Source organism: Maniola jurtina, chromosome 22 (assembly GCF_905333055.1).
Source record: "Maniola jurtina chromosome 22, ilManJurt1.1, whole genome shotgun sequence".
Lineage (NCBI taxonomy): Eukaryota > Metazoa > Arthropoda > Insecta > Lepidoptera > Nymphalidae > Maniola > Maniola jurtina.
In genome coordinates this window covers 6,717,882-6,829,878 of record NC_060050.1, presented here as the reverse complement: position 1 = coordinate 6,829,878, position 111,997 = coordinate 6,717,882, and the positions used below count along the sequence as shown (strand labels likewise).

General features: G+C 35.9%; 2 protein-coding genes and 1 non-coding gene across 4 annotated transcripts; all 3 read right to left on the bottom strand.

Moving 5' to 3' along the window:
* Positions 1 to 12,544: 12,544 nt before the first annotated feature.
* LOC123876731 (probable basic-leucine zipper transcription factor R) lies at positions 12,545 to 65,894 on the bottom strand. The gene is made up of 6 exons (XM_045923062.1): positions 65,713 to 65,894; positions 32,681 to 32,808; positions 16,768 to 16,820; positions 14,738 to 14,930; positions 13,902 to 14,147; positions 12,545 to 13,645 (listed from the first exon to the last, which is right to left on the bottom strand). Exons 1-6 carry the CDS (start codon positions 65,735 to 65,737, stop codon positions 12,617 to 12,619), a joined length of 1,674 nt encoding a protein of 557 aa, XP_045779018.1. The 5' UTR covers positions 65,738 to 65,894; the 3' UTR covers positions 12,545 to 12,616.
* Positions 65,895 to 79,957: 14,063 nt separating this feature from the next.
* Positions 79,958 to 92,603, bottom strand: LOC123876743. Of its 2 annotated transcripts, none has more exons than XM_045923087.1 (3): positions 92,226 to 92,603; positions 84,566 to 84,761; positions 79,958 to 80,338 (listed from the first exon to the last, which is right to left on the bottom strand). In XM_045923087.1, exons 1-3 carry the CDS (start codon positions 92,407 to 92,409, stop codon positions 80,194 to 80,196), a joined length of 525 nt encoding a protein of 174 aa, XP_045779043.1. In that variant the 5' UTR covers positions 92,410 to 92,603; the 3' UTR covers positions 79,958 to 80,193. The 2 variants fall into 2 exon arrangements, with proteins under 2 accessions (XP_045779043.1, XP_045779045.1); XM_045923089.1 differs by lacking the exon at positions 92,226 to 92,603 and adding an exon at positions 90,225 to 90,689.
* A 4,377-nt stretch (positions 92,604 to 96,980) lies between these two features.
* On the bottom strand, positions 96,981 to 97,053 carry Trnar-acg. Its single transcript has one exon. It is a non-coding gene; the product is annotated as a tRNA-Arg (tRNA).
* Between the last annotated feature and the right edge of the window lie 14,944 nt (positions 97,054 to 111,997).

Below are 111,997 nucleotides of genomic sequence, written 5' to 3'. Positions count from 1 at the left end.
AAAACAAATACATTCCCAAGTATCTGTTCACACGTCAATGCTTTTTTAACTCGCACTTTGTATTGTCAGGTTGATTTTAACGCAACGCTTTTTTAAGGCTCGTGCGAATTAGCGCCAAGTATTGGTTCATACGTCAACGCTTTTTTAACGCGCACTGTTGTATTTTCAACACAACGCCGGTTTTTAACGCAACGCTTTTTTAACGCTAAATAAGTAATTAAAAGTTTGTATGGTATGAATATCTGCAAGTTTTGAAATGATTAAAAATCAATTCCCCATAATATTTGATTGGAAGGGCGGAGAGAGATAAGAGGGTAAGCATAATGACTATTGGCTCACTCCCAAATATCTCAAACGCTTAGCTTTAATGATTTATTAGGCTCACTGAACTTTGTCGTAATTAATTTAGCCAGTAAATTATTCATATTCGAATTTAGACTACGAACTTAGAGTGAAACTCAGCCCGCCTTACGCGAAGGCTTAGTACCTACGTATAAAGAGTGTAATTAGATCGTTAGCAAAAACTTAGCGCTTTTATTATACTACCTAACCAATAACAATTAGCTTAATACTAGTCTTTTGTTTTAGTGATTTAGAATTTCTCAAACCCACAATGAATAGCGTCCAACCTCGAGGTTAATGTCCCGCCAACGACGCGGCATTGACTGGTGGCACTTATCTACGCAACGTTCATTGACCTCTAGTATCAGACAGATCTTTGATTAGTAATACATTGTAAACTTTTAGAAAATACAAGTATAAAAAATATATATGATTCGTATTTGCCTGCGTAAGTATTTTATTTTAATTAGTTATAAAAGTAGGTAGATATATAAATTCAAGCCATAAAATCTACTTACAGGTTTATTTACCGGAACTGAAGCTGAAAAGAACGAAAAATGCTATCAAATGACCCGTAGAAGTACCTATTAAGGGTCTACTACAACCTCTTACAGGGATCGTGTCGTCTCACCACTAACCCTGTATAAATACTGGAGTAATAAGAAATTATAGCCATATTAAAGATACCAAGTAAGGGTATGGACCAGGCGTAAACGTAAACATAAACATAAACTGGGAAATGATCTTTTGCGGGCTATCTAACAAGCATATGGGCCCCAGAGAATTTACCGTCAACTGCTCACCGTGCGTGGAATAGGCTCGCAAAAGTTTAACCACATTGTAAGTACTTTTACTTAATATTTTTAGAAGCTGTGATAGCCTAGTGGTTAGAACGTCCGCCTCTTAATCGGAGGTCGGGGGTTCGATCCCGGGCACGCACCACTAACTTTTCAGTTATGTGCGTTTTAAGCAATTAAATATCACTTGCTTTGACGGTGAAAGAAAACATCGTGAGGAAACCTGCATGCCTGAAAGTTCTCCATGTTCTCAAAGGTGTGTGAAGTCTGCTAATCAGTATGGGCCAGCCTGGCAGACTATGGCCTAAACCCTTCTCATTCTGAGAGGAGAACCGACTCAGTAGTGGGGCGGAAATGGGTTGATCAGGAACATTTTTAGGGTTCCGTACCCAAAGGGTGCCAACGGGACCCTACTACTAGGACTTCGCTGTCTGTTTGTCCGTCTGTCTGTCAGTGGGCTGTATCTCGTGTAACCATAATAGGTAGAGAGTTGAAATTGGTAGTAGTAACAAGTAATGAAATCAGTTCACTTAGTGTTGGAAATGTGGGACAAGTGTAGTAAATCAATCATATGAAAATGTTTTTTCGTTTCTGTACTTGAGAAAATTAAAAACCATTTGATACAATATAGCTTAAAAAGTACTCTTACCATAGTATATTAGGTACCTACATCGATTTTGGAGGGTATATATTTGTATATGTTAGTAAAATAATAGGTTGTAATATTATATTGGGCGTAAAAGTTTGATTAAGCCTTTTATTATTATTCGTCGTTCATACGAGTGCGACCTTGTCTCAAATTGAAATTCGCCCGAACCATGCCCAAACTCTATAATAACATAAAATTAAAGCCGTAAATGTACCTTTCTAATAACATTGGTTGTTTTTAGAATAGATAATTGAATTAGTCTATTCCATCATTATCATTTTCTCTTTTTTTCCGAGCTGGATCAGAGCTTAAAAATGTAGGGACTTTGTTCATACATACATACATACATCATAGACTGCTAAAATAATAAACTTTACTTTTGGCTTTGCCGGAGTCGGGTAAAAATAAATTATTTCCTAGTAATTATTAAATAGAGGGTCTTCCAAAATTCGTAAAATCCACATTCACTGGTAGTTTTAAGTTTGCTTACCATTTTAAATTATCGATTTAACTAAAAAAGTACGTCAATTACGTCAAATGTTATGACGTCACATGTGTATATTTCATACAAGTTCCTATACTAAGCAAACGTTTTGACGTTTGATAAAAAGTCGCTGATTTGACTAGTAGTCATCATCCCTATAATTATCCCCAAGTGCTCTATACCTACCTAGTACTTACCTACTCGGGGATAATGTTCCTAGCTAAGTATCTATCATTGCAAGAATTTTCAGAACTGGATCATTAGTCCTGGAGATTATGCTCTATACTCACAAACTTAGTTTACCACTTTACAATCCATACTAATACTATAAATGCGAAAGTGTGTCTGTCTGTCTGTCTGTCTGACTGTCTGCTACGTTTTCACGGCCCAACCACTGAACAGATTATAATGAAATTTCGTATAGGCATGGGATACATCCCGGGGAAGGACGTAGGTTACTTTCTATCCCGGAAAATCAAAGAGTTCCTACGGGATTTAAAAAAACCGAAATCCACGCGGGCGAACCCGCGGCCATTCTCTTGTATAAATGAAACTGATTTATCAAAGCAAATTTTATACCAGTAAAAGCAAAAATTATATTAGTAAAAGGTAAGAGGTCGCCACTTATAGGTTAAACTTGTATGACGACATTGCAGATTGATGACGTCAGTACATTTACAGAGTATCTACGACTCTTTAGGTTTTATTTTAAACATACAGAATATGTTACAGAAGAAAAATACTACATAACAATCGTGTAATAGACACATATCTCACTCTTGAACTGCCTATAACAAGTATCAATTGTACCAAAAGGCTTCTTGAAATCATAAAATATATTTACGCTTTTGCTGGTAGAATAACCTAAGGCATTTTAAAGTTAAAGTGGTATTTAACGCAGTATCTCAAACACTTAATCTCAAAAAGTCGTTAATACCAAGAAAATATTAATAAGATAAGATATAAATATAGCGTAACTTATATCCATTTCTCTATAGGTAGATTCTATCCATAATATACCAGCCTTTTATTTATGGGAAGAGCTCTACCTATACTTTCTCCATCTATTTACTATTACTATGATTAATAAATTACATTATTATTAGCTTTTATATACATAATGTAGAATATATTATTATTATAGCTCTTATCCATACTTAATATTATAAATGCGAAAGTGTGTCTGTCTGTCTGTCTGCTACGTTTTCACGGCCCAACCGCTGAACCGATTTTAATGAAATTTGGTACAGACATGGGATACATCCCGGGGAAGGACATAGGTTACTTTTATCCCGGAAAATCAAAGAGTTCCTACGGGATTTTATAAAAACCGAAATCCACGCGGGCGTAGCCGCGGGTGTCCTCTAGTAGTAATCTATAAGAGATAATAATTTCCCTGTTTTATCAGGCTCTGACGTTAGCTACTCTTTGGGCACGAAGTGTTTCTCCATGTTGCTCTAGCTAGGTGTCGGATATCTATTTATCGTCATACTTAAACTAAGTTAGTATATCAATTTATAACTTCTCAGTGTATATTTTTTTATACCTCTCTTCTACGTCCTAACTATACCTAGTTAATAGTAGTAACTAACCTATTTTTCAAAACTACAAGCTACTGATTTTTACGAAAAGCGATTGCTGTATGACCGTAAGTTGCGAATTGTCTTGTGAATATTTTTTTTCGTACCTCCGAAGCACGGAGGAAGAAAGCTTGGGCCAATATTATCAATTAATTAAGCCTCAATAGCTCAACGGTTATAGGAGTGGACTGAATTCCGAAAGGTCGGCGGTTCAAACCCCAGCCGTTGCACTATTGTCGTACCCACTCCTAGCACAAGCTTTACGCTTAGTTGGAGGGGAAAGGGGAATGTTAGTCACGATTAAAATGGCTAATATTCTTTATATAAAAAAAATTACCTATCCCGTTATCGACTTAGGTAGGTTAGGCTCAACATGAACAAAACGAATATAATTTTTACAGGAGTTTCTAAAACCTAAATCCACGTAATTTATGAAATTACTGGCGTCATCTATTTTGTTAAGAGAAACTTGCATCTAGATTCTAGAGGGCATAAATATAGGTTAATTTTTATCCCGGAAAAATCAAAGAATTCCCACAAGATTTACAAAAATCTAAATCCAGGCGATGTAGTCGCGGGCATAATCTAGATAAAATAAATAAAATAAATATTATTGTTTGGATTAAATAACTTATCCCACTTCTGATTAAGAAAAACATTGAGTTACAGAAAAAACAAGTTCGTTCTCTCCTCAGGTTGTTTATAAGATGTGGTAAGATTTACTCTTCTAATAATACTTTTCCAGGCAATAAGCCATAGTTTTTATTGGTCTTTTTTGTTTTCGTTGTTTTATCTTACGACAAAAATAAATAAGTTCTTGTTATTTCATTTCATATTATGAAACATCTTATAAATTACTAGCTGATGCCCGCGACTTCGTCCGCGTGAACTTAGGTTTTAATAATCCCGTGGGATCTCTGATTTTCAGAAAACAGTCTAGACCGACAGGCAGACACACTTTCGCATTTATAATATTAGTCTTGTCACCGAATTAAAAAAATGTGATCAGTTAATACAATCCAATTCAACTAGGTAGGTAGGGCTAATCCAGCTAGGTACTTAGGTCTAATTTCAAGAAAGAGATTAGCCGCCGAATCCAACCCGGATGGGCAGTGTTCGAGAGCTTTGAGATGTCTTTTTGTCCAAAATTCATAAGTGCTTGTCGCTAGTATGCTATAGTATAGATCCGAGACCTGGTCTCTAAAAGTAAGCCTCTGGAGCCGCTGGATTCAGGCGGCGGAAGAACATGCCTTGTAGAAGTTCCTACAGACCTATGTGCAGCAGTGGACGTCTATCAGTTGACTATGTAAAAATATCTGCAAATAAAAATCTTGTATCTTGTATGATGATGATGATGATCAGTTGATCACTTATAGCTTAGGTACCTTTCAAGAGTGGCATCGTTTCGGGAAAGTTCGCAAACCTAACCCTCGGATAATGTATTCAACCTTCATCCGTGTTCATTCTTTGAGTCAATTTTTTTTCCAACTTTTCATTGAGTTGAAAGGATTGAAGGGATAATGGGGCTAACTTACCAAAAGCCACTTTCTAAAATGGTCCATTCTGAGAGCTTTTACGATAATCTTAATGGAAACGCTCAAATCATTGGGATAATGGTCCGGTGCAATATAATGTAGAAACCTTTAAGATTTACATTTTGAATAAAGGCCTACCTTGTTACCTATTGGTGATCATGTTGTATATTAGTTACTTCAAACAGGAAAGGTAGACAAACGGACGGTTTCCCAAAAAGTTATCTGCAATTCGTTTACCTTTTTTTTTATCCTTATTCGGGATTTTACGAAATATACTTACTGAAATTATTTGACTACCTTTTTTCTTTTCAATACTGATGCCCATGGCTTCATCCGCTTGGATTTAGATTTTAAGAATCGAGTGGGAACTGTTTTATTTAAATAATAAATAATATTAGGTAAGTAACAACATTTTATGTCAATCTGTAGGTTTCAATCTGTATCTTTCATCCAAATCGGTTCAGCTTTTGAGTTGTAAAAAGACAACAGACTAAGACAGACATGTTTTCCCATTTATACGTTATACCTACATATAACCTACCTACCTACCTACGTAGAATCTATTTTGAATCGCACGTCAAAAGCTGAACTGTTTTCGTACGGAGCCTACCTGGGGTGTGTTCATTGGATTTGAATAATTAAACTTGTAAGCTTACATACGCATCCATACTAATATTATTAATCGACTTAAGATAGATTTAACTAGGTAAGTACTAAGTAGGTAATTCAGTGACGACTTTGCAGTGGAAAACTCATCTATCTTGAATTGCTATGTACTTTAACTTTTAGTTTTAACATTTTATAGAAATTCTAACGGAATTTTCTGTGATACCTGTTCTGCTACGCATGTCTTTTATTTGCACGGCAGCGATGCAATTTATCTCTTCCAGAGTTTGCGCCGATTGTGAGAAAATCCTAGAAATTGTGTTCTTCAGTACAATATTCAACCTGTCTTTACTATTATAACTTGTTATGTTTTCGTTTCTTATTTCACTTAAATTCCAAACAATTTTCACCCAAAAATAATTAGGGATATCGCACACTAGGCAACCAGAACTAGTCTTGCTCATTATGGCTGCACATAAGCCATAGCGCATCCAATCATGGGACTAGTTTTTGATTAGACAAATTATTGTGAGGCTTAATATGAGGCTGCCCGGCTAGCATGGGCAGTAGATACAAATTATATCCCCGATTATATCCACTGATTTCTATGACATCAGTGGATATAATCGGGGGATAAGTATAATTTTTATCTACTGCCCATGCTAGCCGGGCTGGTCGTGCATTGCACGGTGGACTGTGGACTCGACTTGGGTCTAATATTAGTATTTCAGTTTCACAAGCAAGCTAGAAATTATAATAGAACTGATTCCCACACAATTGTTTGCGTGGGTTTAGGTTTATTATCTTGCTGGAATTTCTAAAAATATCTTTTTAGGCTAAAGCTACGTTACCGACCAGTTTTAATATACATCAAGTTTCTAGATCAACTGATTTAGGCTGTCATGATATTGGCTTGTATGCACTGATGTCTGTTCATTTGTTTGTTAGCTCATCGTGCAAAAACTAAAAGACTGATTGATATCAAAAAGCGTCGCAAAAGTTAATGTCCTCTTCTTTAATTGCATAATCGTTTTATTTCTTAGGAATACCTATTCCTAATAATGCGGTGGGATATTTTTTCACTATTTAAAACACTGATCCAACTTCGAAAATTATGCAATCTAACTTAAAGGTCTGAACATTGTGAAGGTACCTACTTAGTGTGTTGCGGCCTTTATTCAGGGTTAACTTGGAAATCTGACAGCACTCGGCTTAAATATTCGCAGGCCCGAAATAATTGGATCTTTACGATTCCCTGATAAACCTTTCCCGGATTTTTGGCCGTTGGATTTAGATTAAATAGCCATGACCTTTGCGAAATTGCGGATGATAATGTAAATTAATTAAAATTAAGTTACCGTGCCTGAAGCGTACGTGTATTGTGATGGGAAAATAAATAAGAGTAGGTAAGTATTATAGTACGCGACAGGTCGAGTTGGCAAGCGGGGTTGGGACGCCCCGCACACCCGCATATCCCCATGACATGCGGGTGTGCGGGTCGTCCCACCGCCTCATACCCCGATTGATATATAGATTCTAGACAGTCGCGTACTAGGTATCGGTGATAGCCTAGTGGTTAAAACGTCGGCCTCATATTCGGACGGTTATTAATATATTTTTACAATTTTATCTGTTGGATCTTCCAAATAAATCTCCACTTTTCACTAGAATTGCTCACCGACCACCCTTCATATCCCATCTCTTTGATACTGTACCTATATCAATGTCATCGTCATCCTTTATCCGACTCTCACACAGTCTGAAATTGAGTGACGTTCGTCCAACTAACTCGTCGCGCTAAAAGTACCAGGCCGCCTCTGACATTTCCGACAGAATTTGACCCAGATTTCTCTTTGACTAACATGATTGAATTTTTACAATTTCAGAATAAATGTTGGAAGCCGGATAACGAATTTTTATTCCAATTTTACGCGGAAAAACTCTATCATCATCATATAAGTAGTAGTAGAAAAATCCTGACTCCGACCCATAGACTTAGGTAGGTGAAAATGTTCACGAAGTTGTCTATCATAATGTACAAGTATTAATGCCTCATTTTCCAAAATTTTCACGGGAATGAAGCGTCGGGTAGTCGCTAGTCGTCAGTATTTTCGATTCCAAGGCGAGCGATCTAGGATTCTGCATTCCGCGTTCACTGGCTTGAACCACCTTGAACCTCTACATAATACAAAAGTATTGACCAAGCAACTAAGCAACTATTTATTTGACGTCTATTTTATAATTAGGTACTAATTCATTTTTGAAAATAAAAGTTAGAAAGATCGCTGGAAAGTGGAAACGTCGTCTTAACAGAAGATTCCCTAACACACTCGCTAGCGCTCTTTATACACAAACTGCGTATGTTAGGAGCGCGCTACGAGCAAACTTCCCTTATATAATTACTCCTTAGCTGGTCTAATTTTCCTAAAAGTGTTGAGATGAGGTATGTATTTTATAGAATCGCCGTCTTTACTATTGTTTTCAACCAAAATTAATTGATAGACTAAAAGCCACCTAGAGAACGCAACAACATTAGGAATTAACCCTAAAAAGCTTCTACGTCATACCATTTATCACAAAACCATTCATATTAGTCCCATATCAGTGCGTTGTTGTCGGTAAACGTTGTTGCAATGTAGCCTTTATTACAAGGAGTTAAGTCTCAAATAAGATTGAGTTAACATCGCTGCTCTAGTTCTAAACTTGTTGGGGTTTTGTGTAAACTTCGCAAGCAAATTGAGTCCGTCACTGTAAATGACACCCTATAATGTATTATGTTGGAAGTCGGATCACTTTAGATGAGTGCTATTAGATATAGCTTTGCGTCTACTTTACGTCACTTATTTGAACAAAGCCTACACAGTTCCCTTTTATATTTTGTACCTTCTTACTAAAGAATTTAGCAGCTAATAAAACTTCCTTCTGAAATATGTAAAAGTTTTCTCGTTAAATTGAAAACTTCGGCGTCTAGTACCAAAGAAGATAATAAAATGTTTCGTTGGTATGTATTTTGATTATACTTTGCCTGTATATTACCTAATAGTGTTTGTCAAAAGCAAGTTAATTTCTTAAAATGTACATACCTCCGAAAAGTTAAGGTGCCCGGGATCGCACCCCGGGATCCGCGAATAGAATGAGAATGCTTGGCTATCACCGCTTGTTTATATTTTATGGAGTTAGAAAGAAACCAAAGCTAAGTTAGCAGAAAATGCTTGGCTATCACAGCTTGTTTATATTTTATGGAGTTAGAAAGAAACCAAAGCTAAGTTAGCAGAAAATGCTTGGCTATCACAGCTTGTTTATATTTTATGGAGTTAGAAAGAAACCAAAGCTAAGTTAGCAGAAAATGCTTGGCTATCACAGCTTGTTTATATTTTATGGAGTTAGAAAGAAACCAAAGCTAAGTTAGCAGAAAATGCTTGGCTATCACCGCTTGTTTATATTTTATGGAGTTAGAAAGAAACCAAAGCTAAGTTAGCAGAAAATGTCTAAATTTCTAAATGTTCTAAATGTCTCTAACAATATCAAGTAGGTAATGGAATGCTAATGGCGATGGCGGTCCCGCAATAAACGTCGGAAACCTTTTAACTCTCCCTGTGTGCCGTACTGCATGAAGCCACTTAGATTGGCCCAGCCTTGATTAGATTGCTTCATACACTAGGTACGCATTACATACTTACTTTTTAACTCGAGCTCTTACACAGCCAGGAGAGAAGGACATATTCTTGATAAGATTGTGATTACTGGCAAAGTGGACGAAAGCGTTTCCTGCAAGAGTGAAAAGGGAACTTCTAGGCAAGCGTGCTCTGTATGTTGCTTTGTATCTATAGATACAATTTCTTCGGTGGAAAAATTACGAAAACTGATCCTTTCTAGATTTTACAGCTCTCGTTTAATCGCAAACCGTGGAGATAATTCCTTGCACATTGTATGAGCTTGTGGGTAAAGTTGCCATTGATAGTTTTTTTAACCCCCGACCCAAAAAGAGGGGTGTTATGAGGTTTAACGTGTGTATCTGTGTATCTGCGTATCTGCCTGTGGCATCGTAGCGCCTAAACGAATGAACCGATTTTATTTTAGTTTTTTTTTATTTGAAAGCTTGATCGAGAGTGTTCTTAGCTATAATCCAAAAAAATTGGTTCAGCCGTTTAAAAGTTATCAGCTTTTTTCTAGTTTTCTTGTAACTTTGTAACAGACCGTTAGGTTCATAATATTATGTCAATTGACAAATGACTAGCTGTTAAGATGGACGTTGCCTAGATAAATAATTATTTATTTGGAAAACTCAGATACTTTGTCGGGGGTGTTATAAATTTTTAATTTACACTTGTTGTCTGACTTTATTTAAAGTCATGGAAATGAATTCCTTCTTGAAATATCTTTCCACAAACGAAGTCATGTGCTTCGCTTTGTTCGCTATTAGTACCTAGCTACCTAATGCACATGCAATATTTTAAATGAATATTTTGCTTTTGATGAAATTATATTTCTATCTGTACGAACCGGACTTCAAAGAGATATTAGAAGCTTTACATTTTATCTGATGTTTCAATTTATATTATGAGTACCTGTAAAGGTTCTATACGATATAGTTAAAGGCATATTAAACAGCAGTTTCATTACGTAATGGGGATCCATTAGCCAGTAGTTGCCTGCAATGCCGTTATTAAGGTTAACGCACACTAGAAAGGTAATTGCAGCATCTATGATACATTGAAAATTTCGAGTCGCACCCAAAGAATGAAAATACACGAAGTTCCTTTTTTTCGGACTTTTTTTCGGCCTGTGCAGGTGTTTATCCTCATGTACCACCTCGACCGTCTCCGGTCCATTATGATCGCCGCCTATTTTTAAATTTCCTCGTTCTCTAGATGAATTCTACGTTTATGCATCAAGCAAACATTGAATAAAAACAAATCTTCTTTGATGTTTGAGGCAAAAATCACACTAATATTATAAAGGCGAAAGTTTGTATGTGTGTGTGTGTGTATGTTTGTTACTCCTTCACGCAAAAACTACTGGACGGATTTGGCTGAAATTCGGAATGAAGATAGATAATATCCTGCATTAGCACATAGGCTACTTTTTATCCCGGAAAATCAAAGAGTTCCCACGGGATTTCGAAAAAACTAAATCCACGCGGGCGAAGTCGCGGGCATCGGCTAGTAGTTGTATAAGCTAATTATTAAAATAAAAGAATTCATAGATGGTAGACACGACAGACGAACAAATGGTCTTCATCTTCTTGTTGGTTTGGCGGCTATGCAGGGCACTTCAGACCCTGTATCACTTTGACCGTTACCGATCTATTGTGATCGCCACGTTTTACAGTTTTCGTCCAATACTAATTGCCGCCGGGAACAGCAACAGCTTCTTAGCCTTAGTTTTTGCTTCCTCCGGTTGCAGTATGTGTTTTCCTAGATGAACAGATGCTCAGACAAATTACAAAACCCAAGTAGACTCAGAAGCATTACCTTGTTGTGTATGTCCAAAAAATCTGGAATCACCGCCTTTATGATTCATTTTCCGGCGACCAAAGTAGATGTATTCCATTCAAAGGAAAACATTATTCATCCGTATCAAATTACGCAGCTGTCGGGGCAGAGAGGCTACTTATTATGTGTTATTTACTGCTATATGATACCTGAAATAAATAGCTATAATACTAAAGTAAAGTAGCCTGAGTGTCGGTATTCTATCCTACTAATATTATGATGCAAGTGTGTTTGTTAGTAGTTTATCTGTTGGTTTGTCTTTAATATCGTTGCAATGGTGAAACAGATTGGTATTCTTTTTGCAGACCTGGAAAATTACCTTAAACGTAATTATTATTAATAAAATTGTAATGTTGACAGCATTATTGTAATTTTTGATTATTATCATTTATTAGAATTATCTAACTTTAATGATTACCTAAAGGTCTATGTGCTACTATATTATTTTTGTAAGGATTAGAAATTTTTCAAATTGAAATTGCTGCGTAAAAAATAATGACGATAGAGTTTCTGATTACTTTTCTTACTTTATTCTCTATTATTTTCAATTTCGTATGAAATATTTTTTATAAACAGTTTGAAAAAAGCTATAAAACCACGTTGTCTTAAGGCTTCCATGAAATTCAATCATGAGACCCAACGAATCTAATTTGCCGACCTTTTTACACGTCTACTTCAATTATCGGTTCTCTCAGTATAACTTTTTATACCGAAGAATTTATCCGATAAACCTTCGAAGGATGAACCTTGATATAAATTTTTCCTTCGCTTGTCCATGTGTAAATATTTTCTAGGACGACATGTGTCCAATGTCCAATTTATTTCTTTGATTTATGTTGGGTTTATGTCATTGCTTATACAGCGAAGTAATCTTCTGGATCCTCGTAGCATAGTAATATCACAGGTCACGGTGATATCCAATATGATTTATTATACACAGAATCCAGATAAATAACAGTCAAGAATCAAATCAAAAGAATCTGTTGTGTCGTACGACATTATCATAAACTAAATATGGCGATCGAATGAAGTTCCAAATAACACAAGTTGTTTATTATTTTGTATCATCAATTTTAATCTCTATAAAGTTAACCTAATACTATGTACATAATATCATTGTTCTGTTATTCATGGTGCATCATCTCCTCTCAGAGGCAGATACTGGTGGCGTCTGCTGTAAAGCCTGCGTTGTTGAACTGTAATGGGTTCTGATGAAGACCTGGATTGGGCCACTTGTGTACCTTCTTGAGTGACAGGTACAGGTGTCACAGAATAACCAGCAGCTACCAAGGCCGCGAATTCCTCTGGAGTATAAGCCTTGTTATTTCTGGGAGGAGGCAAATGTGATCTTTGTTCCGCAATATTTTGGGTGTGCTGTTCTACATTCACTTGATCTGTGCTTGCTTGTTCTATTCTATAAGGTTGCTCTATCTTGGGCACCTGTTCGTATCTCACAACGGGTCTTGCAACCTTTTTGGGTGCAATATTTTTGCTAACATAAATAGAAGAGAGTGGCGTTTTTACTGTGTCAAAGCTTCTCCCTTGCTCCACTGGTCTAAGTGTTGCAGATGGTAAGTCATATCGAGCTCGTTGCTCGTTTGATCTATATACGGGACGTAAGTAGTAATCAGCGATTTGAACAGGTCGCTGGACTGAAGATAATCCTTCGTGAATACTTTGTTCAGTTGGGACTATTCGTAGTTTTTCAGGCTCTTGGTATCGCTTTAGATATGTGACTGGTCTTTCGTTGGATAGAACACGGGCTTGTTCCTGTCTCACTGATTGTGCTCGAGGAGTGTCGATAATTCGGTATTGTTTTGGTGCCGCTTCTTGCTGATATTGAATTCTGTAGTTGTTGTATTGAGGATTGAGCTGTTGCAACTGCGGTGCAGGGACAACTTTGAGACCTTGGGATTCTGGTCTTTCGTATAAAGGTTGTTGCACTGCTGCCTGGGCTGATTGGATCGGGATGTAGCGTAGAGTCTGCGGGACTCTCTGGTTTTGAGGAATCGGTCGGAATTGATGTTGCTGCTGTTGTACGTTAGTAGTCTCTATCAAGTATTGTTGAGGAGCTGATGTCGGTGTTGAAGCAGTTTGGACTTTGGAGCGGAGTTTCAATGGTTTCTTTAATGGTTTTGAAATATATGGAACGTCCACCTGTAACGTGAAAACAGGTCACTCACATGCTTATGTTAATAGTGCTCGGAGTGGAAATAAATCTAAAAACTGAACTTATTAAATAATTTTTCATGTCGGAATACGCACAAGGTTCCGTATCCATCTAGTTGCTAATAAGGCGGTCCATCTGTCATACATCTATAGATCCTGTCTGTCTGTCCGTTTATCAGTACAACTAGACTGGACGAAATTATAAGGGTTTCTGGTTTGCTGGAAGTCTAAAAATTAAACATACCGGCTGATATTGACTTGCAACAGTTTGAGCTTGCAATTGAGGTTGTTGGGTCTGCGTGAAAGTCTGAGGGCGGGTGTCTTCTTGTCTTATTTGCTGTCTGAGAAGAGCGAGGAGTTCCTGGTCCAAGGATTCAGACGAGCTTGCAGTGTCACTGACTGAGAGTGCTGCACCAACTGATGCTTCCCCACCGTTGGATGAGTAATGTGGACGTGCGATCACAGTGTGTGATGATGGTTGAAGAGCAAACTGCAATAGAAAATATAAATATTTCAAAGTTAGCGTCGCTTACGCTCGAGTGAAATTCTGAAATTCCTTAGTTCTTAGGGTCAGTCTTATGTTTAAAGATCATATTTCAATGGAGCCACTTGACGTATACAGAAGGATCTGTGAGCCTCGGTATTATTACCTAAAGAATAAATCACATGATAAATAAAAGGATCAAGAACTTCAGTAAAGAAAAATAGGAAGTCGGAGAATGTGTGTTGAATGTTGTGTGTTGTGAATAATTAGATTTCTTTTTGCTAAATCTATCTTGGATGTGGGCAATTTTCTCCCACATTCAAAAGTTCACAATGATGTAGGTAGGTATGTGGGTTTATACGATTATTACTTTCATTAATAAATAGGATATATGTAGGTAGACTTATTCAAATAAAAGAAAGGTGACCTAACTTTTAAATGAGCTTTTTGTTATGAAAAAATTCAGAGTAGGTTCCTAAATGTCAACAGAGCCAGAAGGTTTCCTTATATTCACAATAAAATTATTCGTGAACTAAACTTGAATGGGATATTTTCGTTTCTTTGTTGCTAAATATATTTTATTCCATACTTATTACCTGTCGACTCAACTGTGGTTCCAAATAGTAAAACTGTTGCAGATTCTGCCGGTGCTCCTGTTGAGGATTGGTGTACAGCTGTTGCAGCTGCTGGCTGCTTCCAAGAGGAGCTTTTCTCTCCGGCTGCAGCTCTAATAGTTCTTGCACGTTGAGGGAGTACACCTGGCCAGGTCGATACTCTTCGGATCCACCTCTGTAAACAGTGAAAAAAACAGATAATAAGTAGAAATGCAACGTCAAATGGTACATAAGATAGATACTTAGTATTAAATAAGATAATTTATAACCTTAGGTTAAAGTTAAACTACTTACTTATTAGTCATAAATTGGGCTAGATCGTAGTACAATTGAGTAGCATATTGACACTCATGTTAAGAAGAAAAAAAATGGTAAAATCTTTTTGCCAGTGATGTAGCTTGGGAATGCTAGGCGGCTACTGAAAAACAGTGTTAGGGCATCTGGAACCTCAAAAGTTCGCCATACTTAGAGGTGTGTGTATGAGGGGCCTGATGGCTCAACACAAGCTGAGTGGTCCACCTGTTCGAGGTGTTGCACTGCTGTGCAAGATGATATTGCCCATATTATTTGTAAAATGTTTCAAGTCAGTACATTTCTCGAATAAAGGAAGGAAGACCCGAATCGTAGTCATCTTAACCGATAAACATTCAATGATGGATAATCATCATCATCATTACTCATCCATCATCGGTTCAGTACCCATCTTACGAGTAAGTATGTCAAAATGAGAAAGGTTTGGCCATAGTCTTTTTTTTAAATCACATACAAGTTAGCGCTTAACTGCAATCTCACCAGGTGGTAAGTGATAATGCAGACTAAGATGGAAGCAGGCTAACCTAGAAGGCGATCGGCAGTTTTTATTAAACCCTTACCCCTTGGGTTTCTACACGACATCGTCACCTCCTTCCTAGAACTTCTCCTTTCAGCAAAGGTTGCCTGGTAGAGATTGCTCCAAGCAATAAGGCCGCCTTTGCACACAATTGTTTTTTTCTGTTTTCTTCTTACTGTGTTGTTATCCTTATATGTGTTTTTTGTGTGCAATAAAGAGTTTCTATCTATCTATCTATCTATCTATCGTACCATAACGCTAAATCGCTTGGCGGCACAGTTTTGCCGGTAGGGTAATTAGCCTTATTGGAGTCATAATAAAAGCCATCTGTTCCGGGTTTTAACCTAAGATTTATCATTACATGTACATGCGATTGCAGTGAAGCGTTAGCCTGTTAAAGGTAACTACCTATCATTAAATTAATTAACTTAAAAAATAACATAATAACAACAGTAATTTGCCGTCAATTACGGATCACTGGTGATCTATCGTTAAAAATGAATCATTTTCGTAGGGAAACATATTCTTAATACAACGGAAAATTAATCATGTAGTTCTAAGTAGTTAGTAGAGTACATATCACGCTATTCGGTTTCGGTTCGGTTGGTAGAGAAAGGTTCGCTTATTTCATGAGTGAAATTAATTGATGTTTCCCACACAAATTCCTTTTCATTATAACACTGGCTTACGTGGTAGTATAATGTTAATTGAGTTAAATAATTTTTTGTAAGTACTTATTTTATGTATGGAACTTCGCGTGGGTGCACACTGCACATGATATCCACAGATTGGATTTTTGCTTGTATATAAGGACTCCATATCCGTACCTCATCCATATTAATATCCACACTCCAAATAATATTGTAAATGCGAAAGTGTATCTGTCTGTTTGCCAGCTTTTCACGGCCCATCTGTTTCCGATTTTGCGAAAATTGGTACAGAGATTGTAGCTTGGAACCTGGCGAGCGACGGAGAGATCCTGGATGGAGTTAGTAAAAAGTATTTTAAACCCGGAATCAAAGAGTTCCCACGGGATTTTCAGAAATCCAAAATTCCCACGAACGAAGTCGCGCGCATTATCTAGTAGGTAAGTCTAGGTTATTTAACCAAGACCCAAACGTAACATACCTACTTAGTCGTAACTGAGACTTGTTGGCCTAAATTTAAATTTTGTTTTTTTTACCTTTGTCCTTTATCATCTTCTTGGTGGTTTTCTTCAACAGGCGCCACTTGGTCCTGAAATAAAACAAAATAAAATTAATCTAAATATATAAAGCTGATTGACTGATTTACAGCTAAAACTATTTGATGGATCGGGCTGAAATTCTGCATTCAGATAGCTACGAGTATTATGACATCAGCTAAAAAGGATTTTTGAAAATTCAACCCCTAAGGGGGTAAAATAGGGGTTTGAAATTTGTGTAGTCCACGCGGTTGAAGTCGCAGGAATAACCTAGCGTATTTATAAATGGTTAATCTTCACTTTAATTTGGTATTTAATATAATACCTAAATAAATAGAGAAAACCCTGGAACTTTAATAAAAATCGGGTAATCGAAATACGTAGAATTAAGCTAAGCCGTACCCAAAAGCTACGGTCTGAGACGTTAAAAGACCTAGGTCCAAATTGGTCTCTAGGTAGGTATACTTGTATGAGATGATAAAAAACCTCGGATAAAATTGGTAAGTATTTTTTTTTAAATAGAATAGAATATATTTTTATTCAAATTGTGCTTTTGAATAGTCAAAATAATTTACCACTGGTTCAGAATACCGTTCCTACCGAGAAGAACCAGCAAGAAACTCGGCGGTTGCTCTTTTCAATTATTCAATTTACATTAATATGTCATACACAAGCAATTGCAGCCAATCGCATTGCTGGAGCGAGTCGAATCCATGCTTTTTTATCATTTACATAATCTTCGATTGTATAATATCCTTTTGCCAGAAGCATTACTTTTTATAGTTTTTTAAACTTTTACTTACTTAATATTTCTACAGATTCGAGAAAATTATAGTATTCTAGTTGTTTCACAGTGTTTGTATATTGATATTGTAAAAATACAGATTTCATTATTATTCAGATTTACAGTTTTTCATGTCCAACTTTAAGACTAATTGGACTGAATTAGCACATACTCGTTACTACTACACGTCATAAATACTTCCTACAAGTCAATGGCCAAGAATCACATAATCTGCGAATGCTTTACAAAATTTCCGTCAATTGTACCAGAATTGTCACAGTAACAAATTAACGAGTAAGTACAGTACGTGTCACAACACTGTAATTATGTATTACATGCGCGCTAGTGAAAGGAAGGAAAAATAACGTGGACATTTGGAAATAGGGGCGTTCCTCAGCGTTTCCGTTACGATTGGAACAAAGCTATCATTTTATTTATCAAAGGCAGTTCGTCTGTTTGCAATCAGCTCTTCTTATGCTCCAATTCACAGTATACTATCGGGACCTAAGTTAGATTACTATTTCTGAAAGTGAAACAGGTATCGTCCCCAATAACTAAGGGTTGCTAACAAGAAACTTGTCTAGTTATCTCAGGATTAATTTCTCGACAATGTCTCCTTATCTATCTGCTAATCCATATCTACACCATAGTTATCTGTCTATCTATCTATTACCTTTCCACGGCCCATCTGTTTATCGATTTTGGTGAAACTTAGTGCAGATATAGCTTGCATCTCGTAAGCACACATCATTCTCAAATCGCACCCTATATTGACAAATGTTCAGAAAATAAAAATCCATCTAAGTGAGTATACCAAACGAATTGAACTAGGTGATAAGTAATAACACGTTTTAGGTGCAGTCACTATTTATGATTCAGTATGTAGTATAAAATCAAAGAATTCAAAATATGTAAGTATAGAACTTATAAAGGAACTTTACTCTGTCAGTTAGCCGCGCAGATGACTAGTGAAACATCAGAAAGCGTTACTGTACATAGAAACAGACATATTGCAGCATACAGCTCATAATATGAACTGTTATATTTACTTGAAATAATACGTGATTATAAAACTGTTTCTTCCACAATATGTGTGTAAGACTCAGCCACACTCTGTATCCGTATTAAAGAACTATAGAAAAAGACTATTTCTATTATTTAATTTAGAATTCTATGTGCAAAACATGCATAATATGCCCAATTTAATTTCATTGCCATTACCAGTTGTTTTTTACATGCTTTCTTTGGTAATTATATGGAGAGTGTCATTCTATAGTGAAAGTCTTTGTTTGACGAGGAATTCAAAACCATTTGAACATTGGCCTCAAATCGCTAATTGCTCAAACTCTTAACTAGCAATTATTGTCGGTTCAAGTAGATACCTAATAACTGATACCTAATGCTGACTGCACATAATATTATATAAAAAAATTATAACACCCCCGACGATCCAAAGTATCTGAGTTTTCCAAAACATCATTTTCAAATAAATAATTATGTATTTAGGCATCGTCCATCTTGACAACTTGACATTTATCTATTGACATAATATTATGAACCTAACGGTTATCTAACCTTCTTTTCTACAAGAAAACTAGAAAAGAACTGATAACTCTTAAACGGCTGAACCAATTTTTTTAGATTATAGCTAAGAACACTCTCGATCCAGCCACCTTTCAAACAAAAAAAAGTAAATTAAAATCGGTTCATTCGTTTAGGCGCTACGATGCCACAGACAGATACACAGATACACAGATACACAGATACACAGACACACAGATACACAGATACACACGTCAAACTTATAACACCCCTCTTTTTGGGTCGGGGGTTGAGATAGTCATACCTATTCATCATAGATTTTTTTTATGGCCGTTACTTTAAGTTTTGCTTTTAGAAAGCAAACGGCTTGAGAGATAAATCACTCTAAATGTTAAAAGAATGGTAGAACAAAAAATAAAAAAATGAAATAAATTAAATACTGAGAAATACGTCTTAAAACAAAATTTCTTTGAGCCTATCCATAAACAAACAATAAATTAGCTTAAGTTTTTAAAATTGCGTTAGGGTCGGTCATAAATTTGATAAAGTCGTCAATTTTAACTTAGAAATCTTTGTAAGTGTAATAAACAATGCCATATATTGCAACCAGATTGCGCGAAAGTAAAAAAACACCATGGGAACATGAGAAATAATTGTGAAGCCAAAATCGGACCATTCAGGAACACCGAGGTGTGTCAAAAGGCGGAACTTTGAAACACCATTTCTTCTGTCCACCAATAAAAATTCAGGGGTGCGCAGGAGACGATCAAAAGACGAATCAGATGCTCTCGTGTGTTTTTCTGTTACAGGAAGAGGGAGAAAGTCGAAAGGTAGAGAAGGGAGACGATATTAGCAAAAGGACAGTCGTCGAGAAGGATTCATTCGGGCCCTCAGCCTTCGAGACTCATCACTCTATTCGAGATTATTTCGACGTTAATTTCGATATTCAAAATTAAAGTTTTGAGAAAAGAAAAATTGTAAAATTGAAATAATAATTTTAGTATTGTTAAAATTAGTAACTAGTAAAATTTGATAGTGTAAAATCTTAATTAATCAGTGTGTGTTTTGAGCCGACAGCAGCTGGTATTGGGTGACGTATTATATTTTGTATTATTTTGACTAGATTATTTTGAAATCAGCTCCACAACCCTAGTTAATTAAATTAATTGATTGATTTAATTAGAAATGAATCCAGATAATGCATTACACACTTTGTATTTTATATGACGTAAATCGGGGACCCACAACTTGGCTTTAGCAGAGGTGGTTTCTAGAAATTTTGTTTGTAATGATTTACATAATCCTTAAATTATGAATACGAGGCTATAAAAAATCGTATCTATACTCTAGACCGCACAATGAGTTAACTCCACGTTTGAACATAAAATTAAACTTCTTAAACCAAAGTGTTTAGATGAGACGAAATAACTAACTGCGGAGCTGGGATCTGAATATATCTAGATTGATTGTATAAAACTGTGTATAATGTGTGTCCTTAAAATTTACTTTATTATAGAAGTAAGAATTGTAGATAATATCTCTATTAATTATGTGGGCATGTGTGTATTTTAGATAAAATGATGTACATAAAGCCGAAAGGGTTTTTTCGTTTGAATATTGCTTTTCCCCTTTCAATAATTAGTATGGCTTAGGAAGCAAATATTCGGCCAGGAATTAATTAATGTAATAAAGTTACTTAATTCCCAGTCTAAATAATAAATTCAGTTTCTCTTCTTTATTTGTTTTTAAACTGAGTGAGTAGTAGAAAAATCTATTCACCAGTAATAAATTATATGAATATTATTTTCCTCTTTTATTGCTATATTTAATTATACCTATATGAAGTAGTGAATATTGGAAGGAGATTCAAGTTAAAGATTTATTAGTTATGGTTCATTTGATTTTTTGATATACCTCAAACTTAAGTCACATGTGTGCATATTTAATTTGATAACCTTCAATATTGACTTTCTCTCTCTAATACATACCTAAATAAAAGTACTTACTATGGAACTAAGAAATACAAATTTCTTCCATCTTACATTGAAATTAGTATTGAAATTGAGTAAATAAAATAACGTCATTTAGTGGAAGTTGATCACAAAAGTTAGGACGAAGCATCATTATCATCATCATGATCAATCTTTTATATGGTTATGAATGAACTAGAACATTTGAGAGAACTCTAGGGATGTGAAATTCTCACGATGGTTTTTCCTTATACTTTTATTTTCACAAAACGATTAGTACCTAATTTACCAAGAATGCTCTCCACTACTAAAGATAATATTGGCTGGGTTCGAATCTCAGGCTAAAGACAAAGGGACCTTTTACTTTCGAGTCATAGCTAAATTTCATCTACTTACCCTGAACGAGACAATGGAGTACACGCTGCCTCCAGAGGGCAGATGGCGAGGCAGGTAGGTACCTTTTTTTTATTGTGTACCGATCTTTCCCAAACAGCATTTTAGATAACATTATCTGTTAAAACCGACGCCAGCTGAATTTGTGAATCACCGAGTTTTGAATAGATAAAAATACTAGTTTTGCTGTACTTTGTAATTCCTTTGCTTGATATTATATGGTACATGGTTGATTGGTGACGTACCAGCAGCGAGATTCCGGCACAAAGCAAACACGTCATGTCTTTATACAGCTGGACTCTCCGAACTAATAAATTGGCCAATTTATTGACAATCAATCAAACAAATATATAAATATACAAAAATACCATGGTTTTGGGGCGAGCCCAGAGCTCATTGAAAGGAACCTAGGTTTCCATACCTAGGCAAATTGAAAACGCTTCGCAGCGAAATAGGAGAGTCCAAGTGCTGTGCCCCGATAACAATGCTAAAAGACTGAGATTTCAGTGTAGGGCTTCCCCCGTGCTTGAGGAATGCCGGTTGGTCTCAAACCGATGGCCTAAATAAGGCAAATACACGTATCAACTGATTTTCCACACTAACAGGACGTTCTAAATTAGCAAATCTCTCCACTCATTATATCTATTTTGAGGAGTTGAAATTTTACATTAATTTTTTATAATTCAATCCGTGTAAACCTGTTAGCTGGTCGAGAAGTCTACGTGTTCACCCAACGTACTGTACCAATTAATTACTTGTAAATAACTCATGACTTAAATACCTAGGTGTTTCTATAATTCAGCTGAGTTTATTTCTTATTTTATCTCTTCATAATGCCTAATCTTAACCACTAGTATAGACGATCACAGCGTACCATCACAGAAATATGATGCCGAGTGACCAGGGATCTATGTACGTATTCGAAATAACGATATGACTAGATTTACATTAACATAAAAATAACACAACGTAGAAATTGTGATTGGGTATTTGAGAGAGAAAAATTTATAAACTTACATTACTATTTATAAATTATAAGTTTTAAGGACACACTGCATGTTGTTTTATATATATATGTTGTACATTTACATTTATTTATGTATAGGGGGAGCAGGAGCAGAAATAAGCTATGTGTCTTATAAATGTACAATTTACAGGTTTTCAGAGAGGATATTACAAAGACCGAGTTATTTATCCCGTGCTTATTTCTTAGACTTAACAAATTTTGCTTAAAGTCTGGGAATTCATATAATCAAAGCACTTCGCGCATGTGGTTGCAAATTATAGCAGTATTGCTCTATTATTCTAATTACAACTTTGCATATTACTAAATTTTACACGGAAAGTAAAAAATTAAAAATATTTAAGATAGTACCAAAGTAGGTAAAAGGAATAGGGTAAAATTGAAAAAAAAAAAGGGATGTCTTCAGGTAGGAAAGGACGTAGAACAAAGCAAGTAGGTGCGGGGCAAAGCGATGTTAGTACCGTAGAATCGAGCGAGCAAACAACGACCTTAGGGAATGCTACATTAGAGTTGATTTTGAAAAAAATCACCGAGTTCGAAGCAAAATTACATCAGTTAAATTCAAATACCGGTTCAAATGAAATCGCGAGCGTTTCTTCACACGCGTCGAACGGAATTAATGAAAATGAAAAATCTGATAGGCAGGGGTCAAATCTTGAAACCGCGAGCACAAGTACATTATCTGAGACCCGGAATTTATATGTTGTACAGCCGTCAGTAACTAAACCAAATTTCGACGGAAAACCATTCACTAACCCCATCGTTTTTCTAAAACGATTAAAGAAATATATAAGGGCGGTAAATGGATTAGATCGCGAAATAGATATAGCGTTAGGTTGCATCTCGGGGCATGCTCGGAAGGTTATGGACTTGTATTCGAAGGGCTGGACTACGTTCGCTGACTTCGAGATTGATTTTAGACGAAATTATTGGACCGAACAAATTCAGGAATCTATAAGATATAAATTGATTAATGCGGTATATTCAAGCGATTCGGGAATGTCGATGTCCGAACATTTTGCTGAGCAAGCAGAATCAATGCAGTCATTAACTATTGCGTTTAGTGAGAGAGATTTGGTCAATTCTATTATGCGACATTATGCTATAGATATACAGCGATTATGGTTTACTAGAACAGAGGAAGTTAACATCATGAACGGAGCGAAATTTCTTCGAAACATAGAGCAAAATATTGTTGAAAAACCTAGGCAATTTACGAGAGGTAGCGTTAGTAATAATTACAGAGGTAGACGATACAATGAGTCATCATCGAGACGACCTATTGTAGCAACAATGTCAACAAGAAGTTGGAGAGCTAGGGGAAATTCGACGAGGGGACGCGGCTATCGTGGTCGATTAGGTTCTAGGGTTAACTTTAACAGGCCTACGGTATCCGAATCTAAACAAATTAGGCCGGCTATCACGTTCGTGAAAGAGGGCGAGGATCTTACTGTGTCTAAGAATGTGGGGGAGGGATCATCAAAAAACTAGAATGCCCAACACAAACGAGGTCAAATCAGTTATTCTTGTGTGGCACGGGCGTCAGAAAGACCTCAGATCACGAAAGGACAGGTGTAGTCTATAGGATCTTAATTAATAGTGGATGGAAGCCAGGACAGAGTTTGGGGACCGGAGATAAGGGACTTAAGCGGTTATTAAGAGGCGGCGTTGATTATAACGAGTACAGTAGTCAATTTGAAATTAGGAGTATAGGAATCTTATTGGAAAACCAGTTTGAAAATGTAACAGAGTGTAATGAGTTAGGCGTGACTTGTGAAACTTGTATGAGGAGAGGTTTGAATGTGTACACAATGTATCATGAATTAGATGAACAAACCGATGTGAGTGTTGATTATTCTTTACCTAGGTTACCTGAAGTATGTGTTAGATTGTATGGAAGAAGTATGAGTGCACTCATAGATACGGGAAGTCAGATTAGTGGAATAACTAGGGAATTGTACGACTCTATTCTGAGAGAACATGGGACATTGCCAGAGATCGCTATTCCAGCAATTCAAATACAAGGCGCGTTTGGATCGCGAAGTGAAAGCACAAATCGGTTAGTGCTAATAGAGTTTCAGTTAGGTAGTACTTTAGTTGAAGCACCTGTACTAGTTATGCGACGTCTTCCTAGGTCATTGATACTAGGATACGATTGGTTAGAGCGGGTAAAAGGAATAGTGAACTGTAATGGTGAACACACTTTGACTATTGAACATATGGGCGTTAGGTCTTGTGTTAGGCTGAATTCGGACTGCAAAATCGAAAGGTTAGGGGGAGAGACGAACGCAGCCACGATTAATTTAATATTAAATCAAAACTCTAGGCCAGTGGAACAAAGTGTATCAGACATGAATTTAGATAATGAGAAATTTAAGGGATTAAAATTAGATGACGCGAACTTAAGTAATGAACAAAAGGAATTATTACTACCTGTGTTAAACAAACACTGTAAGGTATTTACGGAAGGTTTAGGTTTGACAAACAAGTACGTACACGTTATTGAGCTATTAGACGAAACACCTTTTGTAAAACACAGTTATCCGGTACCTTTGGCGTATAGAGAACAGGTAAAAACCGAATTAGAAGAGTTAGAAAAACTAGGCGTGATCAGACAGGAAGCGACTCCTTACTGTAGTCCTCTCACTTTCACTAAGAAGCGAGATGGGTCAATAAGACTCTTATTGGACGCACGAGAGTTGAATAAGAAAATGGTAGGTGACGCGGGCGCGCCTCCACTCACATCTGAGATTTTACAATCCTTTCATGGAGTAAATTATATCAGTTTAATTGATTTGAATAATGCCTATTTTCAAATACCTTTGCATAAAGATTCTAGGAAGTATACTGGGTTCTCGTTCATGGGGAAGACGTATACTTATAATGTTTTACCTCAAGGTTTAAAAACTTCTGTAGCAGGGTTCTCGAGAGCAATGGATTATATCCTAGTAGGAGTACGAGAGTTTTGCGTAAACTATTTAGACGACATAGTCATATTCACTACGGGGGACATAAAGTTACACTTAAAACATTTAGATCGAGTGTTAGATAAATTAGAAACCGCAGGTTTAACTGGAAGGTTAGAGAAGTGTCGGTTCTTATGTGTAGAGGTAAAGTTGTTAGGACACATAGTAAATACTAACGGGGTACGTATGGATCCTGAACGGGTTAAAGCCATATTAGACTTCCCTATACCTCGGACTATAAAACAATTACGAGGATTTCTGGGATTAATAAATTATTTCAGAAGATTTATTTCAAAATATAGCGAAGAGGTTAAACCACTGTGTGACCTATTAAAACAAAATACGAAATGGTCATGGACAGAGGAAATTAACGATTGTTTTGAAAGGGTCAAGAAATTGTTTATAGACACGATACTTCTTGTACACCCAGATCCTAAGGGAACTTATTATTTACAAACCGATAGCAGTAATTTGGGGGTTTCGGGTTATGTCTATCAATTGAATGAAGCAGGTGAAGAACAAATATTAGGGTTTTGTAGTAAAGCATTGACAGAGACAGAACGCAAATGGACAGTTACTGAACAAGAACTATGGGCCATCATTTTCAGTTTGTCAAAGTTTGAAACATATTTGAGAGGAGCGAATTTAGTCATTAGGACTGATCATAAAAGCCTGATATTCTTGCAGACGTGCAAATTATTGAGCGCTAGGATGATACGTTGGGTACATTATATAGGGCGATTTAATTACACAGTCGAACATGTGAAAGGTAAACTAAACATTGTAGCAGACGTATTGTCTCGACATTTAAAGGGGACCACCGATGTATTAACTAACAAGGTCACGGGGCCTGAAATGAATCTATTTAAAACATCATTAGGACGATTAGTGCGGGAGCGATGGAGAGAGATAGGTAGTTATCAAAGTCGCGACAAGACTGTTAGTGAGATAATTAGACGCGTGCAAACAGCAGACACTTCTGAATCAAAGTACTACGTGCTTAAAGAAGGGATTCTTTATAGAAGAGACATAAAAGGGGATATCTTAAGGTTATATGTTCCCGAGAACATACTAAGGGATTTGATAGTTAGCATACATGAAGAAGTAGGTCATTTCGGGCGATACAAGGTTTATGCTCTGATGAAACGTCAATATTATTTCCCAAATATGTCTCGTATAATAGGTCGTGCTGTAAGAGCTTGCGAGGCATGTCAGAAGTCAAAACATGCTTTGGAAACGCACACGGGGCCGATAAAAACTGTAATAGCGAAGGAAATAGGAGAGAGAGTTTTTTGCGATATTTTTGGACCTTTACCGGCAGGACGATTTGGGTTTAAATACATATTCGTAATGCAAGATGCTTATAGTAAGTTAATCAGACTATACCCACTACGCCAGGCTAGTGGGAAGGCTACTTTAACTTGTGTAAAAAAGTTTCATAAGCAGGTCACAATTAAGACATTATGTTCAGACAGAGGCGCGAACTTTACTTCAAAAGTTTCGAGTTAGGTATTCGCCAACTAGGTATCGAATTAACGCACACATCTGTTAGAAATCCGCGGCCAAATTCGACAGAGAGGGTTAATAAAGAGTTAGGTAGATTATTCAGGACGTATTGCGACAAATCACATCGATCATGGGTAGATCTATTATCGGATATAGAAGATTGTTACAATCAGGTAATACATACTACAACGGGATATTCGCCAAACGAGATTATATATGGAAAACGTACTCTGCTATCAACTGATTTCAACACTGACTCATCGTTGAGGGCAGACTTACAGGGTGAACCGTTAGAACAGATTCGACAGCAGGCACGACAAAACATAGATAAGGCGGCCGAAAGTAGGCAATTACATTATAACAAAAATCATAAGTTAATACAATTCGAAATCGGAGATTTAGTGAAACTTAAGACTTTTACGAAGTCAGATGCGGATAAAAAGTTGACAAAAAAATTCATGCGCTTATATGAAGGACCGTACATAATAGGGGCAGTTCCATATAATAATGTATATACATTAATAGACGTTCATACTGGTAAAGTTAAGGGTAACTACAATGCCATTCATTTGTTTAGGTACTATGTAGATAACTAGAAAGATAGGTAAAACTAGAGGATTGAAAGAAATAGAAAAAACAGGTAGTTTGGGGTACACTAAACAAAGAGATACCTGAGTTAAGTAGTTATGGTCATGCCCGAGGGGATAATAGATAGGCGTGGGAGGTTTAATACTAACGTTCTAATACAGATAAGGAGAAAAATAGATTTTGAAACAACTAGCACAGCTGCAGGGACAAAAGGGGGATTACTACGTGTATTAAAAATCTATTTTGGGGGAGTGTGAGATAGTCATACCTATTCATCATAGATTTTTTTTATGGCCGTTACTTTAAGTTTTGCTTTTAGAAAGCAAACGGCTTGAGAGATAAATCACTCTAAATGTTAAAAGAATGGTAGAACAAAAAATAAAAAAATGAAATAAATTAAATACTGAGAAATACGTCTTAAAACAAAATTTCTTTGAGCCTATCCATAAACAAACAATAAATTAGCTTAAGTTTTTAAAATTGCGTTAGGGTCGGTCATAAATTTGATAAAGTCGTCAATTTTAACTTAGAAATCTTTGTAAGTGTAATAAACAATGCCATATATTGCAACCAGATTGCGCGAAAGTAAAAAAACACCATGGGAACATGAGAAATAATTGTGAAGCCAAAATCGGACCATTCAGGAACACCGAGGTGTGTCAAAAGGCGGAACTTTGAAACACCATTTCTTCTGTCCACCAATAAAAATTCAGGGGTGCGCAGGAGACGATCAAAAGACGAATCAGATGCTCTCGTGTGTTTTTCTGTTACAGGAAGAGGGAGAAAGTCGAAAGGTAGAGAAGGGAGACGATATTAGCAAAAGGACAGTCGTCGAGAAGGATTCATTCGGGCCCTCAGCCTTCGAGACTCATCACTCTATTCGAGATTATTTCGACGTTAATTTCGATATTCAAAATTAAAGTTTTGAGAAAAGAAAAATTGTAAAATTGAAATAATAATTTTAGTATTGTTAAAATTAGTAACTAGTAAAATTTGATAGTGTAAAATCTTAATTAATCAGTGTGTGTTTTGAGCCGACAGCAGCTGGTATTGGGTGACGTATTATATTTTGTATTATTTTGACTAGATTATTTTGAAATCAGCTCCACAACCCTAGTTAATTAAATTAATTGATTGATTTAATTAGAAATGAATCCAGATAATGCATTACACACTTTGTATTTTATATGACGTAAATCGGGGACCCACAACTTGGCTTTAGCAGAGGTGGTTTCTAGAAATTTTGTTTGTAATGATTTACATAATCCTTAAATTATGAATACGAGGCTATAAAAAATCGTATCTATACTCTAGACCGCACAATGAGTTAACTCCACGTTTGAACATAAAATTAAACTTCTTAAACCAAAGTGTTTAGATGAGACGAAATAACTAACTGCGGAGCTGGGATCTGAATATATCTAGATTGATTGTATAAAACTGTGTATAATGTGTGTCCTTAAAATTTACTTTATTATAGAAGTAAGAATTGTAGATAATATCTCTATTAATTATGTGGGCATGTGTGTATTTTAGATAAAATGATGTACATAAAGCCGAAAGGGTTTTTTCGTTTGAATATTGCTTTTCCCCTTTCAATAATTAGTATGGCTTAGGAAGCAAATATTCGGCCAGGAATTAATTAATGTAATAAAGTTACTTAATTCCCAGTCTAAATAATAAATTCAGTTTCTCTTCTTTATTTGTTTTTAAACTGAGTGAGTAGTAGAAAAATCTATTCACCAGTAATAAATTATATGAATATTATTTTCCTCTTTTATTGCTATATTTAATTATACCTATATGAAGTAGTGAATATTGGAAGGAGATTCAAGTTAAAGATTTATTAGTTATGGTTCATTTGATTTTTTGATATACCTCAAACTTAAGTCACATGTGTGCATATTTAATTTGATAACCTTCAATATTGACTTTCTCTCTCTAATACATACCTAAATAAAAGTACTTACTATGGAACTAAGAAATACAAATTTCTTCCATCTTACATTGAAATTAGTATTGAAATTGAGTAAATAAAATAACGTCATTTAGTGGAAGTTGATCACAAAAGTTAGGACGAAGCATCATTATCATCATCATGATCAATCTTTTATATGGTTATGAATGAACTAGAACATTTGAGAGAACTCTAGGGATGTGAAATTCTCACGATGGTTTTTCCTTATACTTTTATTTTCACAAAACGATTAGTACCTAATTTACCAAGAATGCTCTCCACTACTAAAGATAATATTGGCTGGGTTCGAATCTCAGGCTAAAGACAAAGGGACCTTTTACTTTCGAGTCATAGCTAAATTTCATCTACTTACCCTGAACGAGACAATGGAGTACACGCTGCCTCCAGAGGGCAGATGGCGAGGCAGGTAGGTACCTTTTTTTTATTGTGTACCGATCTTTCCCAAACAGCATTTTAGATAACATTATCTGTTAAAACCGACGCCAGCTGAATTTGTGAATCACCGAGTTTTGAATAGATAAAAATACTAGTTTTGCTGTACTTTGTAATTCCTTTGCTTGATATTATATGGTACATGGTTGATTGGTGACGTACCAGCAGCGAGATTCCGGCACAAAGCAAACACGTCATGTCTTTATACAGCTGGACTCTCCGAACTAATAAATTGGCCAATTTATTGACAATCAATCAAACAAATATATAAATATACAAAAATACCATGGTTTTGGGGCGAGCCCAGAGCTCATTGAAAGGAACCTAGGTTTCCGTACCTAGGCAAATTGAAAACGCTTCGCAGCGAAATAGGAGAGTCCAAGTGCTGTGCCCCGATAACAATGCTAAAAGACTGAGATTTCAGTGTAGGGCTTCCCCCGTGCTTGAGGAATGCCGGTTGGTCTCAAACCGATGGCCTAAATAAGGCAAATACACGTATCAACTGATTTTCCACACTAACAGGACGTTCTAAATTAGCAAATCTCTCCACTCATTATATCTATTTTGAGGAGTTGAAATTTTACATTAATTTTTTATAATTCAATCCGTGTAAACCTGTTAGCTGGTCGAGAAGTCTACGTGTTCACCCAACGTACTGTACCAATTAATTACTTGTAAATAACTCATGACTTAAATACCTAGGTGTTTCTATAATTCAGCTGAGTTTATTTCTTATTTTATCTCTTCATAATGCCTAATCTTAACCACTAGTATAGACGATCACAGCGTACCATCACAGGGTTAAAAGCGCAGCCGAACGCAGCACTCACAGAGTCGCGTGAGAGGAACAAATCCGGCTCACAGAGAACAAATTACCGGTATTTTTGAAGCGCTAAGTACCGTCCATGTACAAAGAAAGGAACGCATTCATGATGTTGGAGATAATATTGTCCGTTTTACCCCTATCATGAACTTTACTAGCCGCTATCCTGCCTGACGAAACTCTGTGTATCGACTAAAATACTGCATTAATATTATATCGACCAATAATTAATATGAGGTTTATGGTAAGTGTCATCATGATCAACCCATCCCGGCGCACTACTGAGCAAAGGTCTCCTTTCAGAATGACAAGTGTTTAGGCTATACTCCGGCATACTGGCCGAGTAGCTAAGAATGTTTTCAAAGGTGTGTGTGGACATTATGGACATTATGTACAACTATCAGCCATGAAGATTTCCTCACGATGTTTTCCTTCACCGTTAAATCAAGTGATATTTAATTAAAACGCACATGGCTTCGAAAAGTTAGAGGTGCGTGCCCGGAATCAAACCTCTGACCTGCCGAAAATGAAGCCGACGTTTTAACCACTAGGCTACCATCATGTGGTAAGTATAAAGATACTAATACATCTTAGACTTATACTATATAAAGTTATTTATACATCTTAGAATCGAATAGAATATAAAAATCGGAACAATGGATTCATACCTAGATCCTAGTCAGATCTCGTGATATTCGTGAGGTGCTTGCATTTAAGTGCCGAGGTACAGGAAAATATCTGATCGTTAGCGTTGTACGAACGGTCAAAGGAACGGTGTTGCAATCTAGGCCACAGTGAAAGGGATAGGACAAAATACTCGGCGACAACATTTGTGACTCACTATAGTCCATACCTGAATGTACTAAGGATGTAACGGGCTGAAACTAGGTAACAGTACAGTATCTCGTTGGTAACGAAATGTTTATGTAATACTGGTGACCCGTAGCTTACAGCTTTGTTCTACCCACTTACTATACGGTAAATATTTAAGGACTTGGTGATAGCTTAGTGGTTAGGGCTCCTATTTGAGAGGTCCGGAGTTCGATATCGCGCGCACACTTGGTAGGTAGGTATACACTTAACTTTCGAAGTTATGCTTGCTTTAAAGGTAAAGGAAAACCTCACGGGGTCACCTGAGACCTGCAGACCGGAAATCTGCATACCTGAGAGTTCTCCATAATGTTTTCAAAGGTGTATGAAATATGCCAATCGGTACTTGGCCAGCGTGGTAGACTATGGCCTAAGCCCTTCTCGTTATGTCAGAGTTTAGATCCGTGTTCAGTAATGTACCAGCAATAGGTTGAGATAAATAATGATTATGAGTTACACTTACATAATTCAACAGAAAAAAAAACTTTTTTACTAGATTAAGCAACTTCACTCCAAATTAACTGCAAATAACGGCCGAGTCTCGCTCATTTACTATATAAACAATGTGCCAGTTAAAATTAAATCTACACCGATGCCTCTCACAGATAAGCTAATTGCATGTTGAAGAACACAAGCATTTAGCTAATGGTCTTTTGATGCAAATAAGGTATTTAAAGTTATTTTTGACCTATTTCGACTTCAAATAGCTTTGAAGTCTGGAAAACCCGGAAAGGAACTAATTTTACAGAGATGATGATCACTTTTAATTTTCTTTTTGCTAAAAATGTAATTTGTAAATTCTGTGCAAATTTCAGGTCTCTACCCATTACGGTTCACGAGATTCTGCCCGCTGATAAACAGACAAACGGATGGAAGGACAGCGGAGTCTTAGTTAGGGTCCCGTTGGCATCCTACGGGTGCGGAACCTTCAAAACAGAAATCGCAATTCAATCGCAATCGCAAGCAGTTTCGAATTTTTCAATTCAAGAGAGTATCAAGAGAGGAATAAATATGACTATGTAAATAATGGTAGGTACCTGTTTTCTAGCTGTTCTATAAACTAGCTGTTGAGTGCCTTCCTCAGTCTGTCTTTTGTCCTTATTTTGAGTTTCCACGGGCTGGCTGGTCTTGTTTGCGTCTTCGGAGCGAGCGCAGAGAGCGAGGGCTGTAACAAATAAAACATTTTATTATTCCTCCTTTCTTTATGCACTTGTTTTGATACCCGTAGTAAAGAATTTTTGTCTGTGCTATCCTACAATAGAGTTTCCTAAACTACAATTTATAGAGTTATGGAAATAAAGATAATAGGTATAGGTACCTAGTCGTAATTAGAGAGTTTTGTACATAGTGTATAAAAATACGAATATTATACAGCCAGTAACCAGAACGCTAGCAAAAACAAAAATAGATGATAGTACTGATGATTACTGATAATATACCATAAATAAAACTACGAAAAAATATTGCAAATAAAACATCTGACTGACGCTAGAAGAACTTCGGTAATTCAATGCATTTTACTTTGATATTTACTCAGCTTTAAATAAATAGCACGGTTGATTTTTCGCTTAGATTACAAATAAACTTTGAGTACTTAAGTAGGTAATACCTGCAGTTTATTTTCTATTGACACAGTATTTAAAGGTTTAAAGTTCAATAAACCTGTTGAAGACGCCTAACCTTAGACCTTTAATATAGTCTGTGAAACCTTATCTTTTGCTGCTTACATGCATTTATATGAAACATAGGAGTATAATTACACAGGCTAATGTTATTTAACGTCTTTTATGTGTGGTAAGGTAAAGTATATCGCTAATTCTGTTGTAGGACACATTCGCTAAAATAAACGAAATGGACAGGTCTATTTATATCTAGTGCTATCTTTTTTCACAGGCAATATATTAAAAGTGTATTTTTTGTTTAATTAAGAGATTATGTATAACAAATTTAGTTACTTAGGTAAATACGAGTTCACAAGCTCAGTCTTATAACTAATTTTGGGTATCGAGGTCGAAGCCATTTTGTCAAAATAGAAAAATAAAGTTGTCCATAGATACCCTTGATTTTTAATTATTGAATTTGTAAGATAATAATTGATGTTATGATCACCAATACATCAAATAACTAACAGATGCAACTAAAATTAATTACGCAAACTTAAAACTATAGCTACGCAAAAGCTATTCAACCTATGAGCAGCAGGGTGCTATAATTTTTCTGTAGATACCTTTGAGACACACTCTGACAGCTCACACCATTCCTACATTTAATACAACGAAACGTTTTACGATAGATCGATACCTACCCTACTAATTACACGGCTTTAAACTGAATCAATAAGGTGTGTTTCAAAGTAAAACCATCTGCATCTACAAAATGATTCTAATTCAAACGGTAATCTAGCTTAAACTCGTTTCTATTTTCCCAAACTAAGCTGTGATTATTCGGACGACCTTTAGAAATTGAGAGCCAAACACTATCTGCACTTAAAAGGGAATGGACAGCTGCTTAATAGAGTTAGGAGTGCTGTGTAGAATGCTAATGATGTGTTTCCTGAGACCAAGGCTATGTTGTTTTAGTTTTACTCGCGCTCGCCGCTGATAGCTTAGAAGCTTTTACTAACTACATAACGCCTTTCAATTTATTAATTTTATAGCCAACTAAAATCAATTTATTCTACTAGCTGATGTAGGTTTTTTAAAAATCCCATAGGAACACTTTAACTTTCCGGGATAAAAAGTAGCCTATGTGCTAATCCAGGGTATAACCTATCTCCATTCTTAATTTCAGCCCAATCCGTTCAGTAGTTTTTACGTGAAGGAGTAACAAACATACACACACACTTACATACACACATACACTCAAACTTTGCCCTTTATAATATTCGTGTGAAGTGTGATACATAAAAGGAAAAGGTGATGACTGTCTTACTGAGTACTGACTGACTGACTGATCTACTGGACGGATTGGACTGCAGATAGCTATTATGACGTAGACATCCGCTAAGTAAGTATTTTTGAAAATTCATCCCTTGAGGAGGCAATATAGGGGTTCGAAATTGTGTAATCTATGCAGATGAAGTCGTGTGCATAAGCTAGTAGATCGAGAACAAATAACATTAAATAGTGGAGGATTTTTCAATCGTCAAATTAGAACATTATGAATAAGCAATTGAAAAATTGGAACTAGTACATACCTACTTACATACATGAATCCTAAAAATATTAGGTACCTACTTACACTCCTTTTTGTTGTGTAGTAAAATAATAATTGAAATGTCATTTACGATTGCCATCCAAGCTTCTCGATTGCGCTAGGTATAAAGTCAAAGGTTGCAAGTTGCAAATAAAGTGCATTAAAAGTGCTCAGGGACACTCAACACAGTTATGACTGCATAATAGGATTACTTTCCGTTCGCGCAATCAGTAAACTCTATTCGCCCCGCCTTTGAATCCCATCACGCCAAACAATTGCTTTTATATTTTCTTTTGATGAAAATGCAGTACAGCTTTATGGTAGATTTTTTGAGTGGTTTCATCCATCCATCAGTCTTTTATACGCCAGTTACTGGATGCCTTTTGCAAATTGGGTGGTTTGTTGTCTGTCAGTCAGTCAGTGTTAGGGTTTTATATTACAAGGGCAGACTTAGAATAACAACCCAAGATTTTTTCAATCGCCAATCGCCAAATGATATTTAACTGAAGAACCAATTATTTGAACTTAAAATGTCAAAATTGGTCTGTTAAAATTTATTTGACGATTGAAAAATATTAGACAAGTACTTAGATTGCAAGGATACTTTACTGCGCAGTGGATTAGTTTTAATTGGATTCCTAATCAGAAGTGCCGTTCGTTCCAAAAATCTAATCGTACTTAATTCATCCAAGATGGTACTACGATTTTTAGGTAGTCCTTGTACGTAATGCCTAACCAAAACTAGTTCGCAATTGTCAGCTCAATACCATGTATGGAAGAAAGATTAACTTTGCTTATTTTCTTCGTTGATTTTATCTAAACGATGCCCTTTTTAGGGTTTCGTAACCGAAGGATGCCATCGGGACCCTAAGCCTCCGCTGTCCGTCCGTCTGTCCATCCTTCAGTCTGTCAATGACCTGTGTCTCATGAATCGTGAGAGCGATTACGCACTCATTCCATCCGAGTCAGTGAAAATAATATACCTACGAGTATCTACGTCATCTGTGACAATATCACGGATGTGCCTCGGATTCAAATCCGTCGTATGACGTACATGTGTCATAGATTCTGTCCGAGATTCTATCCAATCTATCAATCTATTCTATCTCTTATACGTCAATGATTTCCACGGACTCGGATCGGATAAGTGCGCAATCGCGTCAAATAGGTAGAGACCTTAAATTTTCAGTGTCTATTTCTATTATATTCCACTATAATATTATAAATGCGAAAGTGTGTCTGTCTGTCTGCTACCTTTTCACGGCCCAGCAGTTTAACCGATTCTGATGAAAGGTACAGAGTTAGCTTATATCCCAGGGACGGACATAGGCTACTTTTTATCCCGGAAAATCAAAGAGTTCCCACTAGTGTTATAGGTAACTTATACAATGGTACGGTACCCTTCGAGTGTAAGTCCAACTCGCACTTGACTGGTTTTTGATCACATTTGTATAAGTGATGCAATACCTAAGTGGTACATATAAGTGGTTTATAAGTAGGTATGTTACAAATTCTTCAGATAAAATAGAGAATCCATAGATAAAACTGTCGTGCCGTGACCACACACCAGGTAGAAAGTGTTGCGTGCGACATCGCGTTCCTATCCAGTAAAAGTAAACTTCCTAAACCAATCAACATTTTAGACTGTACGACCAATGGGATAAGATATCGTTTCGAATTTATTTTGAAAATTCATAGTTTGAATAGATATTTTAGGATAACTTTGAGTACTTTCGAAAATAATCACCATTTAAAAAATCGCTAAAGTTGTTATTTTCGGGAGTACATGCCCCCTTCTGCTGAAATACTTAATACACTAATAAAAAAATAAAAAAATTTGAATGTTTGAACCTATGAAATAAGAACAAATATGATTGCGACCATCAAAGATCTACTAAGTCATGCGCTATGAGTAGATTTAGATTTTGGTTCTTTTTTATTACGGAAAACTAACTATGTCAGGACAACTTGCAATTCGTCTTATCCTGGTATTTATTAAGTCCCTCAAAAATACATCGTGTTGTATGATGAGGTTTTTACTGATGTTATCGTGTGGTGTAAAAATCGACTATCATTGTATTACTATAGACAATTATTCACTTAGTCTCGTGAGTGTATTTTGTGTCACTTTCAAGGTCAAGTTATTTCACTATGATCTGAGTAATGAGACCTGTGTGCCTAGTGGGAGATTTTTAACCTATTCGATCGCGTAAAAGTTAACTGCGTTTTGTATGGAATTGAAACAGCGCCATCTTCTTGTCACTAGATGGCGCTGTTTCAATTTCATACAAAACGCAGTTAACTTTTACGCGATCGAATAGGTTAAAAATCTCCCACTAGGCACACAGGTGAAATGAGATGCTATCACGATTCTTGAGATTCGTGCTGGAACCAAGAACTGGAATTTTCATAGACTAATTTCTCTGTACATCAATTTTATCTGATGAAGTAGGTACGAAATGTTATTGTTTCGTTATGCGTACATAATTATAAGCGCAATGCGCACTAGGTAACTATAGTATGAAACCAAGGCGCAGCATCATTTTTGATAACAAATCAAATTCAGCTTTATTTACATTGGTATACGGTTGAAATAAATGTAATGAAAACTAAGTCAGCTATGCCAAAGTAACTAAAGCTAAGTTCAACATAGGTATTATCAAAAAGATGCTACGTTCAAATTTCTACTCACACTTCACTATACTATGTAGGTAGGTATGTGTTACATTTTATTAAACAAAGTTCTTTGTTATTAACCCCCGACCAAAAAAGAGGGGTGTTATAAGTTTGACGTGTGTCAAACTTATAACACCCACTTATAACATATCTGTGTATATGTCTGTGGCATCGTAGCTCCTAAACTAATGAGCCGATTTTAATTTAGTTTTTTTTGTTTGAAAGGTGGCTTGATCGAAAGTGTTCGTAGTTATAATTCAAGAAAATCGGTTCAGCCGTTTGAAAGTTATCAGCTCTTTTCTAGTTACTGTAACCTGCACTTGTCGGGGGTGTTATAAATTTTTAATTTATACTTGTGAGATCGGCTTACATATAAAAGCAATGATGATGTTTAGATTGGAGGGCGCTTGCCTAGAAGATGTCTATTCACTTTTGCCTTGAAGGTATTTAGGTTATACTTGGCAGGAAACAGACGCCGAAAGGGCATTCCACGCCTTAAAATTAGTGGTACTAACTAAAAAGGGAAGTAGGTCTCTAGCTACGGTAATAAAACACCATAAGTTTTTAAATTCCATTACATGTTAGCCTTTGACTGCGATCACACCTGGTAATAAGTGATGATGAAATCTAATATGGAACCGGGCTAACTTAGAAGATGTACAGTCAGCAAGAAAGCTAGGTTTGTATCCGCCAGTGCAAGCGACTATGGACAGGTTCAAATCTAGCTTTGTCGCTAACTGTACCTACTATGGCAATTTTTTTATTAAATCCGCTCATCGGTTTTAAAATGCGGCATCGTACCGGAACACAAAATCTCTTGACGGCATAGCTTTGCCGGTAGGGTGGTAACTAGCCACCGCCGCAGTCTCCCACTAAACCAGACCAGAGACAGTTAAGAAATTACAAATTCCCAGATTGTCAGTGTCGGAAATCGAACCCGGGACCTCCCACTTATAAGACCACAGTGCTCACCACTGCGCCAGAAAGGTCTTCGATACATTTAGTTTTTATGTGTTGAAGGATCGAATCTAATCGCTTTGGGTAGGGTTTGAACAAGACCAAAAATCTTAATGTCATCAAGCATTAAGATTAAACAAACTAGAAAATATCTGTTTTCAAACCGCTCCAACTGGAATTCGTACCCAGGACCTTTGCCCCCAAGGCAACAACCACATCGCTGCACTAGAAAGTTCCTCCAATCCACATAGTATGTGGACCGTATTACGATTATAATCACTATTAATTACTACATTAGAAATGCGAAAGTGTGTTTCTTTGTTAAATTGTCCTTCAATCAAAGAATCAATGTGATTTATTTCATGGATATAGGTAGGTACTATCCATGCCAGCGTTGTGGATTATCGTCTAACCCTTTATATTCTGAAAAGACACCCGTTCTCAGTAGTGGGCCGGAAACACCTGGGGAATGACAAATGTCACTTTTTATCACGGGAAACCAAAAAATTCCCACGGAATTTCATAAACATAAATAATTACGTGGACGAAGTCGCTGATACCATCGTCTAAGTAAGTAATACTTACAAGTAGTAATAATACTTTAATTAAATAATACTTTCATTAATTAAATAAATATGACGTTTTTTTGATTCAACTGCACATTTGAACAAAACGCAGCTAAATAGTATTGCCAGTTGGAATGAATGCTCAAGTAGCAAGTAATGCTTAAAGCTGTACTTAGATAAGATAAGGACTTTACTTGTTTATAAAATAGAATTACGATTTTAAGAATTCTAACTTAAAGTAATTGCTTAGTTAAGAAATTACTTGAGCAAAAGTGATTACTTGTTTATAAATACGAGTGTTAGAATTAGAAAGGCATTTCTCATAGTTCCATCCTTTGTTTCGAATACATAGATAAAAAAGCGGTCAACCTTATTAAGTTTGGCCTTACTCTTAATTTCGTGTAATGTAATAAGAAATCCGGTTAATGGTGACTCGTTGTTCGGAGCTTCTATCCATCAATCTAGGGGATATTGGCACCGCTTAGGAAAGCAATCTTTGCTCTGTTCTTATGTTGGATTAACCCGGCAGAAGGTGCTACTCGGTCAAAAAGACCATCGATGTATTAAATCATATTATTACAATTTCGTTTATTTTTGAAAGCTGTTATTCTCAGTAGCTTCCTACAGTATTAAGCTACAAGCTCTCCTTATGAGGAAAGGTGGTACAACGTGTCTGAAAGTTACGAACTTCCAAAATGGAAAATGGGGATTTTTCATTACGGTACCGGTTATTCATACTATTGAATTCTTTATTCCAATGGTGATAATTTTCAAAGTGTTTTAAGAACTATGTTTTATAGAATCTTTATATCAAAAAAACTGATTTTAAAATATCTTTAGTTTTTATACTTATATTATTATTATTATTACTTTTTATGTATATTATTATTAAGAGGTAATTTTTAAAATGTATGAGTTTGTATTTTTTAGGGGTATGGAAACTCGTCAAAATTATCTATGATTGATTCGAATCTAAATACATATAATAGACCTAGATATATACACCAGTGTATACCATAGATACATTATGTAATGTGGGTATTTTTTACCCAGTATAGTAACCGTTTGTGTTCTAAATGCGAATACGTGTCCTGCCGGGTTGCATATCAGCTGAATTGGGTCGGTGACTTGCTATTTGATAACTATTTATTACTTATAATAGATTTTCGTTCAACAAAAAAATGAGAGAAATAAAAGATCTATGTTGTATGTTGTACCTAAAACGGAAAAATTAAGGCTCCGGTATACTTTTGGTAATAATTAGATTGCGGAAAGGTGACTTTTTCTTTCGGTTCGATGTCATCTAGTTTGACGTATCAATATAAATAAAAATGAATCCCTAAAATGTATGTAAGTACGTACTTACGTGCATAACTTCCGAACGACTGCACCAAATTGGTTCATTCTTTTGTTATTATATTCGTTATTGTCAGGACAAAGTTTGAAAGAACAGTTTTGGAAAATCTATGGGAAAAGACATTTCCCGCGGGACGCGGACGAAGTCGTGGGCAACAGACAGTATGCCCGTGGTTTCGCTACCGTTTGAATTTCATAAAATCCAGCCTTATTTCTTGTCTTAATTAAAAAGGGAACTTCTTTGCTTTCAGCTTCCTAGGTCCAAGGGTTTATGATAGTTTTTTCTCCCCCTGAACAATCGTCAGATTGCAAACATTAAGATGACCAATAAGCTGAAACTGACCAAAGAGCTGTACGTAAAAGATAATAAACTCACCCAATTAACTGTATAAGATAAGGAATACATATAAGAGACATTAAGAGAAAGCTTGTAGTAACATCAAGCCTGAGGCGGATTAATGACTAGTAACATTGTTTACAGACCAACATCAAGACACAAAAACTGCTACACATAATATGTAAAAAGAGATACCTACTGACTGACTGATATCAACGCATAGCTACTCGTAGTTCAAACCGCTAAGTCAAGAAACTTGAAATTTTGGTTGAAAGTTTTACTACTTATTTATTACACTCAAGAACAAAATTTTTTTCACGATCTATGCCAATCTAACTCGGTACTTAAGTGAAAGTTTAGTATGAAATCTTAAAACTAAGGACAAAAGTTCTCAGAATGTAATCCACCTCAAGGTTTTCACTGAAAACTTCATAATATTATGACTAACTTGAACGAAACGTGATCTTAGGAATATAATCTAAATCTAGTCTTAGAGGAAAATCTTGGTTGTAGGTACCTACTTGTAGCGTTTTGCATGATATAACCTAGATTCTAAGGTAATTTCAATATAGCTCTTACAGTGATGGATGAATCTTTTTCAGGAATAAAATGTAGGTCTAAGGTATCTACTGAATAAATTGGGTTTTTATGCTATAGCCTAAAGAAAATATTATCTATACCAAAAAATATCAACTACTTAAAAATACTGTATTTTTAGGGTTCCGTACCTCAATAAAATAATAAACCTCAGTAAAGAGTAAAATCCGAAAACCTTTGGATTCGTAGTTACTTACATGTACAATATTTTTTGCGATACCTAATTAGAGCAAAAAAATAATAACATATGTATTATTTTTTAGATACGGAACCCTCGGCGCACAAGTTCGACTCGCGCTTGGCCGGTTTTTTCTTTCACTCTTACTTATCAAATTATCAATCTTAAGTTGTAATACGATAAAGATCAATTCGTTTACAAAATCAATTAGTGTAATTAGATCTAATCGGCTCATCAGCCATCCGCCATGCGATATCCAGCAAGATTATCAGAGCATATCGTTTACATGACAGCTGGGTAGTTTAACAAATGCTGCCACATACTTTAGTCATTATAGATATCAATCATATTATGTATTTTTAACCCCCGACCCAAAAAGAGGGGTGTTATAAGTTTGACGTGTGTCTGTGGCATCGTAAACTAAAATGAACAGATTTTTTTTTTTTGTTTTTTTTTTTGTTTGATAAGTGGCTTGATCGAGAGTGTCCTTAGCTATAACCAAGAAAATCGGTTCAGCCGTTTGAAAGTTAAAAGCTCTTTTCTAATTGCTTAATACGCGCATAACTTTCGAAAAGTTAGAGGTGCGTGCCCGGGATCAAAGTTTAAACCTCCAACCTCCCGAATAGAAGGCGAATGCATTAACTACTAAGCTATCACGGTTTTACATTATTGACTCACCCTTATATTATGAAAAAAAGGTTTTTTACCTGATAAAGCAATAACACCCACGAGAGCGTAAACTTTTATCTAAGCACCTTGATACAATTTCATGGAAAATAATATGAAATACGAATCATAATATTATTTTATAAACGAGACCCGAAGATTTAATCAAATAAACGATTCCATAAAAAGAAAGAATATAATTTTGAATAAGAAATACGTTTAGCATTATTATGATAAAATCAAATTTTCATTCTTCTGATCTCAATTTTAATAATCCGTTGTAAGACGATCACCAAATTACAGTCCGTCATGCAAAATAGATCCCATAAAAAGGGCATCCCAATTCTGAGTAAAAGATTTAGCCGACGACCCGGGATTAGACAATCGTCGGGGTTATTTAATTCCCAACGAGTTAGGTTCGTTCTCACTGCCGGAGTTATGAGTTCTGAGTTCTGCGTTCTACTGTCAAAACTGACTGAACGACAAATGGTATAGTGTAATATAGTAGGTATAGTGCGCAACAGGTCAAGATGCGGGATAGCGTGGGTGATGTGCGGGTGTAGGGGACGTCCCCCCGCCTCTTACCCCGATTGCCATCTCGAACTGTCGCGTAGATACTATACGTCAAAACTACGTCGCGGACAACTACGCATTGTGTGTAGAGATCCAAGCCATTGCAAAGATAAAAAATCGTCCAAACATGCGCGACAGAAGCGACTACGAAGCGGACAAGTCAGCCGCGCGGCGGTTGCCTATTCCATGCATTACGCGACCACTAAAGTGCACGCATACATTTGCATATTGGACGCTATCGAATAATGTCCCACTGCCTACATCCCGCGTTCATGACGCGCAGGTTTGGCCGTAGCTTAAAGATAAAAACAGAACTCAAAAATTTTGGCAGTGGGACCGAGGACTAAAAGCCAGAAATTAAATAAACCCGACTGTTTATTTTCGGGTCTTAGTCGGCAAATTCTTATACAAATAAGTTCATCGGATTATCATTGACGAGATCAGATTTACTCGTAAATCGTAATAATGTTTAAATACATATTTTCATTGTCATCTTACCGTGAGCCGTCCACGGCTGGACATATTAAGTCTCTTGTATGGACTCCACACGCGTGAGAAGTCGAGGGTTAAATATGGTGATATTTCGCGAGCCAACTCCCATAAGGCCCGGTTTCCACCAAAGGGTAGCAGAGAGGAAATGTGTTCAATCGACCTATCAGATTCTTAATAAATAGCTGATGAATCTGCTTGATAGAACTTTAGCATCATTTCAGATGTTATTATATTCACTGTTTATCCTCGGTGTCGGTGTTTACTAATACTTACGTTATTCGTAGGTAGTCGGTGTTTACGTATATTGGCTATATTGGCTTTTGAGCCTTTGTGAGTGGTAGAAGCTAATGCATATCAAATTACCTCGCAAAGTTTATCCACTATCGATCCCATACTGCATATATTATGATGTGTTAAATGTAGACCACTAGCACTGTACCGACAGAATTTATAATATTATAAAATACTAACTCATACCCTCGACTTCATCCGCGTGGACTAAGGCTTTTAAAAATCCCGTCGGAACTCTTTAATTTTCCGAGATAAGAATTAGCCTGTCTTTTTTTATGGGTTTTTAAACCCGCAGACATCGTCTATTGGATACAGATATACTTTTTATCCCGAAAAGTCGAAGAAATTCCTTGGTATTTTCAAAAACCTCATTAGGTTTTTGAAAAATACCAAGCCTGGAAGTGGTAGGTAATCCTCGCGGACGAAGTCGCTGGCATCGTCTAGTAAATACATAAAATCACATTGATTCCAATAAATGTCGAATGTCTCACATTATTTGTATTGGCACCAATTGTGTACAGAAACACGAGGGACGATGGCAGCTGATACAAGAATGTTTCCCGAGTAGTAATAAACCGCTCTAGTTTGAACAAACATTGGACAGCGTTGAATCAAGTCCTTAGCCAGTGTTATTGCGACGCATAACTAATTGGAAGCACCATTTGTGAACAGGAACACGAGGAACGATGGCATCTGATCCAAGAATCTAGTCCGATTTAGTGATAAACCGCTGTAGTTTGAACATACATTGGACAGTGTTGAATAAAGTAGTTAGCTAGTGTTACTACGATAGCATAACTAATTACAAGCACCAATTGTGGACAGAAATTCGAGACACGATGGCAACTGATCCGAGATTTTTGCCCGAGTTGGTAATCAACTGCCCCGGTTTGAACAAACACTGGCCAGCGTTGAATGAAGTCGTTAGCTAGTGTTACTACGATAGCATAACTAATTAAAAGCACCAATTGCGAACAGAAACACGAGGAACGATGGCAGCTAATCCAAGAATTTTGCCCGCTCTAGTTTGAACAAACATTGGACAGCGTTGAATGAAGTCGTTAGCCAGTGTTATTACGACAGCATAACTGATTACTAGAAGTTAGAACTATCCTTCTACAATAATTTAAAAGGCATCTATCACGTAAGGATAATCACTAGTTAACGCACTTCAAATTAGCACTTTGATTATACAATAAGCAATTACTTACGGCGCTAAAAGATGATGTTCAATCATTTTTATTACATTTTGTTTTCCAAGAGTGAGCTAACTTGTCGTAAATAAAATTTATATTTACAATTTTGCCTTTTATTTTAGTTAACTTTTAAAAAAACTCACATTTTATGCATAAGCAAATTAGGTAGGTACAATTCGTCCCCAAGATGCAAGCTACTTGTATCTCTGTACCGGTCAAAATCGGTTTAACGAATGGGCCGTGAAAACTTAGTAGAGAGACAGACAGATAGACGGATAGGCACACTTTCGCATTCATAATGTTAGTATAAACGGATTACGTAAATACTAGTTTAATGTATTATGTTTTTTACATTTTGTGTTTTGCAATGAATAAAAATATTTCTATTTTAATTAAGTAGTTCATTATTTCCTATGTAGGCTTAAACTACAATTTCACGTGATGGTGAATCTCTAGTTTCCGGTCCGGTTGAGTGTGGTCATATTTAGGTCACATAGATGCCAGAAATAGCGTCGAATTACGTCACTGAATCATTGTCTATTGAAACCATTGAAACCCAAACGTGGTTTCCTAGAAAGCGTATTGGACACCGTAGTTTATCAAATTAAAGTATTTAAATTATTAGTAAAGTTTGCCTTAAAGCCAATAAATAGCTTTGCAATTTTGTAGTTTTTAACATGGTTTAGGTATTTACGCACGAAATTGCCTCAAATTTTGGCTTAAAATAGAGACGTTTTAAGAGTCACAACTTTCGAAGTAAATACAATTTTTTTTTTTGGCATAGATAATGAAGAGATAAATCGATATCTGGCTTAGTTTTAGATAAAAAAAAAAAAACAAAGTGCGTAAGAAATGTAACCATGATGAATTATGGTAACCCGCCTAGAAGGGGTACGAGAGTTAGAAGGGGTAATTCCATTCAATGGATTCTATAGACGGCATCGAACCGTTATCTGCTAAATCAATAACTTTGCCGTAACTTGTGATATCCGAGAACTAATGACAGGTGCTCCGATAAGATTGCCCCAGTTAGAAATAAACTTAATTAGACGTGGACTGAAGTTAACGGCGTAAAGTTTTAGAGCGCAATAAGACCACTAAACCTTTCATAATAAGGGGTATAAATTAGCATTTTTATATCACACTATAATATTATAAAGGAGAAAGTTTGTATGTGTGTGTGTGTGTGTGTGTGTGTGTGTATGTTTGTTACTCTTTCACGCAAAAACTACTGGGCGGATTGGGCTGAAATTTAGAATGGAGATAGATTATACCCTGGATTAGCACATAGGCTACTTTTTATCCCGGAAAATCAAAGAGTTCCCACGGGAATTTTAAAAACCTACATCCACGCGAACGAAGTCGCGGGTATCAGCTATCAGCTAGTCTTAAATAAATGTCTGTAGGGCGATAGATCAGTCAGTCGATGCTTTTATGTTTATTATATCATCGATAGATATTTAATTTAGTTAATTTTCTCAATATAATATTAGCCTATAGCCATCCTATACAGTAATAGAATTTTTGAAATCGGATCAATAGTTTCGGAGATTAGCTCCTAGATCCAAACTTACAAACTTTTATTAGTGTAGAAGTGTAGTAGATAGTAAATTATTATATACATACTCATAGTTTCTTCTTTCTGGTTATTTACTATAGCCAAATAATATTACAATCATACAAAATTTTCACCGCGAATTTTCCGTAATATATCAACCCTCTGGCGAAAAGTGTTAAGTGGTTAAAGAGGCTTTTACGTAACGAGTTTATATTTGAATGTCAAATGCGCCACACATTTTTCAGCGGGGTGAAAAGCCCAGCATAAAACCGTGAGTCTTAATTAAACACGTTTGAAAAGGGTTCGGCGTTTCGAAAGAAAGGAAAAACATATTTTTCCTATCCACCTATATCAATTGCCCACTTAACTAGCTAAACCACCCTGGCTTCGCTTGGACTTTAATAAGTCTAAAAACTCTTTTTAAAGGAGTCTAGATTGTAAAGGAAACCTAATCTTAAGTTCCTAGATCCAACGGTTTAAGCTGCACATTGTTGTCAGTTCATTTTTTTAGATGTTTTTAAACAAAACTATATTTAATCTTATCGGGTAGATATCTCTCCGTTTCAAAACACTTTTTAGAGTTACGTATCTCCAGAAAAGTGGAACACTAATGGGATCACTTTGTTTCTATCTGTCTGCCTGTCGATTTTGTCAAAACCGGACAAGGAAATAAAACCTATTCCCATTTCCCACTTCCCATTGACCTAGAATCGTGACATGTGACAGGTAGCAAAGTGTTATTGAGGGAAAATTCGAAAACCGTGAATTTTAAGAAATTAAAGTATTATAGGTATGATATTCTTGCATGTTCAACCCTTCGTGTAAGATTCTCGTCCGATTCGCACTAGAAACTTAAAACGATGTATTGTTCGGGTATTTCTCTATGCTTTAGATTATATTTTATAGATTTCTAATTAAAAACAAAATTAACTGTCAATACGAAATCCTGATTGAGACTCCCTTCTTTTATAAGAGAAAATAAACATTATGTCACTTTTAACTGTTACTAAGTACCTGTAGCAATGGATGTTACCGCAAAACGAATTTCTTTTTGAGTTATCTTCAATCATATTATTGTTTCCTTTAATGTAATTTTAGATGGAAGATGAGAAAACATCCCCTCTGATTACATATAACCGCAGGGGATAAGAAAAAGTTACAGGCTCATGCCGACAGAAATATCATATTTTTCTTTTATGACAAGGTTTCGAAAAGTCATTTTTATTTATATTTGACTAGCTGATGCCCGCAACTACGTTCCCGTGGATACAGGTTTTTAAAAATCCCGTGGAAACTCATTGATTTTCCGGGATAAAAAGTAGCTTATGTCCAGGGTATAATCTACCTCCTTTCCGAATTTCAGCCAAATCCGTCCAGTAGTTCTGGCGTGAAAGAGTAACATAATAATAATTATAATATCTGTTACCTTTTCGCGAAATGTATAAATAAAGAATACTAAGTAATACTACGTACCTATCTACAAACCTACCCGCACACACAAATCGTGTGCGGATAGGCCGGTGTAACGGCAGTAGTAATACTTAAATAATTAAATCAGTTCGTTTTTATGGAGTGTTGGAGGTATAAGTATTAGGGTAACGACGAATACGTGATAATTTTTTAACTGAAAATTCCTGAAAAATGGAGTAAATGAAAACTTTCAATTTCCATGTAGAGCGTCGTATCGGGCAAAAGCTAGCTTAAAATAAAATGGAAACGAGACAGACGGCACGCGAATCCGCTCATGCATATAACGAGGTCTTTACCGTCGTTTTATTGTATAGCCAGGTGTTTTTGCGAGGGAATTGACTTTTATGAAGCAGAACTAACAATTTTATTTAAAAAAAACTTTTATTTGGCTCTTTTTCACGTTTTTAGTGTTCCGTATCTCTAAAGGAAAAAGGAACCCATGTAGGATCACTTTGTCTGTCTGTCTGTCTGTCGTCAAGACCTAGGTAATAGACAAATCTAGGTATAGAACACTTCCCGTTGACGTAGAATCATGAAAAGCAGCCGTAGCATGTCTTATAAGCAGTACAAGGGGAAAATCAACCGTGAATTTTAGGGAACATCACAAAAAATCAAAAAGTGTTATTTTTGATAATGGTACGGAACCCATCATGTACGAGTCTGATTTGCACTTGACCGGTTTTTGTAAGTTTCATTATAGAAAAGTTTACCTTTGACTTGATCTCACCAACAGAGGCTACGTTGTAAGCTTTCAAGTTAGTAAGACGTGACTCGATCGTGTAGTTTAGAGCTTATTTCGTTTATCCACCTTAAAACAGTCACCCTAGAGTGTATACTAGTCAGGAACGTGTGTCCGTCTTTCCGATTATTTCTCAAAAAAAAAGCTAGTATCACTCGGGATGACGTAATAATTCTAACGATACCCTTATACTATATCTAAACTTACATGCATGAACTATTTCTTTTTTCCTTTTTTTAGAGAATATAAGCCATGTTACTCTTAACTTATATTCCTCTTTCCTCACCAATTAAGAGTCAAGCTTGCGGTAGGAGTCGGGTCGACAGCGATGGGATCGAACTTTCTGAGGTTTTTAGTCGGTTTAGGAGTCCGACATAAGTACTGTACTACCCCGTGGCCAGGTGGTATCCATGACGGATTTTCCTTACAAAAAAAAAGGAGTAGGTACGACAAAAGTGCTACGGGTGGGGTTGAACCACCGACTTTTTGGAATTCAGTCCGCACTTTAACCGTTGAGCTATTAAATCCTGAAAACATTACACTCCTTTTTTTGACCAGTCATGTAATAACTACAAAACATAACGGTACAATGATGGAAAACTTTCTTCCGCGATAGAAGACAACATTTTTAACATAACAATCCACAACATCCACCGCAAGCACGCTTTTAATTCCGCTTCATGAATTGCATGACGAACTCTAAGAAAATCAAATTCATTGCATAATATACATTGCACATTACATGCGAAACCATGGAAAAACTTTCGTATTAGACCTTCAATGTATAAAGAAATGTTTACAATAGTCACGCCAAGTTAATTTAAAAAGTAGATTCATCTAGGTATAAAATACCTCGTACCTAACTGGAAGCCATCATGCTGTTATTATTTTGCGACCTCGCAGATTAGCATGGGGTAGGATAGTGAAAGTGTCACTGCGGTTGAGAAATTTAATCAGACTGTCATGGTCCACGGATGTTAATTCCGTTTACATAACAAATATGACAACACAAACTAATTCAACTGTGTAATAATTATGGTCATTTACAAATAGACCATTTTAAAGTTCGTAGATTTAATCAGTAGAAAACACAAATATCTAAATTTTTAATTATAGAAAAATTAAGGTCTTATTTATGTACAGACGACCTTGATTCGTCGGAACCTTTTTTTTATGTATGTTACCCGATTACTCAAAACCCCTGGACCGATTAGAAAATATTTTTTTTTTTGTTTGAAAGGGTATACTTTGTAGGTGGTCCCATATAAAGGTGAAGAACTGATGAATATCTTCAGATGGAGAATAAAATTCCTCAATTGATGATGAATGAACAGCAAATTGCTCGCGATCAGTGTAAAAGCTTAGTAATAAACAGTAGGGTTTTAACTGGGCATAGCCTATTGTAGTATAGTGGGGTAATGACATCAATATTACACTTGGGGAATTTCACCTTAAAAACTGCTCAAGCACCGCAATTATGTCTGAAACAAGCGTGTGAATATATTTATGTCATTTTCAAACCGCGGATTATTGCGCGGTGAACAGTGAAAGTATTATATTGTACGTTTAAATTTATTAGCGAAAATCATGGGTTGTGGACTCATTGGAGGAAAACATTGGATACGAAGTTTGTTTACAAACAACCTTTCTTTGATGTCTTTCGTCTGGCAAATACTAATAGAATAATATAACATATTACTTCATAAATATAAAGTCCTACATATTTATGAAGTAAGTACTTAATGTAATAAAAATTCCCGAAAGAAAATATTTTTCTTTATTATATGCAATAAAGAATCAGTTTCATGAAATTTCATCTTTTAGATTAGTTTTTTGCTGAGTCTGAAATGGGATAGGGGATCTTACTATTGCCGAATGAGCTAAATACGAAAAAAAAGATTCAGTAAGTGTGTATAAAAATATGTTAGCTAGGTAGGTACATTATAATGGCCTTAACTTAGTCGTGCGAGAATCATCAAATAAACACAATAAATATTTACGATTAGCGTGAATATCAATTTAAGCAATGAAAAAACAGAGAAGTTTGTGTTTCTGAACTATGTTTTTTAACTTTTAATTCCCGTAACCAATTTTTGTTAGGTATCTCATCGACCTTAAATTCTCAATTAATTTACAATAACATAGATGTTTCAAGAATGTTTAAATAAATGTTTAAAATGTACACCAATAATTATACTAAGTCGTGCCCATTCTATTTCCTATTATAAACTCGGCCAGTAACAACTTTGCAACAATCACGATTCGAACTCAAATGTTCCCATAGACACAATTTTTGTAATAGAGCAGCAGATGATGGGAAAATACAGTAATCGACTGCTGTGCATTATGCTGTGTATAATCCTCATCAAGTGACACTGCTCCATCAATGGTGCCTCCCAAGACATAGGCTTCAGTAGCGACGAAGTGGATGACAAATCGGACATGACATCCAACGCACGATTTGACACCATAACATTTGATAACTACCAAGCAGATTAACTCTCACAATACGACAAGACAGGCACATCCTCAACCCTGCAAAAGGGCTGAAAGAAATCGTCAGTATGGCTACCTCTGAGGACATGGCCAAGACCAATCACTGAGATTCGTATCCCGATGAAATATTAAAGACACAGCTCTTCAAAATCCCTTCAATATAGTTTTGAGGAAAATGATTACAAAGTGGTTACAAACAATCACACAACCACTTAGTTCTTCTTTCTTTTCTTGTTTGTGGTTTTGTAGTACCAAACCAGCACAATGTACTTCACCAGTGTCAAGTTGTTTGAAGGAGGCACGAAGGAGATTATGGTCGGTACAAATGTGCCAATTTTCAAACATGATATAAACGCATATCATTCTGTAGTCTATAAGTACCCTTTCCATTTCGTTCGCGAGTAAAAATACAAATGTAAATTAAAAACTTATAACACCCCCGACAAGTGAAGGTTACAGTAACTATAGAAAAGAGTTATGATAACTTTCAAACGGCTGAACCGATTTTTCAAGCCACCTTACAAACAAAGAAAAAACTAAATTAAAATCGGTTCATTAGTTTAGGAGCTATGATGCCACAGACAGATACACAGATACACACGTCAAACTTATAACACCCCTCTTGGGTCGGGGGTTAATAAAATACGTAAAAACAAGTTTGTGCAAGCCGTATAATAGCTCTATGGAGTGTAGTTATGCGCAAAATCTCGCATTGCAGCCTCTTCTATTCAACCGGCCGTGAATGCAAGCATTGTTTTAATTTTACTTGTAAATTATTTTTTCGTGGTCATTTGAATATTTCGCTTTTTATCAGCGAAATGTTTGTATAGCATCAGTTTAATTCTTTTTAATATTATGTTTTAAATAGGATTATACGCTTGACCTGATATTATATTGCACTCGGTGTGTTTTAAATAACGATCTCTATGTACTTAGGTCAAGAGCCGTGATAGCACTAATTTGTGAGAATAGTCGATACTTTAATTTATTTCTTAAACTGGACCTTTTCAAGTAAAGATTTTTATATAAACCTGTGAGGATGATATTGCCATTGTCGCAAATAAAATAACTATAAGCCTACGTTGTCTTATTAGTTTACAAATTGCGAAAAACCAAATTAAATTTAAATTTCGCGGGCAGGCCGGGCTCATGACCCTTAAGACGCTCGTCTCCTATTAGGGAGGTCGGGCACTCGATCCGCACCAACTCTGCAAATAATATCACTTGCTTTAACGGTTAAGGAAACATCATGAGGAGGTCTGCATAATATTCTCAAACCCATGTAAAGTCTTAGACCAATCCGCACTAGGCCAGCGTGGTTGACTGTGGCACAATCCTTCTCATTCTGAGAGGAGACCCGTGCTCTGTGGTAATCCGGCGATGGGTTGATCATGATGATGATGATGTAGGTACTATTACTTGTGCAGAAGTATTTACTCATTTTAATCCAAACAAATTGGTTTTCACAATTCTGTAGATCAGGCGGCAGGCACAACAATTATTTGAGCTATATATAGTTCGATTTAATTCACTTGACAAAAAATAAATTAAAAAAGGAATTCCATCTTCGCAAAAAAAAAAATAGTTAACATCTAAACATGCACACATTCACTCACACCCACATAAACCACACGCACACACACACACACACACACGCACACACACGCACACACGCACACACGCACACACACACACACACGCACACAAGCACACACGCACACACAGTTTTAATTTTTGTACATCTCATTTTTGTAGGTACAATCCGCATAGGTACCCGTGTCTCTCCATCTCTATCCTTACTATTATCATTCCGTCCGCGAGTCTGTCTGTCTTTTAAGTTCCATCCGTTTAACTGATTTGAAGAAAGGTAGCTTGCATCCCAGAGATGGGCATGGGTTACGTTATATCCCGGAAAAATCAAAGAGTTTCCGCAGGATTGTTTTAAAACCCAAATCCATACGGACGAAGTTCATCATCATCTAGTTTTCACAGGAATACGGAAACAATAGTGGTGCAATTCAAAAAATCGTATCTCATTCAGCAAGTTAAACAAACGTCGACCTGTTTCTAGGTGAATAGATTTAGTAAGCAAAGTGGGTGCGTCTAAGTGATTAAGCGCAATTGGCGCCCAACAAACAAATTGATCAGTTTTTTTTTTGTAGTGATAGCAGCGGCATGGGTACCGAATACGATACGATGATAATGCATAGTTTTAGTTTTCGTGCCTACGTTGTCATTTCAACAATGAATGAATGAATGAATGATTGAATGCCCACTAAATATCATCAACATCATATCAACCCATCGCCAGCCCACTACTGAGAACGGGTCGCCTCTTAAATTTAGATTTTAGCCATAATCCATCCCGTTTGCTAAATGCAGATTAGCAGACTTCACACACCTTTAGGAACGTTAGGCATGCAGGTTTCCTCATGATGTTTTCCTTCACTATTAGAGCGAGTGATATTCATTAGAGGAAGTGATATTCAAATTGCTAAAAAGTTAGAGGTGCGTGTCCTAGATCGAATCTCGGACCCTTGAATAGGAGGACTACAGCTGGGCATAGGTCTAATGGAAGAACACAATGCCTCTAAGATATTCCAAATTAGTCTCTTTTTTACGCATAGCTAAGCGTAGCTATTATTTATTTTTCAAGTAGCGATTTTTACCTACTGTACAATCGGAGTCGTGTCGTTAACGCAAAGAGTAAATTAAAAAACTTCCAATACTTCTCAATAAATTAGAACCGTTTGCCTCGCTTTGCAAACATCAATCTAACTTTATTTTGCCTTCCCGAGAACCTAGCTCACTGATGTATTACTTTTAAATATATGGAAACTACTGGGAATTGAAATTCGTGAGGAGATTACCTACTTGGAACACGAGGTACGGTGACCTAGTTACTAGAGACAGGCAATGGCTTGATCGTGACAACGTAGAGTAGCGTTATGTACCTCTGATTAGCTAACACGATAGCTATAGCTTCATATACGCCAGAGTAACAAACACAGTGTGACATTGCAGCAAAAACATAATACTACTTCCGTTCACCTCTCGCACCGCCAAGGGTCACTGGTAGAGATCACACTAATATTATAAAGGAGAAAGTTTGTATGTGTGTGTGTGTGTGTGTGTGTTTGTTACTCCTTCACGCAAAAACTACTGGACGGATTGGGCTGAAATTTAGAATGGAGATAGATTATACCCTGGATTAACACATAGGCTACTTTTTATCCCGGAAAATCAAAGAGTTCCCACGGGAATTTCAAAAAACATACCTCTACGCGAACGAAGTCGCGGGTATCAGCTAGTCTTTTATAATATCAGTGCTTCCCTGTCCACTTTTTCCTACTCTTTCTCTTTATTGTTACACCTTTCTGGTGCAAATAAAAGTTATAATAGGTGATTAAGTATGAACACTAAAATCTTACGGCAGAACGTGTATCCCCAACATATGCTGGTAGATATACTTTACTAACTTTTCGCGTCGGTTCCTCAGTTTTGAGACTCCGTGGCTCCTTTACGATGTTGCGCCATTTCCTGTTGGAGGACGTATAGAAGACGTTGCAAAATGGTGTTTTCATGGACAACATCATTTCAAACCATAAGCGGCCCACTACTGAGCACGAATCTTCTTAGAATGAGACGGGCAACGTGTGAATACCTAATTTTAGACCTATGTAGCCTTAACCCAATAATGCTGTACCGTAATTCCCACAAACTTGCCTATCTATTATACAATCTTAAGAAATGAGAACGAAATATTAAAAACAATAAGGCGAGGTCACACAGAGCTTTACCACGGCTACTAATTGTTTGAAGCTCCCACACTCATTAGCCGAATTTTGAAGGTCACTCAAATAACTGGTAGACTAGAATGATCTATGTGGACGATGTATATCTAATACATAATGGTCCAAGATAAATCAGGACAGTGAAGTGGTGATAGCCTAGGACTAGTGGTTATTAAAGACTTCGACCTCCTATTCCGGAGGTCTAACACACGACTAAAACTATTCGGATAGTGTGCATTTTAAAGAGTAAACAATAGTTAAATTTCACTCGCTTTAACGATGAAGAAAAATATCGTGAAAAAAACATGCGTGCGGGGCGATACCCTAAGTAACCCTAAGTAAAGTGAAGTTAACAGTGTTACTAACCTCATCATAATCTTATCATATCGAAAAGAGAGTTAATAATAGGTACAAACTACTCCAACTAATAATTGGAAAAGTAAATAATTTAAAGAAAAAACTCGATATCGCAATCATTTGGCGCACGCTTCTACGACATTGGTCAAATAACTTAATTTGGTTTTAAAATTGTATAATGTGACAGCTATTAATTGAGTAACAACAAAATTAGAATTTTAAAATACATTAAATTAAGGAAAGAAATTTTTCCAATCAAACCATATGAATATTGAAGTGAAACTTTTTAATTATTTCCTACAAGCAAATGTCCATGACTTTGTTCGTGTTGCACCTACCTGCTTTGTTTTGATATAATAATCCATACTTAATATTATAAATGCGAAAGTGTGTCTGTCTGTCTGTCTGCTACGCTTTCACGGCTCAACTGCTGAACCAATTTTAATGAAATTTTGTACAGACTTAGGATACATTCCGGGGAAGGACATAGGCTACTTTTTATCACGGAAAAACAAACAGTTCCCGCGGGATTCCTAAATACTCATCCGCTTGATCAATTCGTATGAAATTTGTTACCGAGGTAGTTTGCGTCCCTGTAATTGACATAGGCAACTTTTCGTCCCGGAAAATCAAAGAGTTCCCACGGGATCTTTAAAAACCTAAATCCACGCGGACGAAGTCGCGGGCATCCTCTAGTATTTTATAAGGAGAGTTTAAGGACCATTATTAGTTCACTCTGCCATTTAACACTTGTGAAAATCAATGACAAGTTTAACCCGTGATTGCGATCTTACCGGGTGTTCATTGACGATGTAATCTAAGTTTTAATTAATTCTATACCCTGTAAAAGTGCGTTTTACTGAGTATGTAGTTATTTAGCGCTTTTTTAAAAGAATATTAGCCAAGTTTATCACGATGACTAACTAATATTCCCCTTTCCCCTCCAACTAAGCTTAAAGCTTTGTGCTAGGAGTAGGTACGACAATCGTGCAACGGGTGGAGTTCGAACCGGCGACCATTCGGATTCAGTCCGCTCCTTTGACCGTTGAGCTATCAAAGCTCTTAATTTAAGGCTATTTGAAAATAGATAGTAAAAGTTTGATTTTTAAATTATTGGTCAGTTATTCTGGGAGTCAGAGCTTTGTACCTATGCAAACATTTTTGTTCACACACGAGGAAATTTTCGTTTCCTCTAGTTTCAATACTGAACTGTTTAACTATGCTACTACATAATTATTACAGAATGTGTTTAGCATTTGTATATGCAAAAACGCAGAGGAATGTGGAAGAAATTACCTATTGGTTAACGATTAAATAACATTGCATAATAACCGAGGTAACTGTGCAGGTAACTGAGTAATTTATAAGCTCTGATGTCCAGTATTGAAAGGAAGTTGTCTTTACTCTTTAGTGTCTCACTGGTACAAGTTGCACAGGATATACATTTTGTAACCTGTTCGTGTTTTAGACATTTACCCAGGTAGGCACTTATACCTGTTGTGATTAAGTAAGACATAGGTTAAGAAATAGCTAAGGACAATTTTGTTCTTTATAAGGTGCTAGGTGAGTATTTAATTTGAAATGTTGATGGTTTAATCTGTTTTAATCGTTTCAACGTTTAGTTCTCGGGAGAGCTTCAAACGCCGCACGGCGATACAGCAAAATTTAATGCTTGCCTATTTAAAGGGTTAAAAGTACGGTGACCTAGTTGCGACAGTACGTAAAAATCGATTGTGCTGATTAAGCAACGTTAATCTAAGTTGGTACCCAGATGAGTTACCAGACCTGGCAATATATCTTATTAAATATTAAAAAACAGCATTAAATTAAAAATATAAGCAGCCCTACCCCAAAATATCGGAAAAATGCAAAGTTCATGAAAATGAGTCACTTTATGACGGATACCTACACCAAACCTTTTTAACTTTCCAAAGAAAGCTACTAAAAATTGCTTCGTTCTGATAAAAGGCGATTTTTTAGCAACAAGGTGGACAAAAGGAACTAAGATTTAAAATCTTCATGTCATTTTCCCACCTCTAATCTAAGTAGGTAAGTACAAAAGACAATTTTCTGCGACATTACGGACAGACGGTAATAAAAACCGTAATCTAAAGATGATAGGTAGGTAATAAAAAGGTTTATGTGAATTTCTTTCCATCGAAAACAAATTCAATTGGAATTCCGTCATGTCACATAAACGGAATATCTGAACGTGAAATGTTTGCCGATATTTGCAGCATTTTGCTAAACTTTCCTTCGTATTCGCATCTAGTTTAGCATTCCAACTTGATATGCATATTATCGGTACATATTTAATGCTGAAAAATTTTTCTACACTTATACCTACCTACATGAACAAGTAGGTAGGTACGACCCCAATTACATTAGATATACTGTAGACATGTTACGTTCATAATATTATAATTACATGGCGTATACAGTTCATGCTCGGTGATCTTGTATTGGAAGATACAAAATGCAAGAGAGGAGACGAGACCCAAGAAAATGTGACCCAAGTGTCGTAGTTTTAAGTCTTCATTACAATAATACAGGTATGTAAAATACACATTTTTTTTAATAATATCATCGTACGACCCCGTTTTAAGGAGAAAAAGTGCTATAGAATAAAATGTCTCGAACTTGTGACACTTTGTGTAATTTTTCGTGTTTACAAACGTGACACCGTAGTAAAAAGAAACTCAATCGAGAAAAAAAATGCATCGAGACCGTCGTTGAAACTGGCTGAAATAAGCTCGGAAATAAACTTTTCGACAACATCCCCATAATAAAAAAGCAATTCTTTTTAGAAACTTCCGGGGTTCTTTTTCGGAATTTTCTACGAGAAATTTCCTTTGTTTTACATCAGCTGTTTCTATACTTTGCCAGAGTTCTAAGAAATTGTTAACCCCCGACCCAAAACGAGGGGTGTTATAAGTTTGACGTGTGTATCTGTGTATCTGTCTGTGGCATCGTAGCTCCTTAACTAATGAACCGATTTCAGTTTAGTTTTTTTTGTTTGAAAGGTGGAGATCGAGAGAGTTCTTAGCTATAATCCAAGAAAATCGGTTCAGCCGTTTGAAAGTTATCAGCTCTTTTCTAGTTACTGTAACCTTCACTTGTCGGGGGCGTGTTATAAATTTTTAATTTACACTTGTTTGACAGGTAGTGTTGTTGTCCCGTTTTACGTTGATCAGATCAACTTTTATAGATAACTTACTAACGGAATCCCAAAAATGAAAAATCGGCTACTACGCAACTTTTTTATAAATCATATCAAACGGCAACGTGTAACAATTGCTCAATTTTTCTCTTTTTATCCTGGATCCCGTACTTATGCTATGAAAGTCACACTGTTCAAAGCATATTGTACATCCTTAAATACTCAGTGAGCTTGTGATTTCAGTATATGCAAAGGGCTTCGCAATGCGTTGCGAGTCCAATATACGAGTCCAATGATTGGCGCGACTACGACGACCTACAATGAATACTACCAGTAATTATTTATCAGGCCACTGCGAATCTATTCATTTTATAACAAGTGTGTAATGTCAGGGTATGAGGAAAGAATAATATTAATTTCATAACACTAACAACATATAAGAGAGGTTTCGCTAACAAAAACAAGGAATCTTAGTGATGTACGAACTGATAGAGTTTCTAACAATGCACAAGGCCCGGTGTGGGAATGTGATCAATATCAAATAATTGTCCCACTGTGTGTTTATTGTTCTCACTAAATTGTTGCGGAAATATCATGTGTGGAAAACTATATTTACAATGCGATATAAAATATTTGCTTCCGTGGATAGCCTCGTAATATTCTTGGAAATCTGAGCAATATTTCTTGGACATTTTCCGCAAACTCAAGAGTTTTTCTTTTTGCGGAATGAATGAATGCTTTCAATTACCTACCTACTTGCCAAACATGATTCTAGGTCAACGGGAAGTACCCTATAGGTTTTCTTGACAGACACGACAGATGAACAGTCGTCTTCAAACAAATTATCCACAGCCCATTAGTTTTGTATTCCTTACAAAACATTAACGACTTAAAAATTGTTCACGCTGTTTCAACACTGATCTTACATTAAGCTGGAAGTAAGTGAATGATGTGTTTCAATAAAATTGTCGCCTATGACATTTTGTATCAATCCTCATCATCATTTTCATCGTTTATTACAAAACTGCATCTATACTGCTAATGCCTGGCGAGCCAAATACCAACCAAGTATTTTGTTAGTCACATGCCAACATTCCCTCTTACGATGTCTAGTGATAGGTACCTACCTACCGTGTCTTTATTTTATTTTTTAGGGTTCGATACCTCAAAAAGTAAAAAGGAACCCTTATAATCACTTTATCATCCGTTCTTCTGTCTTTCTATTTGTCTGTTTGTCTAACTTTCCTTTTTTCTCAGAAATACGTGGACGTATCAAGTTAAAAACAATAACAAATACTAAGTCTACAATCCCTTAGAAGCTTCTTTTTTACAGCAAGGTCAACTTGACCTAGGACTTTTGACTTAGGTCAGCGCATTCAAAAACTTTTGATGCATCACAAAATTCTATTAAGTAGGTATATTATGGTATCTTGTAGTTTATTCTAATGTCCATATAATAAGTATATTATGGACCTTTATTTATTTAAATGTATATCTACTTGACAACTACATAATATAGTGCAAGAAAATATTATCTACACAAACTTATAGGTATGTAGATGTTTCTATTAACAGTACTTGTACCTACCCTAACTTCAATAATAATCCCTCTTCATATTGCATACCATTCGTTTATCTGCCTCAAAACATTTCACATTCACGTCCCAATTTCCTTTGACAAATGCGCAATATCCTACGAGTGACGATTTCCATGTTTAGGTATCTACTTAATACGTCCGTGCTTATTTACTGCGATGGCCTAAATGTTTACTATCTGTACATAGGTAGTTACTTTATTATCATCAGCTTACGGCCCACTACTAAGAGTAATTATTCTCCTAAGAGTGGGAAGGGTTCAGTACGCTGGAAAAGTACGGATTGCCAGACTTCACACACCTTTGAGAACTTATGAAGAACTTTCAGAGGTGCAGGTTTTCCTACGATGTTTTCCTTTACCGTTATAGCAATTGATATTTGATTGCATAAAACGCAGAGATAGCCTCAATAGCTCAACGGTTATAAAAGCGGACTGAGATCCGAAAAGTCGGCGGTTCAAATCCCACCCGTACCCACTCCTAGCACAAGCTTTACGCTTAGTTGAAGGGGAAATGGGAATGTTAGTCATGTTTAAAAAGTGACTAATATTCTTTTTTTTTTAAATTGATCGTGCGGTGTGTGTGGGATTGAATTCCGGACTCTTGAAGAGGTGCAGTAATTATTATACCGCGTATAATAACGGGATCGTACTGGAGGCACAGAATAGAGTTGAAAGTAGGTACCTTACAAGTACTGGAACGCTAAATCCCTAGTCATAACGTAACATGTAGATTTGCCGGTAAAATGGAAATTGTTGCTACCTTATCCCAGCCCATAAAGCTCTATCATACCGAAAAAGAGCTACACAGATTTTCAGAAAAGTCCTTACTTTGGTATACACTAAGGAAAACTGATATCAGTGCAAAAAGCTGCAAAGCGAATAAAATCTGTAGGTAGATAAATAGGGTACATACTCGTAACTACATACCTTCTAAAAAGCCTGAAGCGGCAATTTACGAACGAACATCGAACAAATGTATTTTATCCAATGAATGTATTCGTTCGCATTTCTCTCGATCGTAATACATGATTTGCCTGGATCGAACTATTTGATCGCCAATTTTCCACGTTATTTTGTTGCCGTTAGCCGCCAGCGGCGGCTAACGGCAACAAAATAACGTGGAAAATTATCTGGGAAATAATCGTTTCAAAAGTATGCTTAGCAAGTAGCTTCTACTTTCTGCAAGCTACATTGTAAACGAGTACAGTACGAGAAGTACACTTACGTAGATAATAAATAATTAGAAAACCTGGTCTGTAATAAATAATAATGTTCTCCTGACATTTTGATCACGACAGTCAATCTTATATGCTTACACAGATAATAATATTTAGTAAATCTCACAGATGATTATTCTAAGCTGATTCCGAGCTCCCTGAGCAGGTAAACCTGATCTTTAGTATAATAATGTCTTTCTCATCAAACTTTGGTCAAGGCAGCAATATTGACTAAAACTAGCCAACTGCATTGAGATATAGTAAGGGTGGGCGGTGCCCCATTCCCTAACTCTCATAGTCCGTTGGGATGTCAATTCGACACAGCCGGAGAAAGATAAGGTATGTTCAGGAAAGCTCAGAAAACTCCAACAACTTTTTGGTCTGATCTGAGATTAACTAGCCACTACCGACTAGACTGGATTAGAAATCTCGAAGAATAGTTAATAAAATCTTATACACATAGGAGGATCTTTTGATGGCAAAACGAGTATTCCAACCATAGATCCGAATGGCGCCATAGAGAAAGATATATGTTTGATATAAAATAAATAATATTCGGCATTGTTTACAAATAACAAACTCTACATATTAGCACACAGTAAGAGCCAGTGTCGTGTCAAGCAAGAAATCTCACCGGTCATCCATTGTTCATTATAATGCGTAAGTAAGTGGATGGGAAGCATACGCGCAAGTATTGTTCCGCTTGTTGTTTCTATTTTCATTTTATTGTTGACATGTTGTGTACGTCAAGGCGATTTTTTAAAGTATTATTCTATACGTATAAAATTATATGCCTCTTAGTACTTAACAGCGTTTTAAATGTTAAGTAACTAAGTCCTTGGTACTTTGCAAAAAGCATTTCTGCCGAAGAAGAAATAGCAATAAGTCAGAAAAGGCAATTTCGAGAAAAAGGAGCTTAAAGTTGTGTTCTAATATTAGTGAAAAACTATATGTTCATTTTTCATAATGCATAGAAGCATGAAACCCTATAGATAGGAAGAGAAATCGTTTGTCAAACGTTCCATAAAGATAATTAAGAAAAAATCGATTATTCGGCGCGACGTACTGCCCTATCGATTTCCTCAGCAGAGTGAACCTCGGCGTTTTAAATTTTAATTCTGCGAGATATATAATGTACTGGCGTAATAGTAACCAGTCGTATCTAAAATAATAATACGCTTAGTCGTATGATCGTCCCCTGAAACCCATTGCTAGGATCTTGGGAGGAATGTTGTGACCTCAAAAACCAGTCAGATTACGTGGGACCTAGCCAAAGCAATGGCTCTTGAATTAACCTCAAAGTAATAAGTTCATAGCTTTCGGTCAACGGTCTAATACCCGAGAGCTTCGAGTCTCGACCAACATCTCAAGAGGCTCTTGCCCGCTCGATCAAGGGTCGGATACAGAGGCTGTATCGATGGAGATGACGAGAATGTGTAGTCAGTTTTTTTTAGTGTAATGGAAAGTATCTATGACTTTTGATTTTTTGGAGAGATAAAGTTAGATTAGATAGAGCTGAGAGATTTCACGGCCTGGCACGCCTTTCCTGGCGAAGTGGTAAGTGTTGTGGTCTTATTAGTGGTCCCGGGTTCGATTCCCGGCAAGGGGTTGGAATTTTATAATTTCAATTTCTGTTCTAGTCTGGTGGCAGGCTTCGGCCGTGGCTAGGTACCACCATATCAGCAAAGCCGTGCCGCTAAGCGATTTAGCGTTTCGGTAAGATGTCGTGTAGCAACCAAAGCAGTAGGATGGTTTAATGAAAACAGCAAGGTTAGCTCGCTTCCATCTTAGACTGCATCATCACTTGCCACCAGGTGAGATTGCAGTCAAGGTCTAACATGTATCTGAATAAAAATAAAAACAAACCGTAATAGCCGCTACTAACTACTAATTACTAATTATATTAATTATTAAATTTAACTACATTCACGGATACGGAACCCTAAAAATGTATATAAAATACATACATACAAATTAATAAATCTCGTGATAAAATTAATTTAATGCGATATCTGACTAAGTATTATGTTTACTTATTTGTATATTTTGGCAATAAATATATTTCAGCGTAAAATAAACTGATTACACTTCATGAATATTCAAAACCCTTATAAGTATTCAAATGTGAACCCGCCTTAATTGAATGTTATTTGCGCAATCGAGATGAAAAGTTAAATTCTATATATAGCCTTGGCCCGCGATTTGATTCGTGTGGATTTAATTTTTTTTACACCGTAGAAACTCTTGTTTACTCACTCTATAATAATCTATACTTCGCTATGTACTTTGTCGGGTCTGTCTAACTCTAGGGTTTTTACTTTTTTCTAGGATGCAAATCAATTTCTGTGCCTGCCCGTGATTTTGTCCGCGTGGACTACACAAACAGACCCCTATTTTACCTTCTACGGGGTATAATTTTCGAGATTCTTTATAGAGGATCTCTACGTCATAAATCTATCTGCATGCCAAACAGCCGGTCCAGTAATTTGAACTCAGGTGCGTTGATAAATCAGTTAGTCAGTCAGTCACATTTTCCTTTTATGTACCTACCTATTTATTTAAGGAGTCTCATCTTAAAGTACACTAGGCATATTAAGTACTGCGCATTGTACCTACAGAAATTAATTTCAGCCCGGCTTATAATCTGCGCAGACAGCCAAGTCGCAACTTTAGATTAGACTAAGTACGTACTTGTTTTGCAATCACCGTAACAAACACATAAATACACATCAGATACACTTTCAGATTTATTATTGTAGCTAATGGTAGGGAAGTCCGGTTTTATGGATGTATAAATTCCATTATAATATCGTGTTTTTTCTCATGAAGCATACCGCCAGAATGACCGATATAACCTTACCGGGTGGGATGTGGTGTCACTAATCACGGGCATCAACGAGTCCTTTAATAAAAATCTACGTTGGCCTATCTGGTAGACATTTAGTAGCGTGTGACCCACAGAATTGAAAAACTGACCACTTGAATTAAAGTCCCCAACGGACAGAAGTAAAACTCCAGTTCGAACGAACGGCTATAAGTCTGTGAAGATCTTTTACGATTGTTCCAACTGTCGTAAATTGCGCCATAAAATGCGTCCCAGATCGCCTTCGTTAATAGTGCAAAAGAAAATGGGAAACGTCTCAAAAACGGCTAGCGTGCACCTTTAGGTTAATAGTTGAAGATTTATTTTATGAAACGAAATTGATGAGGGCGGGAAGGACACACTGGTTAAAGATTCTATTCTTCTTCTAAGATACTTGCCTGCTCATCTAAAGTTCTTTTCAATACATGTGAAAAATATAATAATCAGTTATTTTTCAGTAAAAGAAAATTAAAATTATCACATAATCTTTTTCTGAGAAATGTATTTAGGACACACGGCCCAATTCTCAAATTCTCAACTGTAACGGCTGAATCTTCGTCCCAAAACCTAAATGAGTGCTAAATTTTTTTTTTATTTAAATAGGTTCTATGTTATATTTCCGAATTAAATGCCTTTTTAGAAGTCACGAGGGTTTGGGATGAAGGTACCTTTAAGCCGTAACAGCTGAAAATTTCGATATTAGGCTTAATATTAGTCTTAAAACATGTTTAAATCACTATGATGGACATTACAAATAAATGCGCAAGTGTGTTTGTTGGTTTACTGGTTTTTGGTTTGTCCTTCAATCACACTGCAACAGAACAACGGATCGTCATGATTTTTTGCATGGTTATATAGTCAAAGACCTGGAGAGCGAAATAGGCTACCTATACGGGAAAATCAAAGAATTTGCATGGGATTTTAAAAACCTGAATCGGCACGGACAAAGTCGCGGGCACAAGCTATTATTAGATGAATTAGCGTTCCGTATGTTTAATAAAGTGTAGTCACAGGTAAAAAATTCCTTCGCTCAGTAGTAACACTTTCCCGCGCATTTTCCGTTGGCTGCCCACGCGTTGAAGTAAGTAGATAAGTATAATATTTTACACGTGTTATGATTGTTTCTCATTAATTTTAACTAAAAAAATTATGGTTAGTAATAATATAAATAGGTACAATTTTTAAAACAAAAAACCGGACGAGTGCAAGTGTTTCTTGCTGTGTATTAAAATTGTATAAGAAAGTATAATATATTATGTTAAGAAGTTTTCAATTTTTTATTGCTTTTACGTAACTCGTTAGTTTCCACGTAGGTATGCGTAGGTAAACGGCATAAAATATTACCACCTTATTAAGATTAATTTAATAAGTTTTGAGTTAGTTTTGAAACATATCTATACCTAATATACGCACTTACTGTTAGGTATTTAAAAATGTTTTTGTAGATGTAATATACTTATATTAATCCTATATAAAAAATCCTGTTCTAAATGTTGAAAATTATCTTATTGAACTTTCATTGACGTCTTGGAATTATGTCGACGAACCAACTATAAAAGGTCGTCATAATAATGGTCATAATAATCATTTAAAATATTTAAGTAATAAAGCTTTATATATTAACGAAGATTTCAGTTATACTTTGCAGAAAATAAGGAAGAAACATTCTCACTGTCAAAATAAATAATAACAACCCTTATTTTACAGAAAGTAAATTGTTCTTATTCGTATTACTTACCGAGAAGCAGAAAAATAGTCTTCATTTTTCTCGTTTAAGCGGAAGCACTAGCACAAAATACGGCGAGTATTTTAAAGTATTTAAGGGGAAGTCAGTTTGAGACTTTGAGATTGGAAAATTGTTTTTTTACGGCGGCGTTCGACGCGCGTGACCGCCAAGCCGCTTGTATGCGCGCTACCAGATACTTTGCGCAGGCGCATTCACTTTCTATGACTGTTCTGGTAGTGGGGCAGTCCAGGAGAGGACCGGGAAGCCGAGGGTTTGTTGACACTGGGTTGCACGACCATACATAATCGGTTGATTAAGTAATTATTGGGACCTCACACGGTATTGGCTTATCAATCGATCATACACGCTTTGATAGAAAACGACACTGTCGATAGTTCGATACGGTTATTTAATTGATTGTGTCTTGCAAACAATAGAAGGCGGATGCATAAAACATGGCATAAGAAGTGGTGAGTGACGAAGACGTGGATCACGAGGACGAGATAAGGAGCACATAAAGTAAGTATAATAAGTAAGTAGTAAAGAAAGTAAGTAGGTATAATAGTAAGAAATGTAAAGAAAGTATAATAAGTAAGTAATAAGTAAAGTAAGTAGGTATAATAGTAAGAAATGTTTGGGCGCAGACTACACAGACTTTTGAGATGGCGATCTCCATGTATATCCCGTATTGCAGGAAAATGGCGATATCAGTGACTTCAAAAATTCCCTAGTGATACCACAAAATCTCTGAAGAAACCGAATACGTTAATTTTACTAGTTTATTTTACTAAACTAAATCTATTGAAATAGTAGTTTAGTGAAATGATTATCACGTTCATAAGTAAATACTGCATAAGATTAGGATGAACGTGGTTCTGAATAAAACGCTGCGAAATCAGTCGAACCGTTTGAGCGCTACTTCAGAATAACATCCCTTTTGAACACGCTTTTATTATTGAATAGAATCAGGCGTTACTTTGCGGAAGTTCATGTTTAGCAAGAAACAGTTAAAAATTATTTTGCTATAATCCGCCAACAGAAAAAATCTGTATGGTCAAACATGCAGTTACAAGCCAAGCACCGCTTACCTCCCCAACCAAGCAATAAAGCCAAGTTCCCAAGCAAGCACTGCCACCACCACTCACATGCACCACCACACAAGACTTTTCCACTACTCTCGACGCACGTTTCGCCCCGACACCGGAGCATCCTCAGGAGATTTCGACTTTACAATGCTGTATTGTCAAGTGACGCTTTTATTAGATTTTGATTTTGAAAACTCTGCAAGAACTCTGTAAATTTTCGGAATAATAAATTAACCTAAATCTTTAACTATATCCATGCTTCTTCCTTGCAGTGTGATTGAAGAACAAACCAACAAACAAACACAACTTTCAAGTTTATGATATGGATAGTTTAAGGGTGGTGATTTTGCAACAATCATAAATAACATTCGGATGAAACAGATGCCGCAAACTGGTTGACAATAAAAGAAAATCGAAAGCTTAAGTAGGTTTAAGATGAATCATCATTATAATAATGACATCATAACGTCTGTGTTAGTCACGTTTTTCTATCGTTGTCTTAAGAGTAAAAGCTGTTGGTATTTATTTCATAAACAAACTTCCCGGTAGATGTTTACGAAATACTATTTTACAAACAGGCAAAGATAGCCTAGTCAAACTTTTTACCATGTATATGAAATTAAAACCCTCGCTTTAACGGTGAAGGAAATCAGCGTGAGGAAACCTACCTGCCGAGAGGTTTTCATAATGTTAATTATTTATATCAAAGGAGTGTGAAGCCTACCAATCTTCCCCAGCGTGGAGCACTAAAAATGGTCTAAACTGTCATTCTGAGTAAGATTGGTGATAGTGATATCCAAGGCATACAGTTAAGCCTTAAGACGAGAAACTTTTTTTTTATTTTTTTATTCTTTATTTTATCACGGGGCTTAAGAGATAAACTGAAGTGGTTCAAATTAATAGGAAACTCACTAGGGGCGACTCAGATTGAGACTTCTTTGAGTCTTCTTTGAGCGTCGTAGGAGTAATGATAATGAATGACTATTGAGTAATGATTTATCGTGGCAATCTTTTTTTTCCCCGACCCAAAAAGAGGGGTATTATAAGTTTGACGTGTGTATCTGTGTATCTGTCTGTGGCATCGTAGCTCCTAAACTAATGAACCGATTTTAATTTAGTTTTTCTTTGTTTGAAAGGTGGCTCGATCGAGAGTGTTCTTAGCTCTAATCCAAAAAAATCGGTTCAGCCGTTTGAAAGTTATCAGCTCTTTTCTAGTTACTGACCTTCACTTGTCGGGGGCGTGCTATAAATTTTTAATTTACACTTGTTAGACAGGTAGTGCTGCTGTCCCGTTTTACGTTGATCATATCAACATTTATAACTTACTAACGGAATCCCAAAAATGAAAAATCGGCTGCTACGCAATTTTTTTAACATAAGCCCTATGTCCTTAGATCCAATTAATATAGGTAGGTACGTTTGTTAGTAAAAAAAATGGTATCTAACGGCAACGTGTAACAATTGCTCAATTTTTCTCTTTTTATCCCGGATTAGCCTTATTTAGCCCCGGGTCGGATTTAAAATGCCATCATTCAACGTTCTACTGAAGTTTTTTTTTCCTTGTTAATCTTCTATCGTGTAACGAGATGATTAAATCACTGAACTGAATATCGGAAAAAGTGATGTTTGCTGTTTGAAATTCCGTGGAAAATACTCTGAGGCAAAGGTGTATTTTACACCTCATGCATCGTGTTTTTTTAGAGTTTCCTACCCCAAGGGTGCCTACGGGGCCCTATAACTAAGACTCCGCTGTTCGTCCGTCTGTCCGTTTGTCTGTCAGCGGGCTGTATCTCGTGAACCATACTAGGAAAAGAGTTGAATCTTTCACAGAATGTACTTGTACTTGTGTACACATACATAATATGTATTGCCGCTTTCACACAAATTATTCTAAAAATTACAAAATAGCCGCTATGAAAAATAAAAAGGGCTATTTCTTATACAATGGTACGAGACCCTTTGCGAGCCCAACACGTACTTGACCGATTTCACTTATAATTTAACACATCGGAAATTTAACTAAGCAATAGTTATATCCACATCTATTTTTAGAAAAAATTAAATGGGAGGATGAAGAAAGATAAATAAATAAATAAATAATTTTATTGAAAGCAGCTTACGACTATAGTTTTTTACAAATTTCTAATTACTAATTATAAAGTTTTTATTAAGGCACTTACAACTAATATAATTTAGAATAATTTAGTAAAACCTAACAAATTAGACACAAATTATTATTGATCCACTGTCCCTAAACTCGGTAGAAACCTGTGTCTTAGGCGACAGTGCTCTCCTTTACTAATTGAGTCTGAGTAACAAAAATTATTAGGTTAGATAGCGGCAAACTGCGATCGTAAAATCAAGACTGTTAAAGATTATCATGGACGATACTTTTAACTGAGCTTATAACTTACCTCATACAAGCTTGGGACATATTTATCGCGCGGTACCGCTTAGTCTTAAAATAAATTCTTTCAGCAGATTTATACTTCGCAGATATAGATCCCGGTGATATAGAATTCCCAACACGTACCAGATTTATTCGTATGGGGAAACGTGGAATAAAGTATCAATGGCATATCTTAAATATTAATGTATGATTTCTATTTAAGACTGTAACCTGTCCATCTTCCACGACCTATCTATTCTGTTTCGTATTTCTCTTTGTAAATTAAGCTAAACTGAAACAGGCTGTTTGTAAGGTGGATTGGGAAGTTTTGAATACCTCTAGAGTTACCGACATAGCTCAACGGGTTATGAAGCTGGAGTGGCTATGGGTGGAGCAAGTATAGTTTGAAGACGTTGGGGTCCCAAGGTACTGGAATGGAATGGCACTGGAAACAGCAATGTTGGCAGGCAGACCACCCAGATGACATCAAACGGTTTGCAGGAAGCCGCTGGAAACCGTGGCGTGTCGAAATATCAAGAAACCTACGAGTATGTCCAGCTGTGGGCGGTGACGACGACCTAGGTAGATGTTATGAATACAAACAATAATATATCTACTGCGTGAAATAGCTAGGAAACAAACCAAAGGTCCCACGCGGGTATACTTTGCAGAGACATCTTACTACTTCGTTGCCTCATTGCTGAAGTTCAACGCACCTTTCCATTAATTAATAGTAGGGGTTTTCTTGGGATCTAATAAATTGAGCAAACACACTCAACCTTTGTATTCGTTCCTTAATCATTTTAATTACTACTAGGTTCTTTGTTTACAAGGTTTTGGCTTGGCCCTTCGGCTGTCCTAGTTTAGGGACCAGGACTCCATTAAAGTTATAATATTATGTTCCCAAGCTTTGATAAATAAAATAACATTCATTTCATTTCATATTCATATTAAAATGACTGTGTGAAAGATGTTCTCTAAGATTATGTTTATTTTACAAGAAAAGGCTACGTCACTCTTCATAAACTAAGTAGGTACTTACATATTATATGCAGAACAGGCTTAAGTAAAAACTCTCTCGCTTTTAGTTATTATGTTATAGTTACTTGCAAAAGTTTACACAGTTACTTGATTTGAAGATTAACATAACAAAATTATTGTTATTATTGTTGTTAACTTGAAAGTAATGTCATACAATGCGAGTAAGTAAGTATTATGTAATGCGAGTCCAACTTGCACTTGACTGATTTTTAATTATTTGGATGTCATAAAATAGTTTCTAAGGGCCAGCGCAGACCGAACGCAGCAAGTAGAGTTGAGGCCAAGCGAGTGAGGTGACTGCGAGTAAGATATGGTAGAGTCGCATCATGGCGACTAGAGGCGCACCTCACCGATCGGCAGCATAATATGGTGACAAAACGAGAGTCGGTTGTGCGCTGCGCGCTTCTGAAGTCCGGTATCTTGCTGAGCGGACATGAGCGGAGATGTGTGCAGACCAATCTGGACACATCTAGAACTAGGAATCAGCTTGGCCTGAGATCCGCGCGCCCCTTGATGAGTCGCTTGATAGCGCTAATTTTCATCTTTTTTAACTTAAATTAAATAATCTGAATTAAAGTTAAAAACATACAAGCTGAATTGAGAACCCTTCTTTTTTTGAAGGCGGTTAAAAAAAATAGAAGCCAGGTCACGGCGCCAATCCACTCTGTCTGGTCTGTGGGCCTTGCGCCTAATGGAATAAAGCTAGGGCCAAAAGTCAGTGCAAAAACAAACCAATAAAAACCACGGGCACAGTTACGTGCTATGTCCTTTGCGACGTCTTTACGATTGGAACGACAGTTTATGTGACATTAATGGATCCAAATAGACCGGTAAATTTTCTTTACTTTTCGTCCGTAAGAGCTGGCGATCCAAGGAGTTTATGTTAGTGATTTTATGCTAGGTATTCATATAAAGGAACGTGTGGTCTAGTTGTGACAACGCATATCAATCGATTGTGATTGTAAAGCAACGTTGACCCAAGTCGATAACTGGATGGGTGACCGACTTCAGAGATCCAAATTTGGCCTTTTCGTTTCCTCCTTGCCTCGGAAAGCACGTTAAGCCGTCGGTCCCGGTTACTATCACATATGATAATAATTGTAAATTAAGCTAAGAGTCGAAACTCGAAATCTATTTATCGTAGTGTACTTGTATACGAAACGACCTGGGAACCCACCGCATTATTATCTCAAGAGAACTCCTACCATTATTGGATTAATGGACATACAGGTATTTAAACACTATTAAAAAAAAATTAAGTCAGTTTCTACGTAAGCATTGGCATTTCACTAAGCTACCTCACACATCTCTATCGCAACGACAATAATTTTAAGCGCAAAATAACGACATCTTTAACAGTAGCTTTCCTATGTAATTTACTATCATTTGCCCACACGTTTTCATTCACGATTCATCACAATCACTGTTGTTCAACCTTGAGATAGGAAAGGCGAATTTGGACCATTCTTTGAATAAATACCATTACAGCGTTGGGCAATGGCTTAAAGTAATTGCATGCAATTGATGATATTTATAAAGCAATTAAATAAACTTACTTTCGATAATATGTATAACGCTATACCTTATAAAATTGCAAGTAAGTATAGACTTCGAGCTATGTAAACATCAGTTGCGCAGTATAGACTATTTTAAAACCGTAGTGGTAACCACATCCTCGTTACATCATCATTCTACCGGAAACAGAAACTTGAATCACATATTCTACCGAGTACCTAGGTATTTATACTACATATATACTACTTAGATGATGCCCCATGATGAAGGTTTTTCAAAAATCTCCACGGGAAGTCTAATTTTCCGGCACAAAAAGTAACCTGTGACCCGTCTCCAGGATACAACTACCTTTGTACCAAATAGATTGTGTCCGATACTTCGTTCACGTGTATTTAAGTTTTAGTTCAGTAAGAACTCTTTGATTTTCCGAAACAAAACGTAGGCTCTGTCCCGTTCCTGTGGTGCCCGAATTTAAGCCAACTCTCATAAACGCGGTTTAAGCCATTCTGGTTTTCTGGATTTTTTCTGGATATAGGTACTTAATATAGTTTAACTAGGTTTGTATGGAGAGCACCGGGGAGGGCGCTAGGGAGCATACAATATCTTAACATTTGCATTATTACAACTATAATTCTTTTGAACCGTACCCCGTGCCATTTCTCTTTGTTAAATAAATCAAGCCTTCTATTGGAATATTTCGTATTTTTTAGGGTTCCGTACCTCAAAAGGGAAAACCCAACCATTGGCAGGTATGTAGGTCTTAAAGCACAATTAGTAAAGGAATAAATCCGAAAACCGTGAATTTGTGGTTACATCATTAAAAAATAATTAAAATGTGTTTCAATTTTCAAAGTAAGATAACTATACCAAGTGGGGTATCATATGAAAGGGCTTTACTTATACATTCTAAAATAGAATTTTAATTATTTTTACGCTTAGTAGCGTTTGATTTATCGTGCAAAATGATGGAAAAATACCTGAGTACGGAACCCCCGGTGCGCGAGTCTAACTCGCACTTGGCCGGTTTTTAACAAAAAACGGCTGTATTTGCTGGACCCTTTCCAAGTCACAACTAAGTTATCTCATGTAGTGTTTTCCCACGCTGCCATAGCCCGCATTTTGCCGTCTCCGCTGTAGATGAAAAATGACTTTAACCCCGAAGACATATCCATACTTACTAATAATATTATAAATGCGAAAATGTATCTGTCTGTCTGTCTGCTACCTTTTTACGGCCCAACAGTTAAACCGATTCTGAGGTACAGAGTTAGCATAAATCATACATACAACAGATATAGACAACTTTTTATCCCGGAAAACCAAACAGTTCCCACGGAATCTTCAAAAACCTATATCCACGCGGACGAAGTCGCGGGCATCCTCTAGTTACTAATATTATGTCGCATACCGATGAGAAATGACTCCCGCATGGGACGTCTTACAAGAGAATGTCTTAAATATACCTACTCCAAGTTTGAGTTTCATGTAGGTACTTACTCTACATTTTGATACTGAAAAGGGATGAGTGAGTAAGTACTTGAAACAAGTTTAACCTTTCATATTAACAGTAACACATAGATCAATGGGGTGCAAAGCTGAAGTGGCAATGGACGGAGTACGTAATTCGATGAACCGACAATCGTTGGGGTCCCGAGGTGCTGAAATGTAAACCCCGCACTGGAAAGTGCAGCGTTTTAAGATCCCCACTAGGCAGACTAACGAGATCAAACGAGTCGCAGGCTGGATTTAAGCGGCACAAGACCAACCGCCGAGTTTCTTGCTGGTTCTTCTCGGTAGGAAAGGCATTCCTAACCAGTGGTAAATGCTCTTGACGATTCAAAATTACTTATAAAAGTCTAATTGAATGAAAATATTTTTGAATTTTTAACTGTGGCGAGTGGAAGTCCCTACGTCTATCGATTGGTGGCGCCGCCGTATGCTTTGTCATGGTTCTTTTATAACGTTAATACTGACTAAGAAAGGTTTTTTTTTTGGAAACTCCATCCTACAGGGAGGCCAAGGCGGGTCACATGAGCGTAATCGGTTTACGGTTAGTTACTGTGTTATATAGACGCCTTCATTAATAATAATAAGAACAATGGCGCAACTGTATTCCCAAGGTAGCTAGATACGTTCTATAATAATACCACCCTCACATCATTAGTTGGATTGTTAGCTTAATTAAGGTCTATCAGAGACCACTGGTGGCGAAATAGTACATAGCTATCATTTGTATAGTATGATCTATTATTTGGATAACAATGTTGACAGGACAAGCGCTGATAGCCCAGTGGTTAAGCCGTCCGCCTCCTGTTCGGGAGGTCCAGGGTTCGCATAGGCTACTTATTATCCCGTAACAAAAGAAAATCAAAGAGTTTCCAAGCAGTTTTAAAAATCAATACCCAGCTGGATGAAGTTCTGGGATTAGCTAGTTGCTTGTACACCGAGTTCCCACTATCACCTCTTGTTTTTACTAACGCCACCAATGAACGCCACAAAATACTATAACTATTGCCCAATACGCTAAAATGACTCACTAAATAATAATCTAGCCGTTAATCTACGGAATGTGTTGAAAGTCATCATTAGTTACTACTCGGAAAGTTGTCGTATTCCTAGAGATTAGAATCGGTTCATTTAACAGCTATGTTGATATGATTTGATTACGTAGGCAGCAAAATCATAGAGTTGCGTGAATTTTCATATTTTATTACTAGCAAGAGTCTGTTAATGTATTTTTTATTTACTAAATTGTCTAACCAATTTGAGAGTACCTACTTGCATAATATTGTCACTCTTGCTCTAATAGTCCTCAGTCTAGAGCAGTATCTTCTCTGAGAATGGAAATGGGAAAGGAGGACTCTTTGATTTTCCATGATAACAAGTGTAAATTAAAAATTTATAACACCCCCGACGATCCAAAGTATTTGAGTTTTCCAAAACATCATTTTCAAATAAATAATTATGTATTTAGACAACGTCCATCTTGACAGCTTGACATTTGTCTATTGACATAATATTATGAACCTAACGGTTATCTAACCTTCTTTTCTACAAGAAAACTAGAAAAGAGCTGATAACTCTTAAACGGCTGAACCAATTTTTTTAGATTATAGCTAAGAACACTCTCGATCAAGCCACCTTTCAAACAAAAAAAACTAAATTAAAATCGGTTCATTCGTTTAGGCGCTACGATGCCACAGACAGATACACAGATACACAGATACACAGATACACACGTCAAACTTATAACACCCCTCTTTTTGGGTCGGGGGTTAAAAAGTAGCTCCAGGTCTATAACCTGATCCTTTGATCCATTGCTCTGTTACGATATGATTGAAGAAAAAACCAAAAACCAACAAACAAACATAAATAATATGGGTAGGTACTAGGTTAGTATAGTGACAATAATATATGTATAGGTAGTGATTAGGTTGGTACCTCGGCACTCTGCCTATTACATTTTTTCCGTAGACAAGTATAATTTCCCTGATTTGTTTACTGTAAAAGGAAAAGCGTAAACCATACCTAATTATATTATTATAATGTAATGAACGCAGCCACAAATTTAATATATTAACCGCACAATAAGACAGAGATGTTCTGCCTCTCAGCCAAGAACACCACCTGATGCTTTTAACATAATTAGTGCCAGGTAGGTAGGTAAGTATAGTACGCGACAGATCGAATGGCAATCGGGATATGAGGCGGGGGGACGAGGGGACGATTCTCCAGATTTCTGTTAAAATATTCAGTTTCAAACTTACGCGGTCGTAAAAATTTACAAACAAATCTTGAGCCCCTGTAATTTTAAAACTACATATTTTTAGAAAAATCTAAAACACCACAGACACAGATTTTAGTTACTAGAATATGTCTGCAAAATTTCATTGACTTTGGTTGCTTAATATTCAAATGAAATTGGAACTACGATTGTATGGAACGAGTGACGGAGAGAGCCCTGTTAAATTCAATCCAAATTCAAAATATTTTTATTCAATTTAACATTTACAAGTGCTTTTGATTCGTCAAAATAATCTACCACTGGTTCGGAATGCCGTCCTACCGAGAAGAACCAGCAAGAAACTCGGCGGTTGCTCTTTTCAATGTTATCTGTGTAAGGAATACGAGACTATGTAGATGACGTACGTAAGTATATGTACATATAAGTATATGTACATAAACTTATGTACATCATGTACTTAGTTGGGTACCCATTTAAATGTAACTTTTGGTATAAGTACGAAACCATTCTGTTTGAAAAAAAAGTATTGTTTGATATCTACACAAACAATATTACTGATAAAGTTTATAAGTTTGATAATATAGGAGGTAGGTAATTAATCTTCGAAAGTATTCATCTGATTTCAAAAATTATTATTTTATTGGAAGTCACGGAGTATTATTTTAAATTAGGCTAGTTTCTAATAATTTCATCAACAGTGACATCTATGCGTATTCAGTAAAACTATATAGTAGATTCACATGACCAAATAGCAGAAGGAAAATGGAGACAACTAGAACCTTTCACTGAAATTCACGTTATAGTTCTGGAAAATGGCGGTAGATGGAGCTGTTATGGAAATATTTATATCTAGCACCTTTTCATAGCATTCCTCGTAGTGAAAAAGGAAAAATACGCAAAGCTGCATATAAAACGTTTCGTACCCATCAGGTTTTAATCCTTTGTTCCAGAATTTACGCCATGTTAAGTTCAGACAGGAAACGAGGTCGACTCGCGCTTTCATTATTTTTGTATCTACCTACATAGTAGGATGTTTTCTTTATTTGGGTCGTTATGTAAGTGACCTTTGCTATTTTGAGAACTAATTAAATTGTAACACCCAAAAACCCAAACGTAAAAGCTTATAGAAACATTCATTAAATTATAGTACGAGTAGTTATGGCGGCTTTCTAAGTTGTAGGTATCTAACAATCCTGGTATCTGTGTAACTATCTGGTAACGGGTCTCTACAAAAATTTCCTCCAAACAAACTTCGGTTTCAGTTTCAAATCGGTAAAACGGATAAGTGCCGTAAAGGTAACAGACAGACAGACAGAACAACATACTTTCACATTTTTAATATTAGTATGAATTTATATAATTTACGTACTTTCGAGTGTATCTATAACCAAAATACTACTTATATCAATAAAATGAAACAAAAAATTGTGAAATGGAATTTATTTGTAATTGTAGACTTTGTTTTTTAATTTTTCAAAATGCATTCAAATATGCAAGTGGCATCTTAGTGGAAAAATTCACGGCACCAAATTCATTATTTATTTTAATTTAAGTTTAACACGATGGAAAACTATTTTTTCCTATAAAAGTAATATACCTACTAACAGTACAATTATTTAAAATTTTAAGACGCTATATTTCATACATTAAAATATTCTCATAGTAATCAAACTTTTTTTCTTTGAACTTTTCAAGTTCAAGTCCTATAATAATTAATTACTTAATTTTATAACTCTTATACAAAATATTGTCATAGAAAGCAAATTAAGTATATTTCTTTAATTTGACCTACGAACGTACACTCGTATACAGAGGTGTTACCAGAACGCTAGCACAAACTTAGCGATATTAATACACTACCTTAGTCAAATTCAAAGTCAAAATCATTTATTCAAAGTAGGTACAATTGTACTCCTTAACACAATCCAATGCTAATAACCATATTTTGCCTTATCCTGTAGTTTTATTGATTCAGTATTTTTCAAACCCGCGTTGTATAGCGTGCAAAACTCGGCTCAATGCCTCACTTACTACGCGGCTTGACTTCGAGTGGCTTATTTACGGAACGTTCGTTGACCTCTACCGTCAGTCAGATGTTTTATTTGCAATATATTGTGAACTTTTAAACAATACGGGATTTTGAAAAAAAAAAAATTTTTTTATGGTATCTTATCAGTATAAGCATCAGTACTTGTCTTCATTTTTGCTGGCGTTCTGGTCACACCCTGTATAACAGAGCACGCAACACAAGTACCTAGGTCTGAGTACGAGGACTGCGCACTGTATAAAACATTAGACAACCTATTAACACCAACTTAAGATGCTACTTTTAAAATCTAAAAATAACAAAATGGTAACAAATGTTAGGTATATCCAACAAGTGCATTTAAATCTTACAAACTAGGTATTCATCACTTTCTTGATGTGGTAACTTTTTGCTAATTAAACATAAAATAAAAAATAAAAACTAAAACATTGAACAAAACATAAGACGATCTTACATTAATTAAGTACATTAGTAACTAGGTACATTAGAAATTGAGCATAGTTTGTACAACCTTCAACTAACAGTGAATATGTAGTAATTAAATTCAATATTACATAACTATTCAATATTACATAATTTTATATAACGCTGGCCCCAACATCTTTGTATTTGGAAAATATTTCGTTAAAACTAGATAGGTGAGTAGGTACTTAGGTATAGTTTACCAGACATGCCCTTCTATAAAGAATAAAATTGCCAATCGGATTTCGGTAAAATTCTAACTTTTAGCGTTAGTGAATAAATACCCATAACCTTCAACTAATCGTAAGTATAATACATAATCAAATTCAATATTAATTCATAACGCTGGTCCTAACATTATTTATATTTAAAAAATATTTCGTTATTAACTATTAGCTACTTAATTTATTTATAGTAAAACAGACATGCTTGTAAAATTTTAACTTTGAGCGTTTATGAAACACCTCAAAATTGTGCCTGTCCTTCGTCTATAACCTTTAACTAACAGTGAATATAAAAATAATAAAACAATATTAATTTTTAACATGTAAGTATTTGAAAAATATTTCGTTAAAACTATAAGGTACAGTTTATTTATAGTAAAACAGACATCCCAGTTGGATACGGTAAAATTTTAACTTTTAGCGTTTATGAAACACCTCAAACTTTCGTACTGGCTTTCAGGTAAATTTCCCTAACGGCTCGAGGATATTATACAGGCTGTTTCCTTGGGAGCAGTCAGAGAAGCGAAAATTAAACTATAAGAGATACATATAGGAATGTCGTAGATTTTAAAGATAATATACTTGTACACAATTCAGATTCAATCTAACCCGCACTTTTTCTCAAATAATAAGTTTCTTTCTCTAAATGAGTTACTTTTAAAAATAATCGATTAAAAATATCATATAACAATTCAGATTACTGCGTAAATAATCAAAACCACTGTAAGAAATAAATAATGATCGTTCCCAGAAAAACATCCTGTATATCCCACTTTAATTTTAAACTTCATGCATTGCGCCGTGCGCACGCGTTGAAATCGTTTGGTTGTACAACAATTCCGCGCGAATTTTTAACCTTTCCTATCGTTATTAGATACTAATTTGAATATAATAAGAGTCAGTGAAAGCCTCGTACCTATAAATATATCGGATCCTTTACCTTGCTAAGCATTGTGTTACAAGTGTAAATTAAAAATTTATAACACCCCCGACGATCCAAAGTATTTGAGTTTTCCAAAACATCATTTTCAAATAAATAATTATGTATTTAGGCAACGTCCATCTTGACAGCTTGACATTTGTCTATTGACATAATATTATGAACCTAACGGTTATCTAACCTTCTTTTCTACAAGAAAACTAGAAAAGAGCTGATAACTCTTAAACGGCTGAACCAATTTTTTTAGATTATAGCTAAGAACACTCTCGATCAAGCCACCTTTCAAACAAAAAAAACTAAATTAAAATCGGTTCATTCGTTTAGGCGCTACGATGCCACAGACAGATACACAGATACACAGATACACAGACACACAGATACACAGATACACACGTTAAACTTATAACACCCCTCTTTTTTGGTCGGGGGTTAAAAATATTTGAAACTGTCTGGCTTCTTGAGAAACATCTGCAACAAATTGCCAGTGGACACATAGCCTTACATTATGACGAATAAAATTTGCCCAGCATAATTTTTTAATGTTCTAACTACTTCTTTCTAATATTCGCTAATTCATTGTTGTCAAACGATAGACGTCCATAGCTGGACTTAAGTCTCGGGTAGGAACTTCCACAAGCCGCGGTTTTACACCTAACCCCCCGTCCACACACTGCCCGTGTGGCATGGGAAATAGCGAGGAACGGAGGCAGAGACGTAGTGTGGCCGCGTTACTCGCATGTTCCTCGTTCATGCCCATCGCTTCCTATTTTGTAGGTAAGTATGCAATAGCGCGCACGCTGTCACAGTTTCGACGTCCATCGCGTTGCAAAGGCAAACAACCTAGTGCGGCGTGTCGCTATTAATTGCGCGAGTAGAGGAGTATGTGGACGCACAGTTACGAATTCAGCAGCGCCCTGCGACTCGTTTGATGGCGTTGGTCCCATTAATGGAGGATCTGCCAACGCTGCGCTTCCTGGTGCGAGGTCGCCATCCCAGCACATTGGGACCCCACCGTCTCGCGGTTCTTCGAACTAATTTCTAAAAGTTAGTTAGTATTTCCTAGAAGGTTGTCATCGCATCCTCTTCTCTTGCCCAGCTGGTGACAGAGCTGGGGTGACCCGACGATGTCTCCGAGGAAAACGCTGAGCAGGTATAGCTCCTTGGCTTGATCAGGTGAGCGTTTGTACTGTCTGAAAAAAAGAAGAAAATAATAAATATTCTTTGATATTTTTTTTTTTTTTTTTTATTTATTTATATACCGCCCACAGAGTTACACATTTAGATTAAATACATGTTGTTCCTTAAATTCTAGGGCTCTTATGCAACTCCACTTACGTTACTTACTATTGTAAGCTAACGACTTCAACCAAATTCGCAATAAAGATTATTGAATTGAATTGAATTGAATTGAAATACTTTCAAGGCAAGAGTGAATAGGCATCTTTAGCAAGCGCGCTCCAACCTCCATCATAGTTATAATCAAACACAAGCCTATCTTGCAATAAACTAAAAAGAGAGATTTCTACTATCTAATACTAGAATAGTAGAATAGAGTACTTGAATAATCATTCCGAACATAATTGTTTTCGGGTTGCAACCATTGCTTCCTCGTTTCTAATCCGAACCGCTAGGATATGGAACGCCCTGTCGGCATCAGTTTTCCTTTCCACTTTTAAATATGGGTATCTTCGAGTCAAGAGTGAATAGGCAACTTCTAGGCAAGTGCGCTCCATCTTAGGCTGCGTCATTACCTGCTAGCAGGTCTGATCGCAGAAGATTGGTCTTACTATGCACTAGACTTGTAATTCCGAACAACATTTTGTCCGGATTGCAAATCGTTTTCGCTTAGAACTTCAGATCCGGTGTCAATCTAATTTCTACTACTTTTCTACTCTTTCTAATCAATACTAATTTTGCCGGCTTCATAGAAAACGGAGCGATATTTGAGTGAATTTTTAACTGTTTATAAATTAAACTTTAATTGTTGTTTGTTGGTTTAACTAACAAGTTGCCATGTCAATTAACTTTTTTATAGTAAGTGGGTATGTGAATTATTTATAGTTATTCTAGGTTTTACGTCCGAGGTGAGCAGGTATTATGCAAGACCACGCTAAACTTTCACTGATCATTAAAAATATCAATCAAAAATGAACTTTATTAAATGCCTATTAAAACTGTATTTGGTGTGAACAACAGTTAATTTGCATAACAATTTTATTATATTGTTCCAATATGGAAATTGATTTTCAATACAGTAACAACAAAGTCTATTTTTGAATGTTAAACGTTATTATCTTTGCGGTTGTAGTCATAGAGATTTTCATCAATGTAAAGTTCCGCAAATTATGTTTTGCATCACTTCAAAATGATGATAAATTATAAACTCATTTCAACACAATCCACGAGAAGATAGCACGAAGATTTGATCAATCCCTTTCTATTCCAGATTTTCTAAATTGGATCCGGTACTCGTATACTCACATCTAAAGGATCAATAATTGAAAATTCCTCTTTTTGGATTTTGTTAAACACTTAAAATTAAATATTAGGTAGTGTAACCTTTATGTGCGGTCCCATTTTTTGAAAATCGCAAAAGTATCTTCATAAGTAAAAAAATAAATCTTTAGGCATATTTATTGCCCATTCACAGTATTAGCTACTTAGTAGGTACTGGTTTGATACAAAATGGCGGCCTCTTGGCGTAAGTGACGTATGAAAACTATGTAACTTGAAAATGACTTCCCGTTCCATACAAATCCTTCTCATTCTGAGAAAAGACTTAAGTAAGTATACTCAGAAACGGGTTGAGATGATGATACTCCTAATAATATCATGTCTAGCTTCTTAACCAATATAAGCGATACAAATCTGGACCAACGTAGAATTCTGAACCTACGTTTAACAGGTCAATTGACTAACACTACACGCCTACGTATTATTAACACGTCTACGTGCCGCGACCGACCACCATACGACACTTCACAGACCGGTTGCGTAGTCGTTACATCACTGTCCTACTTGCCTGGCCATGTAAAGCCTAGCGCAGACTTGCGTCTAGTATCGTGAGTCACAACACGTATTGCAATCTACGTAATTATGACGGCTTGACTGACGCAAGGGTGAGCTGAAATCCCGACGGTCATTGGTCCTGGTCCCATTTTTTTGATTATTGTCATTTCGGCACATGTTTAACATTTAGTTGGAGGAGATTAGAGCAATTTCATCCGTCCATCTATTATGTACGCGCCGGATGCTGGACTTATGTCCTTTAAGGCTTATACCTTTGGCCACCCACTCTCCGCCATCTTTTTAAGGTCGTCAGTCCAGCGGACTGGAGGTCGTCCCACACTGGTACGCAGTCTTCACTCCAGAACGCATCTGCCCTAACGGCCACGGGTTCTGCGACAGACATGGGCCTGTCCCTTCCTTATTCTTAGCTATTTTATTCTTTAAGTACGTAGGTATGTATGTAGGTAGGTATTGCTAGAAGTCGCAAAAGTCCCTTGAGAATTCTTCTGGCAAATGATCTCGCAGTTCTTTTCAGGTAAAAGGCTCGAACTACTATTTGTTACCATCGTCATGGTTTCAGTTGCCAAGAGATTTAGATTTCTGATAACATGCCTTCGAAAATGCATTTTGACATATTTGTTTGCGATTTCCATAATATTGTAAACTAGAAAAAATGTAGATAAGTAAAAATACAAGATTAATATTAGAATATACCTAACTCGGATAAGGCTTGAGCTATTTAACGGTGATTGCTATGCATGATGAGGTCACAGTTAAACGTGAACCTTGTAGGTTTTTCACAAAGGTGAAACTGCATTACAATTACAGATAAGCTGTGAGTTATTATGTAACATTACACGAAAATCATGTTGTGCAAAGGTTCTTTATTAATTTAGCCAACCTGGCAGCAAATGATAAAATTACAATCGCGTTCGATTTGCATACTCAACATTAGCTAATTAAATGCTCAGTTGCAGCAAGATTACCATAAATTCAGCCAATTATACGAATTGTCATTATCGCAATGTGATAATCACGCTTTCCGTCTTAGCCCTCATGATTAAGTTTATTTATAACCCGCATAAACAGTTACGTCACATCAATGTGTAGAACCAGCTTAACAAATTGTTTGCACTAGCGTAGCTATTGCGTGAGCAGAAGGCAAAATTGCGTCCTTGAAATTATACATTTGAATTGGTTTGTAAGAGAAACCCATCGTTTCGGATGGCCAGCTGGGTCAAGGCTGCATATTGTTACGAGTTCTAAGGTGGCTGATAGGTTAACGAACTACCTACTTCTTTACCCATTGTTTCTGTTTAGGAAATAGGTAAGTTTACCTTTAAAGGCTTTACATGTCTCCTGATCTTTGACCTTACTGGCTCTATTCATAATCTAATGTCCTTGACCAACTATGACCAGTTTTTTGTAGAAGTAATAGACTGCTATTACGATGATGTTTAATATAGATCTGAACAATCCGTAGACTTCGATATCTTTCATATCCAGCACCAAAAATGAAACTGGATCGGGCAAACACTTCGTCGAGTGCCCGACAATCGACCCGCTTTCTTCGGCCTTGTGAATTCTAATCCGATCTAAGCAGGTGTCTATTCTCGGTCTCGCAAAAAATACCGACCTCACTTCAGATGAGTTGAAGCATCGATAGGTCGGCTCGGAGAAGAGTAGTGTCTACCCTAAACCCTGAAGGGGGGAATTAAAGCTAAGAGATTATAATGCATGCAGGTATCCACAAAAGCTACTAAACAAAATTTTAAGAATGCTTGAATTATAATAATACTCTTTTATTTTCCGGGATAAAAAGTAACCTATCTCATTCTCAAGGTAACTATACCCTTTGTAAAGAATCACTTCGATCTGGATCTCTATTCCAAAGTGACTGAAGGACAAACCAACAAATAAAAACACTTTCGCATTTATAATACGGATAGTGAGTAGTGATGATAATATGGGTAGTGATATGGGTAGTGATTTGCGTGCAGGCAAATAAACTGATGCAAGCAAGGTTTTCTCTACATTTTGGGCTAAAAAACATAGGTTATAACTAAAACGCTAGCAAAAACTTAGCGCTATTATTATATACCTAAATACAATCCCATACCAATAACCATTTGCCTTATACTTGTAGTATTTGTGATTTAGTATTTTTCAAACCCGCAATGTATAGCGTGCAAAACAAGGCGTTAATGCCCGACCTACACCTACGAGCGTAGCGGCATTGCCCCGTGGCGCTTATCTACGCAACGTTCTCTCGTTGTATTCTAGTGTCAGTTTTATTTGTAATAAAATGCAAATTCGCGTTTTTTTTGTGGTTTCTTCTCAGTAATCATCAGTACTATCACCTGTCTTCGTTTTTACTAGCATTCTACTTTTGTACTCTGTATTCGTACCTGAAAACATCAGACCAGTCCATCTGAGGTCTAGGCTGTGTTCGTGCTCGAGTGGCATAATGCGCGCAAACTCGTTCGAACACGCAGGCTCGCGCTCCAAATTCTCCAATGATGTACTTCTCTACTTCTTGCGAATCAAACGGCTCGGAGTCACTCGTGAATGACAACTCTCGACGACTTCTGGAGCGATATGTCGCTGGAAATAGAAACAGAGGTTTACTGTTAGCGATGTAAATCATAATAACTCGTTCACACAGGCTAGCGTTGCGTACCATTGCGTTGTAATGTATGGAACTGTATGAAACATGGTACACCGCTCGGGTAAAGCGTGAACGTATGCGTAACCTGGTGTGTTAGGGGTTTACGCGCGTCATTGCGCACGTGTCACGTGTACGCAATTGATGTGAATCGGCCTTAAATCATAAATCACCACCGAGATAACCACCGAGCTCATTTGACATAGGTTAGTTCTACGTAGTTGCTTCACCGTGATAATAAAAACTAATTTTACGTAGAAATCATTTAATGGCTTAAAAATTATTGCCAAGAGGCAAGAGAGAAGAGATTAGTGGTTATCGTTCAGTGAGACATTGAGTTAGCGAATCAGTAAGCTGGATATAGGTGTCACTTTTTCACCACACTACTTTTTACATGTAGGTAATTTTTTTATTTAGTTAACAGTATGAAATTTATGGATAGATAACTATCATTTTTCCGTGACTTCATCCGCGTTATATAATTTATAGTCTATAGCGCTCGGCGATAATGTAGCTATTTATCCGGAAAAAAATCATTGAATCATTGAAAATCATTGAAAAACAGCCATCAAGGTGCAAGCTGCAAGCGCCAAAATTCTAAAAGTTTAACCAGTTTTGAAAATATTTTTTATCCTTCGACACCTGCCGTTATTCTGTATCTATAACGTGCCTTTTTAACCCTCGACCCAAAAAGAGGGGTGTTATAAGTTTGACGTGTGTATCTGTGTATCTGTCTGTGGTATCGTAGCGCCTAAACTAATGAACCGATTTTAATTTAGTTTTTTTTGTTTGAAAGGTGGCTTGATCGAGAGTGTTCTTAGCTATCATCCAAGGAAATCGGTTCAGACGTTTGAAAGTTATCAGCTCTTTTCTAGTTACTGTAACCTTCACTTGTCGGGGGTGTTATAAATTTTTAATTTACACTTGTATAAAAAGTTTTTGATACGTGGAATATACCTACTATTCTGTTTTCAGTATCGTTTCCTCTATAAATCTCCTACAGTAGCAATCCGCAGAATTTTTTCATTCAGTCGAAATCCGCGAAATTCTACCATTCGAACACTTTTTCAAATAGTTTTCCAAACTTTGAGAACAATCAAGAACAATTTATATTGTTCCTTTTCCTGTTTTTTTCTTATTTGAGTTGGAAAATCGGGAAGTCAAAGAAAAGTCGGGAATGTTTCTTTGGTAATTATTACATACAGCTATTTATTTTGTGTAAAATCAGTATATTTTGATGATTTTTTCTTTTCTTAGGGAAAACATCCCAGAGAAGCTTCTAGAGCATATTACCTACCTACATATTATTATTCAAAATTCAAAAAATTCATTTAAATTATTTATTCCATAAGCTTCAGTCGAGCGACAATTATTTCTATTTCAAAATTTTTATGTACCTATTGCTTTTTATTTTTGTGTATTGTTAGTAGCATGTATAAGAAGTACATTAATTTTTTCAAAAAATAGCTAAATATTCTAGAATCAGAAGACTAGGTCAAGCAATATGATAAAAAGTATGTTGTAACAATTGGAAGAATGCTTTCTTGCATGATTAACTTTCCTAGTGCAACAAATAAATTCAAGAGCGATATAATCGTTCTCGTGTTCTAATAAATAGAGCGGCGAAACTTGTTTCCAACATGCATATTCATGTGACAGACAAACATACAATTATACATACTTAAGTCATTAATCAGGATAGTATATTTAGCGAAACGAAATTAATATAACATTACGATGTTTAATTATTATTAGGTAATTTTGTATTATGTAAAACTGTGTGCCCGTATGTTGCGTGGATTCATTAGATTTATTTTATTTTATACTAGCTGTGCCCGCGACTTCGTTCGCGTGGAATAGTGACTTTTCGGGCAGCGTGATTCTTTAAATTGACATAACTTTTTTATTTATGAACCGATTGACATGAAATAAACACTAAATGTTAAGTGAAGCTTACTACAATATATTAGTGAAAACCGTATCTAAATCGAATAAGCCGTTTCTGATATTAGCGTGCACAAACACACAGACAAACAGACAAACAGACAAAAAAAATTATTACAATTTCGGGTTCGGCATCGATATAATAACAACCCCTGCTACTTTTTTTTTTATATATTTCCATTGTACAGACACAACTTTTCTACAATTTTATTATATGTATAGATACCGTGGCGTGCCGTACAATGTTTAATCTAGGTTTATATTCATACTGACCTACTTACAATTACTTAAATTAAACTATTAATATAAAGTTATTATACAATTCAATTAAATGAGTAGGTAGTAGGTACTAGAATTTCTAATCTGAGCTAAAACGCTGATTTTGCAATTGTTACGTAACATACCTACGGATGCCTACGGAGGGAATTTGGCTATCACAAACAAGAGCATACAGTGTTGATTTTAGTATTCGTCGAAAATATAAAATATGGAATACTAAGTAATAAAAGATGCAGCCTCCCTACCTATGGAACTAGTCCGAAAAGCCAAACCTAAAGTTTTTAGTTAATAAGATCTTATTTACTAAAAATCTAAATCTCTTTAGTTAATAAGATCTTATTAACTAAAAATCTAAAGATCTTATTAACTAAAGTTTTTAGTTAATAAGATATTATTAACTAAAAACTTTGGGTTTGGCAACGTCCATAATTAGGTATCGATTAGCCAAACCAGAGATACTGGCCGAACTAATTAAATTAGCGATAACTAAAACTAATTGTCTTTCATGAGGCTAATATTATATTAATTTAGACGAGCCTAGATTAATATTAATAATAAATTAATATATATGACACTATCTCAGCATTATATCAATTAAAAGGAGGGTAATTAAATCAATAAATGATTATTATTATTGTATCTATTAATTTATTGGAAACTGCAAAAATTGTATATTTTGCCTATTTTCACAGTATTATGTCTTACGCAATCTTACTATGGGGTAAAGCGGCAGATATTGGAAAAAATTTCGAATTACAAAAAAGGGCAATACGCGCAATCTATAATTTAAAACCGCGCGATTCCCTACGAGAGAAATTTAAGGAAATAGGTATTCTTACAGTAGCTTCTCAATATATTTACGCTAATATAATTTTTGTACGACAAAACATTCATAGTTACAAAAAAATCGGTGATTTCCACGACCGGCAAACTAGAAACCGTACCTAATAGGCTCGCATATCCTACGCTCCGCCTCAGGAAAGTGGAAAAATCGTTTGTGGGAATGAGTGTAATATTTTATAATAAAATTCCACAATCAATTTTAGACTTGCCTTTACACAAGTTTAAAAAATCTATTAAAAGTATGCTCCTGGAAAAAGCTTATTATACAATCGAAGATTATGTAAATGACAAAAAAGCTTGGATTTGATTCGCTTCAGCAATATACGGCGCTGCAATTACTTGTATACAGTATGGCATATTATTGTAAATTGTACATTTGAAAAGAGCAACCGCCGAGTTTCTTGCTGGTTCTTCTCGGTAGGAACAGCATTCCGAACCAGTGGTAGATTATTTTGACGATTCAAAAGCACTTGTAAAAGTTTAATTGAATAAAAATAATTTGAATTTGAATTTGAATTGACTTGAGCACTAGCCAGTAAATAAATAAAGAATTGCAATGAATAAGTATGAGAAAATAAATAAAAAAATTATCATATTAATAGAGCCAGAGCAAAGATAATTTTATTTTTGTTTCTATTAATAAGTAAATAATTACACAAGAGCCACAAGTCTTTAAATTAAACACTAGACAGTAAAAAAATAATTTAAAAAGGCTCTTTTAATACTTAGTACTTAGTATAGTTAATTATTTTCAGATATTAGATAAGTTGATTATTACCAGATGATTCTGGCAATTTTGGATTCCCTACAATAAAATATCGATTGACTATAAAAATAATTTATTGCTACCATATAATAAAATCAATGTGAAGTTCTATAAATAATAAAGAATTGCAATGCAATAAAAATGCAACAAATATTAAAAATTATCATATCAATAGAGCCAGAGCAATATAAATTCCAATGCATGTGATAAGAGAATATGTCACCAGGCAGCGGGCATTTATGAATTCAAGCTGTCACGGCAAATGTGTGAAACACATCAGTGCACATTTTCACGTACTTTATAGCTTTTTATTTGCGAAACGGCTGTAAAAGCTTACCAAATGTTTTGTTTTACGAGCGATTGTACGATGGCCGTTTTATAATTACATTAACGGGGCTCTCTCCGTCACTTACTCCATACAATCGTAGTTCCAATTTCATTTGAATATTAAGCAACCAAAGTCCATGAAATTTTACATACATATTCTAGAAACTAATATCTGTGCCTGTGGTATTTTAGATTTTCTAAAAATATGTAGTTTTAAAATTACAGGGGCTCAAAGATTTGTATGTGAATTTTTAAGACCGCGCAACTTTGAAACCGAATATTTTAACAGAAATCTGGAAAACCACAGGTATAGATATTAGTTTCTAGAATATGTCTGCAAAATTTCATGGACTTTGGTTGCTTAATATTCAAATGAAATTGGAACTACGTTTGTATGGAGCGAGTGACGGAGAGACCCCTCTTAATTACCTACTTGAATTATGCTTCATTTTAACAAAGCTTACGTGGTTATATAAAAGTGGATTTCCACCTTTCGGGGTTGATAATAATATAGGGGGCAGTTATAATCCACGGTATTGTTGCATTCAACATTCGTATTCCAGGTTTTATGTAAGTATATTGTAATAAATCTAGGTTTAATGTGCATCTACTTCAGAATGATAAGTATAATACGCGACATAGTACTCCCCATCCCGATTACCATCTCGACCTGTCGCATACTTAGGTAGGCATTGTAGATATGTATATAAATTCGTTCAGGTTCTAAATATACAAAAAAAGTCCTGACTCATTCACTGATTTCAGCCCACGGCCAGCCCAAGCCCTGGCACCCAGAAAATTGAAATTTTTCCTGAAATGTTCCCTTTATAATGTAAACAAGCAATAAGGCTCGAATTTTCGAAATTTTTACTTAGTCAAAGCCTAAAAAAACGCTAATCATATTTTGAATTAATCTAAATACTAATATTTCAAAGGAAAAGGCTGACTGGCTGACCTGTCAACGCACAGGATGGATACAACAAACTACTGGATGGATTGGGCTGAAATCTGGCATGCGGACAGGTATTATGACGTAGAGATCCGTAAAGAAAGAATTTTTGAAAATTCAACCCCTAAAGGCGCAAAATAGAGGTTTAAAATTTGTGTACTGTTAATAAAAAAATAAGCTAGAGTTAGCAAACATTGTGATAATATACATTGGAATAAATAAATTATATCATTTCGTTTCTGAAATTAAATTCTGAACGAATACGAAAAACAGGTAAGTATTTTTTTAACTCACCAGGACTCAGGGAATACGACAACTTTTTCAAAAAGTTAGTAAACTTGACACTTCCCACGATAAAAGGAAAACCGACTAATTGCACTGGTAACTCAAAAGGTGCATCTTGGCCGCTCACGATACCAAAATCAACGGAAACAATTAAAAACAATGAAACAACAACAATATGGCACTTCATTGTAACGTTTGTTATCAGCAGATATTCTCTAACTAATTCGGAAGTAACAAATATAAACTAACTAACTAATATTAAAAATAAAGAAACGCAAACATCATGCAACTCTATGGTAAACCGAACTCTATGGTAAATTCATACCACTAAGCACTTTAACAGATATTTATAGTGAAAAATTTCGCAAACTATGAATATTCATGAACACTTTTTTAGATGACTATGTGAATACTAATATGGATATTTTTGATGCAAAATTCTGAGATTTGCACGTTTATTATGTGCTGGTGAGAGTAAGGTTGTGTTTGGACTGCTCGGAAAGATTGTCCGTCCCCGCTTCACTTTGTTAGTCAATGCGAATGTTATGTCATGCGGTCACTTGGAAGTAGGTTATTGAGATCAGATTAACTGCATACTTCCACCAAAAGGATAATAGCGAATAACTAATTAAGTGTAAGCTTTAGGCCTTTGAACTTTAGACAGTAAGCTGAGTTTTTGAACTTTTTTAGACCCAAAAAGAGTTATACGTTTGACGTGTGTATGTCTGTAGCATCGTAGCTCCTAAACTAATGAACCGATTTTAATTTTGTTTTTGTTTGAAAGGTGGCTTGATCGAGAGTGTTCTTAGCTATAATCCAAGAAAATTGGTTCAGCCGTTTGAAAGTTATCAGCTCTTTTCTAGTTACTGTAACCTTCACTTGTCGGGGGTGTTTTAAATTTTTAATTTACACTTGTGTCAAAATGTTCGAGCTTTTTCGTTGCCGCGACAATAGTATACACACTGTTTAAGTTAAATTAGATTTTAAGGCATTTTTTTTTTTTTTAATGTTTACTGTGTTTTACATTATGTGTTAGACCAGAAAATATATCTTATTCTATCCTTTTAAATATTAAATACTTTAGATTTACCTAGAGGATTTGAAGATAACATACGATTACTCGCGATGCAAATAACAGGTTCAGGGGTTGATTGGTAGTAGCGTAGGTATAGAGAACAATTTATTATTAGGAGAACCCTAAAGAAGAAAAGTTCCGCCAATCTAAATATATAAAAGGAAAAGGTGACTGACAGACTGATTGACTGATCTATCAACGAATAGGTTAAATTACTAGACGGGGCATGCAGATAGTTATTACGAGCGACGTAGACATCCACTAAGAAAGGTTTTTTGAAAATTCAACTCCTAAGGTGGTAAAACAGGCCATGGATTCAAATGTACTCATGACCTTGAATGAGACAGATAGTAGAATATTTGGATGGATATACTTATCTACATTTTAATTTTCAGTATCGACCTCGATAATCCAAGGTCACGGTTTGATCATCTCTTGACTGTCTAAGATCTACTAAGATCACCTATTTTTTGTGAGATCAAAGTTGAAAAAAAAAATTATACCTACCTTTTGACCACAAGGAACAGCAGCGGTCACAATTTTATATGCGCCTTTCCAAATATTTATGTCTATATGACTCAAGGTCGGTAGACCGTAATATTATATTGCCATATTAGTACAACAACATTTAGATATCATGATTAATTTAAATAAATTGCGTTATTGTGTACAAAAATTTATGTATTTGAACTTACGAAATTCATGTTTTTATCCCAAAATTAGTATTAAAACTGAATCCTAAGATCTAATACACTAGATATAGGTGTATTCTTTTTAAATGATGCTTTTGAGGAGTAAACTGCGAATGTTTTTTTTTCTGATTGCGAAATGCGAATGTCTACAAGTAAATAAAAAAACTAACAAACAATTATTATAATTTTATAATAGATATTAAAAGAGAGTTAATACAGGTATACATAATAACAAATTATTACCTGGATTCAAAGCGTAAGAAAGTTTCTTAATGAAGTTGGTGATCCTAACCGCCATTATGATGAAAGGGAAACCGAACAATTGCACCGGAAGCTCAAACGAGCTTTGCTCACTTCCTACAATCACACTTTGCAGTACAACGAACGATAGAACAATCCAGACGTAACAGATTTTTATCAGTTTCATTTTTACTCTTCAATTTGCACAATATTTTCATTCACTTCGCCAGAACGCTTTTGAAACACAACCAAATATTTCACACTTACGAAATTTTCGTTCACTTCTTCAGAACGTTTGAAAAAATAATTTAAAAAATAACGCAGCGTTAAATCGAGGGTTGTAACTGCGTATCTAATCCGTTCCTAATACACGACGACCTTAGCTGGATATCCTATTAAAACTGACCGTGTCTAACTCAGTCTAGTTAGGTTAGGGTGTTGTAATCATTTAGCTATGCAATTACTAAATCACCGTATCGATAATGCTACCCGTTTTGGTCATCAGGACGAGTTGTGTCAACTGTTAAGTAATAACTCTAGTACATTCCTTGAATTTGAAACCTGAATCAATCGTTAAGCTAAGAGTTTATTCGTGGCGCGTTCCAAACAAACGTAATTTGGCTCTCATTTGAATATTAACTGACTATAGTTTTATAGAAAAATTCCTTAAACGTGTGTGTGTGCCAGATTTCTATTAAAATAACCAGTTTCAAAATTACATGAGCTCAAAGATATACATATCTTTAAAGCCGTGTAAAAACACTAGATATTTTTACAAGAATCCGGCAAAAAATAATTAACATACAGATATTAAGATATAACATACAGATATGAAGTATTCTTCATACGAATGTCTAGAATATTTTAATTGAGAACCTAACTAAGTTTATATTATGAAAAGGGCTGGGTTGCGCGACTTTAACTAATCTAACAAAAAGTGAAATGTAAAACAGTTCTTTATATATATAAAAGTGAAAACATAAATGGTGTGAGTAACAGTATACTATCTACTTATCTTCCTCTTAACAGGGCTCTCGCAAGTAGTCTCTGTGCCGAACAGAATATGATGGGCCTGTGACTTCATCCAAGTGAATTTAGGTTTTTTATAAATCTCACGGGGATCCTTTGAATTTCCGGGACAAAAGTAGACGGCCGTTCCCGTGATACTCTCTGTACCTACCAAATTCCAACAAAATTGTCTCAGCAAACAAGCCGTGAACAGCTAACGGGCATACAGACAGATAGACACATTTCGCTTTTAAACATTAGTATGGATAAATACCACGAAGTAGGAAATATTATATTAAACTGGCAATATTATATTCTTGAGAACTGTTAAAAGTAGCCTATTTCAAATGGCTTTACAATAGTCACGAAAACGATTAACTTACAAAAAACTTTATAAATTGAATGTTATAAAAAGCCCTCTACCTATAACTTGAAAAAAATACAAAAAAGTCCCAGTATTGTATCCCCTCGAAAATGTTATTGACCTTAAATTTTTTAGTCCATTTCCCAAGCTGATCCAACGATGAATCTTATAGCCTCTACGTAATAAGTTTGAAGCTAAGGACCAGCTACTATCCTTCTTACGTACCTCAAGCGGAAATAAGGAGCCCTTTTAAGACCCCTTCGCTCTCTGTCTGTCCGTCTGTCGAATATATTAGTAAGTATAATATGAATGGTAGGTTTTGGGATCCCCAACCTTCTTCCCCCACTTTATGAAGCTCTCGGCAACCTGGCCGGTCTACTCGGCTTCTGAAGCGAGCTTGGATGGCTGGTGTGAAGACTTCGGCGGGGAGGGGCAACGCACGCACAACAGACGGAAACATTTAAGTGCGGAAACCAGCCCAGAGAGAATAAAGAAAGAAAGAAGAAACATTGGTGGGTAGGTATCCAAATATGAAACAGTAACGTAAGCTTTTTGAATATTAAGGTCAATGAAATCTGAGTAATGAATCAATACAGCGGAAAATGTATGTCAATTTGTGAAATACATGCACCCTATAGATTGAAAGTGACTGCACTTCGCGCTATCGATTCTCTGGGGAAACGTCATCAAGAACCGCTCTCGTATGAAATAAGTGCGGAATACTTTGTGGAAATACTTCACTATTCTGTGTTGTGCGTATCTATCAAAGTACCTATTTTGGTTTTGTAAGTTCTTACAGGCAATAATAGAAAACTTTTTTAGGATTCCGTTATGAAGCCTCCGCCGTCCGTCCGTTCGTCTGTCATTCAGCATGCTGTATCTCGTAAACCACAATAGGTAGAGAGTTGAAATTTTCACAGAATAGGTATGTAGGTATTAATTCTACTGCCGCTACAACAAAATCTATGTAATGTGTATTCTAAATGTGTTAGGTACTTCTTGTACGATGGAACGGAATCCTTCGTGTGTGACTCCGACTCCCACTTGACCGATTTTTTAATTAAGATTTAAAACACGGATAACTACAGCAGTGGTTAAAAACAAAGGTTAATAGAGAGATGATAAAAGTTTTTATTAAAGGCTTCGCCAGTTGCCATTTCTATTGGTTTATAACTATTCTGTGTCTAAGTACCTAAGCCATACATAAATTGTCATTTCATGAGACATGCAAGCTCGTACATTATACACGTAGGTAAGCAAACTTAATTGCCAAAAGCAATTTCGCAAATTGGGGTCACCTGAAGACAAAGGTCTTTGATTTCCTACAAGACAAAGGAATTGCGCCCTTCTGTATAGATCCAATCTATGAGATCTTGCAATAGACGTGGACTGTCAAGGATTTGGTACACTGACCTCTACTAATACGCTGGACCTGCGATTGCCAACCTGTTTTTGAAGCAACTTGATTTTCGCCATTTTGGCGCTGAGTGCCTTTAGCAGCAGTGAGCGCTTTACTAGCGTACTCGAAACAAAAGGCCGATTCTCACCTATTCCGTACACGTGACACGTGCGTAGTGACGCGCGTTTACCCCTAACATTACGCATACGTCCACGCTTTACGCAAGCGGTGTGCCATGTTTCATACAGTTCCATACATTACAACGGAATGTTACGTGCTACGTCTCCGCTTACGCAGCCTGTGTGAACGATCTATAAATGTTAGTGTTGACAACTCTCAACAGTACCAATACGATGACCATTTGTCACATCAATCGAATCGCGTTCGAACACAATAATCATTAACTCTCATTTAGGCACATCTCTTCCAGCGTACCTACTTGTTTATAAGTAAGTATACCTACGTCCATTTCAGTGATCTGGTTCAAATGCCATAATAAATACAATACTTTGAATCTAGCATTGTTCAGGATTGAACAAACCCTTAATTTAATATTATAGAACTAGCTGACCCGACCTGCTTTCGTTTGGGAGGAATTACCTACTGCAAAATCCATTCTTACGGCGTTTTTGCACTCATTCGTAACCAAACAAAATGGAATAATAATAATATTATTGTTCTGTGCTACCTACCTACTACCAGTTTCATCTGATTCATAGAATCATCGATGGATAGAACCTGCGTGCTGCCAGATTGAAGTTCGCTCTTATTTAACCCCCGGCCCAAAAAGAGGGATGTTATAAGTTTGACGTGTGTATCTGTGTATCTGTCTGTGGCATCGTAGCTCCTAAACTAATGAACTGAATTTAATTTAGTTTTTTTTGTTTGAAAGGTGACTTGATCGAGAGTGTTCTTAGCTATAATCCAAGAAAATCGGTTCAGCCGTTTGATAGTTATCAGCTCTTTTCTAGTTACTGTGACCTTCAGTTGTCGGGGGTGTTATAAATTTTTAATTTACACTTGTTACTGCTGTGCTAGTAAGTAGAACTGATATGAAGTTGATTAATTTCAAATAAATAATTATTATAATATTTTTGGGGTTCCGTACATCAAAAGGAAAAACGGAACCCTTATAGGAACACTTTGCTGTCTGTCCGTCTGTCTGTCTGTCGTGTCTGTCAAGAAAACCTATAGGGTACTTTCCGTTCACCTAGAATCATGAAATTTTACAGGTAGGTGTAGGTCTTATAGCACACGTAAAGTTAAAAATCCGAAAACCGCGAATTTGTGGTTACATCACAAAAAAATAATTAAAATGTGTTTCAATTTTTAAGTAAGATAACTACACCAAGTGGGGTATCATAAATAAAAGGACTTTTACCTGTTATACTATCTAAAACAGATTTTTATTTATTTTTATGCATAATAATTTTTGATTTATCGTGCAAAATATCGGAAAATATCCGAGTATGAAACCCTCAGTGCGCGAGTCTGGCTCGCACTTGGCCGGTTTTTTTTATATTTTAGTATCAATTTGTGTATATAATATATACATTTAATCTAAGTTTTCTTTAAAAGAAAGCAGTTAATATTTTGCTCTAAATACACCAAGGGAATAAAATATTTTTGTGGAAGGTGTAAAATTCTCTCACTGCATTTCGTATTACCACTGGGAGGTATTTTATGCAAATCAGTGCTATGGAGAGCCTTCGTAAGCATGCTATTACGGAATCTTGCTATTTCGAAAATGAACCTCGATTTTATACTGTAGTTATTTACAAATACATAAAAATAATGATACATACCTTGATAAGTAAGTACCTATTTCGTTATCTCAATTAGATTCTTAACTTATTATGAGTTCTCGTATTTTAATGAAAATAAAAGTACTTTAAAAATAAATAAATAAAATCATAAAGCTCCAGCATCATTTAAAAGTGCTAAAAAATAAGTAAGAAAATTAAAAAAAAGTAAAAAGTAGTTTACGCGACCCTGCCAGGATTCGAACCTGGAATCTTCTGATCCGTAGTCAGACGCGTTATCCGTTGCGCCACAGGGCCGATGATATGACTGTTCAAATTTTGTATCAGTATCTCCAACCTAATGTTTTTTTCAATTTAAATAGGATTTTTAGGTTTTTTTAACCGCCGACCCAAAAAGAGGGGTGTTATAAGTTTGACGTGTGTATCTGTGTATCTGTTTGTGGCATCGTAGCTCCTAAACGAATGAACCGATTTTAATTTAGTTTTTTCTGTTTGAAAGGTGGCTTGATCGAGAGTGTTCTTAGCTATCATCCAAGAAAATCAGTTCAGCCGTTTGAAAGTTATCAGCTTTTTTCTAGTTACTGTATAACCTTCACTTGTCGGGGGTGTTATAAATTTTTAATTTACACTTGTCAATATAGCAATCCCAGTCCTAAATATAAATAAAGCTGCATATAAATTGCGCACCACAATCGTTTAAATATTATTATTAATCGTTTTGTCATTGCTTCAGATAGATATTTATAAATATAATAATGTAAGTACCTACTTATTTGATAATTTGGATGAGATTAATTAATATCTAAAAAGGAAAACTTATGTTATCTTTGTAACTATATAATGCAACTGCATATTACGGAATAACAAAACATTGAAAAAAAGCTGGTACAAAAAACCGTAAACAAACATTACCTACCTTGTAAGGTCAAGTTAATACAACCGCACACTATCATACAAATAAGAAAACCTTTCAACGACATTTTTAATACAATAGAAATCTCTTTGCACTGCCACTCAGTTAAAAACTTCTCACCTAGTGACTTGAACAGACAAATGCAAAATTATAAACGCGCAAAACCTTTTTCACACTATTCGATCTGAAATTAGTATAAGATGATAGAATACACATTGACTGAAATGGTATCGAATGTTACTAGATATTGTAAGCACAGACGTTTATTTTGAGTTTCTGAAAGATTCGTGGTCTTAGCTGTTAGGTATTTAGAACGTAGACAGAGATCACTAAGGCTTAGTGGTTTGTGTACATAGGGGACATTTTGGTGGTATCTTTAGTAGCTAAGTACATAGAGATTGTAGCGCGTGGTATTTGAGACATAGCCGGCATCATACTTAATTACTATAGGCGCAAAGTTGATGCATTTCTTGCTCTTTATGTATCTTTGTTCTATTTTATTCATAGTAGATATACTATTCATATATGTACTAGTATCACAAGATGATTCACTAACTCAGTATCTAACACTGAATGATAGCCACCGATCTCATCTGACATTGGTTGGTTCTGCATTGCTGCTTCACTGAGAATTGATAGAAATATTTCACGTGCTATCGGAGCATAATATCGCCGTCCGGAGTCGATATCGTATCGGATGATATAAAGGCAGTCTTACGAAACAAATATCTGTACCGAATGGACCATTCCATGTTGCCACACGCAATATCTGTGAGATTACTGCAAATGGTGGTTTTGTAAGCAATGCTTAATTAAATCAGTAATGGTGCATATACCTATTTAAGCAGCAAAAAGGCTGTAACCTGTAAAGGCTTGGTCAGATACAACGCGCGAAAGGCAATGTCTTCGACGGGTGTAGGCAGCATCTGCGAGCAGGGCTAGATGTATCTTGGCTTTTCACGGTCGTGTTCTGCCAAGACTTATTTACGTATCCAGCTTTAAGGTTTTGAGACTTTTTATCAGGTTATGCGTCGCACAGCGCCTGCAGATCGAGGAAAGCAATATGTGGAATCTATACTAATAAATAAAATTGGAGTGTCTGTCTGTAATTTCGAAATAACTACCTCATATTAAGCTCATATGGTTATTTGAACGATACCATAACTGAATCACACGTTTTTAAAATTTTTGTCTGTCTGTCTGTCTGTCTGTCTGTCTGTCTGTCTGTCTGTCTGTCTGTCTGTTTGAAAAGGCTAATCTTTGGAACGGCTGAACCGATTTTGACGGGACTTTCACAGGCAAGTAGAGGATTGACCAGGGCGTAAAATAGGCTACTTTTTTAACCGACTTTCAAAAAGGGAGTTGTGTTTTTCTACCTATGTACACCGAAATCTCCGAGATTTCTGAACCGATTTGCGTCATTTCTTTTTTAATCGATAGAGGAACTTTGCGACATTGTTTCATAAAAAATTTGGAGTCCAACTCCTCAATCCTGATGCTGCAGGGGATCTGACCAATCCACGCGGGCGAAGCTGCGGGCATCAGCTAGTAGATAATAATTTCAATAGCGATCCAAAAGTTTCGCTATTGCATAATAACATACTTAATCGGTTTTTGAGAAAAATTTTAAGCCTAAAATAATGCCAAGTACAGCTTCTGAATATTATAGGTACCAGTGGCATGCACAGAGTTCGAACCCAGGGTAGGTATTGGTTAGGTAGGTAGCTACCTACTTAATGGCAGGCCATTCAGAAATGAGCACTGAGTTATCTCAACCCCAGAGTAATCAGTGTGTTTATGCCTCTATGACTTGCACGCCACTGGTAGGTACCCTACCTGCAAAAACTGACCTACTGGACTCTGGAGCACGGATCCACAAGGAACTGCGAAACATGACCGCAGCGTGCACGAGCGTTTTGAAGTGTGAACGCCAAGGAGGTTATAAAACCTCCTTGGATTATTACAACTTCCAGGAACGTTGGGAGCGTTGCCATTGCGCGTTGTATTTTTCCAAACCTTAAGTATATCGTTTTAATTTACAACACAATGATTGCTACATTTTATACCTAATGCAATCGATAAAGACTTATTTACTTTTTAGGTAGGTTTGAATGAATGAGAACTCATTTATTGTACCTACACCATACACCTATAGATGCCTGTTCAAAAAGCTGTTCACATTACTCTGTTACTAGATCCAGTAAGTTCTGACTTGTAAGTAAAGCTATACCTAAGTAGACTGGATCAATGATCTCATTATTGCTAACATTTTTTAACCCCCGACCCAAAAAGAGGGGTGTTATAAGTTTGACGTGTGTATCTGTGTATCTGTGTGTCTGTGTACCTGTGTATCTGTGTATCTGTCTGTGGCGCGTATCGTGGCACGAATGAACCGATTTTAATTTAGTTTTTTTTGTTTGAAAGGTGGCTTGATCGAGAGTGTTCTTAGCTATAATCTAAAAAAATTGGTTCAGCCGTTTAAGAATTATCAGCTCTTTTCTAGTTTTCTTGTAGAAAAGAAGGTTAGATAACCGTTAGGTTCATAATATTACGAGTATGTCAATAGACAAATGTCAAGCTGTCAAGATGGACGTTGCCTAAATACATAATTATTTATTTGAAAATGATGTTTTGGAAAACTCAAATACTTTGGATCGTCGGGGGTGTTATAAATTTTTAATTTACACTTGTAGACCATTGAGTTGCTAACCCTAGGATTCTATAGGTGTGTACCTATATCAGCTATACTTACTAATTAATTTACTTAAACACTATGTTAGTATAACTTAACTTATAAATAATTGAAAATAAATAAAAACCTTAAGGACCGGTTAAGGTGCATTAAATGGGTATAACCGCGAGATCCAAGTTTAATTTGGTTTTTCGCAATTTGTAAACTAATACGACAAAGTACGCATATGGCATTCTAATCGCCCCAATAGCAGTATCATCTCCACAGGTTTAAAAATCTTGTGTGTTCAATTTAAAAAATTTGTCAAAATAATGAGTTTGACGTGAGTTACTCACAAATTAGTCGATACTCTGACAACTTCCAAATATTTTTTTTATTTATACCTGTAGACATGATACCGCCATTGGCTATTTGTATGCCATAAGCCTACTTTGTCGTGTTAGTTTACGAATTACGAAAAACCAAATTAAATGGGAATTTCACGGGCAGACCCGTGTAGTTAGACATAATTTAAGGATGATATAAAAACTTAATTTGCTATAATCCACCAAACCAACGAAATCTGTATGGTACGCAGCTCCACACAAATTCCAACACCACTCGACGCGCGTTTCGCCCCGACACCGGAGCATCCTTAGAAGATGTAGACCTCACAATGTCTAATTGCAAAGACAATAATTGTCTTTGCAATTAAACATTGCGTTTACAGCATTGCATAGACAGATTTCGTTGGTTTGGCGGATTATAGCAAATTAAGCTTTTATACCATCCTTGTATATATCATGGACTTCCGCAAAATAACGCCTGCTTCTATAAGACATAATTTAAATATTTGCCGGTACGTACTGAGGCACTAAGTACATAAACATGTGTATGTAAAATGTATCCAGTGCCTCAGTACATGGCAGTCATACTTATCACTAACGACCCTCAGTGTGACGTTGGTGGTGATATTTTGATTAGGTACCTAGGTACCTACACAGACCACTCCCCTCGAAGCGCGAACAAAAAAATCAGCGCTAGAAAAATCGATCCTAAAAACATACTATGAATAAAGGAGTGGAGGGAAATAATTGTTCTTTAACTACTTTGACCTAATTACGCCTGATTAAAAATGGATTCAATAGCCGGCACTTTCGTGATCGCGGCAGTCAATTCGATTAGTGAACTTTTGGAATTTAAAAAGTTTTTTGCTAATGTAACAAGTAGAGTTTGTGATTTCGTTTAATCCTTGGATAGGTACAATCCTTTAGTAAAATAATATTTTTCCTTTGAGCTTTTATTTAAAGGAGTTTGGATGTTTGTACCATTTAATAGTTATCGAAAGGCTTTTCAAGCTTACTTTTTATTTGAAATCAAAATAAGTGTTGAACTGAAACTCTGTCGGAAAGATTTATATAGTAGTAAGTATACCTAGTTGTAAATAGGAGCGTTTTAAGCTGTAAATCGCAATAATTTTAAGTTGATGAAAGGATATTCAATCTAAAATTGAAGCTATAGGATATGCGATGCGAGGGACGCGTGTTTGTGTGTGTGTGTGTGTGTGTCTCTGTGTGTGTGTATGTGTGGGTGTGCGTGTGGTACTCGTAGACTTTCGTAGGAAGGTTGAGAGAGCATAGTAGGACAAGCAAACTAGTCTGTGGCCATTGATCTGTGGTGTCACCAATCAATGCATGCCGCATTCACATGTTACAATTTTGAAACTTTTTTCTTTAATAAGTAGGTACGTATGGTTAAGAAATGGCCCTTGAGGCCATGTACCTATTACATGATGTACACACGATACTACATACATTTGTATATGGAGTACAAAAACCTAGATATCTTTAAAATATTATTTTGAGAAAGTTTTAACATAAAACGCAGTGTTACTCTTCTTACTGTATACTTACTCTATTAATCTGAAGGAACGGGGAATACCTACCTATAAGATAAGTGCCGACCCGGAGACCACTTCCGGTCCTGGATTAAGCTTACGAATTACGATGCGACAATCACTTCCGGTCTTGTGGGTCTAACCAAACTGACAACAGCTTGAAGTTTCCCACTATATTGGTACCTAACAAAGCCACATCTGTTTTGGTGGGAAAACGCACAAGGTGTTTCCCATAGACTCGTTAGGTGAAGGAAAGTAAGTACCTACTTAACTCACGTAGGTATTATATTTACTTAACTTCTTGGACACCAGAAGATTATACATGTGGAATAGTAGGTTCCTACCTAATAGCTACGTTGGTAGATTATGATTATCCAATTCATTCATACAGTTCCGATGTAGTTCCTATTATTCGTCAAGTAAACTTTTGACCCTAAGCCTTGAAATAAGCCTTTATTTCATTAACCCTGATCTGAGTCGTACAAAGAACTTGGGGCTTCCTATGTATAACTTCCATGTCACCGTGTCTTTGGGAACTGCCTTAACATAATCACGAGAGTCACGTTTTTTTAAGGTCTGCTTCAATGGACCTCCTCCAGGTGTTAATTGGTCAACCAGCCCTCCGAATGTGTAAGAAAAACGTATTCATGGTTATCGTTATCGTCAAAAAATTCTGCCCCTTGATTGGTTCATTCGCTGTTTACCTTTTTTCACAGCCAATCAAAGGGCAGAATTTCTTGACGATAACGATAACCATGAATACGTTTTTCTTACACAATCGGGCGGCAGGTCTCTTTCGGCAGGCTGCCATTGGAATGCCGCTAGAGCAGCTTTTCTCTCCTCTCTTCGCAAGGTAGGTATGCCCGACTAATCGCCAACGCCTCAGAGTTATTATCACATTTGCAGCATGTCTTCATCCCTGCTTTTGTTAGAACAGAAGATGCGGAAAATAAAACATGAACTAGCGAATGGATTAGCGATTAATATACAACTAATGTACACCAGAATAACTTGAATACATAGCTCAGTATTCAACGCCTGACTAAATCTGCAAACGCAAATATGTCACCGACAAAAAAGCATATTATTTAGAGAGTCCAGTCCAATACTCAGTGACCGAGTAAAAATCACGCTCAACCGGCTTTATTCAAATCAAATACCAGTATGCGTTTGCATTTTCTATTGAATTCCAGTCATTTCCACTAGAAATATTTAATAAAAAATTCACCAAGTGCAAAGTTGGAGTCGCACACGTAAAGGATATTTTTAATTTTTCTTTTAAATTACGTTTTGTAATTTAAAAAAATTGAAATATACTCGTACATTCTGTGACAACTCTCTATCTATTACGGTTCACGAGGTACCTTCAGCACATGAGTCGATGCCTTCAGCCCGCTGACAGTCGGACGGACGGACGGACGGATGGACAGACAGGGAAGACTCAGTATAGGGTCCCGTTGGCACTGTTCGGGTACGGAACCCTAAAAAAGCAAACCGCATCGATATCTACAAACAAATAAGATAGACAAACTATATCACGAGTATAGGAATAAGCCAGTCCTAGCCGCGGGATATACTTACTTACTTCTAAATATATACAATATATATACAGGGTGTTTGGTAATTAATATATAATGACGACACATACCCATGCTACTTTGAGCTGATAAACACAATGCTGAAATATAATGACGAAATAAAATTATAAAAAAATTCCATACAAAATTAAAAAAAAAAATATGTCAAAGTTTTCATGACCCTAATGTGCCCTAACTCACTGAGATCGTTGGCCTCGGCCTACCTAAAGATGGCCAACGATCTCAGTGAGTTAGGGCACGTTAGGGTCGTGAAAACTTGGTCATAAAAAAAATTTAAAATTTTGTATGGAAATTTTTATAATTTTATTTCGTCATTTTACTTCAGCATTGTATTTATCAGATAAAAGTAGCATGGGTAGGTATATGTCGTCATTACATACTAATTACCAAACAGCCTGTATAAGTAAAAGGAAAAGCTGAGTGACTGATCTATCAACGCACAGCTCCAACTACTGGACGGATCTGTCTGAAATTCAGCGTGCATGCAGATAGCTATTATTACGTAGACATCCACTAAAAAGGATTTTTGGAAATTCAACCCCTAAAGGAGTAAAATAAAGGTTTGAAATTTGTTTAGTAAACGCGGACGGAGTCGCGGGATTAAGCTAGTTACTTTATACGTCCGCCACACATCGCTTGCGTGTATTACGTGATTGTAAGTAATAACGTAACATATCATACGTAACGTTAAAATTAGGTCGCACGTTACGGCCCGTAGTTTTTTGAAACATTCATTGTTTGTTTGGCGCTTTAATCGACTAGCTAGCTATACACATATCTTTCCTGAAATTTGTGCGAGTAGGTAGATATAGTATTTTGCGATTGGAGAAATAACGCAAGAGCTCTGTATATCTAAATATTGCGACGATAAAGACCGTAATAAGTACCTTTTTTAGGGTTCAGTACCTCAAAAGGAAAAACGAAACCCTTATAGGATCACTTTGTTGTCTGTCTGTCTGTCTGTCTGTCCGTCCGTCCGTCGTGTCTGTCAAGAAACCTATAGGGTACTTTCCGTTGACCTAGAATTATGAAATTTGGTAGTTAGGTAGGTCTTATAGCACAAGTACAGGAATAAATCTGAAAACCGCGAATTTGTGGTTATATCATTAAAAAAATATGTTTCAATTTTTAAAATAAGATAACTATACCAAGTGGGGTATCATAATATGAAAGGGCTTTACCTGTAGGTACATCCTAAAACAGACTTTTATTTATTTTTATGTATAATATTTTTTAATTCATCGTGCAAAATGTTGGAAAAAATACCCGAGTATTGAACCCTCAGTGCGCGGGTCTGACTCGCACTTGGCCGGTTTTTTTGTTTTTCTGTCAAAAACAGATTTCGGTAGGAGTTTTACGAGCAGGACGTACTAAGAAAGTCCTTGGATAAATCTGGGCTAATCTTAATTCAGGAATCTTACCAGTTTGACTTCAGTTCTATACAAGACGATAGCTAATGACGAGTGTGTCTTTAAAACAACCTAAAAATGATATTCAAATAGGAAGGAACTAAAATACGTTTCCAAGAAAGTATACAATAAACATAACAATGCAAATAAACGTGGAAGCTGTGCCATAGTTGTACTTTCTAGTTGAACCTAGTGTAGTCTTGTATTATTGCACGCCCTACTTGGAAACGTACGCGTATGCACACTATGCACATCCAGAGAAGTTGGGAGTTCACTAAACTAGCAATTAGTTGCGGAACAAAACTATGCTCACTAAAGCGCACTCTAGTGTTGCATTTCGCCTCAGATGAAATTAATCTAACGTTCTGCTTTATCTATTTTTACACTCATGTAACTTAAGAAATGAAAAATGAGTCTATGTTTGAAGAATGTATGGGCCTCTGGCTGCATACTCATGAATAGCTAAGATACCTATTACTTTAAAACAGTGTTTTAAGTATACCTTTTCTTTCTTTAAAGTTCCGTACCTCAAAACAAAACACGGAATCCTTATGGGATCACTTTGTTGTCTGTCTGTCTGTTCGTCTGTCCATCTGTCGTGTCTGTCAAGAAAACATATAAGTTACTTCCCGTTGACCTAAGATTATGAAATTTGGCAAGTAGGTAGCTCTTATAGCACAAGTAAAGGAATAAATCCGAAAACCATGAATATTTGGTTATATCACAGAAAAAAAAGATATGTTTCAATTTTCAACATAAGATAACTATATTATCAAATGCGGTATCATATGAAGGGGCTTTACTTGAACATTCTAAAACAGATTTTTATTTATTTTTAAGCGTAATAGTTTTTGATTTATCGTGCAAAATTTAAAAAAAAAATACCCAAGTACGGAACCCTCTGTGCGCGAGTCTGACTCGCACTTGTTTTTTGTGTATTCTAAATAGATAGTAGTTACTGCCTTAGCCATGGCCTACGACTCTAAAACCACTGAAACCCCGTGTATTTTCCCGGAATATAAAGATTTTCCTCAATGTTTGATGAAAGCGTACTAAATGTATTATAGAAGCAGGCGTTATTTTGCGGAAGTCCATGATATACAAGGATGATATAAAAGCTTAATTTGCGTACCATACAGATTTCGTTGGTTTGGCGGATTATAGCAAATTAAGCTTTTATATCATCCTTGAAAATGTACTAGACCTAAACCTAATCTATTGGAACATCTCCTTTGTATCATACGAGATTGCTTTTTGTAGATAGTAGATATTATTTTAGTATCTTAAAAGGATTGGTATGATCACAGAGGAAGGATAGAGAATCGCGACTAACAGAGAGCCACATTTTAGATCATTGTTTTACACTGATATGATATTAAGATTGTGCAAGCTGAAATAAATGAAATGATCCTTTTAACTATTAAAATAATATTTGTTTAAAAGACAATAAAAGGCTTCTTAGGTACTTTCATTGAAACAACTTTGGCTACTAATTTTATAAAAAAAAATACAGACAGACACTTTAAATTTTATTTATTATTATTATAAAAAGGGCAGAATATTATGAAAGGCTCTTGGGGAGGTCTATATCCATGGGAGAATATTATGAAAGGTGCTTGGGAAGGCCAGCAGTATACGCAAACTAATTGATTGCTTGAAATGGATAGAATAGCTTTAACAAAAACTTTCAGCAAAAGGAAGTCAAACATGCTGTCGACCGGTTACGGTGAAGAAGAGGGTCCCTAATCTTAACGCATACATACGGTTAATTTAACTACAAGAGATTAATATTAACAAGCTCATACACGAAGCAGAGGCCTCTCTACTGTTTTTAAATGTAGAATAGCGAGGATAAAGTCCGGCCCCTCGCCAAGGCCGGTCTTCTCAACAGCATCGGACTCCCCGAGAGAACTAACATCTTGCCGTCTTATATACTTCAACGATGAAAAAACTTTAATAGCGAGATTCAAAACCTGGTATCTGATTGGTCTTCAGCCAGTGAATGTTACCAATTTGTTACAGTCACTGCACTCAGCAAAAAGTGTTGCGTGTGGACCGTTACACAGTGTGATTGCTCGGATCTTGGCTGCCGGTGTCCGCGGCAAAAAACTTGACTATTGTTCACTTTTTATTACTCGACGAAAATGTAGACTTAGGTAGGTATTCTATGCTAAATACATATTTTTTATTCAATTAATAAAATTTACTTGAGTACTATGTAGGTAGACAATTTTGAATCGTCGAATGCATCAACCACTTGCACTGGTACGGAATGCCTTTCCTACCGAGAAGAACCAGCAAGAAACTCGGCGGTGTACTAAATCGACATAATAATAATTCTTATATAGTGTAGGTATATTGATTGAGAAATTCTACCGTCCTTCGATTATCTTCATCAGATCTTCAACACTCTATTTTAAGAAACTTATCTGGTAGCGTACCATGTTTTACAAAAAAGAATCGTTCAAATTGTTAACCCAATAAAAACTTGTGGACGTATTTAAGGTGTTTTTTATTCCATTACAAGTTAGACCATGCCTACGATCTCGCCTAGTGGTAAGTGATGATGCACTCTAAAACAGAAGCGGGCTAACTTGTAAGGTGTATGGCAGTTTAATTAAACCCAAACTTACAGTTTTCCGTTGTTACACGGCTCGTACCGAAACGCTAAATCGCTTGGCGACACGGCTTTGTATGTAAGGTGGTAATTAACTACGTGTGTGTGGATATGTAGATATTATGTATTTATTTATGGCTTGCTGATTCAAAATTCAAAATTCAAAATATTTTTATTCAATTAGACTTTTACAAGTTCTTTTGAATCGTCAAAAGCTACTACCACTGGTTCGGAATGCCTTTCCTACCGAGAAGAACCAGCAAGAAACTCGGCGGTTGCTCTTTTCAAAGATTTGATATACAATATTATGCCATGTATAAAAGCAATTGAAGTCCTGCGCATTGCTGGAGCGAATTGCAGGTCAAATCCACGCTTTTTTATCATTTACCTAATCCTCGATAGTATAATATGCTTTTCTCAGGAGCATATTTTTAATAGATTTTTTGAACCTGTGTAAAGGCAAGTCCAAAATTGGCTGAGGAATCGGAGGATTGAACATCAAATACATAATTAATATGTACCTACAATCATACAAATAAATATCTACATACAGACACATATCGAAGAGAAGAGAGCACCCTCTTTTTAAAGTCTGATAAAAGTAACAACTAGACATTTTTTTCGACACATACGTACTTATACCATAGCCTACGCTACAGCATAGCCAATCTAATTTTCTAATACTCGAACAATAACAGAACCTATCTTCATAATAATCAGAAAAGATGAATCCGGAAGGTAAACCCTCCCAATACAGTCAGAAATTTCTCATTTCATATTTGCAATATAAGATTTGTTTTACTGCCAGCTGCCAACTCTTTTGCTTTTTTGGCAAAAATACAACATATTTTCGAGTTATACCTACTTGGCTGAATTGGGAATATTAAGTCATAAAGTTATTCATAATAATATAAAAGATTCGGACCAATGACTGTAAACGGATTTAAAGTAATTTAAGACATTTTAAATAAATTCACGTTATTTTATTTCCACATATTTAACTAAGATTTTGAGTTCAAAATGTAACTAGCTAGGTATTTTTATTTCATGTAGATTAGAAACTCCTATTTTACTCTCTTGGGGGTTGAATTTTCAAAAATCCTTTCATAGTGCATGTCTACGTAATATTATTAGAGCTATCTGCATGCCTTTCAGCCCGGCCCATCCATAGTTTGAGCTATGCGTTGATAGACAGTCAGTCAATCAGTCACCTTTTCCTTTTATACGAGTACCTACCTATACATATTTACATTATTATCAGTTTCTATAATATAAAGCCGAATTCTGTTATCACACCGAAAAGTATAAAGGAGCTTTGTTTGCAATCCAAGCTCCTTTATACTTTTTTTTTATTTATATTAGAAAAAACCGGCCAAGTGCGAGTCAGACTCGCGCAACGACGGTTCCATACTCGGGTATTTTTCCCACATTTTGCACGATAAATCAAAAACTTAAGCTTAAAAAATGGTTAAAAATAAATAAAAATCTGTTTTAGAATATACAAGTAAAAGCCCTTTCATATGATATCCCACTTGGTATAGTTATCTTACTTTGAAAATTAAAACACATTTTAATTTTTTTCTTAACCACAAATTCACGGTTTTCAGATTCATTCCTTTGCTTGTGCTTGACAGACAGACAGACAACAAAGTGATCCTATAAGGGTTCCGTTTTTCCTGTTGAGGTACGGAACCCTAAAAATAATGAAAATTTTTTTCATTACATTATCTCTATTATTTAAATTCATCCCTTGGGTGTTGTTGTACATAACACAAATTAATTAGTGGAAAACAAGTAGGTTCTGGTACTTAAAAAAAACTTACTAGGTAATTAACATGCTACAAATTACATACACGTAAATACATGACTTTCTATGAAAAATTCATTATTTATTATTTATTATCTAGAACTAGTTATTATCTTCTCTACTGTAATGAAATTGGGATAGTCTGTCTATTTATTTGGTTTTGACCATATCACACGAGAACTAAAATATTAGGTATCTGAATATAGGTATTACAAGGAAGGTTCATAAGTGTTCTAATCACATTTATATTATTGCACATGGAATAGGTAGGACCCTCGTTCGAAGCCGGGGTGGGTCAAATAGTAATAAATAAGTAGATTAAGTAAAAACACAGATAACGGATTGTTCAGTGAGAAAAACATTACCTACAGACCTAGCTACGAGAAGAAAATTAGCAATTTTGATAAAAGCTGATGCTATATTAAAACGCGAACGTATGAAGTAATCATGAGATGGATCTAAGCTCTCAGTTTTCATCTGAACTTAAATAAAACGGATGAAATGAAAAGATATACTCGGAGCGAAAAGATTTATTCTAGAATAATTTTTTTTCGCTTTCACGAAGATATAAAATAATACCTCAAACAAAAATACGAGCAATTTACCTCGGCTGCAGAATTGAAATTAAATTTATCTCAGTCTTTTACATTATTAATACGCTCTATGCTTTCATTAAATCTGAGTAGTTATTTTTCTGTGTCAAATACTTCATAGCTGAGAGTTTTGACCTCCTTCACAAATGAGATGACCTTTCTTGATGATGCGACCCTTTGTTTTTCTTCATGTAGGTAGCTACCTAATTGACGGACATAGTCCGTTTTCAGAATAGCGGCTAGGCGTTCTAAAGTCGGTTGAAACCTAGAGACTCTTTATCTATTGATAGCTAATATAGACATAACAAAATCCTTTAACATTTCTAAGTGTCAATACTTTGTGCATTGTGTAGAAACAAAGCGACGTATCTTTTCCGCATCTTTCCATATCACCTACGTAGATAATTTACAATTATGTGACTAGGTTAATTCAGCATAAGAAAGAAACGCTAATAAATTAGTTTTGTGATAGAATAAGTAACTACCTAAGTAAGTAAAAATTAATAAGTTGAGGATCTTAAGATACCTAAACTTCAGTTTACTTCGCAACATTTTAGAAAAGACACATCAAGACGCTTTGAATGTCCCACAATATTCTATGAGCCTTCGAGCCTGTTTAACAACCTCCAGATAAACTTTATCTAACAAATACATATCTGACATTATGACCGTTTTGCACTAGAAATCTGTCAAAATGTCTTTATCCATTAAATAAATATTATCTGACGGTTGAATGTCAAAATCCATTAAATAAAGCATATCTGGTGGTTGTGTTCTATTTTGGATATCAACTAATTTCAATTCTGACGACGCGACGCGATGCTGACAAAAAGAATATTTAACTCAATTAGAAAAAAGATTCCCATCGTTTATAAATTCCCTTTTAAAATTAAAATGTGGCCATTAATATTTCAGTTACAGGGATTTTATGGATTGTACCGTGAGCCAATTCCTCAGTGTCCAGCTCTCAGAATTTGCATTTTGCTAAATTTGCATATAAATCTTTGGAGCGAGTGTTGCTAACTGTTATAAGTACTCGTATTTTATGTTCATACTTAATATTATAAATGCAAAAATGTGTCTGTTTGTTTGTCAACTAGATTTTATGGCCCATTTGTTCAACCGATTTGACGTATAGGGTGCAGAGATACTCGTAACTTGCATCCCACGAACGGACATAGCTGCTATTTTTATCCCTGAAAAACTACATACCAATACCTATGTTAAAGTGAAGTACTATGACGTGATAAAATAGACAACCCTTAAATTATATTGAGCTTTTATGGATATTGGATACTTGCATAGAACATTTACGATAAGAGTTTATAAATGAGTGATAGCTGAAATGATCTTACTAAAATACGTACTTACCTACCTAGTCTCAAAACCTTTCAAGACACCGGCCGCAATATCAGAGGGCCCTAGACATAAAGAAAAACCTTTCAACAGAAAATGCCTAATCAAAGGTGTAGATCGTAAACATTCAATATCCTGCCACATCAGCTATACATATTTACATAGATCCAAGATTAAAATGAGTACCTAACTGTACCTACGTCCAAAATAGATTGGTTTTGTAAGAGTGTAAGGTATTTTTATAACGCTACTAACCTTGAGTACTTACTAGGGGTTGATACGTACTTCAAAGCGAGGGTAGCGGTACCTTGTTAGTCTATCTGACTATGATCTACACAAAAATCAGATAAGGCAAGGTTCTCGTATTTCAGAAAGTGAAG

Bases quoted from the DNA above. Each gene is read 5' to 3' on its own strand.
- LOC123876743 (XM_045923087.1), bottom strand. From the start codon at position 92,409: ATGAAACTGATAAAAATCTGTTACGTCTGGATTGTTCTATCGTTCGTT. The intron at 84,762-92,225 runs GTAATAATTTGT...TTCTATTTCCAG, and splicing joins TTCTTACGCTTTGAATCCAG to CGACATATCGCTCCAGAAGT. The intron at 80,339-84,565 runs GTACGAATACAG...TCTTTTTTTCAG, and splicing joins GACTGGTCTGATGTTTTCAG to ACAGTACAAACGCTCACCTG.
- LOC123876731 (XM_045923062.1), bottom strand. From the start codon at position 65,737: ATGAAGACTATTTTTCTGCTTCTCG. The intron at 16,821-32,680 runs GTACCTACCATT...GTTTTATTTCAG, and splicing joins ATAGAACAGCTAGAAAACAG to GACCAAGTGGCGCCTGTTGA. The intron at 14,148-14,737 runs GTAATAAGTATG...TTTCTATTGCAG, and splicing joins AACCACAGTTGAGTCGACAG to TTTGCTCTTCAACCATCATC.